This window comes from Capricornis sumatraensis, chromosome 7, assembly GCF_032405125.1.
Source record: "Capricornis sumatraensis isolate serow.1 chromosome 7, serow.2, whole genome shotgun sequence".
In the NCBI taxonomy this organism is placed as follows: Eukaryota; Metazoa; Chordata; class Mammalia; order Artiodactyla; family Bovidae; genus Capricornis; species Capricornis sumatraensis.
In genome coordinates, this window is record NC_091075.1 from 8,278,599 (window position 1) to 8,422,777 (window position 144,179).

General features: G+C 41.4%; 6 protein-coding genes across 6 annotated transcripts; all 6 read left to right on the top strand.

Annotated features, from left to right (window-relative positions):
* The first annotated feature begins 8,325 nt into the window (after positions 1 to 8,325).
* Positions 8,326 to 35,552, top strand: LOC138082246 (rho GTPase-activating protein 20-like). Its single transcript, XM_068975548.1, has 9 exons — positions 8,326 to 8,349; positions 9,214 to 9,277; positions 11,584 to 11,778; positions 24,138 to 24,307; positions 26,094 to 26,255; positions 29,472 to 29,581; positions 30,095 to 30,281; positions 31,508 to 31,634; positions 35,521 to 35,552. The coding sequence occupies exons 1-9, from the start codon at positions 8,326 to 8,328 to the stop codon at positions 35,550 to 35,552; spliced, it is 1,071 nt and encodes a 356-aa protein (XP_068831649.1).
* Positions 35,553 to 36,895: 1,343 nt separating this feature from the next.
* Positions 36,896 to 48,620, top strand: LOC138082247 (rho GTPase-activating protein 20-like). The gene is made up of 7 exons (XM_068975549.1): positions 36,896 to 37,047; positions 37,247 to 37,358; positions 39,146 to 39,307; positions 42,538 to 42,647; positions 43,161 to 43,347; positions 44,574 to 44,700; positions 48,589 to 48,620. The coding sequence occupies exons 1-7, from the start codon at positions 36,896 to 36,898 to the stop codon at positions 48,618 to 48,620; spliced, it is 882 nt and encodes a 293-aa protein (XP_068831650.1).
* A 1,342-nt stretch (positions 48,621 to 49,962) lies between these two features.
* On the top strand, positions 49,963 to 61,685 carry LOC138082248 (rho GTPase-activating protein 20-like). Its single transcript, XM_068975550.1, has 7 exons — positions 49,963 to 50,114; positions 50,314 to 50,425; positions 52,212 to 52,373; positions 55,604 to 55,713; positions 56,227 to 56,413; positions 57,638 to 57,764; positions 61,654 to 61,685. The coding sequence occupies exons 1-7, from the start codon at positions 49,963 to 49,965 to the stop codon at positions 61,683 to 61,685; spliced, it is 882 nt and encodes a 293-aa protein (XP_068831651.1).
* A 1,344-nt stretch (positions 61,686 to 63,029) lies between these two features.
* On the top strand, positions 63,030 to 74,737 carry LOC138082249 (rho GTPase-activating protein 20-like). Its single transcript, XM_068975551.1, has 7 exons — positions 63,030 to 63,181; positions 63,381 to 63,492; positions 65,279 to 65,440; positions 68,657 to 68,766; positions 69,280 to 69,466; positions 70,693 to 70,819; positions 74,706 to 74,737. Exons 1-7 carry the CDS (start codon positions 63,030 to 63,032, stop codon positions 74,735 to 74,737), a joined length of 882 nt encoding a protein of 293 aa, XP_068831652.1.
* A 1,343-nt stretch (positions 74,738 to 76,080) lies between these two features.
* Positions 76,081 to 87,789, top strand: LOC138082251 (rho GTPase-activating protein 20-like). The gene is made up of 7 exons (XM_068975553.1): positions 76,081 to 76,232; positions 76,432 to 76,543; positions 78,331 to 78,492; positions 81,709 to 81,818; positions 82,332 to 82,518; positions 83,745 to 83,871; positions 87,758 to 87,789. Exons 1-7 carry the CDS (start codon positions 76,081 to 76,083, stop codon positions 87,787 to 87,789), a joined length of 882 nt encoding a protein of 293 aa, XP_068831654.1.
* Positions 87,790 to 89,132: 1,343 nt separating this feature from the next.
* Positions 89,133 to 98,650, top strand: LOC138082253 (rho GTPase-activating protein 20-like). Its single transcript, XM_068975554.1, is given in 7 exon segments — positions 89,133 to 89,284; positions 89,484 to 89,595; positions 91,383 to 91,544; positions 94,773 to 94,882; positions 95,396 to 95,582; positions 97,081 to 97,207; positions 98,529 to 98,650. Coding segments are annotated over 7 exon segments (972 nt in total).
* Positions 98,651 to 144,179: the final 45,529 nt, after the last annotated feature.

Consider the following 144,179-nt stretch of genomic DNA (forward strand, 5'->3'; position numbering starts at 1 on the left):
TTAAAAACAAGATATCACTGCTGTTGTTATTTGCTAAGTTATGTCCAACTCTTCGTGACCTCGTAGACTGTAGACCACCAGGCTCCTCTGTCCTTGGGATTCTCCAGGGAAGAATCGTGGAGTGGGTTGCCTTGTCCTTCTCCAGAGGATCTTGCTCACCCAAGAATCGACCCCTCCTCTCCTGCATTTGCAGACAGATTCTTTACCCCTGAGTCACCAGGGAAGACCTACAACTACCATACAGTCGGGCATTTACACTCCTAGGCCTTTAACCTAGAGAAATGGATACTTTGACACCAAAAAAAGTGTACACAAATGTTTGCTGCAGCTTTATTTGTAATGGCCCCAAACTGAAGACAGCACAGGCGTTCCACAACATGGTTAAACAAACCGTAATACATCATTCTCATGGACTGCTGCTGAGAGTTACAAGGAAATGAACTGTTAATACCTGCAACAGTCTAGATGAATCTCCAACTGTGCTGAGCAAGGAGCAAAACAGGAGCAAATCCCAAAATGTTACATCCTGTGTGATCCCATTGATAGAACGTTCTTGAAATGGCAAAATTAAAGAAAAATTAGTGGCTGTAGGGATTAAAGAGGTGGCAGAAGTGGAGAGGAGTCTGTGTGGCTGTAAAGGACCATCGAGGTGATGGAGATGTGCTGTATCTGGACAGTTTCAATGTTAATATCCTCGTTATATTGTACTATAGTTTAGAGAGAGACTACCATCATGGGAAGCTGGGTAAAAGGTTATAGACTCTGTGTTATTTCTTGAATCTGCAGTTATTTCAAAATAAAAACATTACTTAAAAAGAGGAGAAAGATAGACATAAAGTCAGGGCAACAAATATTGAGGCTTGTCAGTTATGGCATGAGCCTCAGAACGATGACATCATAATGGCCAGTGACCTGGGCTACTACAGAATCCTCTGGCTTCATAGGGTTTGTCCACAGTACTCTGCCAAGTGCTGAAGACATACTCAGCTTTCAGTGCCGAGAATTGGAGGAAAAAGGATTTTCACGGCAATCAAAAAGCACTTTGAGCTTTTTGGTTGTCATTCAAGGTTTTACCACATCAGGTAATCCTTTAATATACTTTTTTTTTTTTTTTATCATCAAACAAACTGGTGGTCACATGATAAATTTTATTTTGTTTCTTCTAAGACATATGAACTAATTGTTAACTTCAGCATGGGTTTCATGAAAAGCTACGGGTGTTCCTAAGATTCATACTGTGGAACACAAGTGAGCAGCTTTACATCTTCAGGGTGGGCCAGGGTGTAGGGGGACATTTTCTTGGCTTCAAGGCTAGAATTTTCTGTAGATCTATGAAAATATCACTCTATTTATCAAAGAGTCTTTATGTTCAGTTTGATCAGGCAGTTCTGTGAGACCTTAGTCATAGCTCAATCAACTAATAACTAGGCACTGCCAAGTATTTAGAAACTTTTTGGATGTTTCCAGTATTATTTAGCTGATCTTAGAGAATTTTCCCCAAAATTTGAATATTGATTTAGATATGATTGAAGTCCATTTTCCAGAATCCTCGGTTATCTAAAATTTTAGGCTATCATGAAACCAAGTTGTAATTACTTCTTGGCAAATCTCCATGTCTTGTTATCTATAATAGGCCACACATTACCCTATTTTGTGTGGTTACTGGGTTTTTACTGTTGTCTGTTTTTGCCTTCCTGCCATCTTCTCTACCTTTGGCCTCTTGGTTCTCCTCTTCCTAACAGTTCATGACCAGCTCCGCTCCTTTCTCTGTCCCCTGCCTCGAAGAGTCCACATGCCCAAGGGCTTTGTCCTTGAACTTGTTGCCTGTCCACATCAACTCCCCAAGTGACCTCATTTCTCTCAGTAACTTTCTATAGCTTGCCAATTCCTGGATTTGAGCTGTGAAGCTCTGTTTGGGAGACTGAGGCTTATTTTCAGAGTTGTGTCAATCTTGACATGTCACATAAACCCCATCGTATATCTGACCAGTGACTCGTTGTTCTGTGGTGTTTGATGTTTTTCAGAAGCCCTTCTGTTGAGGTGGGCAACAAGAGTGAGAATACGTCATCATCCGAGGGAGCTACTGGTGGCCTGCTGATCCACAGCCCCGCAGAACTCGAAAGCGGCTAGAGGAAGCAGAAGCGGTACCTCTCCTTATTTAGTGATTTGTTGCTTGTGTCTAATACCAAGTGTGTACATATTACATGCTTTCCTAATTATTATAAAATGGCACCTTTGCTAACCTTGAAGAAAATATGACAGGCAGGGTCTCTCTTCTCTGTGGCTTACAGACAGATGATAAAAAACAAGGGGAGGGAAGGGAGATTGACTAGTGCTTGTGATACAAGGTAGATACCATGAGCGTCATGCAGGGGACCGTGAAGAAGATGGGACCATATTAGACAGGGCTTGTCCAGGAGGACCTCTCAAGAAGGCAGCCTCTAAACTAGACCTGTGCATTGAGAAGCAGCCACCATTCCCAGCCAAGGAGGATGAGCCTTCCAGGCTGAGGGAGCAGCAGGCTTGACTGGGTGCAGCTGGGCCCCGTTGATGGGGGTAGTTCTGGGAAGGCCAAGGTGACTGGAGCCTAAAGTGAGGGGCATGACATTAGATATAACCCTGTAGTCATGGGTCCAGCCACACAGGGTCCCCACAGGCCACAGTAAGGGGTTAAAATACTATGCTGAAAGGTGTTTCACTAGGATAGTAACCGTATCTGGCATATACTTTTTAGCAAAGCTTTCTGGCTATTGGTAGATGACAGATTTCGGAGTAAGCAAGGGTGGAAGCAGGGAGACTAGTTAGGGAGGCAACAGTCCTCTGAACAGTATCAAGGACTCCACCCTGGGGTTGGCAGTAAAAACAAAAGATTCAGCCACACAGATGTGGAATATATGTTGGAGACAGAACCAGCGGGGTGTACTTTCCTCTTAACCCTCAACATAGATGCAACTAACACCATCGACTTGGTGGCTTAACAAAAGAAATGTATTTTCTTATAGTTCTGGAGGCTGGAAATCCAAGATCAGGTACCAGTATGGTGAGGCTCTAGTGAGAGCTCGCTTCCTGCCTTGCAGATGCCTATCTTCTCATTGTGTGCTCACAAGGCATTTCCTTGGTGCCAATAAGCCCACCAATCCTACTGGATTTGAATCTTACCCTTTATGACTTCATTAGCCTCCATGACATCCCCCAAAGCTCTATCTCCAAATAGAGTCATATTTGCACTGAGGGCGTCACTGTATTAAGGACTTTAGCAGCCAGTGGGGGGGACACAATTCCCCCACTGCAGGAACTGCAGTACTGAGTACTTGTACTTCACCACAAGTTTTAGAAAAAGACCTAGAAGATCATTCCCACAGTAACATTTAGGTATATTCATGATCATTTTTAATATAAAAAAATTTTTCAGAAGGAAACAACTAAAAAGAAATCACTTCCTGTGATAACAAACGTATTTCTTCCCTGTCATGCTTCATTCTTAGATGGAATATCGTATCCTGCCTTGAATCAATCTGTTCAAATGAATAATCTGAGGATAGCACCTAATTTTGCCACTTAGCCATAAGAAGAGGTAGGGGCACTGAGGTTCCCTATTGCCTCAGCTCACCTTCAGACTTCAGCAGAAAACTCACTCATCTTGAGGCTGATGCTATAGAAATTAACACAAATGGAATAAATAGTTTGCTAACTTCTCCCTATGGATTTGATCAGAATAAGTACATTTTAGTTTCTAGGTAATAAGGGGGATTTACATATTTATTTCTTCACAGAGAAATTATATTTCTCCAATTGTGGGGTGTTAATATTCAGTGAAAATTATTTTGAGGTTTTTTGGTCATTTTTTCCCGTATTACAAACATTAGTAACGTCTGTTCTCAAGAATTCTTCAACATCATTTCGATATTCATTAGAATGCTAATAAGCTATCTTTCAAATAAAATTATTACTTTTATTTTTTATAACAGGATCTACTTTATAAATACTAAGATATTAATACTAGTAGAGGCCTATGAAGAATTAACAAACAGGAAGGGACTATACATAGCCAACACCATTTCTAGACATCACTATCCTCACATTTAGTTGTTACAGAATATAGAAACAATAAAAAAATGAATTTACTTAGATCAAAAGATGATTACTATTAACTTATCAGTGAAACAGCAGATACTTACACACTATACCACAACCTCGATTTCCAAGCATCTAAGGGGGGAACAGTCCTGTGTTAGAATAGGGGAAGTCTGCCTAGAATCCCAGAAACTCCACAAACCAAAAAAAAAAAAGAGAGAGGGGAGTAATTTAGCAAGTACTATGTGAGAACACATATTTTCCCATAAAAAGATGAGTGTCTTTACATTGTGGTCTGGATTGTTTCCACTGTTTTGTTTTGTTTTGTTTTGTTTTTTTTCCTGTGATGTTTTTATTTGGAACAATTGTAAACTTACAGAAAAGTTACAAAAATAGTGCAAAGAACACACCGTATGCCATTTACCTAGATTCACCTATTTATGAACCTTTTGTTCCATTTGTTCGATCATTTATTTGTCTCCTCTCTCTCTCTATATATATATATGTATATATGTATTTATATACATATTTGTGTGTGTGTCTAACTATTTTTCAGGGTCATCCATACACCATGCCTTTTCTCCTTAAATAATTACGTATGTCCTAAGAATAAGGATGGTCTCTCATATAACCATCACACAGCTATGACCTTTAGTAAATTACCATACATGTAATACTTTAATCAACCATTTACTTTTCCATTTTGTTAGCTGATCTCAATAATGCCCCTTTCCATCACAGGATTAAGAGGAAGGTAATGCTAAATGCAGAAGACTTCTGAAAGGTCTTTCATTCTGAGGAATGTCCGGATAGAACTGAGCCAAAAGGGATGATGCTTTGAAAGGATCAGCATATCTCTACCTACCTCATTTTGTTTATGCTACTGAGGGGAAGAAAATCATACCATTAGCTCCAGTTATTTGCATGTAATTTGATTTCTGAAAGTGTAGTGCTGTAGCCTAGACATTTGTGATGAAAACATATTCCGGATGTTTTTTTTTAATCATACTTTGTTCTACTGTAGTTTACAGTAACTCTAGATGACACAAAACAGTATTGGAAGATAGAAAAAGGAAGTCATTTAAGACAGTTATTTCCTGGGCAAGAGCAAAGCCAGGCAAAATCCCAATCTGTTCCTGAGCACCAGATAAATGCAATGCTGTTAAGAGATGGAACTAGAGGGTTCTCCTGCAGCAAAGCACACTTTCATCTCCGCCTACTTTGATTGGTGACAATGGGTTACATTCAGAATTTTTCACCTAGAAATTTTTAAAAATCACCTTTATTTATGTGTAACTTACACAAAATAAACATTTCTGATGTTCTTCATTCCTGAAGATTCAGGTTTCCTTCTAGTACTTCATTTTATCCTGGAGAACTTTCCTTGTACATATCTGGTACCAACAGATTTTCTTACTTTCTTTCACCTGAAATGTCTGTATCTCACCTTCACTCTTAAAGAGTATTTTTGCTGGATATAGAATTTTGTTTGCAAATGTTTTCCTTTCAACACTGTAAAGATGTTTCACTTTTAATCTCTGTGTTTCCTGATGAGTACTCTGTGCTCACTCAAACATCAACCCTCTATATGTGACTTGTCATTTTTCCTCAGCTGCTCTCAAGATTTTCACTTTAGTTTTGGTTTTTAGCTGTGTGGCTATGAAGTGTCAACGCATGGTTTTCTTTTAATCTACCTGTTTGGTATTTTCTGAACCTCTTGAATTTATAAATTTACGTCTTTCACCAAGTTTGAGAAATTTTAGTCATCATTCTCTTATATTAATTTTCTATAAGTTGTCTTCCTATTTTTATGGAGCATTTTTTAATGTGTTGTGTGGTCAAGAGCTATTATAAACACCCTGTTCACTGGCAGAGTTTAGAGTGGAACTTACATTTAAAAAATTTTTCAATCTCCTTTCCTAGATTCATTGGTTTTATTTGATTCATTAGATTTCAATCATGAAAATCTTAGTAATCATGACACCTGACAAAAAGAAAGTAATCACTGAATAGTAGTTAAAAAAATTTTTTAATAACCAGTTCTCATTCTAATTTTACTAAAACTGACTATGTAACGACAAAGAAATAAATCCATATTATAAAGGCACAACTCGGGAAGACCAAGATGGTATGTTTTTTAAACTATCTTTCCTCCATTATGGAAGCAGCCTTAAGGTGCTGAGGGTAGCCTATGTACCCTTGTGGAATTCTCTGTCTTGCTAGTTCTTCTTAAGCTGTTATGTTTTGTGTGCCTCAAATCCTTTAACAGAAATATCTGTTTTGCTGAAATGCTTTCTACTAGCTTCATGTTATATAAAGGAATGGAAATAGATTATAATTAGGGACTTATATTCTATATACAAGCATTTTACTTTGTCATTACCTGAATTATAAGCTTTGCCTTTAGACTATAGATAATAATTTAACAATAGTTATTTACTCACTTGTTTAAAATGTTTAATTTATAGCAGCTTTTCTCGCTTCTTTTTTACGGTCTGTTACTGTAACAGTGACAAATTCAGACACAGTGAGTGATGTTATCAATATGTCACTTTCAAAGCTACGAATAACTGTAAGTTACCTGCAAGTTATTTATAGTTAAAAAACCAACTTTGATTTTTGAGATTTGTGTGTGTGTGTCTGTGTTTGTGTATAATGTATCTGTTATCATAAGACAGCCGATTATTTCAGATAAGTCCATCATATTTTGTAGAATTCGAAGGCAGCCAAACTATATTTAATAACCTATGCGTGTGTTAGTCACTTAGTCATGTCCGACTGTTTGAGAGCCCATGGATTATAGCCCAGCAGGCTGATCTGTCTATGGAATTCTCCAGGCAAGAATACTGAAGTAGGTTGCCATTCCCTTCTTTGAGGATCTTCCCGACCAAGGGATCAAACCTGGGTCTACCATATTGTAGGCAGATTCTTTACTGTCTGAGCCACCAAGAAAGCCCCTTAATAATCTATACAGATGTGTTTTTTGTGTATTCCCACTGTAAATTTTGTGTGAACTGAAGTCATAGCATAATGAAATCAGGCTATAATTTTACAGTTTTAATGAAAAATTTTATTTTTATTATATATATACACATAGACAAGAAAATATTTATGATTCTAAATATTTCCTCCTCTATTGGATTATTCTTTTTGTATCTTCTTTCCTGATTCCTCTTGTCCCATCTCCATTCACCCCGATTGCACCTGAGGACTCAATCTCAGTATGAGAAAATCCTAAATGATAAGTTTTTTGTTGTAAATTTGACATAAAGACCACCTGGCAAGAGGCTACATCCCCTTGATGCAGGTCCTAGAATGCAATCGCTAATGCTTCTTGTGAGCTGCTGAAGAAGACAAGTTCTGAATAAGACCATGGGTCTGGGGGCGTTTGTGCACACATCTCTTCCATCTCATTTTGTTTTCAAGTGTCTGCTCTTTTATGTTTTGATAGGACTGTTATGCTTGTTAAAAATTTTTTAGTGAAAGAGATGGCTATGTTTGAGGATGAGGGAAAGAGGAAAGAGGAAAGAGGAGTGGAACATTCAGATGGACAGAACTGAAGAAAGCACTTGTAAAGCATAGATCCTTATATAAAATTTTATATATATATATATATCAATGTGTAAAATGTACATATAAATATAATTATGAAAACATATTTATACATACATGTGAAAATGTCTTGCTATTGTAATATGACATAATTATAATATTTGTATTTGTGTTTCTCAACGGTATAATAAATCCCCTTAAAACCTCAAGGCAGCCAGAATTTGGCATAAGACATCAAGATTTCTGTAAAAATATAATTTAATAATACATTTTAAATAAAATTGAATTCATATGCATCGAGTACAGCACCCCTCTGCACTGATTTCTAATCTATATGATATATATGCCCTGAATGAGAATTAAATCTTAGAAGAAAGTGGCTTTAGGGATAAGGTTGGGGAGACTGATTAATGTTAAAACTCATTTTATTTCATTTTTGTAACTTTCCTTTGCTTAACGTGGTCAATCTCACTAGACAAAAAATTTCTATTTCAGTGAATAACTAAGGTTATTTGCCTATATACATATGCCTGATTTAAGGGATTCCATCATAGTTTTTCCAATTTTTATCTTAAAAGATTTTTATCAGCTCTCTCATTTCTATTTGCAATGCAATTTTGAGCCTATTTAGTTACGTGTGTGTGTTTGTGTGTGTGATTGCGTCCATACCTGGGAGTTTGCTTCCTTCATGGCAAGGCCATGATTTTTAATCAGGAGTCAAAGGTAAGCATAGTACCTAGTACCTATCACCAACAACTCTATTTCAAACATTTTTTGCTTTCTCTTCTCCTGGAGGGCTCTTTAATTGAGCAGTCTTTGTAATTTATACTTGTTTCAAATGGAATATTCAGAATTCCTAGGCAGTGATTCTGCTAGAAGAAACTGTTTTCTTCATCTGACTCTTTCTTCAGGTTAGAGTCCTTGTCCCTTCTCTCTCTTGAGTGGTGCTTGCCTACATCACAGCCAGTAGGCTGCCATCTACTCAAGGCCTCCTGGGCATCTGTCTCATTTTGTTAACGGTTGCTGAGCTAATGCTGCCTTTCAAGTTTTACTTTGTTCAGGAATAGTCATGGCACAGTATGTGGCTTTCTGGACAACATGCTTGACTGGGCAGCAAAAGCCAGCATTCTCCAAGGAGTCTCAAAACAGCAGAAAGCAGGATTCTTGAGATTAGACTTCTGTTGCATAGTGAAGAGAGGTTTTTTTATTTTTAATTTTTAATTTATAAATTTTATTTATATATTTATTTATCATTTTATTTAAAATTACTATGATTTTTTTATACATGGACCACCCACAAAGTGAGAGGCTGACTGGGACTGCACTGTGGTTCCACAGATCCTCAGCCTTTATCAAAAAGGACAAGAATCTCAGATGGTCCATTGGAGGCTATGAGAAAGGGACAGGGGCTACTGGAATCAGCATTGTTAACTCAAAAATTGTTGCCACTCCCATGGACCAAAAAGCATTTATACTGGCCCAAATTCTCCTTCTGGAAGTATAGAAATGCTAAGGAAATGAGTTCTTCAAGTACCTACTATGTCCTACTACTACTACTGTGACACATAGTTTCTTTTTCTTTCCAAGGGCTCTAAGAAAGATTACCAGTGGACCAGTTTTGGTGAGAAAAACGCCTCATATCCACTTACTGGTAAGCGTCAGGGAAAACCTAAGATGGAGCTGGTTGGGATCCAAATTGCAACTTTAAAATCTCAAAGTAATGGTTGATCAGTCTTAAGCTTAAATGCCCTTAAACTGAAAATCTCTTGCAGTATTCATTTATACACGTCTTAAATAATTCTAAGCACCTGCTCTATCCCAAGCACAGAGAGCGTCTCTTCATGCAGCAGGTAATGGTCTATTTGGGAACAGCAGTGTAAATTTTTCTTCTTTACTTTTTCCACTTGGCAAACAGAGTTGTCTTGAAAACAATTACTTACTTACTCTTTATTTACTCACTTAGGTATGAAAGCAACACCAGCGGGAATTTCTTTTGCTCATACATTATTTTTCATGTTCCAGTCTTGACGTTCTCAGTTCCACTTTCTAACTACTAAGTTGTCTCTATTTTGTGATAATCTTCTAAAATCCAGCCATACCTCTGACCTGAAATACTTTTATTTAATACCTATTCTGTGCCCAAATCTTTTTTCAGCATCATAAAGAAAATGAAATAATCACCCTCAGATGCTTAGATTCTTCACTGACTAAACCACCTGCATGTGCTTTGCTGTTTCTCAAGCTGAGTTCACTAGCACTGCTCTGGAAATTTTTGATAAATAGACTACATCTTTCCTAAAGTAGTTATCATAGCAAGTTAACTACAAATAATAATGCCCATTCTTGGATGAGCAAATCTGGCAGGGTGGTCAGTGAAAAAAGGAGGGACTAAAACAAGGGAAAAGACAAAATCTGTAGTGGAACTTGCAATAGAGTCACTGTGACAATGGCTTCTGCTGGAAACCTTAGAGCACTTCTTCTTTTAACTTTTTTCATCTGTTCAACAATCCTGTGAGTCTGTTACTCCATCTGAGAAACATTTTCATGTGGTCTGGAGAATCTAAACAACTACGTTTTTTTTCTGTGATACGTATATTCCCAGTCTTAGAATACATGGAGTCACCAAGTATAAAGCTAAAGACAAAATCACCTCACCCATTTCACGTGTTTTTCTTGTCTTGTTGACATCCTTGTAAAAGTCAGTCAGCAGTAAATTGAATATTTAAACATATTTAGTTTAATACAATGTATTAATTTAAATAAAACCATGTAGATGACAACTTTTAAGCTTAGAACAGCTTCAAACACCATGGCTGGCTCTAAGGACTCCTCAGAGGCTGTCTTTCATGATGCTGCCTCAGCAGTCATTCTGAATGCATTTCTTAACATGTCCTCAGTTCACAATTATGGATTAGCTCCTGGTTATCCTGGTGACTTGGTTGTATTTTATTACTCTCACAGAAGCTTCTTTTGCCTTAAAGGATGGAAGTCGCTGTGATTCTTGTTCTGAATAGAGCACTGACATTGTGTTTATGCCAGATGTAAAGCAAAAGCAAGAACTCCAGTTGCATTTAATAAATCAGAAACAAAAGAAAAGGAGCTTTCATGCAATTCTTTAAAGATGGAATCCACAGGACAGCACAGGGTCTTAGAGAATTCTATGGGAAGGAAGCAATCTATAGCATGAAAGAGCAAAACAAATCACTTGGCAGGCACCTCCCGATGATTTCTGGTGTGGTTTTCCACCATGTAAACACTGTTTTGCACTTTACTTCTGGGTTTTCTCAGCCGTGCAGGCTTGTCTCTGATCACTGCCTCGTAGGAAACCCCTTAGAGGGAAGCAGCAGTGGGAGGGAAACATTAAGGCAAACCACCCCACTGCACTCTGCCTGCTGAACTGACAATAGGAAATGGAAAATCTGTTAAACTGACATGTGGGGCAGAACACTGATCAGAGCCATTCTTAACATACACAGTCTGATTATTTTAAAAATATTAAGCACCAATGCTTATTAATATATTTACTTTGATCCTTATGAGTCTATGTGTGAGGGTCAGTGTTTCAAAGGAGGAATGTTAAGGCTAGCACTTTGCCTAAGATTTACAGGTGTAGTGTGTCAAGGCAGAAACTAGAAGGCCACAAATATTCTCAGATGGAAACATGATGAAAGTCAATACTGTGCAATTCACTGATGAATATATACCTTCCAAGCCAAGCAAGGTGTCTAGAAACACTTCTCTTGTTATGTCTTAAACTCTCCTGCTTGGGCACCTGCTTTTTGCAGCCCGTCCCATGAGAGTGCACATTGTGCTTACTCGGGAGTCACAGCCTTCTCTATCCAGAAGCCCCTGAAGGTCAGCAGTCACACCAGTGTGGCACACTCACTCACGGTAAGGTGGGTTTGATCACACCATCACCATCGGTCTGAATCTATATTTAGATTTTTCTCCATATAGGTCATGAACATCCCTATGGAATTAAAATGAGAGAGGTTCCAGCTACTGGGCTGCTGCAGCAGGGACTGGAGGGCTCCACTTCTACTTCTGCCCTCCAGGAGGACCTCCTGGAGGGGCCCCAAGAGATCCAAGAACAGTTTATCCTGAAACCCAGGCACTCAGCCATGAACCAAGCCAGGAATCAGCGAGGGAAAGGTGAGCCCCTTCCCTTCCTGCAAGTGGCTTCTCTTGGCTCGTCTCTACTCCTGAAAACAAACTCTTGACGTTCAGACAGTTCTCCATGTGGGGCTGGAGGGCAGTATAGACAGGCACCAATTCCACCCAGAATCAGGCCCAGCGAAGCCCCAGAGGTTTGAAATCAAGACCCAATTCACTTCTAGGAAGGCTTTTTTTAATATTAAATTCCTCTAGGTAGACAGCATAGCACTTCCTACATATAATTACGTATTCACACATCTGTGTGGGCTTTGCTGGTGGCCTAGATGGTAAAGCATCTGCCTGCAACGCAGGAGACCTGAGTTCAATCCCTGGGTCAGGAAGATCCCATGGCAAAGGGAATGACTATCAGCCACACCAATATTCTTGACTGGAGAATCCCACTGACAGAGGAGCCTGGCAGCCTACAGTCCATGGGATCATAAAGAGTCGGGCACAACTGAAAAACTTAAAGACACATACATGCATACACACACACACACACACACACACACATCTATGTATCTTATTAAAACATGAGCTTCTTACAGCCTGGGAACACATGTTCCCCATCCCAAGGTTTTGTCCAGTATCTTGGGCCCCTCACAGGAGGTGCTTAGATGACTGTGTGGTTTAGATAAAACCCAGAATCTATTCTGGGCTTAGGCTGAAGTGCCCTTGGTCATTCTGGTTAGACTTGAACTCTCTCTTTTTTTTTTAACGTTAGTATAGTTATTGAAGAAAATATGTTTCAAAAAAAACAGTAACTAAACCATTTGCTATTTGCTAGCAATATTAATTTTCTCTCAGTGTATTTTGTAATTATGAAAGTCCAAATGCTCCTGCATATACACTATAAGCATAGAAGGTAAATTAGCAAGCACCTTGGTCAAATATCTATTTATAGAAAATCTAATATTTGGTTTTAACTAGTTTAACTTAGAGTCTTGCAATATAATTCAGTTATCAACATTCTTGTTTTTCCTGTCAGTAAACTGAATGTGCTAGTTCTCTCTGGGGAAGACTATTTTACTCAATATTTTCCTATGCTTTTGATTTTCAAGAGAAGAGAAATCTTAAGACACTTGTGTTCAAATGTCTGGTATTGTGCCTACTGAATACTTTACTAATACTAATTAATGTTATCATTAGTAAAATGTTCATTCTGATTACTTATGCTGGTTTAAAGTGACCTATGATAAAAGACATATCAATTAGGTATGTTTTGGATTGACATGTACACACTGCTCTATTTAAATGGATAACCAACAAGGACCTATTCTATACCACAGGGAACTATGCTGAATACTCTGTAAGAACCTAAATAGGAAAAGAATTTGATAAAAAAAAATAGATATATGTATAATTGAATCATTTTGCTGTACACCAGAAGCCACCACAACATTACTAACCAGTTATACTCCAATATAAAATAAAGCATTAAAAAAAAGAAAATAAACTTTTGCAGAAGACAAAAATAGCAATAAAAACTAAACAACATTGTTCAGTTCAGTTCAGCTCAGTCACTCAGTCATGGCCAACTCTTTGCCACCCCATGGACTGCAACACGCCAGGCCTCCCTGTCCGTGACCAATGCCCAGAGTTTACTCAAACCTATGTCCATCGAGTCGGTGATGCCATCCAACCACCTCATCCTCTGTCGCCCCTTCTCATCCTGCCTTCAGTGTTTGCCAGGATCAGGGTCTTTTCAAATGAGATAGTTCTTTGCATCATGTGGCCAAAATATTGACGTTGCATCTTCAGCAACAGTCCTTCCAATGAACATTCAGGAATGATTTCCTTTATAATGGACAGGTTGGTTCTCCTTGCTGTCCAAGGGACTCTGAGGAGTCTTCTCCAACAGCACAGTTCAAAAGCATCAATTCTTTGGTGCTCAGCTTTCTTTATCGGAGAAGGCAATGGCAACCCACTCCAGTACTCTCATCTGGGAAATCCCATGGACGGAGGAGCCTGGTGTAGGCTACAGTCCTTGGAGTCGTGAAGAGTCAGACACGACTGAGCAACTTCACTTTCACTTTTCACTTTCATACACTGGAGAAGGAAATGGCAACCCAGTCTAGTATTCTTGCCTGGAGAATCCCAGGGACAGGAGCCTGGTGGGCTACCATCTGTGGGGTCGCACAGAGTTGGACATGACTGACGTGACTTAGCAGCAGTGGCTTTCTTTATAGTCCAACTCTCACATACATTCATGACTACTGGAAACATCATAGCTTTGATTAGACGGACCTTTGTTGGCAAAGTAATGTCTCTGCTTTTCAATATGCTGTCTAGGTTGCTCATAACTTTTCTTTCAAGGAGCAAGCATCTTTTAATTTCATGGCTGCAGTCACCATCTGCAGTGATTTGGGCACCCAAAAACATAAAGTCTGTCACTGTTTCCCCATCTATTTGCCGTGAAGTAATGGAACTAGATGCCATGATCCTAGCTTTTGGAATGTTGAGTTTTAAGCCAACTTTTTTCACTTTCCTCTTTCACTTTCATCAAGAGGCTCTTTAGTTCTTCTTCACTTTCTGCCATAAGGATGGTGTCATCTGCATATCTGAGGTTATTGATATTTCTCCTGGCAATCTTTTTTCTTTTTTAAAAAATTTATTTATTTTAATTGGAGGCTAATTACTTTACAATATTGTATTGGTTTTGCCATACATTGATATGAATCCGCGACAGGTGTACATGTGATCCCCATCCTGAGCCCCCCTCCCACCTCCCTCCCCATCCCATCCCTCTGGGTCATCCTAGTGCACCAGCCCTGAGCACCCTGTCTCATGCATCAGACCTGGACTGGCGATCTGTTTCACATAAGATAATATTCATGTTTCAATGTTATTCTCTCAGATCATCCCACCAGCAATCCCACGGTGTGTATGCCCAGCAGTGGGATTGCTGGATCATATGGCAGTTCTATTTCCAGTTTTTTAAGGAATCTCCACACTGTTCTCCATAGTGGCTGTACTAGTTTGCACTTCCACCAACAGTGTAAGAGGGTTCCCTTTTCTCCACACCCTCTCCAGCATTTATTGTTTGTAGGCTTTTTGATATCAGCCATTTTGACCGGTATAAGATGGTACCTTATTGTGGTTTTGATTTGCATTTCTCTGATAATGAGTGATGTGGAGCATCTTTTCATGTGTTTGTTACCCATCTGTATGTCTTCTCTGGAGAAATGTCTGCTTAATTCTTTGGCCCATTTTTTGATTGGGTGGTTTATTTTTCTGGAATTGAGCTGCAGGAGTTGCTTGTCAATTTTTGAGATTAATTCTTTGTCAGCTGCCTCGTTTGCTATTATTTTCTCCTATTCTGAAGGCTGTCTTTTCACCTTGCTTATAGTTTCCTTCATTGTGCAAAAGCTTTTAAGTTTAATTAGTTCCCATTTGTTTATTTTTGCTTTTATTTCCATTACTCTGGGAGGTGGGTCATAGAGGATCCTGCTATGATTTATATCAGAGACTGTTTTGCTTATGATTTCCTCTAGGAGTTTTATAGTTTCTGATCTTACATTTAGATCTTTAATCCATTTTGAGCTTATTTTTGTGTATGGTGTTAGAAAGTTTTCTAGTTTCATTCTTTCATTCATTCATTGGTTGGCCAATTTTCCCAGCACCACCTTTTTAAAGAGATTGTCTTTCCTCCATCGTGTATTTTTTCCTGCTTTGTCAAAGATAAGGTGTCCATAGGTGTGTGGATTTATCTCTGGGCTTTCTATTTTGCTTTATTGATCGATATTTCTGTCTTTGTGCCAGTACCATACTGTCTTGATGACTGTGGCTTTGTAATAGAGCCTGAAGTCAGGCAGGTTGATTCCTTCAGTTCGAGTCTTCTTTCCCAAGAATACTGTGGCTATTCAAGGTTTTTTTGTATTTCCATACAAATTGTGAAATTATTTGTTCTAGTTCTGTGAAAAATACCATTGGTAGCTTGATAGGGAGAATCCCAGGGACAGGGGAGCCTGGTGGGCTGCCGTCTGTGGGGTCGCACAGAGTCGGACATGACGGAGTAACTTAGCAGCAGCAGCAGCTTGATAGGGATTGCATTGAATCTATAGATTGCTTTGGGTAGTATACTCATTTTCACTATATTGATTCTTCCAATCTATGAACATGATATTTCTCCATCTATTTGTGTCCTCTTAGATTTCTTTCATCAGTGTTTTATAGTTTTCTATATATAGGTCTTTTATTTCTTTGAAAGTGAAAGTGAAGTTTCTCATGTCTGACTCTTTGCAACCACGTGGACTGTAGCCCACCAGGCTTCTCTGTCCATGAGATTCTCTAGGCAAGAATACTGGAGTGGGTTGCTATTTCCTTCTCCAGGGGATCTTCCCAACCCAGGGATCGAACCCAGGTCTCGTGCATTGCAGGCAGATGCTTTAACCTCTGAGCCACCAGGGAAGCAGGTAGATATATTCCTAAGTATTTTATTCTTGTCGTTGCAATGATGAATGGAACTGCTTCCTTAATTTCTCTGTTTTCTCAGTGTTAGTGTATAGGAATGCAAGGGATTTCTCTGTGTTAGTTTTATATCCTGCAACTTTACTATATTCATTGATTAGCTCTAGTAATTTTCTGGTGGAGTCTTTATGGTTTTCTATATAGAGGATCAGGTATTCTGCAAACAGTGAGAGTTACTTCTTCTTTTCCAATCTGGATTCCTTTTCTTTCTTTTTCTGCTCTGATTGCTGTGGCCAAAACTTCCAAAACTATGTTGAATAGTACTGGTGAGAGTGGGCACACTTGCCTTGTTCCTGACTTTAGGGAAAATGCTTTCAATTTTTCACCGTTGAGGATATGTTTACTGTGGGTTTGTCACTATGTTGAGGTATGTTCCTTCTATTCCTGCTTTCTGGAGGGTTTCTATCATAAATGGTTGTTGAATTTTGTCAAAGGCTTTCTCTGCATCTACTGAGATAATCATATGGTTTTTATTTTTCAGTTTGTTAATGTGGTGTATTACATTGATTGATATGTAGATATTGAAGAATCCTGTATCCCTGGGATAAAGCCCATTTGGTCATGATGTATGATCTTTTTAATATGTTGTTGGATTCTGTTTGCTAGAATTTTGTTAAGGGTTTTTGCATCTATGTTCATTGGTGATATTGGCCTGTAGTTTCCTTTTTTTGTGACATCTTTGTCTGGTTTTGGTATTAGGGTGATGGTAGCCTCATAGAATGAATTTGGAAGTTTATCTTCCTCTGCAATTTTCTGGAAAAGTTTGCATAGGATAGGTGTGAGCTCTTCTCTAAATTTTTGGTAGAATTCGGCTGTGAAGCCGTCTGGTCCTGGGCTTTTGTTTGCTGGAAGATTTCTGATTACAGTTTTAATTTCCGTGCTTGTGATGAGTCTGTTAAGATTTTCTATTTCTTCCTGTTCAGTTTTGGAAAGTTATACTTTTCTAAGAATTTGTCCATTTCTTCCAAGTTAGTCGCTGATAGTAGTCTCTTGTGATCCTTTGTATTTCTGTGTTGCCTGTTGGGATTTCTCCATTTTCATTTCAAATTTTGTTGATTTGATTCTTCTCCCTTTGTTTCTTGATGAGTCTGGCCAACGGTTTGTCAATTTTATTTATCCTCTCAATGAACCGGCTTTTTGCTCTGTTGATTTTTTTCCTATGGCCCCTTTTGTTTCTTTTGCACTTATTTCTGCCCTAATTTTTAAGATTTCTTTCCTTCTACTAACCCTGGGGTTCTTCATTTCTTCCTTTTCTAGTTGCTTTAGGTGTAGAGTTGGGTTATTTGTTTGACGTTTTTCTTGTTTCTTGAGGTAAGCGTGTATTGCTATGAACCTTCCTCTTAGTACTGCTTTTACACTGTCCCATACATTTTAGGTTGTTGTGTTTTCATTTTCATTCATTTCTATGCATATTTTGATTTCTTCTGTGATTTGTTGGTTATTCAGAAGCGTGTTGTTCAGCCTCCATATGTTAGACTTTTTAATCGTTTTTTTTCCTGTAATTGACATCTAATCTTACTGCATTGTGGTCAGAAAAGATGCTTGGAATGATTTCAATTTTTTTGAATTTACCCAGGCTAGATTTATGGCCCAGGATGTGATCCATCCTGGAGAAGGTTCCGTGTGCACTTGAGAAAAAGGTGAAATTCATTGTTTGGGGCTTGAAATGTCCTATAGATATCAATTAGGTCTAATTGGTCCATTGTGTCATTTAAAGTTTGTGATTCTTTGTTAATTTTCTGTTTAGTTGCTCTATCCATAGGTGTGATTGGGTGTTAAAATCTTCCACTATTATTGTGTTACTGTTAATTTCCCCTTTCATACTTATTATATTTATAATTGTTAAGTCTTCTTGGATTGATCCTTTGATCATTATGTAGTGTCCTTCTTCGTCTCTTTTCACGGCCTTTATTTCAAAGTCTATTTTAACTGATATGAGTATTGCTACTCCTGCTTTCTTTTGGTCTCTGTTTGCATGGAATATCTTTTTCCAGCCCTTCACTTTCAGTCTGTATGTGTCTCTTGTTTTGAGGTGGGTCTCTTGTAGACAGGATATATAGGGGGCTTGTTTTTGTATCCATTCAGTCAGTCTTTGTCTTTTGGTTGGGACATTCAACCCATTTACATTTAAAGTAATTATTGATAAGTATGACCCCGTTGCCATTTACTTTGTTGTTTGGGGTTCGAGTTTATATACCCTTTCTGTGTTTCCTGTCTAGAGAAGATCCTTTAGCATTTGTTGGAGAGCTGGTTTGGTGGTGCTGAATTCTCTCAGCTTTTCTTGTCTGTAAAGATTTTGATTTCTTCTTCATATTTGAATGAGACCCTCGCTGCGTACAGTAATCTGGGTTGTAGGTTTTTCTCTTTCATCACTTTTAGTATGTCTTGCCATTCCTTCTGGCCTCAAGAGTTTCTATTGAAAGATCAGCTGTTATCCTTATGGGAATCCCCTTGTGTGTTATTTGTAGTTTTTCCCTTGCTGCTTTTAATATTTGTTCTTTATGTTTGATCTTCATTAATTTGATTAGTATGTGTCTTGGGGTGTTTTGCCTCGGGTTTATCCTGTTTGGGACTCTCTGGGTTTCTGGGACTTGTGTGAATATTTCCTTCCCCACTGTAGGGAAGTTTTAAACTACTATCTTCTTGAGTATTTTCTCATGGCCTCTCTTTTTGTCTTCTTCTTCTGGGACACCTATGATACAAATGTTGGGGTGTTTCACATTGTCCCAGAGGTCTCTGAGGTTGTCCTCATTTCTTATAATTCTTTATCGTTGTTTCCTCTCTGCTTCGTTTATTTCTACCATTCTGTTTTCTACCTCACTTCTATCTTCTGCCTCTGTTATTCTACTGCTGGTTCCCTCCAGAGTGTTTTTGATCTCATTTATTGCAGTATTCATTATATATTGACTCTTTTTTATTTCTTCTAGGTCCTTGTTACGTTTCCTGCAACTTCTCAATCCTTGTCTCCAGGCTATTTATCTATAATTCCAATTTGTTTTCAAAATTGTGGATCATTTTTACTATCATTACTCTAAATTCTTTTTCAGCTAGACTCCCTGTCTGCTCCTTTTTTGTTTGGTTTGGTGAGCATTAATCATGCTTCTTTACCTGCTGAGTATTTCTCAGCCTTTTCATCTTCTTTAGATTGCTGTGTTGGGTTGGCTTTTCTGTATTTTGGCAGCTTGTGATTCCTCTTTATTGTGGAGGTTCCTCACTGTGGCTGGGGTTGTGTGGGTGGCTTCTCAAGGTTACCTGGTTAGGGAGGCTTGCATCCATGTTCTCTTGGAAGGAGCTGGGTTTCTCTCCAGAGTACAATGAAGTGTCCATTAGTGAGTTTTCAGATGTCTGTGGGTTTGATGTGACTTTGGGCAGCCTGTATATTAAAGCTCAGGGCTATGTTATTGAGTTCCTGCAAAATTTGTGTGGTATGTCTTGCTCTGGAAATGTTGACTCTTGGGTGGTGCTTGGCTTCACTGTATGCAGGCTTTTGGATGAGTTCTTCTATTAATGTTCCCTGGAGTCAGGAGTTCTCTGGTGTTCTCAGGGTTTGGACTTAAGCCTCCTGCCTCTGGTTTTCAGTCTTATTCTTACAGTAGCCTCGAGACTTCTCTATCTGTACAGCACCAATGATAAAACATCTAGGTTAATGATGAAAAGCTTCTCCACAGTGAGGGACACCCAGAGAGGTTCACAGAGTAGATGGAAAAGAGAAGAGGGAGGAGGGAGATAGAGTTGACCAGGAGAAGAAGAGGGGGACTCAAAAGGGGAGAGAGCAAGCTAGCCAGTAGTCAATTCCCTGCGTGCTCTCCACAGTCTGGACCCCTCAGAGAGGTTCATGGAGTTACACAGAGAAGAGAAGAAGGAGGAAGGAGACGGAGGTGACCGGGAGGAGAAAACAGGGATTCAAAAGGAGAGAGACCAGAACCAGCCAGTAATCAGTTCCCTAAGTGTTCTCCACAGCCCGGAACACACAAAGAGATTCACAGAGTTGGGCAGGGAAGAGAAGGGTGAGGTGGAGATAGAGGTGACCTGGTGGAGAAAAAGGAGAGTCAAAAGGGGGAGAGAGCCATCAAGCCAGTAATCACACTCCCACCTAAAAATGGGTAGAGAAGATTGGGTTCCTAAAGGTACAAAATTGATAACAAATACCAAAAAGCACAGATTAAAAGTCTAGAGTAAACGTGACACTCCCCAAAATACAATATTAAAAAAGAAAAGTCACAAAAAATGATAAAAAATATATAAATGTACTTTGATTTACAAATAGGGTCCTTTTTCTGCAAGATAATACTAGGTTATCAAAATGAAAGTTAAAGGAGTAACAGAGGACTTAAAAAGTAAAAAAAAAATATATTTTAATGACAATGGTAAAAATATATCTAGGAATGTCTCTGGAGCTGTTGTGGGCAGTGTGGGGTTAGTTCAGTTTCAGACAGTTCCTTGATCCAGCTTATACTTCTCAAGATCTATAGGCCCCTTACAATGTAGTCAGTGCTAACTACAAGGTTTGAATCTGTTGCACCTGTCATTTCCAGAGCGGTTCCCTCTGTTTATTTTAGCTTCTTCTGTTTGCTGGTCTCTTCAGTGTCTAATTTCCGCCCTGACATAGGGGATCGAAGGTGGTCACTCATTTAGGCTAAGTGATTCAGTCGTGCTGTGGGCAGGTTGGAACACTGTAAACAAATCACTGGCCTATGCTCACAAGGTCCCGGCCGCACTGGGTTTGCCCCCGCTCACGGTGTGTGTGCTTTCCCAGTCTACACTGCTCAGGCTCCAGGTTGCTCTGCCTGGAACTGTCTGAGGTGGGCCAGAATACCAAGAAGCCTTGGTAGGCAAATGGGAGCCTGCTTGCAGTTTTGTAGAGGATGCCCCTCTGGGGCTGAGATTGCCCCTTTCTGGCTCTGGCTGCCCCCGCCTGCCTCCCTGTCTCCAGCCAGTGCACAGCCAGCTAGCTCTCCTCTGCTCAGTCCTTTGTTCTGTGAGTGGGCCAGGAAGTGCCTTAGGCTAGGGCTTTTCCCAGGATAGTTCTCTCTCTCTCTTTTTACTTTCTGTCTGGCTATCCCCCAGTTTGGGTCAGATTGCCCTCAGGGCATTCAGGCCAGGTGCCTACAATGCAGCCCAGACCTCCCTGTTCAGCCCCCTGCTTGCTGGTGGCAAATGTGAGTGTCTGGACTACTTCTCTGCTGGAAGTTGCTGTTAGGCATGTAATTGGTGGGGTTTATTTATTTATTTAGCGTTCCTCCCCGTTACGTTGCCCTCTGAGATTCCAAAACTCCCCACTGACCTGCCAGTGAGTGTGTTTCCTGGTGTTTGGAAACTTCTCCTCTTTTAAGACGCCCTTCCTGGGACAGATCTCCGTCCCTACCTCTTTTGTCCCTCTTTTTATATTTTTTCTTACCTCCTTTCGAAGACAGTGGGCTGCCTTTCTGGGTGCCCGATGTCCTCTGCCAGCATTCAGAAGTTGTTTTGTGGAATTTGCTCAGGCTCAAATGTTCTTCCCATGAAGTTGTGGGGAGAAAGTGATCTTTCCATCCTATTCCCTCCGCCGTCTTAGGACCGCCCCTGAGACTTGAACTCTCGATTCTACCTCCACAGCAAGCTCACTTTCCATTCTGCTTCAGACCCAGCTTGCAAATGGAACGGGACTGAATGTTTATATGTCTGTCTGTTTGTTTTAAAATCTTTCCTCTCGCAATGATCCCTGATACCACTCCAGTGTTGTCCCATGGACATTTCTTTATCTGAATAAAATGTCCTACTAATTCAGGAAGTATTCGGGCCAGAATAGAATTTCTACTGAAAGTATTTGTCTTCTTATAGTTGTTTTCTACACCCACAACATTTCAAAATTTCACTTCTTAACGTTCAAACCCTAATTTGAGCATGCGGAAACACTAACCGAAATCTTGCCAGCACTGCTTAAGAAAGATGAGGTTATAAAGTTAACCTGTTAACAGTCCCTGGCAACCCACTCCAGTATTATTATCCGGGACATCCACGGACAGGAGCCTGACAGGCTATAGTCATGGGGTCGCACGAACTGGACAGGACTTAACAACTGAGCACCGTACTTTTCCTGGCTATACTATATATTTGTATTGGTCACAGAGCCAACAAGAACTCTAACACCAACCAATGTACATAACGAAAGGTCCATCTAGACCTGATAATAAAAGTACAGGGCTTAATGTCTATTTTGCTTTCCATCTATGCTTATAGACGAGCTGGACATAGACCTTTGTAACAACTGATAGAGCTTTCTTCCTAAGAGTATTCTTATTAAAGCTGAACAATGAATTAATACATTTGGAATATATGAATACCTGTGGGTAGCTTAGAAATAACAGAATCAGGTTAAGAGTAGGGAAACCAGGGTGCATAAAGCAACGCAACCCATATAAACATGTATTTTTTTTAAACATTTGCACATATTATTTAGGAGAATCTCTCCCTGAATTTAAGAATGCATTTGCTTTCTTCATTATCTGCTTTTAAAATGATGGCAGTATGAATGTCAGGGCAGGAGGAACCTAAGGCAAAGTGATGGCATTCCTTCAGGCATGTACACCTTCTGGAGGCTGCAAAATCAAATGGAGAATGGGGGTGGAGTCTGCTTGGGGGGAGGTGACTGATGTCTAGGCGGCCTTAGGCCCTTTGAAGGAGGGAAATTACCTTTATTAAGGCTGCTGTGTGCCATGTCTTGTGATGAGTAGTACATGATGTTAGGTAGTCCAGTGAGGTGTAAGCAGCATCATTTCTGTTAAGTCTGAGCAAAGTGAAGCTCAAAGAGTTTTAGGCAACTTATCCAATTAAGAGGCAGAATAGGAGCCTTCTAGTTCTCTCACCCAGCACCACAAGTGGTTCAGTCCCTTGAAAGGACATGGTGATGCACTCACTCTGTCTCAGAACAGACAAGTGGATGGGCATTTTAAAATATTTGGTTACATTCTCCTGTTGGTTTTTCTACAACTTGGCTCCTCTGTTGACTTCTTTAGCTGGTTACTTAAGCAGGTTATTTAAGGAAATATTAAGCAGGTTTATTGAGCAAATATCAGGGAAACATTCTTAGCTGGGCATGAGAAACTCTGAACTCCATTTTTCATTGCTGATCACTCTTTCTTTGAAAAGCCCTTCATCTGCATTCCTTTGACAGGGGCTGTGGTAGTTAACATTCATCCTTGGGTTAGCTGAGTAAGGTGTTACAGACAAATGGCCAGCTGTAATCCTACAACATAGTCTGCATTTAATGACTACTTCCCAAGACCCTGAGGGCAGGAAGTCATCCTTGGAGTTGACTGAGGTGTGTGGCCTCCCAGAGGAGAGGTCCAGAGGCTGACTGAAAAGCAGGATCAGGCAGGATGTCTCATGAAAGGCGATTCTTTTGATGGGAGAAAATTGGGCATGACTGGGTACTCAGAAAGCCAAACAGGTAATTGAACCGAGGAAGGAAACTTACTACAAAAGTAAATGATATCCAAATGCTGCTTGATTTGAATATTAAATATTTTTGGCTTTTAAAATGAGATCTGATACCGGAATCCACTGATAATACTTACCATTAGGAAACCCGTATAACTACAGCTTAAGTGCGTCATGACACAGGGCAAAGGGAATAGATGGCACTGTCTGGGGAAGACTGTCACAGGGGGAATCACCCCCGAGTCTGATCACGCCTCTAGGTTTGCAGAATATGGGGAAGAAGAACATGTTAACACCACAAGGATGCAATTAGCCTGTTTCAGAATGTGGGGAATTCTATATAACAAATGGTTCAGTTTCTCTCTTTCAGCCTCTGCCATGAATATGCTGCTGAATGTAAGTGTTGGAAATAGGCTAAATCAGCTAAGCTACTACTACTGAAAATCTCTCTTCTACATTTGATTCAGACAAGAAGAGAGTTAGTAAGACTTCTGTCAAAAACTGGGCCTTTTGGTGTCGCCCCAGGACGCGCGAGGACAACCAACACCCACCTCTACCACCCAGAAAGCAAAAAGAGCTCTTTGGAGCTCCTCTTGAGGATGTATGTGATAATGACACCCTGCGCACCCCAATTCTGGTAGGTCTTCTTTTGGTTTCTGTAACCTTCCTGAGGAGGGGCGTTCGCAGAGATCAAGTGTTCTCTTCCCAATCTACTCCACATGAAGAAGTCTGGCTTTGTCCGATAAGTTTCACAATGTTATTTCAAAAAAAAAAGATCTGATTTAGGTACTGCAGAGTCAGAAGGCAAATACAAGATGAAAAGTTACTCTCATCCATTCCACCGATTTCAACAAACACCCATCTATACCAGCTCAGACCAGTTAACGTGGACTCTGTGAAGTAAGGCAGTTAGAGAAGGCGAGGTTGAGAAAAAGGATGACACCGGGCACCTTACAGATCACCTTTAATGGGGCGAGACGGGGCAGCAGTCAGATTAGGGAGCTGCTGCCCTTACCCAAGAAGAGGAAATCTATACAGGCATGGATGTGGAAAGCTACCGTCTTAAGGGCGCCCGTTCTTCTGCAAGGTTGTTCAGAGTAGTTATCTCTTCAACAGCTGGGGCAAGGAATTTTGGAGATCGGCCAGAGGCTGGGACCGGCTGGGAGCCGGGCGTATTCAACCCAATGTCCATTTTTTTCTTTGGGTGAGAGAGCTCTTGGTTTTGCATAGAACGGTGGGGAGGACCTGGAGGGGAGTTTTCGCTCCAGGCTATTTGGAGCCCTGTAACTCTCCTTCAGACTCTGTGTGTAAGAAGCTCTGAGAGTCCACCTCATCCTCACACTGTCTCCTGGTCTCCTCCCTTGAAGTCCACACTAGTCTCAAGTCTCCTTCAGCTGAGTCTGCTCGCCCTATGACTCACAATGTCTCACGCGGATTTGATATGTAACTCAAGTGTTTAAGCATAAAGTAGGCATCCTCTGGCACAGATGAATCCTTTGATCCTGCCAGAATGTGTCAAAAGAGAGTCACAGAGTTTGGACTGTGCTATATCAAGCTAGTGTACTGAAGTGTAAGCATTAACTCTTGTTCACTGTCTACCCTCTCTCCAAGCACTACACTAGATGCAGGGAATTTTATGGTATATATGGAGAAATTTATCATACCAGTTATGTGCTAGCTACTACCCCAGACCTTGCGCTTTCACAGAAAATTTAGGCGGTAGCCATGACTATCACCACCCTCACTTCATAAATGAAAAACAAAAGAGCCTCACCCAAGAACGTGCTATGCCCAAAGTCACACAGTGGATGAGGAGCATAACAGATTCCACAATCCTTGAAACACCTGGCTCCAATATCTGTTATCTCTCTAACTTTGCAGACAGCAGAGGACATGAAAATACAGGAAAAGGAGCTAGAGAGGCTGATGAGAAAGGAATGAGATCAGAGAGGAGGGGCCTATTGAGCCTGAGTTTGAGGGGAGGGAATACAGGAAACAGGAATGAATGGGGTGGACAGTCCCTGGAAGGGGAATAAACAAATGGCGCGTGAGTATGGCAAAAAGATTTCCACACTCAGGGAAGAGCATCTCTAATAGGGAATAATGAGAAGGCAGCGGTGAAGGAGGAGAGGGTGAATCTACAAAGGCCTCAAAGCAGAGACAGTTAATACAGTAAATTCACTGAAACAGAAAATCTGACTACACAAGTGTTTAAAATGTTTCAGTGTATGACTCAAATTTATTGTTGGGTAGAAAATATATTTACAGACACTGAAGTAAAAATTTCAAATTGACTTCGGTGCTGTTCTAGAACTGTACCCTCATATACCACAGCTCTGTCAAAACAGGAGCAAGCTTGTGCTCTGGGCTTCTAGACTAGACAGGAAATGTCCCACAGTTTTCTTCTCTTTCCTTCCCTATAGGAGATGCTTTCCTTTATCAATCAAAAAGGGCCGTTCACAGAAGGCATCTTCAGAAAACCAGCCAGTATAAAATCCGCAATAGCCCTGAGGAACAAACTCAATGCTGGACACAAAGTGAACTTGGATGATGAATGCATTCTCGTAGTATCGTCGGTCTTAAAGGTAAGGAAAGTTTGAGCATCGTCCACACGCAGAGTCAGTCTAAAGCTGTATGACTGGTCCTTCACTATGAATGCCCAAGAAACATAATAGGCATAAGAGAGGAAGGATCTGAAAAGCGGAAAACACGTCACAAAGTCAAAATTGAAGGAAGGTACCTCAAATGTTATGAGCCCCATACATTAGATATTTTCCTTTTTCACTGCACATCTTGGCTCCTGAACACTCCATGAAGAAGAAGAATCAATTTCAAAATACCCACTTACCACGTTGAGCGTTTACCAAAACAAGCTTCCAGCTTTGGATGACTTCCTCATCACCTTCCTAATGAAGGCAACATTTCCAAAATAAAATTCATCTTAAGCTTTTGGAAACAGTTAACAGAAGTAACTTCCCAGGTGGCTCAGACAGTAAAAGAATCTGCCTGCAATGCAAGAAACCTGGGTTCAATCCCTAGGTTGGAAGGATCCCCTGGAACAGGGACTGGCATACGTCTCCAGTCGTATGGACGGAGGAGTCTGGCAGGTTATAGTTTATGAGGGTGCCCAGAACTGGACACGGCTGTGGCAACTTAGCATGGATGCAAGACAGATGTTTACTCATTATGGTAAACTCGTGAGTGTGTGTGTGTGTGTGTGTGTGTTAGTCGCCTCGTCGCATCCGATTCTCTGTAATCCTTTTAACTGTTGCCCAGCAGACTCCTCTGTCCATGCAACCCTCCAGGCAAGAATACTAGAGTGGGTTGCCATGCTCGACTCCAGGGGAACTTCCTGCCAGGGATTGAACCTGCCTCTCTTGCATCTCCTGCATTGACAGGCAGGTTTTTTTACCACTAGCCCCACCTAGGAAGCCCATTTCTCTTACAATGAATCATAAAATGCTTAGTGAGGCCACCAAAATCTCTGATCACTACATCATCCTACCTTCCCCTGTCTAACAATGCCTTTTACTTTAAAATTAGTGTAGGGATGTCTCCACCATTTGTTCCCCCTTTTTCCTCCTTTTTTCTCCCTTCCCATCTTTAACAACCTTTGTTAATATCAGTAAGTTTAACCCACCACCCGAGGTTATATTTACATGGTAACCAGTTTTACTATATGCCCCATCTAAAAATCTTATTTTTAAAGTGAGTCCAACAGTCAAAATCAGTTTGGAATTTGGAAAAGTTCCATACATTTATACAAAAATAGACAGAGTTTGAAATGATACAGCTAAATCACAAGCGTGTAGTTAAATTTCTACCAGGGCGATAACAGAACAGAAACAAAAAAATTAATCAATCCATCTTGGAACTTGTGAGCAGCTATGAAGAAAAATATATTGATGTAGTAATCACTATAGACAGGTTGTTAAAATTATCTTAGAAACTAAATAACATGAGGTGTTTCCTTGTCCCCTGTTAATGTTCGATTGCATGATAATAGCAACAGTGCAGATATGACTTAGAGGTGAGCCCTAGTACACTTGCACCATCATAATACACACTAGGTATGCAAATAGCAAGTAGAGTGCTACCCTCTATCAGGTGCACACTTGGAACTGATTTGATTTGTGAGCAAGAGTTACTAGGCTCTTGCCTGTTTCCATGCTATAAGCGCACAGGTCTTAGACAATCCCAGAGTTTTCTCTTCCTAAAGTTGATTGATCTTGGTGGGGAATCCAACTTTGCACCTTTGGCCTGGATAATACCATATGTCCAAGCAACCACAGAGGTGGTCTAAATCAGAAGTGAATACATCGTCAGAACCACATTGAGTTTTCCCTTAAACTGTCTATAAACAGAGGGCCAATGGCAAATAGCCATGGCATATTCCATATGAGTCATGTCCTGGCTTAACCACAAAGGGCCTGCTGCACAGCCCCAGACTCCCCGAAGCCAAAGCCAGATGAGATGGTTGAATGGCATCACCAACTCGATGGACATGAATCTGAACAAGACCCAGGTGTTGGTGATGGACACGAAAGCCTGGTGTGCAGTCCATGGGGTCGCAAAGAGTAGGACAGGACTGAACGGCTGAACTGAAATGGAGTGCTTCCTCCCTCCCAATATACTGTGGACACTCCATAAGAAGCAGAGTGAAAACCTAATGACCATGATTGGGTACTGTATACCAATCACAAGAAAAAGTATGAGAGGACTGAGACTCGGTACGTTATCTTCATAGTCTATCCTCAGTACTCAAAAGAGTGCCGGACACAAACAGCAGCTCAATAAGTACTGAAACAAGTGAACGCTGACAGGATTATAATCATGACAGTTGCCGTAGAAACACTGCCTGAAGCAGATACTCTTCAGAGAAGTCAGGCTGTATATTAAGACCAGTGGAACCAAGTTGTGCCTTTGAAACTGGCAAGGCAATGCAATCATTTCCCCTCAGGCTTGCACAACAGTTTACAACTTCATCCATTTTAATAGGCCCCATTCTATCATATTAAGACTTGGTCATCAGGATAAACTTTCCAGGCCTCCACTTAGGAAGCTTACATTTGCATATTCTATCCCACAGGTGTGAAGTTGCCATGTATGTAAATTTTCAGTTTCCTCTTTGGGGAGGATATATTCCATTCAAAGAGTTGTAAGGGTAACGTGTAGTTTACCCATTGGGGCTTTTGGTATATTTCTAACACCTGCTGCTTAAAAGTCTGTAGAACTGAACTTTTATATGGTTTTTTCTTTAAAGAAAAAGATCGAAGCGATTTCGATACTAGCTTTTTCCCAAAGAGCACACATACCTCCAGTTTTCTCTTCATATGTGTATAAGAGCATGTAGGGGTGTAGTTTTGTTTTATTTCAGAACTTCTCTTTCTTGAATTCAGAGCAAGCACTGTGTCTGAAGTAAACAAACAAAATGGGTATGTGCATTTCTTTTCAAGAAACAAATAGGATTTCGGGTGAGTTATCACCAGACCTTGCCAGTCTGTACTAATGTGTTAACATGTACACAAAGAGTAAGCTCCAGGTGATAGAAGGAGCTTTAGCCTCATTCTCACTACAGCCTAGACTCTACTTTTAGGCTTCTCATTTTAGTTGGGGAAAATCCAACCAGTACTTCTGAGTGTGCAAGGCTGTGGAGAATCACAGCCAAGCTCTGTGTGAATCAGTCTGCGTGGCTGTGAAGGAATTGCCGACTGAATAGAATTTTTCAACTAAATATTTTCTTTGCAATTTCTCCATTGAATTTATCATAAGAATAATATATATTTTTTGATCTACATAAGGATTTTCTTCGAAATATCCAAGGAGGCATCTTTCCAGCCAGTTTCTACGATAAATGGCTTATTGTTATTGATCAAGAGAATGAGGAGGAGAAAATAACTGCGACCCAGAGGTAATGATGCAATAATTACACAACTCTGAGAAAATACAACCAACATACTCTTAGGAAAATATTAGCTTATAGTTTACAGCTGTGTCATCTGAAATAATGAGCAGTATCAAGTGCTTTCACTTGAGGATACCCCTGGAAGCCAGTTTGAAAGGAGATGCATGCCTTATTGGTGACACTGTGTTTTTCTCCTAATCTTATTAACATGGAATGCTTGACCATTTTACACCTTCTGAATACATGAAACTGTTGGAGATGAAATCCACTGGCCTAGAAAGAGACGATAACGAACCAATCCGCCAGGGGTATGATCTTAAATACAAACACATAACTAACCAGAGTAGGGCTTATCTGGTTCAGGAATTAAAATCAGTGAAACATTTTTGTATGCATTCATGCCTGGCACTGTGAGAATGGACTGTGTACATGGTAGGAAAAGATGTACTGCGTTCTCTGTATTTCCACTTTCTAAGCAAAATGACTCGCTTTATTCATAAGTGCTTTTTCTGTCATTAGGCTTGTAGACCAGCTACCGAGAGCCAATGTAGTGTTTCTGCGACACCTTTTTGGAGTGTTACACAACATTGAGCAACATTCCTCATCCAGTCAGATGAGAGCTCATGATTTAGCCTTGTATCTCACGCCAAGCATTCTTTGTCTGCCTAATTCTGGCAGGTCAGCATTTGAAAACCTCAGCAAAAAGGTAACAAGATCTCTCACTTTATGCCTTGTGGGGCAGAGTCCCCATTTTGAACCTGAAGTCTGTGGTATTAACGCTGGTGAACCCGTGTTTTAAAGTGCACATTTTAATTACACTGCCTTGGAGTGGCAGAGTCCTACTCTGGTTGGGCATGGGAAGGTGTATTTTAACTGAGAACAGCTGAGTCACTTCTCCTTTGCCATCCAAGGGATTAAACAACAGAGAGGTAAGAGTAGGACGATATGATAGAAAAGAACCTGGCTTCGGAACCGGAGAGCCAAGGTTCAACTCTCAGCCTCATCACTGAGGGTGTGCAAGCCTCCAAACTGTGAGTTCATCATTACACAACGATGACAGACCCAATACATCTGGTCCCTGTCGGCACATCTTAGGCGGCCTGGGCCACACGAGCACCCGAGGCTCCACACACGCTGGCCGCACTCTGCCAGTTGTGGCTCATTCAGGAAAATACCTGGCTTCTGTTATGTCTCCGCTAGAGGATGAGGAAGCTAGTAAACTATTTCAGAACATCCTAACAGAGCCAGAACATGCCTAATAAGATCACAGCTCTTCTCCAAGCTCCCCTAGACAGCAAGTGTGAGGCAAGGCAAGGTAGACAGACAGACAGACATGTTTTCTCTCCAGATGCTTTCTTCCTCCACAACCCCCCTCCCGCCCCCCACCCCACACAGAAACCTCTGCTACCTAACTTTCAGATATTTCTTCACTGAAGTGAATTTCACAATTTGTGTTGTATTTGATACTTAATAAGTTTTAATAAGATGCTATATATAAATTCTATATCATTAAAACTAGAAAAAATTTAATAAAACTAAATAAAACTTAGTAAGAGAATATACACTTTTGTCCCAAACATCCCATGTGTGCTACTTACAAATCATCCTAGTTTTAAGCATGTAACCATGATTACAAAATTGTAGCTATTAAACCAGCCCACATATTATAACTTTAGCCCAATGACTAAAAGAATGTTAAAGTTGGTGCCCAATTTACTCTTGAAAGTATCCGTGATTTCTTAGAAAAAACTGATGTATGTATATAATATATATATATATATATCCATATATACATGTATTTAATCAAGTCTGAATTTTTCTCAGACATCTTTTGCATTTTGTGTCAGAGCCCAGATTCACATATGAAACGTGATTTACTATTACGCCGTATGAACAGTAATACACCCTTTCTTTTGCCCCTTTGTGTTACAGGTTTCTTTGATGAAGTTCCTCCTTGAAAACTGTCTCAAGATATTTGGAGAAGATATCACTTCTCTCTTTGGAGAGAACTCAGTGAGTTGTGTTAACAGTGATATCACTGATAACAGTGAGATTTCAGGTAGGTGAATAATGTAACTGGCTTTGATGCAAAAGACAGCAAGGCTGCCAGGGCTCCATGGGAGATCCTAGAGCCCAAATCACATTGTAAGGGCAGTAATTTCCATCTGCTCCAAGACATGGGGAGTTTCCCACTTGTGAGATCACAGAAAGGATAACAGTGTTCTGATTTCAAGAAGCAACTAGTACAGCTTTAGGAGACATCACGATTCAGTTGAGTTCAGTTGCTCAGTCGTGTCCGACTCTTTGTGACCCCAAGGACTACAGTGACCCCGAGTCCTTGAGGTCGAGGAATGCAGCATGCCACGCTTCCCTGTGCATCACCAACTCCCGGAGCTTACTCAAACTCATGTCCATCGAATCGGTGATGCCATCCAACCATCTCATCCTCTCTCGTCCCCTTCTCCTCCTGCCTTCAATCTTTCCCAGCATCAGAGTCTTTTCCAAAGAGTCAGTTCTTCACATCAGGTGGCCAAAACAGTGGAGTTTCAGCTTCAGCTACAGTGAGATTGTTGTGTTTGGGGTGGCCTTTCTGTATTCTGGCAGCTTGTGGTTCCTCTTTATTGTGGAGGTTCCTCACTGTGGCTGGGGTTTTGCAGGTGGCTTCTCAAGGTTTCCTGGTTAGGGAAGCTTGCATCCATGTTCTGGTGGGTGGGGCTGGATTTCTCTCTGGAGTGCAATGAAGTGTCCAGTAGTGAGTTTTGAGATGACTTGTGGGTTTGGTGTGACTGAGGGCAGCCTGTTTATTGATGCTCGGGGCTATGTTCCTGCATTGCTGGAGAATTTGTGTGGTATGTCTTGCTCTGGAACTTGTTGGCTCTTGGGTGGTGCTTGGTTTCAGTGTAGCTATGGAGGCTTTTGGATGAGCTCTTATCCATTAATGTTCCCTGGAGTCAGGAGTTCTCTGGTGTTCTCAGGGTTTGGACTTAAGCCTCCTGCCTCTGGTTTTCAGTCTTATTCTTACAGTAGCCTCGAGACTTCTCTATCTGTACAGCACCAATGATAAAACATCTCGGTTAATGATGAAAAGCTTCTCCACAGTGAGGGACACCCAGAGAGGTTCACAGAGTAGACGGAAAAGAGAAGAGGGAGGAGGGAGATAGAGTTGACCAGGAGAAGAAGAGGGGGACTCAAAAGGGGAGAGAGCAAGCTAGCCAGTAGTCAATTCCCTGCGTGCTCTCCACAGTCTGGACCCCTCAGAGAGGTTCATGGAGTTACACAGAGAAGAGAAGAAGGAGGAAGGAGACGGAGGTGACCGGGAGGAGAAAACAGGGATTCAAAAGGAGAGAGACCAGAACCAGCCAGTAATCAGTTCCCTAAGTGTTCTCCACAGCCCGGAACACACAAAGAGATTCACAGAGTTGGGCAGGGAAGAGAAGGGTGAGGTGGAGATAGAGGTGACCTGGTGGAGAAAAAGGAGAGTCAAAAGGGGGAGAGAGCCATCAAGCCAGTAATCACACTCCCACCTAAAAATGGGTAGAGAAGATTGGGTTCCTAAAGGTACAAAATTGATAACAAATACCAAAAAGCACAGATTAAAAGTCTAGAGTAAACGTGACACTCCCCAAAATACAATATTAAAAAAAAAAATCACAAAAAATGATAAAAAATATATAAATGTACTTTGATTTACAAATAGGGTCCTTTTTCTGCAAGATAATACTAGGTTATCAAAATGAAAATTAAAGGAGTAACAGAGGACTTAAAAAGTAAAAAAAAAAATATTTTAATGACAATGGTAAAAATATATCTAGGAATGTCTCTGGAGCTGTTGTGGGCAGTGTGGGGTTAGTTCAGTTTCAGACAGTTCCTTGATCCAGCTTACACTTCTCAAGATCTATAGGTCCCTTCCAATGTAGTCAGTGCTAACTACAAGGTTTGAATCTGTTGCACCTGTCATTTCCAGAGCGGTTCCCTCTGTTTATTTTAGCTTCTTCTGTTTGCTGGTCTCTTCAGTGTCTAATTTCCGCCCTGACATAGGGGATCGAAGGTGGTCACTCATTTAGGCTAAGTGATTCAGTCGTGCTGTGGGCAGGTTGGAACACTGTAAACAAATCACTGGCGTATGCTCACAAGGTCCCGGCCGCACTGGGTTTGCCCCCGCTCACGGTGTGTGTGCTTTCCCAGTCTACACTGCTCAGGCTCCAGGTTGCTCTGCCTGGAACTGTCTGAGGTGGGCCCTGGGTTGCGTGCACTTCCCAGGTCTAAGCCACTCAGGTTCAGGTTGCTTCTCAGGTACTCCACAAAGGCTCAGACTCAGTTGGACCTGCCTCTTGTGCCCTTCCCCGGTCCGAGCAGCTCAGGCGACCAGGTGCTTGGCGAGCACAGCCACCCCCAGGTGTGGTGTGTCTTATCACCTCCTCCATCCCAGCCGCTCGGTTTCCTGGGTGGCAGCAGGTGTGCCCGTCTCAGGTATGCCATGTCTCTCCTGGGGAGCTGATCCTGGCTGCGACCCTCTCTGCAGATGTCAACCACCCAGAATCCCAAGAAGCCTTGGTAGGCAAATGGGAGCCTGCTTGCAGTTTTGTAGAGGATGCCCCTCTGGGGCTGAGATTGCCCCTTTCTGGCTCTGGCTGCCCCCGCCTGCCTCCCTGTCTCCAGCCAGTGCACAGCCAGCTAGCTCTCCTCTGCTCAGTCCTTTGTTCTGTGAGTGGGCCAGGAAGTGCCTTAGGCTAGGGCTTTTCCCAGGATAGTTCTCTCTCTCTCTTTTTACTTTCTGTCTGGCTATCCCCCAGTTTGGGTCAGATTGCCCTCAGGGCATTCAGGCCAGGTGCCTACAATGCAGCCCAGACCTCCCTGTTCAGCCCCCTGCTTGCTGGTGGCAAATGTGAGTGTCTGGACTACTTCTCTGCTGGAAGTTGCTGTTAGGCACGTAATTGGTGGGGTTTATTTATTTATTTAGCGTTCCTCCCCGTTATGTTGCCCTCTGAGATTCCAAAACTCCCCACTGACCTGCCAGTGAGTGTGTTTCCTGGTGTTTGGAAACTTCTCCTCTTTTAAGACTCCCTTCCTGGGACAGATCTCCGTCCCTACCTCTTTTGTCTCTCTTTTTATAGTTTTTCTTCCCTCCTTTTGAAGACAGTGGGCTGCCTTTCTGGGTGCCCGATGTCCTCTGCCAGCATTCAGAAGTTGTTTTGTGGAATTTGCTCAGGCTCAAATGTTCTTCCCATGAAGTTGTGGGGAGAAAGTGATCTTTCCATCCTATTCCCTCCGCCGTCTTAGGACCGCCCCTGAGACTTGAACTCTCGATTCTACCTCCACAGCAAGCTCACTTTCCATTCTGCTTCAGACCCAGCTTGCAAATGGAACGGGACTGAATGTTTATATGTCTGTCTGTTTGTTTTAAAATCTTTCCTCTCGCAATGATCCCTGATACCACTCCAGTGTTGTCCCATGGACATTTCTTTATCTGAATAAAATGTCCTACTAATTTAGGAAGTATTCGGGCCAGAATAGAATTTCTACTGAAAGTATTTGTCTTCTTATAGTTGTTTTCTACACCCACAACATTTCAAAATTTCACTTCTTAACGTTCAAACCCTAATTTGAGCATGCGGAAACACTAACCGAAATCTTGCCAGCACTGCTTAAGAAAGATGAGGTTATAAAGTTAACCTGTTAACAGTCCCTGGCAACCCACTCCAGTATTATTATCCGGGACATCCACGGACAGGAGCCTGACAGGCTATAGTCATGGGGTCGCAAGAACTGGACAGGACTTAACAACTGAGCACCGTACTTTTCCTGGCTATACTATATATTTGTATTGGTCACAGAGCCAACAAGAACTCTAACACCAACCAATGTACATAACGAAAGGTCCATCTAGACCTGATAATAAAAGTACAGGGCTTAATGTCTATTTTGCTTTCCATCTATGCTTATAGACGAGCTGGACATAGACCTTTGTAACAACTGATAGAGCTTTCTTCCTAAGAGTATTCTTATTAAAGCTGAACAATGAATTAATACATTTGGAATATATGAATACCTGTGGGTAGCTTAGAAATAACAGAATCAGGTTAAGAGTAGGGAAACCAGGGTGCATAAAGCAACGCAACCCATATAAACATGTATTTTTTTTAAACATTTGCACATATTATTTAGGAGAATCTCTCCCTGAATTTAAGAATGCATTTGCTTTCTTCATTATCTCCTTTTAAAATGATGGCAGTATGAATGTCAGGGCAGGAGGAACCTAAGGCAAAGTGATGGCATTCCTTCAGGCATGTACACCTTCTGGAGGCTGCAAAATCAAATGGAGAATGGGGGTGGAGTCTGCTTGGGGGGAGGTGACTGATGTCTAGGCGGCCTTAGGCCCTTTGAAGGAGGGAAATTACCTTTATTAAGGCTGCTGTGTGCCATGTCTTGTGATGAGTAGTACATGATGTTAGGTAGTCCAGTGAGGTGTAAGCAGCATCATTTCTGTTAAGTCTGAGCAAAGTGAAGCTCAAAGAGTTTTAGGCAACTTATCCAATTAAGAGGCAGAATAGGAGCCTTCTAGTTCTCTCACCCAGCACCACAAGTGGTTCAGTCCCTTGAAAGGACATGGTGATGCACTCACTCTGTCTCAGAACAGACAAGTGGATGGGCATTTTAAAATATTTGGTTACATTCTCCTGTTGGTTTTTCTACAACTTGGCTCCTCTGTTGACTTCTTTAGCTGGTTACTTAAGCAGGTTATTTAAGGAAATATTAAGCAGGTTTATTGAGCAAATATCAGGGAAACAATTCTTAGCTGGGCATGAGAAACTCTGAACTCCATTTTTCATTGCTGATCACTCTTTCTTTGAAAAGCCCTTCATCTGCATTCCTTTGACAGGGGCTGTGGTAGTTAACATTCATCCTTGGGTTAGCTGAGTAAGGTGTTACAGACAAATGGCCAGCTGTAATCCTACAACATAGTCTGCATTTAATGACTACTTCCCAAGACCCTGAGGGCAGGAAGTCATCCTTGGAGTTGACTGAGGTGTGTGGCCTCCCAGAGGAGAGGTCCAGAGGCTGACTGAAAAGCAGGATCAGGCAGGATGTCTCATGAAAGGCGATTCTTTTGATGGGAGAAAATTGGGCATGACTGGGTACTCAGAAAGCCAAACAGGTAATTGAACCGAGGAAGGAAACTTACTACAAAAGTAAATGATATCCAAATGCTGCTTGATTTGAATATTAAATATTTTTGGCTTTTAAAATGAGATCTGATACCGGAATCCACTGATAATACTTACCATTAGGAAACCCGTATAACTACAGCTTAAGTGCGTCATGACACAGGGCAAAGGGAATAGATGGCACTGTCTGGGGAAGACTGTCACAGGGGGAATCACCCCCGAGTCTGATCACGCCTCTAGGTTTGCAGAATATGGGGAAGAAGAACATGTTAACACCACAAGGATGCAATTAGCCTGTTTCAGAATGTGGGGAATTCTATATAACAAATGGTTCAGTTTCTCTCTTTCAGCCTCTGCCATGAATATGCTGCTGAATGTAAGTGTTGGAAATAGGCTAAATCAGCTAAGCTACTACTACTGAAAATCTCTCTTCTACATTTGATTCAGACAAGAAGAGAGTTAGTAAGACTTCTGTCAAAAACTGGGCCTTTTGGTGTCGCCCCAGGACGCGCGAGGACAACCAACACCCACCTCTACCACCCAGAAAGCAAAAAGAGCTCTTTGGAGCTCCTCTTGAGGATGTATGTGATAATGACACCCTGCGCACCCCAATTCTGGTAGGTCTTCTTTTGGTTTCTGTAACCTTCCTGAGGAGGGGCGTTCGCAGAGATCAAGTGTTCTCTTCCCAATCTACTCCACATGAAGAAGTCTGGCTTTGTCCGATAAGTTTCACAATGTTATTTCAAAAAAAAAAGATCTGATTTAGGTACTGCAGAGTCAGAAGGCAAATACAAGATGAAAAGTTACTCTCATCCATTCCACCGATTTCAACAAACACCCATCTATACCAGCTCAGACCAGTTAACGTGGACTCTGTGAAGTAAGGCAGTTAGAGAAGGCGAGGTTGAGAAAAAGGATGACACCGGGCACCTTACAGATCACCTTTAATGGGGCGAGACGGGGCAGCAGTCAGATTAGGGAGCTGCTGCCCTTACCCAAGAAGAGGAAATCTATACAGGCATGGATGTGGAAAGCTACCGTCTTAAGGGCGCCCGTTCTTCTGCAAGGTTGTTCAGAGTAGTTATCTCTTCAACAGCTGGGGCAAGGAATTTTGGAGATCGGCCAGAGGCTGGGACCGGCTGGGAGCCGGGCGTATTCAACCCAATGTCCATTTTTTTCTTTGGGTGAGAGAGCTCTTGGTTTTGCATAGAACGGTGGGGAGGACCTGGAGGGGAGTTTTCGCTCCAGGCTATTTGGAGCCCTGTAACTCTCCTTCAGACTCTGTGTGTAAGAAGCTCTGAGAGTCCACCTCATCCTCACACTGTCTCCTGGTCTCCTCCCTTGAAGTCCACACTAGTCTCAAGTCTCCTTCAGCTGAGTCTGCTCGCCCTATGACTCACAATGTCTCACGCGGATTTGATATGTAACTCAAGTGTTTAAGCATAAAGTAGGCATCCTCTGGCACAGATGAATCCTTTGATCCTGCCAGAATGTGTCAAAAGAGAGTCACAGAGTTTGGACTGTGCTATATCAAGCTAGTGTACTGAAGTGTAAGCATTTAACTCTTGTTCACTGTCTACCCTCTCTCCAAGCACTACACTAGATGCAGGGAATTTTATGGTATATATGGAGAAATTTATCATACCAGTTATGTGCTAGCTACTACCCCAGACCTTGCGCTTTCACAGAAAATTTAGGCGGTAGCCATGACTATCACCACCCTCACTTCATAAATGAAAAACAAAAGAGCCTCACCCAAGAACGTGCTATGCCCAAAGTCACACAGTGGATGAGGAGCATAACAGATTCCACAATCCTTGAAACACCTGGCTCCAATATCTGTTATCTCTCTAACTTTGCAGACAGCAGAGGACATGAAAATACAGGAAAAGGAGCTAGAGAGGCTGATGAGAAAGGAATGAGATCAGAGAGGAGGGGCCTATTGAGCCTGAGTTTGAGGGGAGGGAATACAGGAAACAGGAATGAATGGGGTGGACAGTCCCTGGAAGGGGAATAAACAAATGGCGCGTGAGTATGGCAAAAAGATTTCCACACTCAGGGAAGAGCATCTCTAATAGGGAATAATGAGAAGGCAGCGGTGAAGGAGGAGAGGGTGAATCTACAAAGGCCTCAAAGCAGAGACAGTTAATACAGTAAATTCACTGAAACAGAAAATCTGACTACACAAGTGTTTAAAATGTTTCAGTGTATGACTCAAATTTATTGTTGGGTAGAAAATATATTTACAGACACTGAAGTAAAAATTTCAAATTGACTTCGGTGCTGTTCTAGAACTGTACCCTCATATACCACAGCTCTGTCAAAACAGGAGCAAGCTTGTGCTCTGGGCTTCTAGACTAGACAGGAAATGTCCCACAGTTTTCTTCTCTTTCCTTCCCTATAGGAGATGCTTTCCTTTATCAATCAAAAAGGGCCGTTCACAGAAGGCATCTTCAGAAAACCAGCCAGTATAAAATCCGCAATAGCCCTGAGGAACAAACTCAATGCTGGACACAAAGTGAACTTGGATGATGAATGCATTCTCGTAGTATCGTCGGTCTTAAAGGTAAGGAAAGTTTGAGCATCGTCCACACGCAGAGTCAGTCTAAAGCTGTATGACTGGTCCTTCACTATGAATGCCCAAGAAACATAATAGGCATAAGAGAGGAAGGATCTGAAAAGCGGAAAACACGTCACAAAGTCAAAATTGAAGGAAGGTACCTCAAATGTTATGAGCCCCATACATTAGATATTTTCCTTTTTCACTGCACATCTTGGCTCCTGAACACTCCATGAAGAAGAAGAATCAATTTCAAAATACCCACTTACCACGTTGAGCGTTTACCAAAACAAGCTTCCAGCTTTGGATGACTTCCTCATCACCTTCCTAATGAAGGCAACATTTCCAAAATAAAATTCATCTTAAGCTTTTGGAAACAGTTAACAGAAGTAACTTCCCAGGTGGCTCAGACAGTAAAAGAATCTGCCTGCAATGCAAGAAACCTGGGTTCAATCCCTAGGTTGGAAGGATCCCCTGGAACAGGGACTGGCATACGTCTCCAGTCGTATGGACGGAGGAGTCTGGCAGGTTATAGTTTATGAGGGTGCCCAGAACTGGACACGGCTGTGGCAACTTAGCATGGATGCAAGACAGATGTTTACTCATTATGGTAAACTCGTGAGTGTGTGTGTGTGTGTGTGTGTGTTAGTCGCCTCGTCGCATCCGATTCTCTGTAATCCTTTTAACTGTTGCCCAGCAGACTCCTCTGTCCATGCAACCCTCCAGGCAAGAATACTAGAGTGGGTTGCCATGCTCGACTCCAGGGGAACTTCCTGCCAGGGATTGAACCTGCCTCTCTTGCATCTCCTGCATTGACAGGCAGGTTTTTTTACCACTAGCCCCACCTAGGAAGCCCATTTCTCTTACAATGAATCATAAAATGCTTAGTGAGGCCACCAAAATCTCTGATCACTACATCATCCTACCTTCCCCTGTCTAACAATGCCTTTTACTTTAAAATTAGTGTAGGGATGTCTCCACCATTTGTTCCCCCTTTTTCCTCCTTTTTTCTCCCTTCCCATCTTTAACAACCTTTGTTAATATCAGTAAGTTTAACCCACCACCCGAGGTTATATTTACATGGTAACCAGTTTTACTATATGCCCCATCTAAAAATCTTATTTTTAAAGTGAGTCCAACAGTCAAAATCAGTTTGGAATTTGGAAAAGTTCCATACATTTATACAAAAATAGACAGAGTTTGAAATGATACAGCTAAATCACAAGCGTGTAGTTAAATTTCTACCAGGGCGATAACAGAACAGAAACAAAAAAATTAATCAATCCATCTTGGAACTTGTGAGCAGCTATGAAGAAAAATATATTGATGTAGTAATCACTATAGACAGGTTGTTAAAATTATCTTAGAAACTAAATAACATGAGGTGTTTCCTTGTCCCCTGTTAATGTTCGATTGCATGATAATAGCAACAGTGCAGATATGACTTAGAGGTGAGCCCTAGTACACTTGCACCATCATAATACACACTAGGTATGCAAATAGCAAGTAGAGTGCTACCCTCTATCAGGTGCACACTTGGAACTGATTTGATTTGTGAGCAAGAGTTACTAGGCTCTTGCCTGTTTCCATGCTATAAGCGCACAGGTCTTAGACAATCCCAGAGTTTTCTCTTCCTAAAGTTGATTGATCTTGGTGGGGAATCCAACTTTGCACCTTTGGCCTGGATAATACCATATGTCCAAGCAACCACAGAGGTGGTCTAAATCAGAAGTGAATACATCGTCAGAACCACATTGAGTTTTCCCTTAAACTGTCTATAAACAGAGGGCCAATGGCAAATAGCCATGGCATATTCCATATGAGTCATGTCCTGGCTTAACCACAAAGGGCCTGCTGCACAGCCCCAGACTCCCCGAAGCCAAAGCCAGATGAGATGGTTGAATGGCATCACCAACTCGATGGACATGAATCTGAACAAGACCCAGGTGTTGGTGATGGACACGAAAGCCTGGTGTGCAGTCCATGGGGTCGCAAAGAGTAGGACAGGACTGAACGGCTGAACTGAAATGGAGTGCTTCCTCCCTCCCAATATACTGTGGACACTCCATAAGAAGCAGAGTGAAAACCTAATGACCATGATTGGGTACTGTATACCAATCACAAGAAAAAGTATGAGAGGACTGAGACTCGGTACGTTATCTTCATAGTCTATCCTCAGTACTCAAAAGAGTGCCGGACACAAACAGCAGCTCAATAAGTACTGAAACAAGTGAACGCTGACAGGATTATAATCATGACAGTTGCCGTAGAAACACTGCCTGAAGCAGATACTCTTCAGAGAAGTCAGGCTGTATATTAAGACCAGTGGAACCAAGTTGTGCCTTTGAAACTGGCAAGGCAATGCAATCATTTCCCCTCAGGCTTGCACAACAGTTTACAACTTCATCCATTTTAATAGGCCCCATTCTATCATATTAAGACTTGGTCATCAGGATAAACTTTCCAGGCCTCCACTTAGGAAGCTTACATTTGCATATTCTATCCCACAGGTGTGAAGTTGCCATGTATGTAAATTTTCAGTTTCCTCTTTGGGGAGGATATATTCCATTCAAAGAGTTGTAAGGGTAACGTGTAGTTTACCCATTGGGGCTTTTGGTTTATTTCTAACACCTGCTGCTTGAAAGTCTGTAGAACTGAACTTTTATATATATATATATATATTTTTTTTTTTTAAAGAAAAAGATCGAAGCGATTTCGATACTAGCTTTTTCCCAAAGAGCACACATACCTCCAGTTTTCTCTTCATATGTGTATAAGAGCATGTAGGGGTGTAGTTTTGTTTTATTTCAGAACTTCTCTTTCTTGAATTCAGAGCAAGCACTGTGTCTGAAGTTAACAAACAAAATGGGTACGTGCATTTCTTTTCAGGAAACAAATAGGATTTCGGGTGAGTTATCACCAGACCTTGCCAGTCTGCACTATTGTGTTAACATGTACACAAAGAGTAAGCTCCAGGTGATAGAAGGAGCTTTAGCCTCATTCTCACTACAGCCTAGACTCTACTTTTAGGCTTCTCATTTTAGTTGGGGAAAATCCAACCAGTACTTCTGAGTGTGCAAGGCTGTGGAGAATCACAGCCAAGCTCTGCTGTGAATCAGTCTGCGTGGCTGTGAAGGAATTGCAGACTGAATTGAATTTTTCAACTAAATATTTTCTTTGCAATTTCTCCATTGAACTTATCATAAAATAATATGTATTTTTCTGATCTACATAAGGATTTTCTTCGAAATATCCAAGGAAGCGTATTTTCAGCCCATCTTTGTGATAAATGGCTTGCTGTTATTGATCAAGGAAATGAGGAGGAGAAAATAACTGCGACCCAGAGGTAATGATGCAATAATTACTCAACTCTGAGAAAACACAACCAACATACTCTTAGGAAAATATTAGCTTATAGTTTACAGCTGTGTCATCTGAAATAATGAGCAGTATCAAGTGCTTTCACTTGATCATACCCCTCGACGCCAGTTTGAAGAGAGATGCATGCCTTATTGCTGACACTGTGTTCTTCTCCTAATCTTATTAACATGGAATGCTTGACCATTTTACACCTTCTGAATACATGAAACTGTTGGAGATGAAATCCACTGGCCTAGAAAGAGATGATAACGAACCAATCCGCCAGGGGTATGATCTTAAATACAAACACATAACTAATCAGAGTAGGGCTTACCTGGTTCAGGAATTTAAATCAGTGAAACATTTTTGTATGCATTCATGCCTGGCACTGTGAGAATGGACTGTGTACATGGTAGGAAAAGAAGTACTGCGTTCTCTGTATTTCCACTTTCTAAGCAAAATGACTCGCTTTATTCATAAGTGCTTTTTCTGTCATTAGGCTTGTAGACCAGCTACCGAGAGCCAATGTAGTGTTTCTGCGACACCTTTTTGGAGTGTTACACAACATTGAGCAACATTCCTCATCCAGTCAGATGAGAGCTCATGATTTAGCCTTGTATCTCACGCCAAGCATTCTTGGTCTGGCTAATTCTGGCAGGTCAGCATTTGAAAACCTCAGCAAAAAGGTAACAAGATCTCTCACTTTATGCCTTGTGGGGCAGAGTCCCCATTTTGAACCTGAAGTCTGTAGTATTAACGCTGGTGAACCCGTGTTTTAAAGTGCACATTTTAATTACACTGCCTTGGAGTGGCAGAGTCCTACTCTGGTTGGGCATGGGAAGGTGTATTTTAACTGAGAACAGCTGAGTCACTTCTCCTTTGCCATCCAAGGGATTAAACAACAGAGAGGTAAGAGTAGGACGATATGATAGAAAAGAACCTGGCTTCGGAACCGGAGAGCCAAGGTTCAACTCTCAGCCTCATCACTGAGGGTGTGCAAGCCTCCAAACTGTGAGTTCATCATTACACAACGATGACAGACCCAATACATCTGGTCCCTGTCGGCACATCTTAGGCGGCCTGGGCCACACGAGCACCCGAGGCTCCACACACGCTGGCCGCACTCTGCCAGTTGTGGCTCATTCAGGAAAATACCTGGCTTCTGTTATGTCTCCGCTAGAGGATGAGGAAGCTAGTAAACTATTTCAGAACATCCTAACAGAGCCAGAACATGCCTAATAAGATCACAGCTCTTCTCCAAGCTCCCCTAGACAGCAAGTGTGAGGCAAGGCAAGGTAGACAGACAGACAGACATGTTTTCTCTCCAGATGCTTTCTTCCTCCACAACCCCCCTCCCGCCCCCCACCCCACACAGAAACCTCTGCTACCTAACTTTCAGATATTTCTTCACTGAAGTGAATTTCACAATTTGTGTTGTATTTGATACTTAATAAGTTTTAATAAGATGCTATATATAAATTCTATATCATTAAAACTAGAAAAAATTTAATAAAACTAAATAAAACTTAGTAAGAGAATATACACTTTTGTCCCAAACATCCCATGTGTGCTACTTACAAATCATCCTAGTTTTAAGCATGTAACCATGATTACAAAATTGTAGCTATTAAACCAGCCCACATATTATAACTTTAGCCCAATGACTAAAAGAATGTTAAAGTTGGTGCCCAATTTACTCTTGAAAGTATCCGTGATTTCTTAGAAAAAACTGATGTATGTATATAATATATATATATATATATCCATATATACATGTATTTAATCAAGTCTGAATTTTTCTCAGACATCTTTTGCATTTTGTGTCAGAGCCCAGATTCACATATGAAACGTGATTTACTATTACGCCGTATGAACAGTAATACACCCTTTCTTTTGCCCCTTTGTGTTACAGGTTTCTTTGATGAAGTTCCTCCTTGAAAACTGTCTCAAGATATTTGGAGAAGATATCACTTCTCTCTTTGGAGAGAACTCAGTGAGTTGTGTTAACAGTGATATCACTGATAACAGTGAGATTTCAGGTAGGTGAATAATGTAACTGGCTTTGATGCAAAAGACAGCAAGGCTGCCAGGGCTCCATGGGAGATCCTAGAGCCCAAATCACATTGTAAGGGCAGTAATTTCCATCTGCTCCAAGACATGGGGAGTTTCCCACTTGTGAGATCACAGAAAGGATAACAGTGTTCTGATTTCAAGAAGCAACTAGTACAGCTTTAGGAGACATCACGATTCAGTTGAGTTCAGTTGCTCAGTCGTGTCCGACTCTTTGTGACCCCAAGGACTACAGTGACCCCGAGTCCTTGAGGTCGAGGAATGCAGCATGCCACGCTTCCCTGTGCATCACCAACTCCCGGAGCTTACTCAAACTCATGTCCATCGAATCGGTGATGCCATCCAACCATCTCATCCTCTCTCGTCCCCTTCTCCTCCTGCCTTCAATCTTTCCCAGCATCAGAGTCTTTTCCAAAGAGTCAGTTCTTCACATCAGGTGGCCAAAACAGTGGAGTTTCAGCTTCAGCTACAGTGAGATTGTTGTGTTTGGGGTGGCCTTTCTGTATTCTGGCAGCTTGTGGTTCCTCTTTATTGTGGAGGTTCCTCACTGTGGCTGGGGTTTTGCAGGTGGCTTCTCAAGGTTTCCTGGTTAGGGAAGCTTGCATCCATGTTCTGGTGGGTGGGGCTGGATTTCTCTCTGGAGTGCAATGAAGTGTCCAGTAGTGAGTTTTGAGATGACTTGTGGGTTTGGTGTGACTGAGGGCAGCCTGTTTATTGATGCTCGGGGCTATGTTCCTGCATTGCTGGAGAATTTGTGTGGTATGTCTTGCTCTGGAACTTGTTGGCTCTTGGGTGGTGCTTGGTTTCAGTGCAGGTATGGAGGCTTTTGGATGAGCTCTTATCCATTAATGTTCCCTGGAGTCAGGAGTTCTCTGGTGTTCTCAGGGTTTGGACTTAAGCCTCCTGCCTCTGGTTTTCAGTCTTATTCTTACAGTAGCCTCGAGACTTCTCTATCTGTACAGCACCAATGATAAAACATCTAGGTTAATGATGAAAAGCTTCTCCACAGTGAGGGACACCCAGAGAGGTTCACAGAGTAGACGGAAAAGAGAAGAGGGAGGAGGGAGATAGAGTTGACCAGGAGAAGAAGAGGGGGACTCAAAAGGGGAGAGAGCAAGCTAGCCAGTAGTCAATTCCCTGCGTGCTCTCCACAGTCTGGACCCCTCAGAGAGGTTCATGGAGTTACACAGAGAAGAGAAGAAGGAGGAAGGAGACGGAGGTGACCGGGAGGAGAAAACAGGGATTCAAAAGGAGAGAGACCAGAACCAGCCAGTAATCAGTTCCCTAAGTGTTCTCCACAGCCCGGAACACACAAAGAGATTCACAGAGTTGGGCAGGGAAGAGAAGGGTGAGGTGGAGATAGAGGTGACCTGGTGGAGAAAAAGGAGAGTCAAAAGGGGGAGAGAGCCATCAAGCCAGTAATCACACTCCCACCTAAAAATGGGTAGAGAAGATTGGGTTCCTAAAGGTACAAAATTGATAACAAATACCAAAAAGCACAGATTAAAAGTCTAGAGTAAACGTGACACTCCCCAAAATACAATATTAAAAAAAAAAGTCACAAAAAATGATAAAAAATATATAAATGTACTTTGATTTACAAATAGGGTCCTTTTTCTGCAAGATAATACTAGGTTATCAAAATGAAAATTAAAGGAGTAACAGAGGACTTAAAAAGTAAAAAAAAAAAAATATTTTAATGACAATGGTAAAAATATATCTAGGAATGTCTCTGGAGCTGTTGTGGGCAGTGTGGGGTTAGTTCAGTTTCAGACAGTTCCTTGATCCAGCTTACACTTCTCAAGATCTATAGGCCCCTTCCAATGTAGTCAGTGCTAACTACAAGGTTTGAATCTGTTGCACCTGTCATTTCCAGAGCGGTTCCCTCTGTTTATTTTAGCTTCTTCTGTTTGCTGGTCTCTTCAGTGTCTAATTTCCGCCCTGACATAGGGGATCGAAGGTGGTCACTCATTTAGGCTAAGTGATTCAGTCGTGCTGTGGGCAGGCTGGAACACTGTAAACAAATCACTGGCGTATGCTCACAAGGTCCCGGCCACACTGGGTTTGCCCCCGCTCACGGTGTGTGTGCTTTCCCAGTCTACACTGCTCAGGCTCCAGGTTGCTCTGCCTGGAACTGTCTGAGGTGGGCCCTGGGTTGCGTGCACTTCCCAGGTCTAAGCCACTCAGGTTCAGGCTGCTTCTCAGGTACTCCACAAAGGCTCAGACTCAGTTGGACCTGCCTCTTGTGCCCTTCCCCGGTCCGAGCAGCTCAGGCGACCAGGTGCTTGGCGAGCACAGCCACCCCCAGGTGTGGTGTGTCTTATCACCTCCTCCATCCCAGCCGCTCGGTTTCCTGGGTGGCAGCAGGTGTGCCCGTCTCAGGTATGCCATGTCTCTCCTGGGGAGCTGATCCTGGCTGCGACCCTCTCTGCAGATGTCAACCACCCAGAATCCCAAGAAGCCTTGGTAGGCAAATGGGAGCCTGCTTGCAGTTTTGTAGAGGATGCCCCTCTGGGGCTGAGATTGCCCCTTTCTGGCTCTGGCTGCCCCCGCCTGCCTCCCTGTCTCCAGCCAGTGCACAGCCAGCTAGCTCTCCTCTGCTCAGTCCTTTGTTCTGTGAGTGGGCCAGGAAGTGCCTTAGGCTAGGGCTTTTCCCAGGATAGTTCTCTCTCTCTCTTTTTACTTTCTGTCTGGCTATCCCCCAGTTTGGGTCAGATTGCCCTCAGGGCATTCAGGCCAGGTGCCTACAATGCAGCCCAGACCTCCCTGTTCAGCCCCCTGCTTGCTGGTGGCAAATGTGAGTGTCTGGACTACTTCTCTGCTGGAAGTTGCTGTTAGGCACGTAATTGGTGGGGTTTATTTATTTATTTAGCGTTCCTCCCCGTTATGTTGCCCTCTGAGATTCCAAAACTCCCCACTGACCTGCCAGTGAGTGTGTTTCCTGGTGTTTGGAAACTTCTCCTCTTTTAAGACTCCCTTCCTGGGACAGATCTCCATCCCTACCTCTTTTGTCCCTCTTTTTATATTTTTTCTTACCTCCTTTCGAAGACAGTGGGCTGCCTTTCTGGGTGCCCGATGTCCTCTGCCAGCATTCAGAAGTTGTTTTGTGGAATTTGCTCAGGCTCAAATGTTCTTCCCATGAAGTTGTGGGGAGAAAGTGATCTTTCCATCCTATTCCCTCCGCCGTCCTAGGACCGCCCCTGAGACTTGAACTCTCGATTCTACCTCCACAGCAAGCTCACTTTCCATTCTGCTTCAGACCCAGCTTGCAAATGGAACGGGACTGAATGTTTATATGTCTGTCTGTCTGTTTTAAAATCTTTCCTCTCGCAATGATCCCTGATACCACTCCAGTGTTGTCCCATGGACATTTCTTTATCTGAATAAGATGTCCTACTAATTCAGGAAGTATTCGGGCCAGAATAGAATTTCTACTGAAAGTATTTGTCTTCTTATAGTTGTTTTCTACACCCACAACATTTCAAAATTTCACTTCTTAACGTTCAAACCCTAATTTGAGCATGCGGAAACACTAACCGAAATCTTGCCAGCACTGCTTAAGAAAGATGAGGTTATAAAGTTAACCTGTTAACAGTCCCTGGCAACCCACTCCAGTATTATTATCCGGGACATCCACGGACAGGAGCCTGACAGGCTATAGTCATGGGGTCGCAAGAACTGGACAGGACTTAACAACTGAGCACCGTACTTTTCCTGGCTATACTATATATTTGTATTGGTCACAGAGCCAACAAGAACTCTAACACCAACCAATGTACATAACGAAAGGTCCATCTAGACCTGATAATAAAAGTACAGGGCTTAATGTCTATTTTGCTTTCCATCTATGCTTATAGACGAGCTGGACATAGACCTTTGTAACAACTGATAGAGCTTTCTTCCTAAGAGTATTCTTATTAAAGCTGAACAATGAATTAATACATTTGGAATATATGAATACCTGTGGGTAGCTTAGAAATAACAGAATCAGGTTAAGAGTAGGGAAACCAGGGTGCATAAAGCAACGCAACCCATATAAACATGTATTTTTTTTAAACATTTGCACATATTATTTAGGAGAATCTCTCCCTGAATTTAAGAATGCATTTGCTTTCTTCATTATCTCCTTTTAAAATGATGGCAGTATGAATGTCAGGGCAGGAGGAACCTAAGGCAAAGTGATGGCATTCCTTCAGGCATGTACACCTTCTGGAGGCTGCAAAATCAAATGGAGAATGGGGGTGGAGTCTGCTTGGGGGGAGGTGACTGATGTCTAGGCGGCCTTAGGCCCTTTGAAGGAGGGAAATTACCTTTATTAAGGCTGCTGTGTGCCATGTCTTGTGATGAGTAGTACATGATGTTAGGTAGTCCAGTGAGGTGTAAGCAGCATCATTTCTGTTAAGTCTGAGCAAAGTGAAGCTCAAAGAGTTTTAGGCAACTTATCCAATTAAGAGGCAGAATAGGAGCCTTCTAGTTCTCTCACCCAGCACCACAAGTGGTTCAGTCCCTTGAAAGGACATGGTGATGCACTCACTCTGTCTCAGAACAGACAAGTGGATGGGCATTTTAAAATATTTGGTTACATTCTCCTGTTGGTTTTTCTACAACTTGGCTCCTCTGTTGACTTCTTTAGCTGGTTACTTAAGCAGGTTATTTAAGGAAATATTAAGCAGGTTTATTGAGCAAATATCAGGGAAACATTCTTAGCTGGGCATGAGAAACTCTGAACTCCATTTTTCATTGCTGATCACTCTTTCTTTGAAAAGCCCTTCATCTGCATTCCTTTGACAGGGGCTGTGGTAGTTAACATTCATCCTTGGGTTAGCTGAGTAAGGTGTTACAGACAAATGGCCAGCTGTAATCCTACAACATAGTCTGCATTTAATGACTACTTCCCAAGACTCTGAGGGCAGGAAGTCATCCTTGGAGTTGACTGAGGTGTGTGGCCTCCCAGAGGAGAGGTCCAGAGGCTGACTGAAAAGCAGGATCAGGCAGGATGTCTCATGAAAGGCGATTCTTTTGATGGGAGAAAATTGGGCATGACTGGGTACTCAGAAAGCCAAACAGGTAATTGAACCGAGGAAGGAAACTTACTACAAAAGTAAATGATATCCAAATGCTGCTTGATTTGAATATTAAATATTTTTGGCTTTTAAAATGAGATCTGATACCGGAATCCACTGATAATACTTACCATTAGGAAACCCGTATAACTACAGCTTAAGTGCGTCATGACACAGGGCAAAGGGAATAGATGGCACTGTCTGGGGAAGACTGTCACAGGGGGAATCACCCCCGAGTCTGATCACGCCTCTAGGTTTGCAGAATATGGGGAAGAAGAACATGTTAACACCACAAGGATGCAATTAGCCTGTTTCAGAATGTGGGGAATTCTATATAACAAATGGTTCAGTTTCTCTCTTTCAGCCTCTGCCATGAATATGCTGCTGAATGTAAGTGTTGGAAATAGGCTAAATCAGCTAAGCTACTACTACTGAAAATCTCTCTTCTACATTTGATTCAGACAAGAAGAGAGTTAGTAAGACTTCTGTCAAAAACTGGGCCTTTTGGTGTCGCCCCAGGACGCGCGAGGACAACCAACACCCACCTCTACCACCCAGAAAGCAAAAAGAGCTCTTTGGAGCTCCTCTTGAGGATGTATGTGATAATGACACCCTGCGCACCCCAATTCTGGTAGGTCTTCTTTTGGTTTCTGTAACCTTCCTGAGGAGGGGCGTTCGCAGAGATCAAGTGTTCTCTTCCCAATCTACTCCACATGAAGAAGTCTGGCTTTGTCCGATAAGTTTCACAATGTTATTTCAAAAAAAAAAGATCTGATTTAGGTACTGCAGAGTCAGAAGGCAAATACAAGATGAAAAGTTACTCTCATCCATTCCACCGATTTCAACAAACACCCATCTATACCAGCTCAGACCAGTTAACGTGGACTCTGTGAAGTAAGGCAGTTAGAGAAGGCGAGGTTGAGAAAAAGGATGACACCGGGCACCTTACAGATCACCTTTAATGGGGCGAGACGGGGCAGCAGTCAGATTAGGGAGCTGCTGCCCTTACCCAAGAAGAGGAAATCTATACAGGCATGGATGTGGAAAGCTACCGTCTTAAGGGCGCCCGTTCTTCTGCAAGGTTGTTCAGAGTAGTTATCTCTTCAACAGCTGGGGCAAGGAATTTTGGAGATCGGCCAGAGGCTGGGACCGGCTGGGAGCCGGGCGTATTCAACCCAATGTCCATTTTTTTCTTTGGGTGAGAGAGCTCTTGGTTTTGCATAGAACGGTGGGGAGGACCTGGAGGGGAGTTTTCGCTCCAGGCTATTTGGAGCCCTGTAACTCTCCTTCAGACTCTGTGTGTAAGAAGCTCTGAGAGTCCACCTCATCCTCACACTGTCTCCTGGTCTCCTCCCTTGAAGTCCACACTAGTCTCAAGTCTCCTTCAGCTGAGTCTGCTCGCCCTATGACTCACAATGTCTCACGCGGATTTGATATGTAACTCAAGTGTTTAAGCATAAAGTAGGCATCCTCTGGCACAGATGAATCCTTTGATCCTGCCAGAATGTGTCAAAAGAGAGTCACAGAGTTTGGACTGTGCTATATCAAGCTAGTGTACTGAAGTGTAAGCATTAACTCTTGTTCACTGTCTACCCTCTCTCCAAGCACTACACTAGATGCAGGGAATTTTATGGTATATATGGAGAAATTTATCATACCAGTTATGTGCTAGCTACTACCCCAGACCTTGCGCTTTCACAGAAAATTTAGGCGGTAGCCATGACTATCACCACCCTCACTTCATAAATGAAAAACAAAAGAGCCTCACCCAAGAACGTGCTATGCCCAAAGTCACACAGTGGATGAGGAGCATAACAGATTCCACAATCCTTGAAACACCTGGCTCCAATATCTGTTATCTCTCTAACTTTGCAGACAGCAGAGGACATGAAAATACAGGAAAAGGAGCTAGAGAGGCTGATGAGAAAGGAATGAGATCAGAGAGGAGGGGCCTATTGAGCCTGAGTTTGAGGGGAGGGAATACAGGAAACAGGAATGAATGGGGTGGACAGTCCCTGGAAGGGGAATAAACAAATGGCGCGTGAGTATGGCAAAAAGATTTCCACACTCAGGGAAGAGCATCTCTAATAGGGAATAATGAGAAGGCAGCGGTGAAGGAGGAGAGGGTGAATCTACAAAGGCCTCAAAGCAGAGACAGTTAATACAGTAAATTCACTGAAACAGAAAATCTGACTACACAAGTGTTTAAAATGTTTCAGTGTATGACTCAAATTTATTGTTGGGTAGAAAATATATTTACAGACACTGAAGTAAAAATTTCAAATTGACTTCGGTGCTGTTCTAGAACTGTACCCTCATATACCACAGCTCTGTCAAAACAGGAGCAAGCTTGTGCTCTGGGCTTCTAGACTAGACAGGAAATGTCCCACAGTTTTCTTCTCTTTCCTTCCCTATAGGAGATGCTTTCCTTTATCAATCAAAAAGGGCCGTTCACAGAAGGCATCTTCAGAAAACCAGCCAGTATAAAATCCGCAATAGCCCTGAGGAACAAACTCAATGCTGGACACAAAGTGAACTTGGATGATGAATGCATTCTCGTAGTATCGTCGGTCTTAAAGGTAAGGAAAGTTTGAGCATCGTCCACACGCAGAGTCAGTCTAAAGCTGTATGACTGGTCCTTCACTATGAATGCCCAAGAAACATAATAGGCATAAGAGAGGAAGGATCTGAAAAGCGGAAAACACGTCACAAAGTCAAAATTGAAGGAAGGTACCTCAAATGTTATGAGCCCCATACATTAGATATTTTCCTTTTTCACTGCACATCTTGGCTCCTGAACACTCCATGAAGAAGAAGAATCAATTTCAAAATACCCACTTACCACGTTGAGCGTTTACCAAAACAAGCTTCCAGCTTTGGATGACTTCCTCATCACCTTCCTAATGAAGGCAACATTTCCAAAATAAAATTCATCTTAAGCTTTTGGAAACAGTTAACAGAAGTAACTTCCCAGGTGGCTCAGACAGTAAAAGAATCTGCCTGCAATGCAAGAAACCTGGGTTCAATCCCTAGGTTGGAAGGATCCCCTGGAACAGGGACTGGCATACGTCTCCAGTCGTATGGACGGAGGAGTCTGGCAGGTTATAGTTTATGAGGGTGCCCAGAACTGGACACGGCTGTGGCAACTTAGCATGGATGCAAGACAGATGTTTACTCATTATGGTAAACTCGTGAGTGTGTGTGTGTGTGTGTGTGTGTTAGTCGCCTCGTCGCATCCGATTCTCTGTAATCCTTTTAACTGTTGCCCAGCAGACTCCTCTGTCCATGCAACCCTCCAGGCAAGAATACTAGAGTGGGTTGCCATGCTCGACTCCAGGGGAACTTCCTGCCAGGGATTGAACCTGCCTCTCTTGCATCTCCTGCATTGACAGGCAGGTTTTTTTACCACTAGCCCCACCTAGGAAGCCCATTTCTCTTACAATGAATCATAAAATGCTTAGTGAGGCCACCAAAATCTCTGATCACTACATCATCCTACCTTCCCCTGTCTAACAATGCCTTTTACTTTAAAATTAGTGTAGGGATGTCTCCACCATTTGTTCCCCCTTTTTCCTCCTTTTTTCTCCCTTCCCATCTTTAACAACCTTTGTTAATATCAGTAAGTTTAACCCACCACCCGAGGTTATATTTACATGGTAACCAGTTTTACTATATGCCCCATCTAAAAATCTTATTTTTAAAGTGAGTCCAACAGTCAAAATCAGTTTGGAATTTGGAAAAGTTCCATACATTTATACAAAAATAGACAGAGTTTGAAATGATACAGCTAAATCACAAGCGTGTAGTTAAATTTCTACCAGGGCGATAACAGAACAGAAACAAAAAAATTAATCAATCCATCTTGGAACTTGTGAGCAGCTATGAAGAAAAATATATTGATGTAGTAATCACTATAGACAGGTTGTTAAAATTATCTTAGAAACTAAATAACATGAGGTGTTTCCTTGTCCCCTGTTAATGTTCGATTGCATGATAATAGCAACAGTGCAGATATGACTTAGAGGTGAGCCCTAGTACACTTGCACCATCATAATACACACTAGGTATGCAAATAGCAAGTAGAGTGCTACCCTCTATCAGGTGCACACTTGGAACTGATTTGATTTGTGAGCAAGAGTTACTAGGCTCTTGCCTGTTTCCATGCTATAAGCGCACAGGTCTTAGACAATCCCAGAGTTTTCTCTTCCTAAAGTTGATTGATCTTGGTGGGGAATCCAACTTTGCACCTTTGGCCTGGATAATACCATATGTCCAAGCAACCACAGAGGTGGTCTAAATCAGAAGTGAATACATCGTCAGAACCACATTGAGTTTTCCCTTAAACTGTCTATAAACAGAGGGCCAATGGCAAATAGCCATGGCATATTCCATATGAGTCATGTCCTGGCTTAACCACAAAGGGCCTGCTGCACAGCCCCAGACTCCCAGAAGCCAAAGCCAGATGAGATGGTTGAATGGCATCACCAACTCGATGGACATGAATCTGAACAAGACCCAGGTGTTGGTGATGGACACGAAAGCCTGGTGTGCAGTCCATGGGGTCGCAAAGAGTAGGACAGGACTGAACGGCTGAACTGAAATGGAGTGCTTCCTCCCTCCCAATATACTGTGGACACTCCATAAGAAGCAGAGTGAAAACCTAATGACCATGATTGGGTACTGTATACCAATCACAAGAAAAAGTATGAGAGGACTGAGACTCGGTACGTTATCTTCATAGTCTATCCTCAGTACTCAAAAGAGTGCCGGACACAAACAGCAGCTCAATAAGTACTGAAACAAGTGAACGCTGACAGGATTATAATCATGACAGTTGCCGTAGAAACACTGCCTGAAGCAGATACTCTTCAGAGAAGTCAGGCTGTATATTAAGACCAGTGGAACCAAGTTGTGCCTTTGAAACTGGCAAGGCAATGCAATCATTTCCCCTCAGGCTTGCACAACAGTTTACAACTTCATCCATTTTAATAGGCCCCATTCTATCATATTAAGACTTGGTCATCAGGATAAACTTTCCAGGCCTCCACTTAGGAAGCTTACATTTGCATATTCTATCCCACAGGTGTGAAGTTGCCATGTATGTAAATTTTCAGTTTCCTCTTTGGGGAGGATATATTCCATTCAAAGAGTTGTAAGGGTAACGTGTAGTTTACCCATTGGGGCTTTTGGTTTATTTCTAACACCTGCTGCTTGAAAGTCTGTAGAACTGAACTTTTATATATATATATATATATTTTTTTTTTTTAAAGAAAAAGATCGAAGCGATTTCGATACTAGCTTTTTCCCAAAGAGCACACATACCTCCAGTTTTCTCTTCATATGTGTATAAGAGCATGTAGGGGTGTAGTTTTGTTTTATTTCAGAACTTCTCTTTCTTGAATTCAGAGCAAGCACTGTGTCTGAAGTTAACAAACAAAATGGGTACGTGCATTTCTTTTCAGGAAACAAATAGGATTTCGGGTGAGTTATCACCAGACCTTGCCAGTCTGCACTATTGTGTTAACATGTACACAAAGAGTAAGCTCCAGGTGATAGAAGGAGCTTTAGCCTCATTCTCACTACAGCCTAGACTCTACTTTTAGGCTTCTCATTTTAGTTGGGGAAAATCCAACCAGTACTTCTGAGTGTGCAAGGCTGTGGAGAATCACAGCCAAGCTCTGCTGTGAATCAGTCTGCGTGGCTGTGAAGGAATTGCAGACTGAATTGAATTTTTCAACTAAATATTTTCTTTGCAATTTCTCCATTGAACTTATCATAAAATAATATGTATTTTTCTGATCTACATAAGGATTTTCTTCGAAATATCCAAGGAAGCGTATTTTCAGCCCATCTTTGTGATAAATGGCTTGCTGTTATTGATCAAGGAAATGAGGAGGAGAAAATAACTGCGACCCAGAGGTAATGATGCAATAATTACTCAAGTCTGAGAAAACACAACCAACATACTCTTAGGAAAATATTAGCTTATAGTTTACAGCTGTGTCATCTGAAATAATGAGCAGTATCAAGTGCTTTCACTTGATCATACCCCTCGACGCCAGTTTGAAGAGAGATGCATGCCTTATTGCTGACACTGTGTTCTTCTCCTAATCTTATTAACATGGAATGCTTGACCATTTTACACCTTCTGAATACATGAAACTGTTGGAGATGAAATCCACTGGCCTAGAAAGAGATGATAACGAACCAATCCGCCAGGGGTATGATCTTAAATACAAACACATAACTAATCAGAGTAGGGCTTACCTGGTTCAGGAATTTAAATCAGTGAAACATTTTTGTATGCATTCATGCCTGGCACTGTGAGAATGGACTGTGTACATGGTAGGAAAAGAAGTACTGTGTTCTCTGTATTTCCACTTTCTAAGCAAAATGACTCGCTTTATTCATAAGTGCTTTTTCTGTCATTAGGCTTGTAGACCAGCTACCGAGAGCCAATGTAGTGTTTCTGCGACACCTTTTTGGAGTGTTACACAACATTGAGCAACATTCCTCATCCAGTCAGATGAGAGCTCATGATTTAGGCTTGTATCTCATGCCAAGCATTCTTGGTCTGGCTAATTCTGGCAGGTCAGCATTTGAAAACCTCAGCAAAAAGGTAACAAGATCTCTCACTTTATGCCTTGTGGGGCAGAGTCCCCATTTTGAACCTGAAGTCTGTAGTATTAACGCTGGTGAACCCGTGTTTTAAAGTGCACATTTTAATTACACTGCCTTGGAGTGGCAGAGTCCTACTCTGGTTGGGCATGGGAAGGTGTATTTTAACTGAGAACAGCTGAGTCACTTCTCCTTTGCCATCCAAGGGATCAAACAACAGAGAGGTAAGAGTAGGACGATATGATAGAAAAGAACCTGGCTTCGGAACCGGAGAGCCAAGGTTCAACTCTCAGCCTCATCACTGAGGGTGTGCAAGCCTCCAAACTGTGAGTTCATCATTACACAACGATGACAGACCCAATACATCTGGTCCCTGTCGGCACATCTTAGGCGGCCTGGGCCACACGAGCACCCGAGGCTCCACACACGCTGGCCGCACTCTGCCAGTTGTGGCTCATTCAGGAAAATACCTGGCTTCTGTTATGTCTCCGCTAGAGGATGAGGAAGCTAGTAAAATATTTCAGAACATTCTAACAGAGCCAGAACATGCCTAATAAGATCACAGCTCTTCTCCAAGCTCCCCTAGACAGCAAGTGTGAGGCAAGGCAAGGTAGACAGACAGACAGACATGTTTTCTCTCCAGATGCTTTCTTCCTCCACAACCCCCCTCCCGCCCCCCACCCCACACAGAAACCTCTGCTACCTAACTTTCAGATATTTCTTCACTGAAGTGAATTTCACAATTTGTGTTGTATTTGATACTTAATAAGTTTTAATAAGATGCTATATATAAATTCTATATCATTAAAACTAGAAAAAATTTAATAAAACTAAATAAAACTTAGTAAGAGAATATACACTTTTGTCCCAAACATCCCATGTGTGCTACTTACAAATCATCCTAGTTTTAAGCATGTAACCATGATTACAAAATTGTAGCTATTAAACCAGCCCACATATTATAACTTTAGCCCAATGACTAAAAGAATGTTAAAGTTGGTGCCCAATTTACTCTTGAAAGTATCCGTGATTTCTTAGAAAAAACTGATGTATGTATATAATATATATATATATATCCATATATACATGTATTTAATCAAGTCTGAATTTTTCTCAGACATCTTTTGCATTTTGTGTCAGAGCCCAGATTCACATATGAAACGTGATTTACTATTACGCCGTATGAACAGTAATACACCCTTTCTTTTGCCCCTTTGTGTTACAGGTTTCTTTGATGAAGTTCCTCCTTGAAAACTGTCTCAAGATATTTGGAGAAGATATCACTTCTCTCTTTGGAGAGAACTCAGTGAGTTGTGTTAACAGTGATATCACTGATAACAGTGAGATTTCAGGTAGGTGAATAATGTAACTGGCTTTGATGCAAAAGACAGCAAGGCTGCCAGGGCTCCATGGGAGATCCTAGAGCCCAAATCACATTGTAAGGGCAGTAATTTCCATCTGCTCCAAGACATGGGGAGTTTCCCACTTGTGAGATCACAGAAAGGATAACAGTGTTCTGATTTCAAGAAGCAACTAGTACAGCTTTAGGAGACATCACGATTCAGTTGAGTTCAGTTGCTCAGTCGTGTCCGACTCTTTGTGACCCCAAGGACTACAGTGACCCCGAGTCCTTGAGGTCGAGGAATGCAGCATGCCACGCTTCCCTGTGCATCACCAACTCCCGGAGCTTACTCAAACTCATGTCCATCGAATCGGTGATGCCATCCAACCATCTCATCCTCTCTCGTCCCCTTCTCCTCCTGCCTTCAATCTTTCCCAGCATCAGAGTCTTTTCCAAAGAGTCAGTTCTTCACATCAGGTGGCCAAAACAGTGGAGTTTCAGCTTCAGCTACAGTGAGATTGTTGTGTTTGGGGTGGCCTTTCTGTATTCTGGCAGCTTGTGGTTCCTCTTTATTGTGGAGGTTCCTCACTGTGGCTGGGGTTTTGCAGGTGGCTTCTCAAGGTTTCCTGGTTAGGGAAGCTTGCATCCATGTTCTGGTGGGTGGGGCTGGATTTCTCTCTGGAGTGCAATGAAGTGTCCAGTAGTGAGTTTTGAGATGACTTGTGGGTTTGGTGTGACTGAGGGCAGCCTGTTTATTGATGCTCGGGGCTATGTTCCTGCATTGCTGGAGAATTTGTGTGGTATGTCTTGCTCTGGAACTTGTTGGCTCTTGGGTGGTGCTTGGTTTCAGTGCAGGTATGGAGGCTTTTGGATGAGCTCTTATCCATTAATGTTCCCTGGAGTCAAGAGTTCTCTGGGTTCTCAGGGTTTGGACTTAAGCCTCCTGCCTCTGGTTTTCAGTCTTATTCTTACAGTAGCCTCGAGACTTCTCTATCTGTACAGCACCAATGATAATACATCTAGGTTAATGATGAAAAGCTTCTCCACAGTGAGGGACACCCAGAGAGGTTCACAGAGTAGACGGAAAAGAGAAGAGGGAGGAGGGAGATAGAGTTGACCAGGAGAAGAAGAGGGGGACTCAAAAGGGGAGAGAGCAAGCTAGCCAGTAGTCAATTCCCTGCGTGCTCTCCACAGTCTGGACCCCTCAGAGAGGTTCATGGAGTTACACAGAGAAGAGAAGAAGGAGGAAGGAGACGGAGGTGACCGGGAGGAGAAAACAGGGATTCAAAAGGAGAGAGACCAGAACCAGCCAGTAATCAGTTCCCTAAGTGTTCTCCACAGCCCGGAACACACAAAGAGATTCACAGAGTTGGGCAGGGAAGAGAAGGGTGAGGTGGAGATAGAGGTGACCTGGTGGAGAAAAAGGAGAGTCAAAAGGGGGAGAGAGCCATCAAGCCAGTAATCACACTCCCACCTAAAAATGGGTAGAGAAGATTGGGTTCCTAAAGGTACAAAATTGATAACAAATACCAAAAAGCACAGATTAAAAGTCTAGAGTAAACGTGACACTCCCCAAAATACAATATTAAAAAAAAAAAGTCACAAAAAATGATAAAAAATATATAAATGTACTTTGATTTACAAATAGGGTCCTTTTTCTGCAAGATAATACTAGGTTATCAAAATGAAAATTAAAGGAGTAACAGAGGACTTAAAAAGTAAAAAAAAAAAAAATATTTTAATGACAATGGTAAAAATATATCTAGGAATGTCTCTGGAGCTATTGTGGGCAGTGTGGGGTTAGTTCAGTTTCAGACAGTTCCTTGATCCAGCTTACACTTCTCAAGATCTATAGGCCCCTTCCAATGTAGTCAGTGCTAACTACAAGGTTTGAATCTGTTGCACCTGTCATTTCCAGAGCGGTTCCCTCTGTTTATTTTAGCTTCTTCTGTTTGCTGGTCTCTTCAGTGTCTAATTTCCGCCCTGACATAGGGGATCGAAGGTGGTCACTCATTTAGGCTAAGTGATTCAGTCGTGCTGTGGGCAGGCTGGAACACTGTAAACAAATCACTGGCGTATGCTCACAAGGTCCCGGCCACACTGGGTTTGCCCCCGCTCACGGTGTGTGTGCTTTCCCAGTCTACACTGCTCAGGCTCCAGGTTGCTCTGCCTGGAACTGTCTGAGGTGGGCCCTGGGTTGCGTGCACTTCCCAGGTCTAAGCCACTCAGGTTCAGGCTGCTTCTCAGGTACTCCACAAAGGCTCAGACTCAGTTGGACCTGCCTCTTGTGCCCTTCCCCGGTCCGAGCAGCTCAGGCGACCAGGTGCTTGGCGAGCACAGCCACCCCCAGGTGTGGTGTGTCTTATCACCTCCTCCATCCCAGCCGCTCGGTTTCCTGGGTGGCAGCAGGTGTGCCCGTCTCAGGTATGCCATGTCTCTCCTGGGGAGCTGATCCTGGCTGCGACCCTCTCTGCAGATGTCAACCACCCAGAATCCCAAGAAGCCTTGGTAGGCAAATGGGAGCCTGCTTGCAGTTTTGTAGAGGATGCCCCTCTGGGGCTGAGATTGCCCCTTTCTGGCTCTGGCTGCCCCCGCCTGCCTCCCTGTCTCCAGCCAGTGCACAGCCAGCTAGCTCTCCTCTGCTCAGTCCTTTGTTCTGTGAGTGGGCCAGGAAGTGCCTTAGGCTAGGGCTTTTCCCAGGATAGTTCTCTCTCTCTCTTTTTACTTTCTGTCTGGCTATCCCCCAGTTTGGGTCAGATTGCCCTCAGGGCATTCAGGCCAGGTGCCTACAATGCAGCCCAGACCTCCCTGTTCAGCCCCCTGCTTGCTGGTGGCAAATGTGAGTGTCTGGACTACTTCTCTGCTGGAAGTTGCTGTTAGGCACGTAATTGGTGGGGTTTATTTATTTATTTAGCGTTCCTCCCCGTTATGTTGCCCTCTGAGATTCCAAAACTCCCCACTGACCTGCCAGTGAGTGTGTTTCCTGGTGTTTGGAAACTTCTCCTCTTTTAAGACGCCCTTCCTGGGACAGATCTCCGTCCCTACCTCTTTTGTCTCTCTTTTTATATTTTTTCTTACCTCCTTTCGAAGACAGTGGGCTGCCTTTCTGGGTGCCCGATGTCCTCTGCCAGCATTCAGAAGTTGTTTTGTGGAATTTGCTCAGGCTCAAATGTTCTTCCCATGAAGTTGTGGGGAGAAAGTGATCTTTCCATCCTATTCCCTCCGCCGTCTTAGGACCGCCCCTGAGACTTGAACTCTCGATTCTACCTCCACAGCAAGCTCACTTTCCATTCTGCTTCAGACCCAGCTTGCAAATGGAACGGGACTGAATGTTTATATGTCTGTCTGTTTGTTTTAAAATCTTTCCTCTCGCAATGATCCCTGATACCACTCCAGTGTTGTCCCATGGACATTTCTTTATCTGAATAAAATGTCCTACTAATTTAGGAAGTATTCGGGCCAGAATAGAATTTCTACTGAAAGTATTTGTCTTCTTATAGTTGTTTTCTACACCCACAACATTTCAAAATTTCACTTCTTAACGTTCAAACCCTAATTTGAGCATGCGGAAACACTAACCTAAATCTTGCCAGCACTGCTTAAGAAAGATGAGGTTATAAAGTTAACCTGTTAACAGTCCCTGGCAACCCACTCCAGTATTATTATCCGGGACATCCACGGACAGGAGCCTGACAGGCTATAGTCATGGGGTCGCACGAACTGGACAGGACTTAACAACTGAGCACCGTACTTTTCCTGGCTATACTATATATTTGTATTGGTCACAGAGCCAACAAGAACTCTAACACCAACCAATGTACATAACGAAAGGTCCATCTAGACCTGATAATAAAAGTACAGGGCTTAATGTCTATTTTGCTTTCCATCTATGCTTATAGACGAGCTGGACATAGACCTTTGTAACAACTGATAGAGCTTTCTTCCTAAGAGTATTCTTATTAAAGCTGAACAATGAATTAATACATTTGGAATATATGAATACCTGTGGGTAGCTTAGAAATAACAGAATCAGGTTAAGAGTAGGGAAACCAGGGTGCATAAAGCAATGCAACCCATATAAACATGTATTTTTTTTTAAACATTTGCACATATTATTTAGGAGAATCTCTTCCTGAATTTAAGAATGCATTTGCTTTCTTCATTATCTGCTTTTAAAATGATAGCAGTATGAATGTCAGGGCAGGAGGAACCTAAGGCAAAGTGATGGCATTCCTTCAGGCATGTACACCTTCTGGAGGCTGCAAAATCAAATGGAGAATGGGGGTGGAGTCTGCTTGGGGGGAGGTGACTGATGTCTAGGCGGCCTTAGGCCCTTTGAAGGAGGGAAATTACCTTTATTAAGGCTGCTGTGTGCCATGTCTTGTGATGAGTAGTACATGATGTTAGGTAGTCCAGTGAGGTGTAAGCAGCATCATTTCTGTTAAGTCTGAGCAAAGTGAAGCTCAAAGAGTTTTAGGCAACTTATCCAATTAAGAGGCAGAATAGGAGCCTTCTAGTTCTCTCACCCAGCACCACAAGTGGTTCAGTCCCTTGAAAGGACATGGTGATGCACTCACTCTGTCTCAGAACAGACAAGTGGATGGGCATTTTAAAATATTTAGTTACATTCTCCTGTTGGTTTTTCTACAACTTGGCTCCTCTGTTGACTTCTTTAGCTGGTTACTTAAGCAGGTTATTTAAGGAAATATTAAGCAGGTTTATTGAGCAAATATCAGGGAAACAATTCTTAGCTGGGCATGAGAAACTCTGAACTCCATTTTTCATTGCTGATCACTCTTTCTTTGAAAAGCCCTTCATCTGCATTCCTTTGACAGGGGCTGTGGTAGTTAACATTCATCCTTGGGTTAGCTGAGTAAGGTGTTACAGACAAATGGCCAGCTGTAATCCTACAACATAGTCTGCATTTAATGACTACTTCCCAAGACCCTGAGGGCAGGAAGTCATCCTTGGAGTTGACTGAGGTGTGTGGCCTCCCAGAGGAGAGGTCCAGAGGCTGACTGAAAAGCAGGATCAGGCAGGATGTCTCATGAAAGGCGATTCTTTTGATGGGAGAAAATTGGGCATGACTGGGTACTCAGAAAGCCAAACAGGTAATTGAACCGAGGAAGGAAACTTACTACAAAAGTAAATGATATCCAAATGCTGCTTGATTTGAATATTAAATATTTTTGGCTTTTAAAATGAGATCTGATACCGGAATCCACTGATAATACTTACCATTAGGAAACCCGTATAACTACAGCTTAAGTGCGTCATGACACAGGGCAAAGGGAATAGATGGCACTGTCTGGGGAAGACTGTCACAGGGGGAATCACCCCCGAGTCTGATCACGCCTCTAGGTTTGCAGAATATGGGGAAGAAGAACATGTTAACACCACAAGGATGCAATTAGCCTGTTTCAGAATGTGGGGAATTCTATATAACAAATGGTTCAGTTTCTCTCTTTCAGCCTCTGCCATGAATATGCTGCTGAATGTAAGTGTTGGAAATAGGCTAAATCAGCTAAGCTACTACTACTGAAAATCTCTCTTCTACATTTGATTCAGACAAGAAGAGAGTTAGTAAGACTTCTGTCAAAAACTGGGCCTTTTGGTGTCGCCCCAGGACGCGCGAGGACAACCAACACCCACCTCTACCACCCAGAAAGCAAAAAGAGCTCTTTGGAGCTCCTCTTGAGGATGTATGTGATAATGACACCCTGCGCACCCCAATTCTGGTAGGTCTTCTTTTGGTTTCTGTAACCTTCCTGAGGAGGGGAGTTCGCAGAGATCAAGTGTTCTCTTCCCAATCTACTCCACATGAAGAAGTCTGGCTTTGTCCGATAAGTTTCACAATGTTATTTCAAAAAAAAAAGATCTGATTTAGGTACTGCAGAGTCAGAAGGCAAATACAAGATGAAAAGTTACTCTCATCCATTCCACCGATTTCAACAAACACCCATCTATATACCAGCTCAGACCAGTTAACGTGGACTCTGTGAAGTAAGGCAGTTAGAGAAGGCGAGGTTGAGAAAAAGGATGACCGGGCACCTTACAGATCACCTTTAATGGGGCGAGACGGGGCAGCAGTCAGATTAGGGAGCTGCTGCCCTTACGCAAGAAGAGGAAATCTATACAGGCATGGATGTGGAAAGCTACCGTCTTAAGGGCGCCCGTTCTTCTGCAAGGTTGTTCAGAGTAGTTATCTCTTCAACAGCTGGGGCAAGGAATTTTGGAGATCGGCCAGAGGCTGGGACCGGCTGGGAGCCGGGCGTATTCAACCCAATGTCCATTTTTTTCTTTGGGTGAGAGAGCTCTTGGTTTTGCATAGAACGGTGGGGAGGACCTGGAGGGGAGTTTTCGCTCCAGGCTATTTGGAGCCCTGTAACTCTCCTTCAGACTCTGTGTGTAAGAAGCTCTGAGAGTCCACCTCATCCTCACACTGTCTCCTGGTCTCCTCCCTTGAAGTCCACACTAGTCTCAAGTCTCCTTCAGCTGAGTCTGCTCGCCCTATGACTCACAATGTCTCACGCGGATTTGATATGTAACTCAAGTGTTTAAGCATAAAGTAGGCATCCTCTGGCACAGATGAATCCTTTGATCCTGCCAGAATGTGTCAAAAGAGAGTCACAGAGTTTGGACTGTGCTATATCAAGCTAGTGTACTGAAGTGTAAGCATTAACTCTTGTTCACTGTCTACCCTCTCTCCAAGCACTACACTAGATGCAGGGAATTTTATGGTATATATGGAGAAATTTATCATACCAGTTATGTGCTAGCTACTACCCCAGACCTTGCGCTTTCACAGAAAATTTAGGCGGTAGCCATGACTATCACCACCCTCACTTCATAAATGAAAAACAAAAGAGCCTCACCCAAGAACGTGCTATGCCCAAAGTCACACAGTGGATGAGGAGCATAACAGATTCCACAATCCTTGAAACACCTGGCTCCAATATCTGTTATCTCTCTAACTTTGCAGACAGCAGAGGACATGAAAATACAGGAAAAGGAGCTAGAGAGGCTGATGAGAAAGGAATGAGATCAGAGAGGAGGGGCCTATTGAGCCTGAGTTTGAGGGGAGGGAATACAGGAAACAGGAATGAATGGGGTGGACAGTCCCTGGAAGGGGAATAAACAAATGGCGCGTGAGTATGGCAAAAAGATTTCCACACTCAGGGAAGAGCATCTCTAATAGGGAATAATGAGAAGGCAGCGGTGAAGGAGGAGAGGGTGAATCTACAAAGGCCTCAAAGCAGAGACAGTTAATACAGTAAATTCACTGAAACAGAAAATCTGACTACACAAGTGTTTAAAATGTTTCAGTGTATGACTCAAATTTATTGTTGGGTAGAAAATATATTTACAGACACTGAAGTAAAAATTTCAAATTGACTTCGGTGCTGTTCTAGAACTGTACCCTCATATACCACAGCTCTGTCAAAACAGGAGCAAGCTTGTGCTCTGGGCTTCTAGACTAGACAGGAAATGTCCCACAGTTTTCTTCTCTTTCCTTCCCTATAGGAGATGCTTTCCTTTATCAATCAAAAAGGGCCGTTCACAGAAGGCATCTTCAGAAAACCAGCCAGTATAAAATCCGCAATAGCCCTGAGGAACAAACTCAATGCTGGACACAAAGTGAACTTGGATGATGAATGCATTCTCGTAGTATCGTCGGTCTTAAAGGTAAGGAAAGTTTGAGCATCGTCCACACGCAGAGTCAGTCTAAAGCTGTATGACTGGTCCTTCACTATGAATGCCCAAGAAACATAATAGGCATAAGAGAGGAAGGATCTGAAAAGCGGAAAACACGTCACAAAGTCAAAATTGAAGGAAGGTACCTCAAATGTTATGAGCCCCATACATTAGATATTTTCCTTTTTCACTGCACATCTTGGCTCCTGAACACTCCATGAAGAAGAAGAATCAATTTCAAAATACCCACTTACCACGTTGAGCGTTTACCAAAACAAGCTTCCAGCTTTGGATGACTTCCTCATCACCTTCCTAATGAAGGCAACATTTCCAAAATAAAATTCATCTTAAGCTTTTGGAAACAGTTAACAGAAGTAACTTCCCAGGTGGCTCAGACAGTAAAAGAATCTGCCTGCAATGCAAGAAACCTGGGTTCAATCCCTAGGTTGGAAGGATCCCCTGGAACAGGGACTGGCATACGACTCCAGTCGTATGGACGGAGGAGTCTGGCAGGTTATAGTTTATGAGGGTGCCCAGAACTGGACACGGCTGTGGCAACTTAGCATGGATGCAAGACAGATGTTTACTCATTATGGTAAACTCGTGAGTGTGTGTGTGTGTGTGTGTGTGTTAGTCGCCTCGTCGCATCCGATTCTCTGTAATCCTTTTAACTGTTGCCCAGCAGACTCCTCTGTCCATGCAACCCTCCAGGCAAGAATACTAGAGTGGGTTGCCATGCTCGACTCCAGGGGAACTTCCTGCCAGGGATTGAACCTGCCTCTCTTGCATCTCCTGCATTGACAGGCAGGTTTTTTTACCACTAGCCCCACCTAGGAAGCCCATTTCTCTTACAATGAATCATAAAATGCTTAGTGAGGCCACCAAAATCTCTGATCACTACATCATCCTACCTTCCCCTGTCTAACAATGCCTTTTACTTTAAAATTAGTGTAGGGATGTCTCCACCATTTGTTCCCCCTTTTTCCTCCTTTTTTCTCCCTTCCCATCTTTAACAACCTTTGTTAATATCAGTAAGTTTAACCCACCACCCGAGGTTATATTTACATGGTAACCAGTTTTACTATATGCCCCATCTAAAAATCTTATTTTTAAAGTGAGTCCAACAGTCAAAATCAGTTTGGAATTTGGAAAAGTTCCATACATTTATACAAAAATAGACAGAGTTTGAAATGATACAGCTAAATCACAAGCGTGTAGTTAAATTTCTACCAGGGCGATAACAGAACAGAAACAAAAAAATTAATCAATCCATCTTGGAACTTGTGAGCAGCTATGAAGAAAAATATATTGATGTAGTAATCACTATAGACAGGTTGTTAAAATTATCTTAGAAACTAAATAACATGAGGTGTTTCCTTGTCCCCTGTTAATGTTCGATTGCATGATAATAGCAACAGTGCAGATATGACTTAGAGGTGAGCCCTGGTACACTTGCACCATCATAATACACACTAGGTATGCAAATAGCAAGTAGAGTGCTACCCTCTATCAGGTGCACACTTGGAACTGATTTGATTTGTGAGCAAGAGTTACTAGGCTCTTGCCTGTTTCCATGCTATAAGCGCACAGGTCTTAGACAATCCCAGAGTTTTCTCTTCCTAAAGTTGATTGATCTTGGTGGGGAATCCAACTTTGCACCTTTGGCCTGGATAATACCATATGTCCAAGCAACCACAGAGGTGGTCTAAATCAGAAGTGAATACATCGTCAGAACCACATTGAGTTTTCCCTTAAACTGTCTATAAACAGAGGGCCAATGGCAAATAGCCATGGCATATTCCATATGAGTCATGTCCTGGCTTAACCACAAAGGGCCTGCTGCACAGCCCCAGACTCCCAGAAGCCAAAGCCAGATGAGATGGTTGAATGGCATCACCAACTCGATGGACATGAATCTGAACAAGACCCAGGTGTTGGTGATGGACACGAAAGCCTGGTGTGCAGTCCATGGGGTCGCAAAGAGTAGGACAGGACTGAACGGCTGAACTGAAATGGAGTGCTTCCTCCCTCCCAATATACTGTGGACACTCCATAAGAAGCAGAGTGAAAACCTAATGACCATGATTGGGTACTGTATACCAATCACAAGAAAAAGTATGAGAGGACTGAGACTCGGTACGTTATCTTCATAGTCTATCCTCAGTACTCAAAAGAGTGCCGGACACAAACAGCAGCTCAATAAGTACTGAAACAAGTGAACGCTGACAGGATTATAATCATGACAGTTGCCGTAGAAACACTGCCTGAAGCAGATACTCTTCAGAGAAGTCAGGCTGTATATTAAGACCAGTGGAACCAAGTTGTGCCTTTGAAACTGGCAAGGCAATGCAATCATTTCCCCTCAGGCTTGCACAACAGTTTACAACTTCATCCATTTTAATAGGCCCCATTCTATCATATTAAGACTTGGTCATCAGGATAAACTTTCCAGGCCTCCACTTAGGAAGCTTACATTTGCATATTCTATCCCACAGGTGTGAAGTTGCCATGTATGTAAATTTTCAGTTTCCTCTTTGGGGAGGATATATTCCATTCAAAGAGTTGTAAGGGTAACGTGTAGTTTACCCATTGGGGCTTTTGGTATATTTCTAACACCTGCTGCTTAAAAGTCTGTAGAACTGAACTTTTATATGGTTTTTTCTTTAAAGAAAAAGATCGAAGCGATTTCGATACTAGCTTTTTCCCAAAGAGCACACATACCTCCAGTTTTCTCTTCATATGTGTATAAGAGCATGTAGGGGTGTAGTTTTGTTTTATTTCAGAACTTCTCTTTCTTGAATTCAGAGCAAGCACTGTGTCTGAAGTAAACAAACAAAATGGGTATGTGCATTTCTTTTCAAGAAACAAATAGGATTTCGGGTGAGTTATCACCAGACCTTGCCAGTCTGTACTAATGTGTTAACATGTACACAAAGAGTAAGCTCCAGGTGATAGAAGGAGCTTTAGCCTCATTCTCACTACAGCCTAGACTCTACTTTTAGGCTTCTCATTTTAGTTGGGGAAAATCCAACCAGTACTTCTGAGTGTGCAAGGCTGTGGAGAATCACAGCCAAGCTCTGTGTGAATCAGTCTGCGTGGCTGTGAAGGAATTGCCGACTGAATAGAATTTTTCAACTAAATATTTTCTTTGCAATTTCTCCATTGAATTTATCATAAGAATAATATATATTTTTTGATCTACATAAGGATTTTCTTCGAAATATCCAAGGAGGCATCTTTCCAGCCAGTTTCTACGATAAATGGCTTATTGTTATTGATCAAGAGAATGAGGAGGAGAAAATAACTGCGACCCAGAGGTAATGATGCAATAATTACACAACTCTGAGAAAATACAACCAACATACTCTTAGGAAAATATTAGCTTATAGTTTACAGCTGTGTCATCTGAAATAATGAGCAGTATCAAGTGCTTTCACTTGAGGATACCCCTGGAAGCCAGTTTGAAAGGAGATGCATGCCTTATTGGTGACACTGTGTTTTTCTCCTAATCTTATTAACATGGAATGCTTGACCATTTTACACCTTCTGAATACATGAAACTGTTGGAGATGAAATCCACTGGCCTAGAAAGAGACGATAACGAACCAATCCGCCAGGGGTATGATCTTAAATACAAACACATAACTAACCAGAGTAGGGCTTATCTGGTTCAGGAATTAAAATCAGTGAAACATTTTTGTATGCATTCATGCCTGGCACTGTGAGAATGGACTGTGTACATGGTAGGAAAAGATGTACTGCGTTCTCTGTATTTCCACTTTCTAAGCAAAATGACTCGCTTTATTCATAAGTGCTTTTTCTGTCATTAGGCTTGTAGACCAGCTACCGAGAGCCAATGTAGTGTTTCTGCGACACCTTTTTGGAGTGTTACACAACATTGAGCAACATTCCTCATCCAGTCAGATGAGAGCTCATGATTTAGCCTTGTATCTCACGCCAAGCATTCTTTGTCTGCCTAATTCTGGCAGGTCAGCATTTGAAAACCTCAGCAAAAAGGTAACAAGATCTCTCACTTTATGCCTTGTGGGGCAGAGTCCCCATTTTGAACCTGAAGTCTGTGGTATTAACGCTGGTGAACCCGTGTTTTAAAGTGCACATTTTAATTACACTGCCTTGGAGTGGCAGAGTCCTACTCTGGTTGGGCATGGGAAGGTGTATTTTAACTGAGAACAGCTGAGTCACTTCTCCTTTGCCATCCAAGGGATTAAACAACAGAGAGGTAAGAGTAGGACGATATGATAGAAAAGAACCTGGCTTCGGAACCGGAGAGCCAAGGTTCAACTCTCAGCCTCATCACTGAGGGTGTGCAAGCCTCCAAACTGTGAGTTCATCATTACACAACGATGACAGACCCAATACATCTGGTCCCTGTCGGCACATCTTAGGCGGCCTGGGCCACACGAGCACCCGAGGCTCCACACACGCTGGCCGCACTCTGCCAGTTGTGGCTCATTCAGGAAAATACCTGGCTTCTGTTATGTCTCCGCTAGAGGATGAGGAAGCTAGTAAACTATTTCAGAACATCCTAACAGAGCCAGAACATGCCTAATAAGATCACAGCTCTTCTCCAAGCTCCCCTAGACAGCAAGTGTGAGGCAAGGCAAGGTAGACAGACAGACAGACATGTTTTCTCTCCAGATGCTTTCTTCCTCCACAACCCCCCTCCCGCCCCCCACCCCACACAGAAACCTCTGCTACCTAACTTTCAGATATTTCTTCACTGAAGTGAATTTCACAATTTGTGTTGTATTTGATACTTAATAAGTTTTAATAAGATGCTATATATAAATTCTATATCATTAAAACTAGAAAAAATTTAATAAAACTAAATAAAACTTAGTAAGAGAATATACACTTTTGTCCCAAACATCCCATGTGTGCTACTTACAAATCATCCTAGTTTTAAGCATGTAACCATGATTACAAAATTGTAGCTATTAAACCAGCCCACATATTATAACTTTAGCCCAATGACTAAAAGAATGTTAAAGTTGGTGCCCAATTTACTCTTGAAAGTATCCGTGATTTCTTAGAAAAAACTGATGTATGTATATAATATATATATATATATATCCATATATACATGTATTTAATCAAGTCTGAATTTTTCTCAGACATCTTTTGCATTTTGTGTCAGAGCCCAGATTCACATATGAAACGTGATTTACTATTACGCCGTATGAACAGTAATACACCCTTTCTTTTGCCCCTTTGTGTTACAGGTTTCTTTGATGAAGTTCCTCCTTGAAAACTGTCTCAAGATATTTGGAGAAGATATCACTTCTCTCTTTGGAGAGAACTCAGTGAGTTGTGTTAACAGTGATATCACTGATAACAGTGAGATTTCAGGTAGGTGAATAATGTAACTGGCTTTGATGCAAAAGACAGCAAGGCTGCCAGGGCTCCATGGGAGATCCTAGAGCCCAAATCACATTGTAAGGGCAGTAATTTCCATCTGCTCCAAGACATGGGGAGTTTCCCACTTGTGAGATCACAGAAAGGATAACAGTGTTCTGATTTCAAGAAGCAACTAGTACAGCTTTAGGAGACATCACGATTCAGTTGAGTTCAGTTGCTCAGTCGTGTCCGACTCTTTGTGACCCCAAGGACTACAGTGACCCCGAGTCCTTGAGGTCGAGGAATGCAGCATGCCACGCTTCCCTGTGCATCACCAACTCCCGGAGCTTACTCAAACTCATGTCCATCGAATCGGTGATGCCATCCAACCATCTCATCCTCTCTCGTCCCCTTCTCCTCCTGCCTTCAATCTTTCCCAGCATCAGAGTCTTTTCCAAAGAGTCAGTTCTTCACATCAGGTGGCCAAAACAGTGGAGTTTCAGCTTCAGCTACAGTGAGATTGTTGTGTTTGGGGTGGCCTTTCTGTATTCTGGCAGCTTGTGGTTCCTCTTTATTGTGGAGGTTCCTCACTGTGGCTGGGGTTTTGCAGGTGGCTTCTCAAGGTTTCCTGGTTAGGGAAGCTTGCATCCATGTTCTGGTGGGTGGGGCTGGATTTCTCTCTGGAGTGCAATGAAGTGTCCAGTAGTGAGTTTTGAGATGACTTGTGGGTTTGGTGTGACTGAGGGCAGCCTGTTTATTGATGCTCGGGGCTATGTTCCTGCATTGCTGGAGAATTTGTGTGGTATGTCTTGCTCTGGAACTTGTTGGCTCTTGGGTGGTGCTTGGTTTCAGTGTAGCTATGGAGGCTTTTGGATGAGCTCTTATCCATTAATGTTCCCTGGAGTCAGGAGTTCTCTGGTGTTCTCAGGGTTTGGACTTAAGCCTCCTGCCTCTGGTTTTCAGTCTTATTCTTACAGTAGCCTCGAGACTTCTCTATCTGTACAGCACCAATGATAAAACATCTCGGTTAATGATGAAAAGCTTCTCCACAGTGAGGGACACCCAGAGAGGTTCACAGAGTAGACGGAAAAGAGAAGAGGGAGGAGGGAGATAGAGTTGACCAGGAGAAGAAGAGGGGGACTCAAAAGGGGAGAGAGCAAGCTAGCCAGTAGTCAATTCCCTGCGTGCTCTCCACAGTCTGGACCCCTCAGAGAGGTTCATGGAGTTACACAGAGAAGAGAAGAAGGAGGAAGGAGACGGAGGTGACCGGGAGGAGAAAACAGGGATTCAAAAGGAGAGAGACCAGAACCAGCCAGTAATCAGTTCCCTAAGTGTTCTCCACAGCCCGGAACACACAAAGAGATTCACAGAGTTGGGCAGGGAAGAGAAGGGTGAGGTGGAGATAGAGGTGACCTGGTGGAGAAAAAGGAGAGTCAAAAGGGGGAGAGAGCCATCAAGCCAGTAATCACACTCCCACCTAAAAATGGGTAGAGAAGATTGGGTTCCTAAAGGTACAAAATTGATAACAAATACCAAAAAGCACAGATTAAAAGTCTAGAGTAAACGTGACACTCCCCAAAATACAATATTAAAAAAAAAAATCACAAAAAATGATAAAAAATATATAAATGTACTTTGATTTACAAATAGGGTCCTTTTTCTGCAAGATAATACTAGGTTATCAAAATGAAAATTAAAGGAGTAACAGAGGACTTAAAAAGTAAAAAAAAAAATATTTTAATGACAATGGTAAAAATATATCTAGGAATGTCTCTGGAGCTGTTGTGGGCAGTGTGGGGTTAGTTCAGTTTCAGACAGTTCCTTGATCCAGCTTACACTTCTCAAGATCTATAGGTCCCTTCCAATGTAGTCAGTGCTAACTACAAGGTTTGAATCTGTTGCACCTGTCATTTCCAGAGCGGTTCCCTCTGTTTATTTTAGCTTCTTCTGTTTGCTGGTCTCTTCAGTGTCTAATTTCCGCCCTGACATAGGGGATCGAAGGTGGTCACTCATTTAGGCTAAGTGATTCAGTCGTGCTGTGGGCAGGTTGGAACACTGTAAACAAATCACTGGCGTATGCTCACAAGGTCCCGGCCGCACTGGGTTTGCCCCCGCTCACGGTGTGTGTGCTTTCCCAGTCTACACTGCTCAGGCTCCAGGTTGCTCTGCCTGGAACTGTCTGAGGTGGGCCCTGGGTTGCGTGCACTTCCCAGGTCTAAGCCACTCAGGTTCAGGTTGCTTCTCAGGTACTCCACAAAGGCTCAGACTCAGTTGGACCTGCCTCTTGTGCCCTTCCCCGGTCCGAGCAGCTCAGGCGACCAGGTGCTTGGCGAGCACAGCCACCCCCAGGTGTGGTGTGTCTTATCACCTCCTCCATCCCAGCCGCTCGGTTTCCTGGGTGGCAGCAGGTGTGCCCGTCTCAGGTATGCCATGTCTCTCCTGGGGAGCTGATCCTGGCTGCGACCCTCTCTGCAGATGTCAACCACCCAGAATCCCAAGAAGCCTTGGTAGGCAAATGGGAGCCTGCTTGCAGTTTTGTAGAGGATGCCCCTCTGGGGCTGAGATTGCCCCTTTCTGGCTCTGGCTGCCCCCGCCTGCCTCCCTGTCTCCAGCCAGTGCACAGCCAGCTAGCTCTCCTCTGCTCAGTCCTTTGTTCTGTGAGTGGGCCAGGAAGTGCCTTAGGCTAGGGCTTTTCCCAGGATAGTTCTCTCTCTCTCTTTTTACTTTCTGTCTGGCTATCCCCCAGTTTGGGTCAGATTGCCCTCAGGGCATTCAGGCCAGGTGCCTACAATGCAGCCCAGACCTCCCTGTTCAGCCCCCTGCTTGCTGGTGGCAAATGTGAGTGTCTGGACTACTTCTCTGCTGGAAGTTGCTGTTAGGCACGTAATTGGTGGGGTTTATTTATTTATTTAGCGTTCCTCCCCGTTATGTTGCCCTCTGAGATTCCAAAACTCCCCACTGACCTGCCAGTGAGTGTGTTTCCTGGTGTTTGGAAACTTCTCCTCTTTTAAGACTCCCTTCCTGGGACAGATCTCCGTCCCTACCTCTTTTGTCTCTCTTTTTATAGTTTTTCTTCCCTCCTTTTGAAGACAGTGGGCTGCCTTTCTGGGTGCCCGATGTCCTCTGCCAGCATTCAGAAGTTGTTTTGTGGAATTTGCTCAGGCTCAAATGTTCTTCCCATGAAGTTGTGGGGAGAAAGTGATCTTTCCATCCTATTCCCTCCGCCGTCTTAGGACCGCCCCTGAGACTTGAACTCTCGATTCTACCTCCACAGCAAGCTCACTTTCCATTCTGCTTCAGACCCAGCTTGCAAATGGAACGGGACTGAATGTTTATATGTCTGTCTGTTTGTTTTAAAATCTTTCCTCTCGCAATGATCCCTGATACCACTCCAGTGTTGTCCCATGGACATTTCTTTATCTGAATAAAATGTCCTACTAATTTAGGAAGTATTCGGGCCAGAATAGAATTTCTACTGAAAGTATTTGTCTTCTTATAGTTGTTTTCTACACCCACAACATTTCAAAATTTCACTTCTTAACGTTCAAACCCTAATTTGAGCATGCGGAAACACTAACCGAAATCTTGCCAGCACTGCTTAAGAAAGATGAGGTTATAAAGTTAACCTGTTAACAGTCCCTGGCAACCCACTCCAGTATTATTATCCGGGACATCCACGGACAGGAGCCTGACAGGCTATAGTCATGGGGTCGCAAGAACTGGACAGGACTTAACAACTGAGCACCGTACTTTTCCTGGCTATACTATATATTTGTATTGGTCACAGAGCCAACAAGAACTCTAACACCAACCAATGTACATAACGAAAGGTCCATCTAGACCTGATAATAAAAGTACAGGGCTTAATGTCTATTTTGCTTTCCATCTATGCTTATAGACGAGCTGGACATAGACCTTTGTAACAACTGATAGAGCTTTCTTCCTAAGAGTATTCTTATTAAAGCTGAACAATGAATTAATACATTTGGAATATATGAATACCTGTGGGTAGCTTAGAAATAACAGAATCAGGTTAAGAGTAGGGAAACCAGGGTGCATAAAGCAACGCAACCCATATAAACATGTATTTTTTTTAAACATTTGCACATATTATTTAGGAGAATCTCTCCCTGAATTTAAGAATGCATTTGCTTTCTTCATTATCTCCTTTTAAAATGATGGCAGTATGAATGTCAGGGCAGGAGGAACCTAAGGCAAAGTGATGGCATTCCTTCAGGCATGTACACCTTCTGGAGGCTGCAAAATCAAATGGAGAATGGGGGTGGAGTCTGCTTGGGGGGAGGTGACTGATGTCTAGGCGGCCTTAGGCCCTTTGAAGGAGGGAAATTACCTTTATTAAGGCTGCTGTGTGCCATGTCTTGTGATGAGTAGTACATGATGTTAGGTAGTCCAGTGAGGTGTAAGCAGCATCATTTCTGTTAAGTCTGAGCAAAGTGAAGCTCAAAGAGTTTTAGGCAACTTATCCAATTAAGAGGCAGAATAGGAGCCTTCTAGTTCTCTCACCCAGCACCACAAGTGGTTCAGTCCCTTGAAAGGACATGGTGATGCACTCACTCTGTCTCAGAACAGACAAGTGGATGGGCATTTTAAAATATTTGGTTACATTCTCCTGTTGGTTTTTCTACAACTTGGCTCCTCTGTTGACTTCTTTAGCTGGTTACTTAAGCAGGTTATTTAAGGAAATATTAAGCAGGTTTATTGAGCAAATATCAGGGAAACAATTCTTAGCTGGGCATGAGAAACTCTGAACTCCATTTTTCATTGCTGATCACTCTTTCTTTGAAAAGCCCTTCATCTGCATTCCTTTGACAGGGGCTGTGGTAGTTAACATTCATCCTTGGGTTAGCTGAGTAAGGTGTTACAGACAAATGGCCAGCTGTAATCCTACAACATAGTCTGCATTTAATGACTACTTCCCAAGACCCTGAGGGCAGGAAGTCATCCTTGGAGTTGACTGAGGTGTGTGGCCTCCCAGAGGAGAGGTCCAGAGGCTGACTGAAAAGCAGGATCAGGCAGGATGTCTCATGAAAGGCGATTCTTTTGATGGGAGAAAATTGGGCATGACTGGGTACTCAGAAAGCCAAACAGGTAATTGAACCGAGGAAGGAAACTTACTACAAAAGTAAATGATATCCAAATGCTGCTTGATTTGAATATTAAATATTTTTGGCTTTTAAAATGAGATCTGATACCGGAATCCACTGATAATACTTACCATTAGGAAACCCGTATAACTACAGCTTAAGTGCGTCATGACACAGGGCAAAGGGAATAGATGGCACTGTCTGGGGAAGACTGTCACAGGGGGAATCACCCCCGAGTCTGATCACGCCTCTAGGTTTGCAGAATATGGGGAAGAAGAACATGTTAACACCACAAGGATGCAATTAGCCTGTTTCAGAATGTGGGGAATTCTATATAACAAATGGTTCAGTTTCTCTCTTTCAGCCTCTGCCATGAATATGCTGCTGAATGTAAGTGTTGGAAATAGGCTAAATCAGCTAAGCTACTACTACTGAAAATCTCTCTTCTACATTTGATTCAGACAAGAAGAGAGTTAGTAAGACTTCTGTCAAAAACTGGGCCTTTTGGTGTCGCCCCAGGACGCGCGAGGACAACCAACACCCACCTCTACCACCCAGAAAGCAAAAAGAGCTCTTTGGAGCTCCTCTTGAGGATGTATGTGATAATGACACCCTGCGCACCCCAATTCTGGTAGGTCTTCTTTTGGTTTCTGTAACCTTCCTGAGGAGGGGCGTTCGCAGAGATCAAGTGTTCTCTTCCCAATCTACTCCACATGAAGAAGTCTGGCTTTGTCCGATAAGTTTCACAATGTTATTTCAAAAAAAAAAGATCTGATTTAGGTACTGCAGAGTCAGAAGGCAAATACAAGATGAAAAGTTACTCTCATCCATTCCACCGATTTCAACAAACACCCATCTATACCAGCTCAGACCAGTTAACGTGGACTCTGTGAAGTAAGGCAGTTAGAGAAGGCGAGGTTGAGAAAAAGGATGACACCGGGCACCTTACAGATCACCTTTAATGGGGCGAGACGGGGCAGCAGTCAGATTAGGGAGCTGCTGCCCTTACCCAAGAAGAGGAAATCTATACAGGCATGGATGTGGAAAGCTACCGTCTTAAGGGCGCCCGTTCTTCTGCAAGGTTGTTCAGAGTAGTTATCTCTTCAACAGCTGGGGCAAGGAATTTTGGAGATCGGCCAGAGGCTGGGACCGGCTGGGAGCCGGGCGTATTCAACCCAATGTCCATTTTTTTCTTTGGGTGAGAGAGCTCTTGGTTTTGCATAGAACGGTGGGGAGGACCTGGAGGGGAGTTTTCGCTCCAGGCTATTTGGAGCCCTGTAACTCTCCTTCAGACTCTGTGTGTAAGAAGCTCTGAGAGTCCACCTCATCCTCACACTGTCTCCTGGTCTCCTCCCTTGAAGTCCACACTAGTCTCAAGTCTCCTTCAGCTGAGTCTGCTCGCCCTATGACTCACAATGTCTCACGCGGATTTGATATGTAACTCAAGTGTTTAAGCATAAAGTAGGCATCCTCTGGCACAGATGAATCCTTTGATCCTGCCAGAATGTGTCAAAAGAGAGTCACAGAGTTTGGACTGTGCTATATCAAGCTAGTGTACTGAAGTGTAAGCATTTAACTCTTGTTCACTGTCTACCCTCTCTCCAAGCACTACACTAGATGCAGGGAATTTTATGGTATATATGGAGAAATTTATCATACCAGTTATGTGCTAGCTACTACCCCAGACCTTGCGCTTTCACAGAAAATTTAGGCGGTAGCCATGACTATCACCACCCTCACTTCATAAATGAAAAACAAAAGAGCCTCACCCAAGAACGTGCTATGCCCAAAGTCACACAGTGGATGAGGAGCATAACAGATTCCACAATCCTTGAAACACCTGGCTCCAATATCTGTTATCTCTCTAACTTTGCAGACAGCAGAGGACATGAAAATACAGGAAAAGGAGCTAGAGAGGCTGATGAGAAAGGAATGAGATCAGAGAGGAGGGGCCTATTGAGCCTGAGTTTGAGGGGAGGGAATACAGGAAACAGGAATGAATGGGGTGGACAGTCCCTGGAAGGGGAATAAACAAATGGCGCGTGAGTATGGCAAAAAGATTTCCACACTCAGGGAAGAGCATCTCTAATAGGGAATAATGAGAAGGCAGCGGTGAAGGAGGAGAGGGTGAATCTACAAAGGCCTCAAAGCAGAGACAGTTAATACAGTAAATTCACTGAAACAGAAAATCTGACTACACAAGTGTTTAAAATGTTTCAGTGTATGACTCAAATTTATTGTTGGGTAGAAAATATATTTACAGACACTGAAGTAAAAATTTCAAATTGACTTCGGTGCTGTTCTAGAACTGTACCCTCATATACCACAGCTCTGTCAAAACAGGAGCAAGCTTGTGCTCTGGGCTTCTAGACTAGACAGGAAATGTCCCACAGTTTTCTTCTCTTTCCTTCCCTATAGGAGATGCTTTCCTTTATCAATCAAAAAGGGCCGTTCACAGAAGGCATCTTCAGAAAACCAGCCAGTATAAAATCCGCAATAGCCCTGAGGAACAAACTCAATGCTGGACACAAAGTGAACTTGGATGATGAATGCATTCTCGTAGTATCGTCGGTCTTAAAGGTAAGGAAAGTTTGAGCATCGTCCACACGCAGAGTCAGTCTAAAGCTGTATGACTGGTCCTTCACTATGAATGCCCAAGAAACATAATAGGCATAAGAGAGGAAGGATCTGAAAAGCGGAAAACACGTCACAAAGTCAAAATTGAAGGAAGGTACCTCAAATGTTATGAGCCCCATACATTAGATATTTTCCTTTTTCACTGCACATCTTGGCTCCTGAACACTCCATGAAGAAGAAGAATCAATTTCAAAATACCCACTTACCACGTTGAGCGTTTACCAAAACAAGCTTCCAGCTTTGGATGACTTCCTCATCACCTTCCTAATGAAGGCAACATTTCCAAAATAAAATTCATCTTAAGCTTTTGGAAACAGTTAACAGAAGTAACTTCCCAGGTGGCTCAGACAGTAAAAGAATCTGCCTGCAATGCAAGAAACCTGGGTTCAATCCCTAGGTTGGAAGGATCCCCTGGAACAGGGACTGGCATACGTCTCCAGTCGTATGGACGGAGGAGTCTGGCAGGTTATAGTTTATGAGGGTGCCCAGAACTGGACACGGCTGTGGCAACTTAGCATGGATGCAAGACAGATGTTTACTCATTATGGTAAACTCGTGAGTGTGTGTGTGTGTGTGTGTGTGTTAGTCGCCTCGTCGCATCCGATTCTCTGTAATCCTTTTAACTGTTGCCCAGCAGACTCCTCTGTCCATGCAACCCTCCAGGCAAGAATACTAGAGTGGGTTGCCATGCTCGACTCCAGGGGAACTTCCTGCCAGGGATTGAACCTGCCTCTCTTGCATCTCCTGCATTGACAGGCAGGTTTTTTTACCACTAGCCCCACCTAGGAAGCCCATTTCTCTTACAATGAATCATAAAATGCTTAGTGAGGCCACCAAAATCTCTGATCACTACATCATCCTACCTTCCCCTGTCTAACAATGCCTTTTACTTTAAAATTAGTGTAGGGATGTCTCCACCATTTGTTCCCCCTTTTTCCTCCTTTTTTCTCCCTTCCCATCTTTAACAACCTTTGTTAATATCAGTAAGTTTAACCCACCACCCGAGGTTATATTTACATGGTAACCAGTTTTACTATATGCCCCATCTAAAAATCTTATTTTTAAAGTGAGTCCAACAGTCAAAATCAGTTTGGAATTTGGAAAAGTTCCATACATTTATACAAAAATAGACAGAGTTTGAAATGATACAGCTAAATCACAAGCGTGTAGTTAAATTTCTACCAGGGCGATAACAGAACAGAAACAAAAAAATTAATCAATCCATCTTGGAACTTGTGAGCAGCTATGAAGAAAAATATATTGATGTAGTAATCACTATAGACAGGTTGTTAAAATTATCTTAGAAACTAAATAACATGAGGTGTTTCCTTGTCCCCTGTTAATGTTCGATTGCATGATAATAGCAACAGTGCAGATATGACTTAGAGGTGAGCCCTAGTACACTTGCACCATCATAATACACACTAGGTATGCAAATAGCAAGTAGAGTGCTACCCTCTATCAGGTGCACACTTGGAACTGATTTGATTTGTGAGCAAGAGTTACTAGGCTCTTGCCTGTTTCCATGCTATAAGCGCACAGGTCTTAGACAATCCCAGAGTTTTCTCTTCCTAAAGTTGATTGATCTTGGTGGGGAATCCAACTTTGCACCTTTGGCCTGGATAATACCATATGTCCAAGCAACCACAGAGGTGGTCTAAATCAGAAGTGAATACATCGTCAGAACCACATTGAGTTTTCCCTTAAACTGTCTATAAACAGAGGGCCAATGGCAAATAGCCATGGCATATTCCATATGAGTCATGTCCTGGCTTAACCACAAAGGGCCTGCTGCACAGCCCCAGACTCCCCGAAGCCAAAGCCAGATGAGATGGTTGAATGGCATCACCAACTCGATGGACATGAATCTGAACAAGACCCAGGTGTTGGTGATGGACACGAAAGCCTGGTGTGCAGTCCATGGGGTCGCAAAGAGTAGGACAGGACTGAACGGCTGAACTGAAATGGAGTGCTTCCTCCCTCCCAATATACTGTGGACACTCCATAAGAAGCAGAGTGAAAACCTAATGACCATGATTGGGTACTGTATACCAATCACAAGAAAAAGTATGAGAGGACTGAGACTCGGTACGTTATCTTCATAGTCTATCCTCAGTACTCAAAAGAGTGCCGGACACAAACAGCAGCTCAATAAGTACTGAAACAAGTGAACGCTGACAGGATTATAATCATGACAGTTGCCGTAGAAACACTGCCTGAAGCAGATACTCTTCAGAGAAGTCAGGCTGTATATTAAGACCAGTGGAACCAAGTTGTGCCTTTGAAACTGGCAAGGCAATGCAATCATTTCCCCTCAGGCTTGCACAACAGTTTACAACTTCATCCATTTTAATAGGCCCCATTCTATCATATTAAGACTTGGTCATCAGGATAAACTTTCCAGGCCTCCACTTAGGAAGCTTACATTTGCATATTCTATCCCACAGGTGTGAAGTTGCCATGTATGTAAATTTTCAGTTTCCTCTTTGGGGAGGATATATTCCATTCAAAGAGTTGTAAGGGTAACGTGTAGTTTACCCATTGGGGCTTTTGGTTTATTTCTAACACCTGCTGCTTGAAAGTCTGTAGAACTGAACTTTTATATGGTTTTTTCTTTAAAGAAAAAGATCGAAGCGATTTCGATACTAGCTTTTTCCCAAAGAGCACACATACCTCCAGTTTTCTCTTCATATGTGTATAAGAGCATGTAGGGGTGTAGTTTTGTTTTATTTCAGAACTTCTCTTTCTTGAATTCAGAGCAAGCACTGTGTCTGAAGTAAACAAACAAAATGGGTATGTGCATTTCTTTTCAAGAAACAAATAGGATTTCGGGTGAGTTATCACCAGACCTTGCCAGTCTGTACTAATGTGTTAACATGTACACAAAGAGTAAGCTCCAGGTGATAGAAGGAGCTTTAGCCTCATTCTCACTACAGCCTAGACTCTACTTTTAGGCTTCTCATTTTAGTTGGGGAAAATCCAACCAGTACTTCTGAGTGTGCAAGGCTGTGGAGAATCACAGCCAAGCTCTGTGTGAATCAGTCTGCGTGGCTGTGAAGGAATTGCCGACTGAATAGAATTTTTCAACTAAATATTTTCTTTGCAATTTCTCCATTGAATTTATCATAAGAATAATATATATTTTTTGATCTACATAAGGATTTTCTTCGAAATATCCAAGGAGGCATCTTTCCAGCCAGTTTCTACGATAAATGGCTTATTGTTATTGATCAAGAGAATGAGGAGGAGAAAATAACTGCGACCCAGAGGTAATGATGCAATAATTACACAACTCTGAGAAAATACAACCAACATACTCTTAGGAAAATATTAGCTTATAGTTTACAGCTGTGTCATCTGAAATAATGAGCAGTATCAAGTGCTTTCACTTGAGGATACCCCTGGAAGCCAGTTTGAAAGGAGATGCATGCCTTATTGGTGACACTGTGTTTTTCTCCTAATCTTATTAACATGGAATGCTTGACCATTTTACACCTTCTGAATACATGAAACTGTTGGAGATGAAATCCACTGGCCTAGAAAGAGACGATAACGAACCAATCCGCCAGGGGTATGATCTTAAATACAAACACATAACTAACCAGAGTAGGGCTTATCTGGTTCAGGAATTAAAATCAGTGAAACATTTTTGTATGCATTCATGCCTGGCACTGTGAGAATGGACTGTGTACATGGTAGGAAAAGATGTACTGCGTTCTCTGTATTTCCACTTTCTAAGCAAAATGACTCGCTTTATTCATAAGTGCTTTTTCTGTCATTAGGCTTGTAGACCAGCTACCGAGAGCCAATGTAGTGTTTCTGCGACACCTTTTTGGAGTGTTACACAACATTGAGCAACATTCCTCATCCAGTCAGATGAGAGCTCATGATTTAGCCTTGTATCTCACGCCAAGCATTCTTTGTCTGCCTAATTCTGGCAGGTCAGCATTTGAAAACCTCAGCAAAAAGGTAACAAGATCTCTCACTTTATGCCTTGTGGGGCAGAGTCCCCATTTTGAACCTGAAGTCTGTGGTATTAACGCTGGTGAACCCGTGTTTTAAAGTGCACATTTTAATTACACTGCCTTGGAGTGGCAGAGTCCTACTCTGGTTGGGCATGGGAAGGTGTATTTTAACTGAGAACAGCTGAGTCACTTCTCCTTTGCCATCCAAGGGATTAAACAACAGAGAGGTAAGAGTAGGACGATATGATAGAAAAGAACCTGGCTTCGGAACCGGAGAGCCAAGGTTCAACTCTCAGCCTCATCACTGAGGGTGTGCAAGCCTCCAAACTGTGAGTTCATCATTACACAACGATGACAGACCCAATACATCTGGTCCCTGTCGGCACATCTTAGGCGGCCTGGGCCACACGAGCACCCGAGGCTCCACACACGCTGGCCGCACTCTGCCAGTTGTGGCTCATTCAGGAAAATACCTGGCTTCTGTTATGTCTCCGCTAGAGGATGAGGAAGCTAGTAAACTATTTCAGAACATCCTAACAGAGCCAGAACATGCCTAATAAGATCACAGCTCTTCTCCAAGCTCCCCTAGACAGCAAGTGTGAGGCAAGGCAAGGTAGACAGACAGACAGACATGTTTTCTCTCCAGATGCTTTCTTCCTCCACAACCCCCCTCCCGCCCCCCACCCCACACAGAAACCTCTGCTACCTAACTTTCAGATATTTCTTCACTGAAGTGAATTTCACAATTTGTGTTGTATTTGATACTTAATAAGTTTTAATAAGATGCTATATATAAATTCTATATCATTAAAACTAGAAAAAATTTAATAAAACTAAATAAAACTTAGTAAGAGAATATACACTTTTGTCCCAAACATCCCATGTGTGCTACTTACAAATCATCCTAGTTTTAAGCATGTAACCATGATTACAAAATTGTAGCTATTAAACCAGCCCACATATTATAACTTTAGCCCAATGACTAAAAGAATGTTAAAGTTGGTGCCCAATTTACTCTTGAAAGTATCCGTGATTTCTTAGAAAAAACTGATGTATGTATATAATATATATATATATATATCCATATATACATGTATTTAATCAAGTCTGAATTTTTCTCAGACATCTTTTGCATTTTGTGTCAGAGCCCAGATTCACATATGAAACGTGATTTACTATTACGCCGTATGAACAGTAATACACCCTTTCTTTTGCCCCTTTGTGTTACAGGTTTCTTTGATGAAGTTCCTCCTTGAAAACTGTCTCAAGATATTTGGAGAAGATATCACTTCTCTCTTTGGAGAGAACTCAGTGAGTTGTGTTAACAGTGATATCACTGATAACAGTGAGATTTCAGGTAGGTGAATAATGTAACTGGCTTTGATGCAAAAGACAGCAAGGCTGCCAGGGCTCCATGGGAGATCCTAGAGCCCAAATCACATTGTAAGGGCAGTAATTTCCATCTGCTCCAAGACATGGGGAGTTTCCCACTTGTGAGATCACAGAAAGGATAACAGTGTTCTGATTTCAAGAAGCAACTAGTACAGCTTTAGGAGACATCACGATTCAGTTGAGTTCAGTTGCTCAGTCGTGTCCGACTCTTTGTGACCCCAAGGACTACAGTGACCCCGAGTCCTTGAGGTCGAGGAATGCAGCATGCCACGCTTCCCTGTGCATCACCAACTCCCGGAGCTTACTCAAACTCATGTCCATCGAATCGGTGATGCCATCCAACCATCTCATCCTCTCTCGTCCCCTTCTCCTCCTGCCTTCAATCTTTCCCAGCATCAGAGTCTTTTCCAAAGAGTCAGTTCTTCACATCAGGTGGCCAAAACAGTGGAGTTTCAGCTTCAGCTACAGTGAGATTGTTGTGTTTGGGGTGGCCTTTCTGTATTCTGGCAGCTTGTGGTTCCTCTTTATTGTGGAGGTTCCTCACTGTGGCTGGGGTTTTGCAGGTGGCTTCTCAAGGTTTCCTGGTTAGGGAAGCTTGCATCCATGTTCTGGTGGGTGGGGCTGGATTTCTCTCTGGAGTGCAATGAAGTGTCCAGTAGTGAGTTTTGAGATGACTTGTGGGTTTGGTGTGACTGAGGGCAGCCTGTTTATTGATGCTCGGGGCTATGTTCCTGCATTGCTGGAGAATTTGTGTGGTATGTCTTGCTCTGGAACTTGTTGGCTCTTGGGTGGTGCTTGGTTTCAGTGTAGCTATGGAGGCTTTTGGATGAGCTCTTATCCATTAATGTTCCCTGGAGTCAGGAGTTCTCTGGTGTTCTCAGGGTTTGGACTTAAGCCTCCTGCCTCTGGTTTTCAGTCTTATTCTTACAGTAGCCTCGAGACTTCTCTATCTGTACAGCACCAATGATAAAACATCTCGGTTAATGATGAAAAGCTTCTCCACAGTGAGGGACACCCAGAGAGGTTCACAGAGTAGACGGAAAAGAGAAGAGGGAGGAGGGAGATAGAGTTGACCAGGAGAAGAAGAGGGGGACTCAAAAGGGGAGAGAGCAAGCTAGCCAGTAGTCAATTCCCTGCGTGCTCTCCACAGTCTGGACCCCTCAGAGAGGTTCATGGAGTTACACAGAGAAGAGAAGAAGGAGGAAGGAGACGGAGGTGACCGGGAGGAGAAAACAGGGATTCAAAAGGAGAGAGACCAGAACCAGCCAGTAATCAGTTCCCTAAGTGTTCTCCACAGCCCGGAACACACAAAGAGATTCACAGAGTTGGGCAGGGAAGAGAAGGGTGAGGTGGAGATAGAGGTGACCTGGTGGAGAAAAAGGAGAGTCAAAAGGGGGAGAGAGCCATCAAGCCAGTAATCACACTCCCACCTAAAAATGGGTAGAGAAGATTGGGTTCCTAAAGGTACAAAATTGATAACAAATACCAAAAAGCACAGATTAAAAGTCTAGAGTAAATGTGACACTCCCCAAAATACAATATTAAAAAAAAAAATCACAAAAAATGATAAAAAATATATAAATGTACTTTGATTTACAAATAGGGTCCTTTTTCTGCAAGATAATACTAGGTTATCAAAATGAAAATTAAAGGAGTAACAGAGGACTTAAAAAGTAAAAAAAAAAATATTTTAATGACAATGGTAAAAATATATCTAGGAATGTCTCTGGAGCTGTTGTGGGCAGTGTGGGGTTAGTTCAGTTTCAGACAGTTCCTTGATCCAGCTTACACTTCTCAAGATCTATAGGTCCCTTCCAATGTAGTCAGTGCTAACTACAAGGTTTGAATCTGTTGCACCTGTCATTTCCAGAGCGGTTCCCTCTGTTTATTTTAGCTTCTTCTGTTTGCTGGTCTCTTCAGTGTCTAATTTCCGCCCTGACATAGGGGATCGAAGGTGGTCACTCATTTAGGCTAAGTGATTCAGTCGTGCTGTGGGCAGGTTGGAACACTGTAAACAAATCACTGGCGTATGCTCACAAGGTCCCGGCCGCACTGGGTTTGCCCCCGCTCACGGTGTGTGTGCTTTCCCAGTCTACACTGCTCAGGCTCCAGGTTGCTCTGCCTGGAACTGTCTGAGGTGGGCCCTGGGTTGCGTGCACTTCCCAGGTCTAAGCCACTCAGGTTCAGGTTGCTTCTCAGGTACTCCACAAAGGCTCAGACTCAGTTGGACCTGCCTCTTGTGCCCTTCCCCGGTCCGAGCAGCTCAGGCGACCAGGTGCTTGGCGAGCACAGCCACCCCCAGGTGTGGTGTGTCTTATCACCTCCTCCATCCCAGCCGCTCGGTTTCCTGGGTGGCAGCAGGTGTGCCCGTCTCAGGTATGCCATGTCTCTCCTGGGGAGCTGATCCTGGCTGCGACCCTCTCTGCAGATGTCAACCACCCAGAATCCCAAGAAGCCTTGGTAGGCAAATGGGAGCCTGCTTGCAGTTTTGTAGAGGATGCCCCTCTGGGGCTGAGATTGCCCCTTTCTGGCTCTGGCTGCCCCCGCCTGCCTCCCTGTCTCCAGCCAGTGCACAGCCAGCTAGCTCTCCTCTGCTCAGTCCTTTGTTCTGTGAGTGGGCCAGGAAGTGCCTTAGGCTAGGGCTTTTCCCAGGATAGTTCTCTCTCTCTCTTTTTACTTTCTGTCTGGCTATCCCCCAGTTTGGGTCAGATTGCCCTCAGGGCATTCAGGCCAGGTGCCTACAATGCAGCCCAGACCTCCCTGTTCAGCCCCCTGCTTGCTGGTGGCAAATGTGAGTGTCTGGACTACTTCTCTGCTGGAAGTTGCTGTTAGGCACGTAATTGGTGGGGTTTATTTATTTATTTAGCGTTCCTCCCCGTTATGTTGCCCTCTGAGATTCCAAAACTCCCCACTGACCTGCCAGTGAGTGTGTTTCCTGGTGTTTGGAAACTTCTCCTCTTTTAAGACTCCCTTCCTGGGACAGATCTCCGTCCCTACCTCTTTTGTCTCTCTTTTTATAGTTTTTCTTCCCTCCTTTTGAAGACAGTGGGCTGCCTTTCTGGGTGCCCGATGTCCTCTGCCAGCATTCAGAAGTTGTTTTGTGGAATTTGCTCAGGCTCAAATGTTCTTCCCATGAAGTTGTGGGGAGAAAGTGATCTTTCCATCCTATTCCCTCCGCCGTCTTAGGACCGCCCCTGAGACTTGAACTCTCGATTCTACCTCCACAGCAAGCTCACTTTCCATTCTGCTTCAGACCCAGCTTGCAAATGGAACGGGACTGAATGTTTATATGTCTGTCTGTTTGTTTTAAAATCTTTCCTCTCGCAATGATCCCTGATACCACTCCAGTGTTGTCCCATGGACATTTCTTTATCTGAATAAAATGTCCTACTAATTTAGGAAGTATTCGGGCCAGAATAGAATTTCTACTGAAAGTATTTGTCTTCTTATAGTTGTTTTCTACACCCACAACATTTCAAAATTTCACTTCTTAACGTTCAAACCCTAATTTGAGCATGCGGAAACACTAACCGAAATCTTGCCAGCACTGCTTAAGAAAGATGAGGTTATAAAGTTAACCTGTTAACAGTCCCTGGCAACCCACTCCAGTATTATTATCCGGGACATCCACGGACAGGAGCCTGACAGGCTATAGTCATGGGGTCGCAAGAACTGGACAGGACTTAACAACTGAGCACCGTACTTTTCCTGGCTATACTATATATTTGTATTGGTCACAGAGCCAACAAGAACTCTAACACCAACCAATGTACATAACGAAAGGTCCATCTAGACCTGATAATAAAAGTACAGGGCTTAATGTCTATTTTGCTTTCCATCTATGCTTATAGACGAGCTGGACATAGACCTTTGTAACAACTGATAGAGCTTTCTTCCTAAGAGTATTCTTATTAAAGCTGAACAATGAATTAATACATTTGGAATATATGAATACCTGTGGGTAGCTTAGAAATAACAGAATCAGGTTAAGAGTAGGGAAACCAGGGTGCATAAAGCAACGCAACCCATATAAACATGTATTTTTTTTAAACATTTGCACATATTATTTAGGAGAATCTCTCCCTGAATTTAAGAATGCATTTGCTTTCTTCATTATCTCCTTTTAAAATGATGGCAGTATGAATGTCAGGGCAGGAGGAACCTAAGGCAAAGTGATGGCATTCCTTCAGGCATGTACACCTTCTGGAGGCTGCAAAATCAAATGGAGAATGGGGGTGGAGTCTGCTTGGGGGGAGGTGACTGATGTCTAGGCGGCCTTAGGCCCTTTGAAGGAGGGAAATTACCTTTATTAAGGCTGCTGTGTGCCATGTCTTGTGATGAGTAGTACATGATGTTAGGTAGTCCAGTGAGGTGTAAGCAGCATCATTTCTGTTAAGTCTGAGCAAAGTGAAGCTCAAAGAGTTTTAGGCAACTTATCCAATTAAGAGGCAGAATAGGAGCCTTCTAGTTCTCTCACCCAGCACCACAAGTGGTTCAGTCCCTTGAAAGGACATGGTGATGCACTCACTCTGTCTCAGAACAGACAAGTGGATGGGCATTTTAAAATATTTGGTTACATTCTCCTGTTGGTTTTTCTACAACTTGGCTCCTCTGTTGACTTCTTTAGCTGGTTACTTAAGCAGGTTATTTAAGGAAATATTAAGCAGGTTTATTGAGCAAATATCAGGGAAACAATTCTTAGCTGGGCATGAGAAACTCTGAACTCCATTTTTCATTGCTGATCACTCTTTCTTTGAAAAGCCCTTCATCTGCATTCCTTTGACAGGGGCTGTGGTAGTTAACATTCATCCTTGGGTTAGCTGAGTAAGGTGTTACAGACAAATGGCCAGCTGTAATCCTACAACATAGTCTGCATTTAATGACTACTTCCCAAGACCCTGAGGGCAGGAAGTCATCCTTGGAGTTGACTGAGGTGTGTGGCCTCCCAGAGGAGAGGTCCAGAGGCTGACTGAAAAGCAGGATCAGGCAGGATGTCTCATGAAAGGCGATTCTTTTGATGGGAGAAAATTGGGCATGACTGGGTACTCAGAAAGCCAAACAGGTAATTGAACCGAGGAAGGAAACTTACTACAAAAGTAAATGATATCCAAATGCTGCTTGATTTGAATATTAAATATTTTTGGCTTTTAAAATGAGATCTGATACCGGAATCCACTGATAATACTTACCATTAGGAAACCCGTATAACTACAGCTTAAGTGCGTCATGACACAGGGCAAAGGGAATAGATGGCACTGTCTGGGGAAGACTGTCACAGGGGGAATCACCCCCGAGTCTGATCACGCCTCTAGGTTTGCAGAATATGGGGAAGAAGAACATGTTAACACCACAAGGATGCAATTAGCCTGTTTCAGAATGTGGGGAATTCTATATAACAAATGGTTCAGTTTCTCTCTTTCAGCCTCTGCCATGAATATGCTGCTGAATGTAAGTGTTGGAAATAGGCTAAATCAGCTAAGCTACTACTACTGAAAATCTCTCTTCTACATTTGATTCAGACAAGAAGAGAGTTAGTAAGACTTCTGTCAAAAACTGGGCCTTTTGGTGTCGCCCCAGGACGCGCGAGGACAACCAACACCCACCTCTACCACCCAGAAAGCAAAAAGAGCTCTTTGGAGCTCCTCTTGAGGATGTATGTGATAATGACACCCTGCGCACCCCAATTCTGGTAGGTCTTCTTTTGGTTTCTGTAACCTTCCTGAGGAGGGGCGTTCGCAGAGATCAAGTGTTCTCTTCCCAATCTACTCCACATGAAGAAGTCTGGCTTTGTCCGATAAGTTTCACAATGTTATTTCAAAAAAAAAAGATCTGATTTAGGTACTGCAGAGTCAGAAGGCAAATACAAGATGAAAAGTTACTCTCATCCATTCCACCGATTTCAACAAACACCCATCTATACCAGCTCAGACCAGTTAACGTGGACTCTGTGAAGTAAGGCAGTTAGAGAAGGCGAGGTTGAGAAAAAGGATGACACCGGGCACCTTACAGATCACCTTTAATGGGGCGAGACGGGGCAGCAGTCAGATTAGGGAGCTGCTGCCCTTACCCAAGAAGAGGAAATCTATACAGGCATGGATGTGGAAAGCTACCGTCTTAAGGGCGCCCGTTCTTCTGCAAGGTTGTTCAGAGTAGTTATCTCTTCAACAGCTGGGGCAAGGAATTTTGGAGATCGGCCAGAGGCTGGGACCGGCTGGGAGCCGGGCGTATTCAACCCAATGTCCATTTTTTTCTTTGGGTGAGAGAGCTCTTGGTTTTGCATAGAACGGTGGGGAGGACCTGGAGGGGAGTTTTCGCTCCAGGCTATTTGGAGCCCTGTAACTCTCCTTCAGACTCTGTGTGTAAGAAGCTCTGAGAGTCCACCTCATCCTCACACTGTCTCCTGGTCTCCTCCCTTGAAGTCCACACTAGTCTCAAGTCTCCTTCAGCTGAGTCTGCTCGCCCTATGACTCACAATGTCTCACGCGGATTTGATATGTAACTCAAGTGTTTAAGCATAAAGTAGGCATCCTCTGGCACAGATGAATCCTTTGATCCTGCCAGAATGTGTCAAAAGAGAGTCACAGAGTTTGGACTGTGCTATATCAAGCTAGTGTACTGAAGTGTAAGCATTTAACTCTTGTTCACTGTCTACCCTCTCTCCAAGCACTACACTAGATGCAGGGAATTTTATGGTATATATGGAGAAATTTATCATACCAGTTATGTGCTAGCTACTACCCCAGACCTTGCGCTTTCACAGAAAATTTAGGCGGTAGCCATGACTATCACCACCCTCACTTCATAAATGAAAAACAAAAGAGCCTCACCCAAGAACGTGCTATGCCCAAAGTCACACAGTGGATGAGGAGCATAACAGATTCCACAATCCTTGAAACACCTGGCTCCAATATCTGTTATCTCTCTAACTTTGCAGACAGCAGAGGACATGAAAATACAGGAAAAGGAGCTAGAGAGGCTGATGAGAAAGGAATGAGATCAGAGAGGAGGGGCCTATTGAGCCTGAGTTTGAGGGGAGGGAATACAGGAAACAGGAATGAATGGGGTGGACAGTCCCTGGAAGGGGAATAAACAAATGGCGCGTGAGTATGGCAAAAAGATTTCCACACTCAGGGAAGAGCATCTCTAATAGGGAATAATGAGAAGGCAGCGGTGAAGGAGGAGAGGGTGAATCTACAAAGGCCTCAAAGCAGAGACAGTTAATACAGTAAATTCACTGAAACAGAAAATCTGACTACACAAGTGTTTAAAATGTTTCAGTGTATGACTCAAATTTATTGTTGGGTAGAAAATATATTTACAGACACTGAAGTAAAAATTTCAAATTGACTTCGGTGCTGTTCTAGAACTGTACCCTCATATACCACAGCTCTGTCAAAACAGGAGCAAGCTTGTGCTCTGGGCTTCTAGACTAGACAGGAAATGTCCCACAGTTTTCTTCTCTTTCCTTCCCTATAGGAGATGCTTTCCTTTATCAATCAAAAAGGGCCGTTCACAGAAGGCATCTTCAGAAAACCAGCCAGTATAAAATCCGCAATAGCCCTGAGGAACAAACTCAATGCTGGACACAAAGTGAACTTGGATGATGAATGCATTCTCGTAGTATCGTCGGTCTTAAAGGTAAGGAAAGTTTGAGCATCGTCCACACGCAGAGTCAGTCTAAAGCTGTATGACTGGTCCTTCACTATGAATGCCCAAGAAACATAATAGGCATAAGAGAGGAAGGATCTGAAAAGCGGAAAACACGTCACAAAGTCAAAATTGAAGGAAGGTACCTCAAATGTTATGAGCCCCATACATTAGATATTTTCCTTTTTCACTGCACATCTTGGCTCCTGAACACTCCATGAAGAAGAAGAATCAATTTCAAAATACCCACTTACCACGTTGAGCGTTTACCAAAACAAGCTTCCAGCTTTGGATGACTTCCTCATCACCTTCCTAATGAAGGCAACATTTCCAAAATAAAATTCATCTTAAGCTTTTGGAAACAGTTAACAGAAGTAACTTCCCAGGTGGCTCAGACAGTAAAAGAATCTGCCTGCAATGCAAGAAACCTGGGTTCAATCCCTAGGTTGGAAGGATCCCCTGGAACAGGGACTGGCATACGACTCCAGTCGTATGGACGGAGGAGTCTGGCAGGTTATAGTTTATGAGGGTGCCCAGAACTGGACACGGCTGTGGCAACTTAGCATGGATGCAAGACAGATGTTTACTCACTATGGTAAACTCGTGAGTGTGTGTGTGTGTGTGTGTGTGTTAGTCGCCTCATCGCATCCGATTCTCTGTAATCCCTTTAACTGTTGCCCAGCAGACTCCTCTGTCCATGCAACCCTCCAGGCAAGAATACTAGAGTGGGTTGCCATGCTCGACTCCAGGGGAACTTCCTGCCAGGGATTGAACCTGCCTCTCTTGCATCTCCTGCATTGACAGGCAGGTTTTTTTACCACTAGCCCCACCTAGGAAGCCCATTTCTCTTACAATGAATCATAAAATGCTTAGTGAGGCCACCAAAATCTCTGATCACTACATCATCCTACCTTCCCCTGTCTAACAATGCCTTTTACTTTAAAATTAGTGTAGGGATGTCTCCACCATTTGTTCCCCCTTTTTCCTCCTTTTTTCTCCCTTCCCATCTTTAACAACCTTTGTTAATATCAGTAAGTTTAACCCACCACCCGAGGTTATATTTACATGGTAACCAGTTTTACTATATGCCCCATCTAAAAATCTTATTTTTAAAGTGAGTCCAACAGTCAAAATCAGTTTGGAATTTGGAAAAGTTCCATACATTTATACAAAAATAGACAGAGTTTGAAATGATACAGCTAAATCACAAGCGTGTAGTTAAATTTCTACCAGGGCGATAACAGAACAGAAACAAAAAAATTAATCAATCCATCTTGGAACTTGTGAGCAGCTATGAAGAAAAATATATTGATGTAGTAATCACTATAGACAGGTTGTTAAAATTATCTTAGAAACTAAATAACATGAGGTGTTTCCTTGTCCCCTGTTAATGTTCGATTGCATGATAATAGCAACAGTGCAGATATGACTTAGAGGTGAGCCCTAGTACACTTGCACCATCATAATACACACTAGGTATGCAAATAGCAAGTAGAGTGCTACCCTCTATCAGGTGCACACTTGGAACTGATTTGATTTGTGAGCAAGAGTTACTAGGCTCTTGCCTGTTTCCATGCTATAAGCGCACAGGTCTTAGACAATCCCAGAGTTTTCTCTTCCTAAAGTTGATTGATCTTGGTGGGGAATCCAACTTTGCACCTTTGGCCTGGATAATACCATATGTCCAAGCAACCACAGAGGTGGTCTAAATCAGAAGTGAATACATCGTCAGAACCACATTGAGTTTTCCCTTAAACTGTCTATAAACAGAGGGCCAATGGCAAATAGCCATGGCATATTCCATATGAGTCATGTCCTGGCTTAACCACAAAGGGCCTGCTGCACAGCCCCAGACTCCCAGAAGCCAAAGCCAGATGAGATGGTTGAATGGCATCACCAACTCGATGGACATGAATCTGAACAAGACCCAGGTGTTGGTGATGGACACGAAAGCCTGGTGTGCAGTCCATGGGGTCGCAAAGAGTAGGACAGGACTGAACGGCTGAACTGAAATGGAGTGCTTCCTCCCTCCCAATATACTGTGGACACTCCATAAGAAGCAGAGTGAAAACCTAATGACCATGATTGGGTACTGTATACCAATCACAAGAAAAAGTATGAGAGGACTGAGACTCGGTACGTTATCTTCATAGTCTATCCTCAGTACTCAAAAGAGTGCCGGACACAAACAGCAGCTCAATAAGTACTGAAACAAGTGAACGCTGACAGGATTATAATCATGACAGTTGCCGTAGAAACACTGCCTGAAGCAGATACTCTTCAGAGAAGTCAGGCTGTATATTAAGACCAGTGGAACCAAGTTGTGCCTTTGAAACTGGCAAGGCAATGCAATCATTTCCCCTCAGGCTTGCACAACAGTTTACAACTTCATCCATTTTAATAGGCCCCATTCTATCATATTAAGACTTGGTCATCAGGATAAACTTTCCAGGCCTCCACTTAGGAAGCTTACATTTGCATATTCTATCCCACAGGTGTGAAGTTGCCATGTATGTAAATTTTCAGTTTCCTCTTTGGGGAGGATATATTCCATTCAAAGAGTTGTAAGGGTAACGTGTAGTTTACCCATTGGGGCTTTTGGTTTATTTCTAACACCTGCTGCTTAAAAGTCTGTAGAACTGAACTTTTATATATATATATATATATTTTTTTTTTTAAAGAAAAAGATCGAAGCGATTTCGATACTAGCTTTTTCCCAAAGAGCACACATACCTCCGGTTTTCTCTTCATATGTGTATAAGAGCATGTAGGGGTGTAGTTTTGTTTTATTTCAGAACTTCTCTTTCTTGAATTCAGAGCAAGCACTGTGTCTGAAGTTAACAAACAAAATGGGTACGTGCATTTCTTTTCAGGAAACAAATAGGATTTCGGGTGAGTTATCACCAGACCTTGCCAGTCTGTACTAATGTGTTAACATGTACACAAAGAGTAAGCTCCAGGTGATAGAAGGAGCTTTAGCCTCATTCTCACTACAGCCTAGACTCTACTTTTAGGCTTCTCATTTTAGTTGGGGAAAATCCAACCAGTACTTCTGAGTGTGCAAGGCTGTGGAGAATCACAGCCAAGCTCTGTGTGAATCAGTCTGCGTGGCTGTGAAGGAATTGCAGACTGAATTGAATTTTTCAACTAAATATTTTCTTTGCAATTTCTCCATTGAACTTATCATAAAATAATATGTATTTTTCTGATCTACATAAGGATTTTCTTCGAAATATCCAAGGAAGCGTATTTTCAGCCCATCTTTGTGATAAATGGCTTGCTGTTATTGATCAAGGAAATGAGGAGGAGAAAATAACTGCGACCCAGAGGTAATGATGCAATAATTACTCAAGTCTGAGAAAACACAACCAACATACTCTTAGGAAAATATTAGCTTATAGTTTACAGCTGTGTCATCTGAAATAATGAGCAGTATCAAGTGCTTTCACTTGATCATACCCCTCGACGCCAGTTTGAAGAGAGATGCATGCCTTATTGGTGACACTGTGTTTTTCTCCTAATCTTATTAACATGGAATGCTTGACCATTTTACACCTTCTGAATACATGAAACTGTTGGAGATGAAATCCACTGGCCTAGAAAGAGATGATAACGAACCAATCCGCCAGGGGTATGATCTTAAATACAAACACATAACTAATCAGAGTAGGGCTTACCTGGTTCAGGAATTAAAATCAGTGAAACGTTTTTGTATGCATTCATGCCTGGCACTGTGAGAATGGACTGTGTACATGGTAGGAAAAGATGTACTGTGTTCTCTGTATTTCCACTTTCTAAGCAAAATGACTCGCTTTATTCATAAGTGCTTCTTCTGTCATTAGGCTTGTAGACCAGCTACCGAGAGCCAATGTAGTGTTTCTGCGACACCTTTTTGGAGTGTTACACAACATTGAGCAACATTCTTCCTCCAATCAGATGACATCTTATCGTTTATCCGTGTCTCTCGCCCCAAGCCTTTTTTGTCTGCCTAATTCTGGCAGGTCAGCATTTAAAAACCTCAGCAAAAAGGTAACAAGATCTCTCATTTTTATGCCTTGTGGGGCAGAGTCCCCATTTTGAACCTGAAGTCTGTGGTATTAACGCTGGTGAACCCGTGTTTTAAAGTGCACATTTTAATTACACTGCCTTGGAGTGGCAGAGTCCTACTCTGGTTGGGCATGGGAAGGTGTATTTTAACTGAGAACAGCTGAGTCACTTCTCCTTTGCCATCCAAGGGATTAAACAACAGAGAGGTAAGAGTAGGACGATATGATAGAAAAGAACCTGGCTTCGGAACCGGAGAGCCAAGGTTCAACTCTCAGCCTCATCACTGAGGGTGTGCAAGCCTCCAAACTGTGAGTTCATCATTACACAACGATGACAGACCCAATACATCTGGTCCCTGTCGGCACATCTTAGGCGGCCTGGGCCATACGAGCACCCGAGGCTCCACACACGCTGGCCACACTCTGCCAGTTGTGGCTCATTCAGGAAAATACTTCGCTTCTACTGTGCCTCCCGGAGAAGGCAATGGCACCCCACTCCAGTATTCTTGCCTGCAAAATCCCATGTATGGAGGAGCCAGTTAGGCTGCAGTCCATGGGGTCGCTAAGAGTCGGGCACGACTGAGCGACTTCACTTTCGCTTTTCACTTTCATGCCTGGAGAAGGAAATGGCAACCCACTCCAGTGTTCTTGCCTGGAGAATCCCAGATACGGGGCAGCCTAGTAGGCTGCCGTCTGTGGGGTCGCACAGAGTCAGACACGACTGAAGCGACTCAGCAGCAGCAGCAGCAGCATTGTGTCTCCGCCAGAGGATGAGGAAGCTAGGTAAATATTTCAGAATATCCTAACAGAGCCATAACATACCTAATAAGATCAAGCTCTTCTCCAAGCTCCCCTAGACAGCAAGTGTGAGGCAAGGCAATGTAGATAGACAGACAGACATGTTTTCTCTCCAGATGGTTTCTTCCTTCACAACCCCCATCCAGCTCCCAACCCCAGACAGAAACCTGTGCTACCCAAGTTTCAGATATTTCTTCACTGAAGTAATTTCACAATTTGTGTTGTATTTGATACTTTATAAGTTTTAATAAGATGTTATGTATAAATTATCAGTAAAACAAAAATTTTAATAAAACTAAATAAAAATTAATAATATACATTTTTGTCCCAAACATCATATGTGGGCTACTTACATCATCCTAGTTTTAAGCATGTAACCATCATTACAAAATTTTAGCTATTAAACCAGCCCACATATTATAACTTTAGCCCAATGACTAAAAGAATTTTAAAAAGTGTGCCCAAAGTACTCTTGAAAGTATCAGTTATTTCTTAGAAAAAACTGATATATATATATATTATATATATATACATCGATATATACATATATTTAATCAAGTCTGAATATTTCTCAGACCTCTTTTGCATTTTGTTTAAGAGCCCAGATTCACGTATGAAACGTGATTTACTGTTACGCCATATGTACAGTAATATGCCTTTTTTTTTGCCCCATTGTATTACAGGTTTCTATGATACAATTACTTATTGAAAACTGTCTCAAGATATTTGGAGAAGATATCACTTCTCTCTTTGGAGAGAACTCAGTGAGTTGTGATAACAGTGATATCACTGATAACAGTGAGATTTCAGGTAGGTGAATAATGTAACTGGCTTTGATGCAAAAGACAGCAAGGCTGCCAGGGCTCCATGGGAGATCCTAGAGCCCAAATCACATTGTAAGTGGAGTAATTTCCATCTGCTCCAAGACATGGGAAGTTTCCCACTTGTGAGATTAAAGAAACGATACTGTTCTGATTTCAAGAAGTAACTAGTACAGCTTTAGGAGACATCACTGTTCAGTTGAGTTCAGTTTCTCAGCCGTCCGACTCTTTGTGACCCCAAGAAGTACAGTGACCCCAAGTCTTTGGGGTCAAGAACTGCAGCACGCCAGGCCTCCCTGTGCATCACCAAGTCCCAGAGCTTACTCAAACTCATGTCCATCGAATCGGTGATGCCATCCAACCTTCTCATCCTCTCTTGTCCCCTTCTCCTCCTGCCTTCAATCCTTCCCAGCATCAGGGTCTTTTCCAAAGAGTCAGTTCATCACATCAGGTGGCCAAAACATTGGAGTTTCAGCTTCAGCATCAGTCCTTCCAATGACTTTTCAGTACTGATTTCCTTTAGGATGCACTGGTTGGATCTCCTTGCAGTCCAAAGGACTCTCAAGAGTCTTCTCCAATACCACAGTTCACAATGTACATCTCAGTACATTATTGCATTTGGTAATATTCAAAATAAAGCTTTAAATGCAACTCATATATAAAAGATGTGCCATGGCTGAACCTAGGGTGAGGGGCTCAGAGCACTGCCTGGTTTATTCCCCTCTCCTTCCTTTTTCTGGTCAGTGGTCCCTGAGGCACTGCGGGTTTCTAGTGCCTTTGAAATAGTTTGAAAAGAACCAGCATCATTGAGAAAAAAAGGACTAATATCAGAATAACTTTCCAGACTAGAAACTCTTGTACCACTATTTACCAGTTGCGTTAACTTTGGCCAATTATTCTAGCTCAGTTTCAGTTTCTTCATCTCTAAGATGTGAATAATAAATATCTAAATCTTAGGATTGCTGTAGAGATTAAATATATAATTGATATAAAATAAATCCTTAAAGAAGCAATTAATAGGGCTAGTAGAAGTTTTCATGAGATTAGAGTTAGTACTACTTGAGCCTAGCTAATCACAGCTTACTGGTCGCAGTCCATTGTTACAAGGCAGCATTTAGATTCAGAAACTGAGGACATGAAACATTAGTCCCTTTATATTTTTCATATATCTTGGTTTTATGACACTTATCTCATTGCTTTGAGGAAATCTTTAGGACAGTCCATTTAATTAGGCATTTAAATGTGTCTAATATCTGAGAACATGCTCAAACTAAGACAACTATTTGCTTTCATTTCATCAGGGACAACAGAACCATCTCTTGAATCCAAGCCAGTGAGGGAAACAATGATTTAATAAAAGGTACAACTGCAATATGATGCTATGACCTCATCAAGGATGGGTCCATCCACTGACCTGTCTACAGTATTCTAAATCCCTGAAGATTACAGTCCCCATAATCACACTTTACCCTTCCTTTTTCTTGATCCTATAATACCTCACTTCAAGAACACTTAGTTATAAAACATTCGCACGATTTTGTTGAGTTTGAATTAAATGCTCAGATATATCCAGAAATAAATGAATTTCCTGGCACAAGAATGAACATGAGGCACTTATTCCAAGAAAACCACTTTGGATCATTCAGTGAAAAAGACGACCTTTCAAGGTCCCAGCTTATACCATTTCAGTTTTTCTTGACCCTGTATATCCATATTTGAGAAAATATTCCCCCCAAAGTATCTCTTCTTTCATTCCTACCACATTATATTGTTTTTTGTACTGTATTATACATTTTTATATTGATGCAATAAAAATAGGTTAGAAAACCATTTCATTTGCTTATGATTCATTTTAACACTTTGGTAGAGGCTCAACTGGCAGTTTGGGTCTCAGCTAAGATCGCTTATGAACCTGTAATCAGTTGGCAGCTCAACCTGGAGTAAGCTACATGTCTGCTGTTTGAAGTTGGCTCTGGGTTGATCCCCATGTCTTCAACAAGAAAACTGGTCTGCTTCATATGGTGGAAGAAGAGTTCCCAACAGCAAGAGAGGCTTTTCAAGAGTCAGCGTAGAAAAGGGCTCCACAGAAGACAACAGAGACAATGAGTTATTCATTATTTACTGAGGAAAGTAAGGGAGTTCCAGAAAAACATCTCTGTCTGTTTCAGTGACTATGCTAAAGCCTTGGACTGTATGTATGCATGGTGCTCAGTTGTTTCAGGCAACCCTATGGACTGTAGCCCACCAGCCCGTCTGTTCATGGGGCTTTCCAGGCAAGAATACTGGAGTGGGTTGCCATTTCCTCCTCCAGGGGAATCTTCCTGATCCAGGGATCAAATCCATGTTTCTTGAGACTCCTGTGCTGGAGGTGGTATCTTTACCTGCTGAGCTATCAGGGAAGTCCTTTGACCATATGGATCACAACAAACTGAAAGATGATTAAAGAGATGGGAGTACCAGACCACCTTCTCCTGGGAAACCTGTATGCCAGTCAAGAAGCAACAGTTAGAATTGAACATGGAACAGAGGACTGGGTCATAATTTAGAAAGGCTGCATATCATCACTCTGCTTATTTAATTGATATGCAGAGTATATCATGTGAAGTGCTGTGCTAGATGAATCAAGTTGGAATCAAGATTTCTGGGAGAATTATCAACAACCTCAGATATACAGATACCACTCTAATGGCGGAAAGTGAAGACAAACTAAAGCGTCTCTTGAAAAGGGTGAAAGAGGAGAGTGAAAAAGCTGGTTTGAAACTAACCATTAGAAAAACTAAGGGACAGCTAGATCATTCCCTCAGAGGAGAGGAAATTACAGACGTATAAGAGAAAAAGAGAGCATTTTGTGGCTCATGAGTTTTGAAAACTTAGTTTCCTAGGAAACAAAAACAATGCATGGCAGAAGGTAAAGATCTAGGTAGAAGCCTCATGGGAAAAGCCTCAGATCATTAGGTGTATGGAACACACGCCACATTTCATAAATAGAAACCAAGGGGAAAAAGGAAGCCCCCAGAGAACAATTAAATAACATGTCTAAGAAAGATGGGGCATTGTACATTCATACAGAATCACTGGCACCTCAACATGGAGCAGATCAGTGAAGTTATTCCCATCAACATGAGAATGACCATATGGAAGGAACAAAGAGAACCACTGGATCTGAGTAACACATGTCTCAGTAAGAGTGGTGCAGGCCAGTCACCGGGGACAAGAGAGCAAGTAGGACATTTCAGCAGATGTCCAGCATACACAGATGACACAGTGGATAAATGTCATGCCTCACTCCACAATCACCTAACTCCTTAGCCTTAGAAGACTCCAGAACATGGGTCCATTCATGGAGAAAATGGAAAGACCTTGAATTTCTGCCAATCTGGGAACAAAGGATTACACTAGAAATAAAATGCACCATTTAAAACTATACAACAGTACATATCAATATATCACAGTTTGTAGACTGAGATTGATACCAACATATATAGAATGCTCGATCCATGCATTGTTTCCCTAGCAAGGGTTCCAGGGTCAAACAGGTTTGGGAAATGCTATATTTTCCTACTGGAAATCAAAATGCCCAGTAACATATTAATGTCTTAGAGAAGACTCACAGTAAAGAAACCCAGTATTTTCCACATCTGACCTGAGAGGTTGTTCTGGAGGAACCCTATTAATGAACGACCCTAGGAACATACATGCATAAGCACTGCTCGGTCTTCTTAGGTCACAGAAGATCCTCTGCAATGCGACCTGCCCCAGTGATCCATTTTTTCTTCACTATGTCTCAGTGTAGATCCTTTTCTTTAGCTAGGTCAGACACTTCACTGTTTCCTGAACAAGATACACACATATCTCTAAGTATAATTATCAACTCCCCTTTGTCTCTAAATATACACAAACTAGATAGCTACTTGGGTTCTACTCACTCAGAAATTTCACGAAAGATATCCGGGACCATTCCAGCTCAAACGAGTTGCTCTTTTATAATGCATAAACATTTGACCCCATTAGATACTGGCTCACATGCTGCTATGCACCATCAGGAACTACACTGGTATTTTTGTACATAGCTCAACAATCCAAATTCCTGTGGTAAATGATTATTCATCGTGTTAGTTTTATATTACTTTTAATGCCTGGGTAATTGTCTACTAAGAAAGGTATAAATGAATTTGTGAATTTTTCTAAATACGGAAATTTTACATTGACTGGTAATGACTGCAAATTTTAAAACTGAAGAGGTAGAAAACAATGCAAATGGAATGTTAGTGAGCAGCAGTAAGACATAAGTTTTAGATATGACTTTACAGTGTTTACTGTTCACAGGTTCTTACAGTCACTTTTTATTCATCTGGCAAAAATGGGATATTGGTGTGATATATTTGGGGATAATTGCATGCTTGTATAAATTTTCTTTTAAGTAGAAACAATTCCATAACAAAAAGGGGTAAAAACATGGCTGGGCAGTGTATCTGTGAGTTTTTAGGCCAAGAAAGATAAACAAAAGTCTCTCAAATCTGAAAAGGAGAAATAACAGGAGATAAAGAAAAGCTGAAAACAGTCTGTCAACTGTAACTCACAGAGGAGATTCTTGCCATGTGGAAATGGCAAATAAAGGTTAGCTTTCCCATAGGAGACTCACCAAGAAAATCAAGTTATTAATTTTTAGAAGAGATTCTAGGAACTGATAAACTATAAAAGGACCCACTTGTCTAATGTAGAATGAATAAAAGGCAATTCGATTTTCTGATATTAGTTTTTACTATAGCTAGTAAGATCTGTGTAATCATCAGACAACTTTCACTTAGTGATGTAATTAAGGTTAAATGTTTTCAAAAGCAAAGCAAAGATACTAAGGATGAAAATATTGATTTATTCCAGAAAGAAAGCTATTCAAAGGCTTTAAGAGGAAGCTAATTCTTTATGGTGATTAATAATTATGATATATTGACTAGAATATGAATGTAATACATATATTCGATTTTTATTCCACTGCATTAGCTATATCATCATTATTTTCATTTTTTAGTATTTTAGTTTTTTAATCATTCAGTTAATACATGTTATAATTTTGTGAATTATTCTTTAATCCATACATTGTTTATGCTTTTCTTTTTTTTCAGGTTCCTATACTGAAGGATTTTCATTACTATTTGTAATAGTTAATTTATAATTTTAATAGAGTAGTGACTAGATAATATGTGAATGATTGTGGTTCTTTGTGACTGCAAGTATATAGTAAATTTTAAACTTTTAAATGTTGTATGCATGCTTTAGAAGAGTGTGTATGCTCTGTTGGGTTCTCTTTTGGGTACAAAGATGCATATATATTTAAAATTGTGCTATATATGTTACTCTGGAGAAGGACATGGCAACCCACTTCTGTACTCTTGCCTGAAAAATCCCATGGATGGAGGGGCCTGGTAGGCTACAGTCCATGAGATCGCGAAGAGTCAGACACGACTGAGCCACTTCACTTTCACTTTTCACTTTCATGCATTGGAGCAGGAAATGGAACCCACTCCAGTGTTCTTGCCTGGAGAATCCTAGGGACAGAGGAGCCTGGTGGGCTGCCGTCTATGGGGTCACACAGAGTCGGACACGACTGAAGCGACTTAGCAGCAGCATATGTTTTACTCAAATCCTCTCTGTATAGTCTCCAAATTAGTAGTTTCTAAGAGATGTTAAACTCTCCCATTATGATAATAAGTTTGTCAATTTTATTTTGTAATTCTGAGTTTTTATAGTTGTTTTTGGAGGGGGGTTACAGCCTACATCTATATTAAGCATACACAAAGTTATAATTTTTATACTCTTTTCAAAAATATTCTTTATTAATGCTAATGCATCTGCCTTATATTCTATTTTGAATAATATTTTTATTTCAGCTCTTCTTTTGGTCCATATATGCCTGGAATATCTCTTTTGCTTTTTCTCTTTTTAAATTTTCTGGTTAGGGTGGGTATGCACCGATTTGGTGGTGTGTGTGTTCTTGTGTCAGTGTCTCCTATAAACACCATATAACTGATTCTTTAAATATCTAAGCTAGTAATTTTGTTTTTAATTTAACCAGAGTCATGCAATCTATTTACATTTGTCGTCACTACAATGTATTTTGAGTTACGCCATTTTACTCCATAGTTTAGTTTCACCAGCAGTTTATAATGGCTTCATTCGTCCTCCTTCTTCTAACTTTCCTTGGGTTAGTGCACTGTAGATGAGTATTTTCCCTATTTATACATATTAAAGCTTCTCAGACATTATCTCACTGAATATGTTGCTGTAACATTCCTCTATTGAACATCATATCTCAAAATTTTTTCAATTTTTTTCTTTATGCTGCTTCTTGGGTACAATTCTTAGTTCTCTTCCAGTTTGTTAGGTCTTTAAGTTTGTCCCATTCCAGAGTTTATGTTTTAAATTTTATGAGTTTTCAAATGCTGATATATTTTCTAGGGTTACCAACTGGATCTTTTTCCTATCCAAATGATTATATATACATGTATTTTAATACAGATCATTCCTTTTCCTTCCCGATTCTGGTACCAAGAAGTAGGCTGCTGCTGTAACAATACCTAAAAATGCGGAAGGTAAACTGGGTAGTGAGCAGAGGCTTGGAGGAGTTTTTGAGATATATGCTAATAAAAGCCCGAGTTACTGTGACGACAATATTGTTAGAACTATAGAAGTTAGAGGTGATTCTAGTAAGGATTCAGAGAGAAAAGAGGAGAGCTTGAGAGGCAGTCTATCTTCTTAGAGAATAAACAAATAATTATGAACAGAATGCTAGTAGAAATATGGACATTCAAGGTCATCCTGGTGAAACCTCAGATGGAAATGAAGACCATGTTACTGGAAACTAAGAAAAGATAACCACGTGATAAAAGGCAAAGAACTTGGTTGAACTGGTGTTCTAGTTCTGTGAAAAAAAGAACTTGCAAGCAATAAAAATGAGTATTTAGTTCAGCGGCAGTGATTTGCACTACTCTGTCTTCTGGCTCACTGATCTGTTGCCCTGTATCATTCAATCTACTGTTGATTCCTTCGAGTGTATTTTTTATTTCAGTTATTGTGCTCTTCACCTCTATTTGGCTATTTGACTCTTTGTTAAAAGCTTTTAACTTCTCACATAGTGCATCCACTCATACTGTGGAAAACACTTTGGAGGTTTCTAAGAAAAACTAAAAAGAGAATTACCATATGACTCAGCAATCTCACTACTGGGTATATATCTGGAAAATACAAAAATTCCCTCGAAAATATACATGCACCCCAATGTTCATAGCAATATTATTCCACTTTCAAGACACAGAAGCAACCTAAGGGTCCATTGACAGATGAATGGAATGCACATATATACAATGGAATACCACTCAGCCATAAAAAAGAATAAATTTTTTCCATTTTCAGCAATATGGATAGACCTGGGGCAGAGCATTATGCTAAGCGAAATAAGACAAAGAAAAATACTGGATGATATCACTGATATGTGGAATCTAGTGAATAAAAGAAAAAAGAAGCAGACTTACAGATATAGAGAACAAATAGCGGTTACAAACCGGGAAAAGGAAGAGGGGAAGGGCATGATAAGAATAGGGAATTAGGTACAAGCTATTAAGTATAAAATCAGCTACAAGGGGATATTGTACAACAAGCAAATAACAGCAAATATTTTATGATAGCTATAAATGGAATATAACCTTTACAAATTGTGAACTACTATATCAGACACTGACAACATATAGCAACTATACTTTAAAAATTGATTTTTATAATAAAATAAAATGGAATATCCAAAAAAGCGGGTTTTTAGCTGTACAGGTTGCTCAGCAAAGTGTTAAAGGACCAGTGGGGTTCCTCCTGACTGCTTACAATAAAATGCAAGAAGAGGGAGCTGAAATGAAGAGGGAATTGTTGCGCAAAAAGGAAGCAGCACTTGAACACTTAGAAAATTTTCCATCTATACATTTTACAAAAAAAAAAAAGAGTAAGGGTTTCTAAAGAAAAAACAGAGGGTATGGCTATACAACCTTTGAAAATAAGACTACTAGGGATTAGAATCACAAAATTATCCACCACCTCAGCAAAAACCAGGAATAGATATAGGATTTTATTAGCAGAAACACTGCCAATTAGGGATACTGAAACAGGATGAAATGAAAGAAGGCTGTTAAACTGCTTAGATTCTGTAAGAGGGAAGCACAGAGCTATTTGGCTGCAAATGTACACTATCCTTTAAGAAACAAAAAGAGACTCCAAAGGCCATTCAGAGATCATCAGATTCCTTCTTAAGCTTGAAAGCAGGGCCATCACCTTGGTTTCAACAGGTCATATGGCCTCCAACTGAAGCCTTGGGGATGAGACCTCCACCTGGCCAAGCCACAGGACTGCCACCCCAGTGGGTCCAGAAGGTGGGGCGTGGAGCCAAAGAGGATTATTCCCAAGATATATGCTGGAGAGGGTATGGAGAAAAGGGAACACTCTTACACTGTGGCTGGGAATATAAATTGATACAGCCACTGTATCAGCTGTGGAGAACAGTATAGAGGTTCCTTAAAAAATTAAAAATAGAAATATCATATGACCCAGAAATCCCACTCTTGGCATACGCCTGGAGAAAACCATAATGCCAAAAGATACGTGCCCCTCAATGTTCATTGCAGCACTATTTACAATAGCCAGGACATGAAAGCATCCTAAACATCCATCAACAGAGGAATGGATAAAGCATGGATATATATGTATGTATGTATGTACGCATGCATGTTAAGTTGCTTTAGTTGTCTTTGACTCTTTGCAACCCTATGGACTATAGCCCACCAGGCTCCTCTGTCCACGGGATTCTCCAGGCAAGAATACTGGAGGGGATTGCCATGCTGTCCTCCAGGGGGTCTTCCAGACCCAGGGATCAAACCCACATTTCTAACATCTCCTGGCAGGCAGGTTCCTCACCACTAGCACCACCTGGGAAACCTAATGTGTGTGTGTGTGTGTGTGTGTGTGTGTGTGTGTGTGTAAGTTCGGTTCAGTAGAGTTGCTCAGTTGCACACCAGGCTTCCCTGTCCGTCACTAACTCCCAGAGCTTGCTCAAACTCATGTCCATCAAGTCAGAGATGTCATCCAACCATCTCATCCTCTGTTGTCCCCTTCTTCTCCCACCTTCAGGCTTTCCCAGGATCAGCGTCTTTTCAAGTGAGTCAGCTCTTTTTATCACGTGGCCAGAGTATTGGACTTTCAGCTTCCACATCAGTCCTTCCAAAGAATATTCAGGACTGAATTCCTTTAGGATTGATTCATCTCCTTGCAGCCCAAGGGACTCTCAAGAGTCTTATTCAACACCACAGTTCAAAAGCATCACTTCTTTGGCACTCAGCTCTTTATAGTCCAACTCTCACATCCATACATGACTACTGGAAAAACCATAGCTTTGACTAAACAGACCTTTGTTGGCAAACTAATGTCTCTGCTTTTTAATATGCTGTCATAACTTTTCTTCCAAGGAACAAGTGACTTTTAATTTCATGGCTGTAGTCACCATCTGCAGTGATTTTGGAGCCCCCGAAAAGAAAGTCTGTCATTGTTCCCACTGTTTCCCCATTTATTTGCCATGAAGTGATAGGACCAGATGCCATGACCTTACCTTTCTGAATACTTAGCTTTAAGCCAACTTTTTCACTCTCCTCTTTCACTTTCATCAAGAGGCTCTTTAGTTCTTCTTCACCTTCTGCCATAAGGGTGCTGTCATCTGTGTATCTGAGGTTGTTGATATTTCTCCCGGCAAACTTGATTCCAGCTTGTGCTTCATCCAGCCTGGTATTTTGCATGATGTACTGTGCATGTAAGTTAAATAAGCAGGATGACAATATACAGCCTTAACGTACTGCTCTCCCGACTTGGAACCAGTCTGTTGTTCCATGTCCAGTTCTGACTGTTGCTTCCTGACCTGCATACAGATTTCTCAAGAGGCAGGTCAGGTGGTCTGGTATTCCCATCTCTTTAAGAATTTTCCAGTTTGATGTGGTCCACACAGTCTGCATAGTAAATAAAGCAGAAGTAGATGTTTTTCTGAAACCTTCTTGCTCTTTGGATGATCCCACAGATGTCAGCAATTTGATCTCTGGTTCCTCTGCCTTTCTAAATCCAGCTTGAACATCTGGAAGTTCATGGCTCATGTACAGTTGAAGCCTGGCTTGGAGAATTTTGAGTATTACTTTGCTAATGTGTGAAATGAGTCCAATTTTGCAGTAGTTTGAACATTCTCTGGCATTGCCTTTCTTTGGGATTGGAATGAAAACTGACCTATCCCAATCCTGTGGCCACTGCTGAGTTTTCCAAACTTACTGGCATATTGAGTGCAACACTTTCACAGCATCATCTTTTAGGATTTGAAATAGCTCAACTGGAATTCTATCACCTCCACTAGCTTTGTTCACAGTGATGCTTCCTAAGACCCATTTGATTTTGCATTCCAGGATATCTGGCTCTAGGTGAGTGATCACACCATTAGGATTATATGGGTCATGAAGATCTTTTCAGTATACTTCTTCTGTGTAATCTTGCCACCTCTTCTTAATATCTTCTGCTTCTGTCAGGTCCATACCATTTCTATTCTTTATTGAGCCCATCTTTGCATGAAATTTTCCCTTTGTACCTCTAATTTTCTTGAAGAGATCTCTAGTCTTTCCCATTCTCTTGTTTCCCTCTATTTCTCTGCACCAATCACTGAGGAAGGCTTTCTAATCTTCCCTTGCTATTCTTTGGAACGCTGTGTTCAAGTGGGTATATCTTTCCTTTTCTCCTTGGCCTTTCACTTCTCTTCTTTTCACAGCTATTTGTAAGGCCTCCTCAGACAACCATTTTCCTTTTTGCATTTCTTTTCCTTGGGCATGTTCTTGTTCCCTGCCTCCTGTACAATGTCATGAACCTCTGTGCATAGTTCTTCAGGCACTCTGTCTAACATATCTAATCCCTTGAATCAACTGGTCACTTCCACTGTATCAGTTCAGTTCAGTTCAGTTGCTCAGTCTTGTCCGACTCTTTGCGACCCCATGAATCGCAGCACGCCAGGCCTCCCTATCCATCACCATCTCCTGGAGTTCACTCAGACTCACATCCATCGAGTCAGTGATGCCATCCAGCCATCTCATCCTCTGTCATCCCCTTCTCCTCCTGCCCCCAATCCCTCGCAGCATCAGAGTCTTTTCCAATGAGTCAACTCTTCGCATGAGGTGGCCAAAGTACTGGAGTTTCAGCTTTAGCATCATTCCTTCTAAAGAAATCCCAGGGCTGATCTCCTTGCAGTCCAAGGGACTCTCAAGAGTCTTCTCCAACACCACAGTGCAGAAGCATCAAGTCTTCGGCACTCAGCATTCTTTATGGTCCAACTCTCACATCCATACATGACTCCTGGAAAACCATAGCTTTGACTAGACAGACTTTTGTTGGCAAAGTAATGTCTCTGCTTTTAAATATGCCATCAAGGTTGGTCATAGATTTTCTTCCAAGGGACAAGGGTCTTTTAATTTAATGGCTGCAATCACCATCTGCAGTGATTTTGGAGCCCCCCAAAATAAAGTCACTGTTTCCACTGTTTCCCTATCTATTTGCCACGAAGTGATGGGACCGGATGCCATGATCTTAGTTTTCTGCATCTTGATCTGTAAGCCAAATTTTCACGCTCCTCTTTCACTTTCATCAAGAGGCTCTTTAGTTCTTCTTCGCTTTCTGCCATAAGGGTAGTGTCATTTGTATATCTGAGGTTATTGATGTTTTTCCCTGCAATCTTGATTCCAGCTTGTACTTCATCCAGCCTGGCATGTCTCATGATATACTCTGCATATAAGTTAAATGAACAGGGTGACAATATACAGCCTTAACATAGTCCTTTTCCAATTTGGAACCAGTCTGTTGTTCCATGCCCAGTTCTAACTGTTGCTTCTTGACCTGCATACAGATTTCTCAAGAGGCTAGTCAGGTGGTCTGCTATTCCCATCTCTTTAAGAATTTTCCACAGTTTTGTGTGGTCCATACAGTCAAAGGCTTTGGCGTAGTCAAGAAAGCAGATGTTTTCTGGAACTCTCTTGCTTTTTTGATGATCCAACAGATGTGGGCAATTTGATGTCTGGTTCCTCCGCCTTTTCTAAATCCAGTTTGAACATCTGGAAATTCGTGGTTCATGTACTGTAGAAACCTGGCTTGGAGAATTTTGAGTATTACTTTGCAACTGTGTGGGATGAGTGCAATTGTGCAACAGTTTGAACATTCTTTGGCATTGCCTTTCTTTGAGATTGGAATGAAAACTGATCTTTTCCAGTCCTGTGGCCACTGCTGAGTTTTCCAAATTTGCTGGCATATTGAGTGCAGCACTTTCACAGTGTCATCTTTTAGGATTTGAAATAGCTCAACTGGAATACCATCACCTCCAGAAGCTTTGTTCATAGTGATGCTTCCTAGGGCCCACTTGACTTTGCATTCCAGGATGTCTGGCTCTAGATGGGTGATCACACCATCGTGTTTATCTGGGTCATGAAGACCTTTTTGTATCGTTCTTCTGTGTATTTTGTGTATCAATGCAAAGAAATAGAGGAAAACTATAGAATGGGAAAGACTAGAGCTCTCTTCAAGAAAATTAGAGGTACCAAGGGAGCATTTCCTGGAAAGATGGGCATAATAAAGGACAGAAATGGTATGGACCGAACAGAAGCAAAAGATATTAAGAAGAGGTGGCAAGAATACACAGAAGAACATTAATAATACATAGTTTAAATATGAGACCTATAAGAGGAAATAGCACAATGTACTTGTCTAATTTAGAAAGATGTTGCTCTCCCATTACCTCCGGAATCAAATAAAATTTCCTCATTTTACATATAATTTTAAACATCCACTATGTATTGGGTAAAGTTATAAATGCTGGATGTTTAGAGGTAACCCAGTACTTCAGGGTCTCAATCTTTCCAGATGTGTTTCAACTAGTACTCATTGTGCAGGCTCTTTGTTCTGCATGGTCAGTCTCCCAACATCAAGTTCCGTCATTCCAGCTCCAGCACTGGTGTTCTCACTGTCGCCACTCCTCTGTGGTTCCCTTCTTGTCCTCTTCTCCTGTCCAGATTCAGCATACAGAGTGTCAGCTTCCCAGTAAAGTCTGTCTTGATTTGTTCAGTCAGACTGGCATTTCCTCTTCTGAATTTCTACAGCCTTGTAATCATTTTCACATATTTTTTGTGAAATGTAGTCTTAAGGCACATGTTTTTTTTATTTTTAAAAAATTTTGTGAAATTGAAATATCTCTTTATATATACATGAGTGCCGAGGTCCAGCCTCAGCAGAGTCCAGGGATATCCTCAGGATGGATGACGTCGGCGAATGAAGAAAGATAGATAAAGAGATAAAGAGATAAAGAGACAACACGGGATGACCAAGCTTTTTCGGTGAGCGAGGCCCATTTACTTTATTTGGGGGGGGGCTTTTATACCCTGAGTTATACATACAGCAAGGTGAAAAATGCAGAGTCAACTCAACATTTTATCAGTAATAATTTTTATCGATATCAGGTTCCTTCTTGTAAGAGTCTTATTCTCTGTACATCATCTTTTGTTTCAGAGGCCTGTTGATATTTCATGACCTCCTTTTGATAAAGGTTGGTCAGCCAGAACACCAGAACAATGCTTTTCCCTTAAAGTGTTTTTTCTTAAATTCTTAGCCTGCATCACCCTTAAAGTACAGAGTTACATTTTTATGGAGCAAAGATTTAGCAGGTTACAGCAAAAAAAGAACTTATTAACTCAAAGTCTAATGTTGCTAATGTTAAAGCTGCTGCTTATTATTTTTATATCTTAACTATATGCACTCCCAGGAACACAATGGATAAGGGATGTGAGAACCTGGCAGCAAGCATAGGCTCAACAATGTTGCAAGAGTCTGGATAAATCTGCCAAGTAAGCTAGAATGCTAACAGAGGATTTGAAACACTCCTTTTATGCCCAGGAGATTTATTAACTAAAGCCCTAAGTTAACTCTTTTGGTCAGGAACAGCCCCCTGCTAATGTCAGAAGAGCTGGTGAAAGACATAAAATAGTAAGACAGACAGATTCTGGTTCAGGGGTAGATGCTCGAGCAGGTCCAGGGGGTCCGTCAAGTCCTGAGGCCTTGCTCATCAGGACTCTTTTGCATGACCTTGTCATGGGTTGGATGGCCCAGGGGTTCCCTCGAGTCCTGCATGACCTTGTCATGGATGGGATCTCCCGTGCTGGCTCCCGGAACATGAGTAGTTTTTTTTTTCCCCCAGTGATTCTCTGCCTCCAAGCAAATGTATTCAAGTGAATGTGTACATATAATCCATGGGTTCTAGACACTGAGAAAATAGGAAATCTTGCCCTCTCAATGGCTCTCAGGTGGTGTTCCACAGCACCTCCAGGAGCCACCAGGAACAGGGCTGAAGCAGTGAGAAACCAAGACACACCAGTGAAGCTCTGCTCTGGTCACTCCTGTAACTTCAACAAGCAGCTCAACTTATTCTCTTTTTTAAATATAATTTCTGCTTTATTATTTTATTCATGCATATGAACAAAAGATTTTGTGAACCTAGAAATATTTATGTAAATGCTTAGTATGTTTCAGCTTTGTCTTTCTCATTAGATTCCAGGCTTCTGCACCCAAAGGGCCTGGCACAGTAATTGCTAGATAATTGGGTCAGCTTGTTCCCGATTGGCTCCTCTGCAAATGTACAGATGACAACCATAGTGATCATGTCTCTTAATCTTTTCAAACAACTCTATTCTAGTCTCCTAAATGCTAGTTCCTTCCTGTGTTCTCTCATTTTCTTAAATAATGGTGTCTTGGGCCTCCCAGAATGAACATGACTTATAGCTCCATTATTTCTTTATAGATAGCAAGTTTTAGCTTTCTTTCCAAAGCACACAAATGGATTTTAAGGAGATCTGTAAATGGTTATAATTTAAGATCAGAGGGTATTATCCTTGAGATAAGATTAGAATATGGCAGGAAAAAAAAAAAAACCCACAACTTTTATTTAGAAACTTGGCAACTTGAACATAGAAGCTTACTGCAGCAGAATTTCAAGTCAGACACTTGGTTGGGATGCAAGAAGTAAAGGTTGGAAAACAAGAAGTAGGTTACATTTGAAAGGACTAAGTAGTGACTGAATTTACATCTTAAACTGTTATCTTCTTCCCCATATTTACTCTGTTGTACTGAAATGTGTTTGTTTTGTTGTTTCAGGCAGAGAGAGAGAGAATGCACATGCACTTCATTATAAGAAGCTAGCTTACATGTTCATGATGGCTGACAAGTTAGAAAGCTGGAGGGCAAGCTGACAGGCTAGAAATTCATGTAAGATTTAATGTCACAGTCTTGAGTCAAAATTCTGAAGGCTGGTGAGGCAAGTGAGCAACTCAGGCAGGGTTTCTACATTGGAGTCTTGAGGCTGAATTCCTTCTTTGGAAGCTAGACTGGTGCTGACCAAACTACTGCACGCCACAGGCTAGTCGAGTTGACACATAAAATGGAGCATCACTGTATCTTGTTACTGATCAGCCTCTGTTTTCCGAAATCTTTTCCTCAGTCAGCTCTACTCAGTTCCACCTCACTTCACAAAGTAAAATAAAGCTTAATTTTAGTCTTTTAAGGGTCTTCCATTTGCTACAGACCAGCAATCCCTGAACTAGTCTGGATTTCAGAGAGCTTCTGGATGACACAGCCACACAGGCCAAATCCCCAAGCAGCCTTGTGTGACAGAGGCATTCCTGGCTGTTAGGTTTGGTAGAAGACAGAACAGAGAGAGAAATGGATTATGTGAGGTACGTTGACCCCAAAATTTCAATACAGACTTATCAGTGAATCAGTACTATTACAGACAGTATATCATTTGTATTGTTATTGCTAAAAGTAACTTTTCAAGAAGACTGAGGCAGTCCACTTACGAGGTACACACTTCAAGAATGTGGGTGAGGGTGGCTCTGAACTGCTCTTTCATCCTGTGTTTGGAATCTCAGTGGTCATCTCTATGGATTTGTTTAGAGAAGAACTGAGGTATTCAACACCATAATTCAAGCTCCCAAAATGACATCTGTCCAAATGAACACAAGTGGCTGCATAAAATGAGCACTAAAAAATGAGGCTAACTGTAGTCATGCTTCATGAGCTCTTGTATGCTGCTTCAGTCTGCTTAAAAAGCAGACATAGGCATTTCTATATTTGATGTCCTATAGATACGTAACTGGTGATATTCAGAGTTCACTTGCTAAAGGACAACTAGTAAACACCGGGGTCAGAACTAGATCACAGCCTTTTCCACTATGTCATCTAGTCTGTTAAACATTCGTAATTACTATTCTGGGAAATAGAATCATTAGGCTTCTAAAGTAAATTATGGACAAGCAGCACGGAACTTACTTGTTTAGAGGTAGGGGTTCTGACAAAAAAGAAGAAAAAAAACAGTGGCATTACTTTGAAAATCTCTTATTGTGAACTGACATAGAAAAAATAAAATTTACATGAATCCCACTGATATAAACTGTAACGTTAAATAAATGGAAGAATAAAGAAATGGCATTTTTCAGTTATGATAATAAAGGAAGCAATTTTCTTTTGTGCCTGGTAATTACACTGAAAACATAACTGCAAGTCAAATTTAGCTGAATCTCTGAAGAAGTAGGGCAGGGTAAGAGACTCATTTGTGGGTTCTGAGAATCAGCTGGATCTTTCCTTCCATCACAAAAATCAAAAAGGTTATTGTAACTTGAGAAGGAAAAGCAAGATTCAACAACGGCTGAGATGAAAGACACTGGGAGCAGATTTGCTGCCTTTTTAGTATTTTCTAATTGGGCATCCTGTCTCCAACTGGATACTCTTCTAATTGATTCTTCAAAATCTTAACTTCCAATAACTAAACTTCCATGGGGTTGCAAAGAGTCAGACACGACTGAGCCACTGAACTGATATAGAGGTGACAGTCCAGAAGGAAATTAGCATTCATTGGATACCAGTCAGTTTCTTTCACGTTGCCTTGTTTTATTTACTTCAGAGCTTTACCTACTGCCTGAAACGTCCTGAGTTGTTTGTGGTTGGTCTGCCCTTACTAGAATCAAGTTCCCTGAAAGCAGAGCTCTGCTCGGTCATGTCTTCCAGATGCTGAGGCACCAAAAGACCATAGTTGACATGGAGTAGCAGTTCACGTTTTTCAGTAAACTCTAGGCACAAGACTAGACACACTGTGAATATGACATCATATGCTCTCAAAGTGATCTTGAAATGCAAATACTATCATTCCTGTCCTCAGTAAGAAATCAAGGTTAAGAGAAAAGAAGTAACTTGTTAAAAATCAGGCAATTAAGGAGAGGGGATTTGAGCTAAGGTATGATTTACATTGTTTGTGTTCCATGTCATAAGGCATGTTTCCCAAAATAAACCATGGTTGGAAACAAGATGTTCATGGGGATTTTTGGACATGGTGGTGGGGGAGGGTGGATTGAAAGAGTAGCATTGAAACATATACATTCAGTTCAGTTCAGTTCAGTTGCTCAGTTGTGTTCGACTCTTTGTGACCCCATGAATTTCAGCACACCAGGCCTCCCTGTCTATCATCAACTCCCGAGTTCACTCAGACTCACATCCATCGAGTCAGTGATGCCATCCAGCTATCTCATCCCTCTGTTGTCCCCTTCTCCCCCTGCCCCCAATCCCTCCCAGCATCAGAGTCTTTTCCAATGAGTCAGCTCTTCACATGAGATGGCCAAAGTACTGGAGTTTCAGCTTTAGCATCATTCCTTCCAAAGAACACCCAGGACTGATCTCCTTCAGAATGGACTGGACTGGCTGGATCTCTCAAGAGTCTTCTCCAATACCACAGTTCAAAAGCATCAATTCTTCAGCACTCAGCTTTCTTCACAGTCCCAATTCTCACATCCATGCATGACCACTGGAAAGACCATAGCCTTGACTAGATGGACCCGTGTTGGCAAAGTAATGTCTCTGCTTTTCAATATGCTATCTAGGTTGGTCATAACTTTTCTTCCAAGGAGTAAGCGTCTTTTAATTTCATGGCTGCAGTCACCATCTGCAGTGATTTTGGAGCCCCCCAAAAGAAAGTCTGACACTGTTTCCACTGTTTTCCCATCTATTTCCCATGAAGTGATGGGACCAGATGCCATGATCTTCATTTTCTGAATGCTGAGCTTTAAGTCAACTTTTTCACTCTCCACTTTCATTTTCATCAAGAGGCTTTTTAGTTCCTCTTCACTTTCTGCCATAAAGGTGGTGTCATCTGCATATCTGAGGTGATTGATATTTCTCCTGGCAGTCTTGATTCCAGCTTGTGCTTCTTCCAGCCCAGCCCACAATTGCACTCATCTCACACACTAGTAAAGTAATGCTCAAAATTCTCCAAGCCAGGTTTCAGCAATACATGAACTGTGAATTTGCAGATGTTCAAGCTGGTTTTAGAAAAGGCAGAGGAACCAGACATCAAAGAGCCAACATCTGTTGGATCATCGAAAAAACAAGAGAGTTCCAGAAAAACATCTATTTCTGCTTTATTGGCTATGCCAAAGCCTTTGACTGTGTGGATCACAATAAACTGTGGAAAATTCTGAAAGAGATGGGAATACCAGACCACCTCACCTGCCTCTTGAGAAGCATGTATGCAGGTCAGGAAGCAACAGTTAGAACTGCACATGGAACAACAGACTGGTTCCAAATAGGAAAAGGAGGACGTCAAGGCTCTATATTGTCACCCTGCTTATTTAACATATACATTACCATATGTAAAATTAGATAGCCAGTGGAAATTTATTGCATGATTCAGAAAGTTCAAATCCAGTGTTCTGTGACAACCTGGAAGGGTAGGCTGGGATGGAAGGTGGGACGGAAGTTCAAGAGGGAGAAGACGTATGTATACCTACGGCTGATTCATGTTGATATGTGGCAGAAAGCAACACAATATGGTAAAGCAATTATCCTCCAATTAAAAATAAATAAAAAATTTTAAAAACTTGCATGAAGTAACATATCATTAGATCATAAGAAACCCACTCCTTTATAAACTTCCTTTGATTAACTTGATTGCATCAACGGTAAAGACTGAGATTAGTGCCACTGTGTATTTAATGCTTCTCTAATAACTGCTACTCTCTCTCTCCCTCTTTCAGTTGAGAGCTGGTAAGAAAATAAAGCCAAAGCTTTGTTTCCAGTGTATTATTTTAATCTATATAATTATTCTATAGGTGATTATACCTATAAATTATATGCTTGTGCATGCTTCGCTCATTCTTGTCCAATTCTTTTGTGAGCCGATGGACTGTAGCCTGCTAGGCTCCTTAGACCATGAGATTACCCAGGCAAGAATATTGGAGAAGGTTGTCATTTCCTCCTCCCGGGGGTCTTCCTGAACCAGAGATGGAACCTGCATCTCCTGCACTGTAGGCAGATTTTTTACCACCGAGTCATTGAAGTGAAGTGAGGTCACTCAGTCGTGTCCGACTCTTTGCGACCCCATGGATTGTAGCCTACCAGGCTCCTCCCTCCATGGGATTCTCCAGGCAAGAGTACTGGAGTGGGTTGCCATTTCCTTCTCCAGGGGATCTTCCCGACCCAAGGATCGAACCCCAGTCTCCCGCATTGCGGGCAGACACTGTAACCTCTGAGCCACCAGGGAAGCCGAGTCATTGGAGAAGCCCATAAATTATATAAACATAGTTTATTAATAAAAGATCTATACAACTACTGCAAATCACTTGCCTTATTCTGTTTTCCCATTGCAATAGTTAGATAGTTCCTTCACAAGTAAATTTTAGATAAAAGTCTTGAATTTATTTAAAGAAGATATTAATTAGGTAACAGTACAGATGATATATTTGGCAAACACTGTGGAGGTTGGTATACAATGTCTAGTTTGAAAAACCCTACTGTGAAGCAATTTATAGGTCCTAGAATAGAAATAAGCAACAGAAGGTATTGCTGTGATAAGGAAACTCATACATGGAAAATAATTCTCCCCAAAGTACTGTAAAACTTGTGTGCTTGAGGTACAAAAGTTAAAGAATCCTAATTCTTGACATAACTGGGGAAAATGCTAGAGTATAATTAAATTATAGTCCCTGGCTAGTTGTTCCTAAAATATAGAGGGGGAGATATTAAAATAATCAGAATACAAGTTAGGAGACCAAAAAAAATGCCCAAAGGGAAAAAAAAATACATGTGATATGAGAATTCATAGTTCTACAAAGTATTAACTACCCTTGTTATCATTAAATGTGTAACTAATAATTACATTAACTACATATTTTATTTGTTATATAAATTACAGAAATATCATAAGTTCATTCACTTGGTTATAAACTTATAATTAACAATTTTATCATGCATGATCAGAATAATAATGAATATCCTTGCTGACTCTGCATGCATGCATGCTAAGTCACTTCAGTCGTGTCCAACTCTTTATGACCCCATGGTCTATAGCCCACCTGGCTCCTCTGTCCATGGCATTCTCTAGGCAAGAATACTGGAGTGGATTGCCATGCCCTCCTCCAGGGGATCTTCCCGACCCAGGGATCAACCCATGTTTGTTAAGTCTTCTGCATTGGCAGGTGGGTTCTTTACCAGTAGTGCCACCTGGGAAGCCTGACTCTCATACAGAAATAGAAATGCTGTATCCTTTGTTTTGGATGAGCAACAAATGAAAAATGTTCACTGGTCAACGTGCAAGGCCTTTTTTTTCTATAAATGAGAAAAGCTTTGAGGGGTTTGGCAAAGATAATCTGCTAAATTGCCAGCCATTTAAACAATAATCAAATTCATAACCCTGGTCAAGCTTACACATCTTTAATATGGCACAAAGTTAGAGCTTCACTAATGTTGGGTGCTGCCTGAGAAACTGTCATCACTTAGTTTATTTTAGGATAAACTTTTAACAATGAAGGGACTGGTTTTCCTCTTACAATTTTTTTATGCTGACATCTGTTTATACGGAGTATCAAAATAAAATCACATGGTCCAAAAGCTTGGACTTTCTGTGTGGCCACTTCAGTAAACTGGAGTACAGAACAGTGCTTATCTCATTAAGCTATTTGGAATGTTAAGTGAAATAAAGCAAGCCAATCTGAGGTATCTGGCACATAATAAGCCCTCAGTTATCATTTAGCAACTAAATATTAGCCTGTGTTAGGAAGCACAGTGTTCTCTCCTCTGGGCTTTCCCAGACACCTCAGGAAACATGATCTTTTTAACCTTTCTTGGGCTGGTGCCTACTCTAGTGCTTCAGCCAAGTCACCCTAGGTGTACACCTCACTCTGTGACTCAGGTCTGTTTCCCTCTGCTAGTACAACCAAGGGCTTCCAGGTGGTGCTGGTGGAAAAGAACCTGCCTGCCAACACAGGTAGACATGACAGACTCGAATTCGATCCCTGGGTTGGGAAGAACCCTAAAGAAGGGCTTGACAGCCCACTCCAGTATTCTTGCCTGGAGAATCCCATGGACAGAGGAGCCTGGCAGGCTCCAGGCCGGGGTTGCAAAGAGTCAGACACGACTGAGGCGACTTAGCACGTTGCAGGACAGCCAAATACAGAGGTTGCATTCAGACTTCAACAGGGCCTTTTTGATTTCTCCATACTGTGAGCAGTGACTTTTTATCATACCCCTTGTCGTCTCAAACACCCTTCTCTTTTGTCATTTTTTTCTTCAGCTAGATCAGCTAAGGGTAACATTTAATACAATGCTTCTCTTAATGTTTTTATAGCCACTAACTATAGCTCTCTGGAAACTTTTGCCTCTGACAAACAGTATGTTAGACATTTTCCCAAACAATAGTTAAAGAAAATGTTGAATGCAGCCTGTTCTATTTTTGCGTACCTTTTTCTTACAGTCAAGGGCTAGGATAAAGAGGATGCATAAGTTCAGTGAGATTTAAAAAAAAAGAGTATTTCCCTTAGACTCATTCATTTATGTATAAAACAAAATGCTTGAATTCTTTGGAACATCTATTTGGAGGAAGACTCATTCCCAAATTTTATATTTTTACCCATGTATGCTGATTGTGAATTAAGCCCCTATTGCTCTGTTCCATGTCCTGTCATGATGACCGTAGCTGATTGATCCAACAGTCAGTTGGATTCTTGAGAGCCAGCTGGAGCCATGAGACAACAGAACTCTCACTTCTGAGATCCATAGAATCACCCTGGTTTTCACTCTTCCTAGTTCAGTTCAGTTCAGTCGCTCAGTCGTGTCCAACTCTTTTGCGACCCCACGGACTGCAGCATGCCAGGCCTCCCTGTCCGTCACCAACTCCCAGAGCTCACTCAATCTCATGTCTATCGAATTGGTGATGCCATCCAACCATCTCATCCCCTGGCATGTTCACTCTTCCTAAGGTGTTTTCAAATCTCCTTGCTTACTCAACATATCTGAATATCCTCATTGTAAATTTCCTCTTGCAGCTCAACCAAGTAGAAGTGGATATCTGTTGCCTATAAGCTAAATGATCCTAGTTTATGATTTACATTTTAAAAGTTAAAGATATCAAGTATGTCAGTAATATATCAGACCTTTGTATGTTTCTGAACATATTAAATATGGGATGAGAAAGACAGAACATGTTTTTTCACTATAAAACCCATGCTACTTGTTTCAACAAGCAGTTAACTGCCTATAAAAAGGAAAGAGAAACACTCTTATTCAGTGAATTTCTCAAAGTAACAGCTACTTCCCAGGTGGCACAGTGGTAAAGAATCCACCCACCATTGTAGGAGAATTGGGAGACACAGGTTTGATCTCTGGGTCAGGAAGACTCCCTGGAGCAGGAAGTGGCAGCCTGCTCCAGTATTCTTGCCTGGAAAATTCCATGGCCAGAGAAGCCTGGGCAGGCTACAGTCCATGAGGTTGCAAAGAATCAGACATGACTGAGTATATACACACACAGTCTCAAAGTAACAGGGCATTTTTTTTAAAAAATGCACATAATATTTCAAATGTCATCAAAATTATCTTATTAGAATGACATAAATCTTTTAAATTAAAATAATAGGAGTTTCTTGTGATATTCAAGCAGTTAATAGTACATATAAAATTTAAAGTAGTGATATGATGAACTTCTGCAAATAGGTATCATTTCTAATAGCAACAGATTTTAAGTAATTTGATATACTAGGAAGTCACAGTAACTATCTTACTTCTTTTTGTAACATATATGTTATGAAATTTGGCCCCAATATACTTTCTCAGTTTCTTCTCTTACTACACATACTCTTCCAACATACAGTTTCTTATCTCTGTACATTTATTATTGTGGATGTGATCTAAAATTCTATCTCCACATCTCTCCCAAGCTAATTTGAAAGAAAAACTCATATTATCCTGCAAGTCCCTACATAAAATCACTACCTCTGGCAATTATTCTTCATGCACTTTCTACACCTCTTTAACCAGATTCAATTTTACTTCTATTTTTTACCATATCATTTTGTAAATCCTCTAGTACTTCCATGATTTTCTCTGTTAGTAATTTCAGGTCTGTCGCCTGAACATATCCATGAATCTCTTTTGGCAAGGACTATGCCTTGTTCATATTTGTGTCTTTTTAGCAAGTACTCATCTGAACACTTCAATTCAGAAAAATGTGAGGAAAGTTTGAGATGGTCTGAGTAATGATTTTGAGAATTACTAGAATGTTCTTAAACATAGTATTGGTACTTTTTATGGTTTGGATATATTTTTTCAATTTAGGAATTTATTAAAGTTTGCTAAGAGATTTGTAAAACACTTTTAACAAATTTCTATTCCTAGCAACAGTATATGAAACTTCCAGTTGTTCCATACCTTACCAACACTTAGTATTTTCACATTATATTTATATATTTATACATACATTCACACACATACACACTCTGCTTGATTTCGTTGGGCATTAGGCATTTTTGTTTCTAATGTCGTAAGTGAAATTGCTGCATATTAATTAATTTCTGTTCTTAATTTGATCATTTCCTTCATTCTATTTTCTTTGTGTACACGCTTGCTTTTTTCTAGTGTTTTATATTGGATACTTAGGTTCACACAAGTATAATATTTTATATATATGTGTGTCTGTATACAAAAAAAGTTTGTATATTAGCTAGAATTATATATATATCTAAGTAATATCTTAGTAATATATTAATAGTACTAATATTGTTATATTATTAATGGTATTATCAATATATCATATATTAAAATATCTACTTTTTACTGTAAGTATTTTACTAATACATTGATAAATAATGTAATTACTATATTAATACTAGCTATGTTAATACTGGGCAAAATTTTTTTCTGAATGAAGAAGCTTAAGATCTGATGAATTATATAAACATAGATTATATATAAAAAGTATAATATATACTAGGTCTATCTATATCATATGTAAATACAGATCTAGGACTCCCTGGTGGCTCAGACGGTAAGAATCCACCTGCAATGCGGGAGACCTGGGTTCGATCCCTGGTTTGGGAAGATTCCATGGAGGAGAGCATGGCAACCCATTTCAGTATTCATGCCTGAAGTATCCCCATGGACAGAGGATCCTGGTGGACTACAGTCCATGGGGTCGCAAGGAGTCAGACGTGACTAAGCGACTAAGCACACAATATAAATATATATCATGTGATATAAATATATATCACGAGACCTTATAGTTCTTTATTTTAAAAGAATTCTAACTGAAGATACATTTTTTTCCAATGTTAACACAGCCAAATAAGTTCCTTTTTTCTTGGTAATAGCCTGAAACCATTATTTTCTCTTTACTTTAGACTTTTCTGTGTCATTATGTCTTATGTATCTCTTTTAAAACAGAATACAATAAGATTTCTAAAATCCAATTCATAAACTTTGATTATCTCTGTCTTTTAACTGGAAAATTAATTATATTTAAAAAGTGACACTTTGGGAATCTTCCTATATCTTATTTTGTAATTTTGAGGTACGATTCTTTTCTCCCTTTTCTTTCCATCCCACTTCCCTGATAGCTCAGTTGGTAAAGAATCCTCCTGCAATGCAGGACACCCTGATGATTCCTGTGTCAGGAAGATCCCCTGGAGAAGGGATAGGCTACCCACTCCAGTATTCTTGGGCTTCCCTTGTAGCTCAGCTGGTAGAGAATCTGCCGGCAATGCAGGAGACCAGGGTTTGACCCCTGGGTTGGGACGATCCCCTGGAGAAGGGAAAAGCTACCAGTATTCTAGCCTGGAAAATTCGAGGGACTATACAGTCAATGGGGTCGAAAAAGTCAGACACCACTGAGTGACTGTCATTTCACTTTCCATCCCACTACTACATTCTACTAGACTGAGCAAGTTTACTGATTTTTCCTTTTCCTTTTACTGCTTTAAAATTTATATATTCTTTTTATCTATATTGCTGGGTTTCAAGGAGGATGCTCATTACTATAAACTGTAATATCCGAAGTTACGTAAATTAGTTCAGGCATTCTCCCAAAAGACAGCCATATTCTGGGCCCCCTATCTAGTAGGCATGACAGGTTAATAGGGACCACGAGCAGAGCTGACTTAGAGTAGAGTTCTGGTATTACTGGGTTCAAGAGTTTATTTTTGTTTCAGATGTTGGGCAAAGTTTATTTTGATTCTAATTCGTGCAGGACCAATAATATTTCCCTTGCCTGTCGTGCTATGTCTGCCATGTCCAACTCTGCAACCCTGTGGACTGTAGCCCTCCAGACTCCTCCGTCCATGCGACTCTCCAGGCAAGAATATTGGAGTGGGTTGCCATGCCCTCCTCCAGGAGATCTTCCCTACCCAGAGATCTCTTGCATCTCCTGCATTGACAGGCAGGGTTTTTTTTGTTTGTTTGTTTTTTTACCACTAGTGCCACTATATTTCCCTTGAAAGAAAGTTAAAGTTAAGTTGCTTAGTCGTGTCCAACTCTTTGGGACCCCAAGGACTGTAGCCTAGCAGGCTCCTCTGTCTATGGGATTTTCCAGGCAAGAGTAATGGAATGGGTTGCCAGGTCCTTCTCCAGGGGATCTTCCCCACCCAGGGATCGAACCCAGGTCTCCCGCATTGCAGGCAGATGCTTTACCTTCTGAGCCAACAGGGAAGCCCTTGGGTGGCAACAAACACTTCAGATCCGATTTTATGGTTTCAACATGTGATGAACTTGATTGCTGAGAGATAACAAAGAGTTTTTTTCTCTCTCTCCTTTTTTTGTCTTTTTATGCTTCAATTTTATTGGAAACAAGAACACATTGCAATGTTAACAACTGTGATACAGTGTTTCTGTACTAACTTTTGACCTATTACTAAAGGTACAAAACTAGATACAAAATCTTTTCTATCTACAATTGAGAACAGTCTTATCTCTCAATGTAAGCATGAAATATTTTCCTACTGTCACAGATATTAATAAATTAACTTCTATAAATCAATAAATGAAAGATCTTTTAAAATAAAAATCAATTCTGATTGGTTTATAGAAAATTTAGGTGTTTCAGTTCAGTTCAGTTCAGTCGCTCAGTCGTGTCCAACTCTTTGCAACCCCTTGAATTGCAGCACGCCAGGCCTCCCTGCCCATCACCATCTCCCGGAGTTCATTCAAACTCACGTTCATCAAGTTGGTGATGCCATGCAGCCATCTCATCCTCTGTCGTCCCCTTCTCCTCCTGCCCCCAATCTCTCCCAGCATCAGAGTCTTTTCCAATGAGTCAACTCTTCACATGAGGTGGCCAAAGTACCAGAGTTTCAGCTTTAGCATCATTTCTTCCAAAGAACACCCAGGACTGATCTCCTTTAGAATGGACTGATTGTCTCAAGAGTCTTCTCCAACACCACAGTTCAAAAGCATCAGTTCTTCAGCACTCAGCTTTCTTCACAGTCCAACTCTCACATCCATACATGACTACTGGAAAAACCATAGCCTTGACTAGACGGACCTTTGTTGGTAAAGTAACGTCTCTGCTTTTGAATATGCTATCTAGGTTGGGCGTATCTTTCCTTTCAAGGAGTAAGCGTCTTTTAATTTCATGGCTGCAGTCACCATCTGCAGTGATTTTGGAGCCCCCCAAAAGAAAGTCTGACACTGTTTCCACTGTTTTCCCATCTATTTCCCATGAAGTGATGGGACCAGATGCCATGATCTTCGTTTTCTGAATGTTGAGCTTTAAGCCAACTTTTTCACTCTCCTCTTTCACTTTCAGCAAGAGGCTTTTTAGTTCCTCTTCACTTTCTGCCATAAGGGTGGTGTCATCTGCATATCTGAGGTGATTGATATTTCTCCTGGCCATCTTGATTCCAGCTTGTGCTTCTTCCAGTCCAGCGTTTCTCATGATGTACTCTGCATAGAAGTTATATAAGCAGGGTGACAATATACAGCCTTGACATATTCCTTTTCCTATTTGGAACCAGTCATTTGTTCCATGTCCAGTTCAAACTGTTGCTTCCTGACCTGCATATTGGTTTCTCAAGAGGCAGGTCAGGTGGTCTGGTATGCCCATCTCTCTCAGAATTTTCCACAGTTTCTTGTGATCCACACAGTCAAAGGTTTTGGCATAGTCAATAAAGCAGAAATAGATGTTTTTCTGGAACTCTCTTTTTCGATGATCCAGCAGATGTTGGCCATTTGATATCTGGTTCCTCTGCCTTTTCTAAAACCAGCTTGAACATCTGGAAGTTCATGGTTCACGTACTGCTGAAGCCTGGCTTGGAGAATTTTGAGCATTACTTTACTAGTTATGAGATGAGTGCAATTGTGTGGCAGTTTGAGCATTCTTTGCATTGCCTTTCTTTGGGATTGGAATGAAAACTGACCTGTCCCAGTCCTGTGGCCACTGCTGAGTTTTCCAAATGTGCTGGCATATTGAGTGCAGCACTTTCACAGCATCATCTTTCAGGATTTGAAATAGCTCAACTGGAATTCCATCCCCTCCACTAGCTTTGTTCGTGGTGATGCTTTCTAAGGGCCACTTGACTTCACATTCCAGGGTGTCTGGCTCTAGGTGAGTGATCACACCATCGTGATTATCTTGGTCATGAAGATCTTTTTTGTACAGTTCTTCTGTGTATTCTTGCCACCTTTTCTTAATATCTTCTGCTTCTGTTAGGTCCATACCATTTCTGTCCTTTATTGAGCCCATCTTTGCATGAAATGTTCCCTTGGTATCTCTAATTTTCTTAAAGAGATCTCTAGTCTTTCCCATTCAGTTGTTTTCCTCTATTTGTTTGCATTACATAAACATAATATTCCTAGAATCCCACATATAAAGGAGCAGACTTCTAATACTTTAGCTGTGCTATTAAGAGAAATATGATCCTTCCATAGCAAGTTTTCTATTAAAACTGTTCTTGTAATCAAGGTAATTTTTTTTGATAAATGAGACTGCTTTGGTAATTTTGGTGTAAGAATGCTTCTATGAGTTCTCTATTTAGGTCTTTTATGTGCTTTCTTATGAAGAGACCAGTTGACCTCAACTTCCTAAAGCTTTCACATAAGTTTACTGATCAGAAAAGGTAGCATTGTTTGCACAGAGTTCAAGATGATGGAAAATATAAAATTGTATTTAACTAATACCTAGAAATGGAAGATCTGTACATTGAAAACTACATAACACTAAGGACAAAACTGAAGTAAACAGAAGCAAATGAAAAGTTATTTCATGCTTATGAAGTAGAAGAATTAACACTGTTACTATATCCATACTAACCACAGCATTCTACAGATTCAGTGCAATCCCTATCAAAATACAGTAAGTCCCCTACATACGAATGAGTTCCATACCAAGAGCACATTCGTAAATGAAATTTGCTCATAAGTCCAACAAAGTTAGCCTAGGTACCCAACTCACACAACTGGCACATAGCTGTGTACTGACTTACATGACTGGACATGCAAATGCACATTCACGTCTTTGAACGTTTGCAGCTTGAGGATTCACATGTAGGAGATTTACTGCACAAATGGCATTCTTCACAGAAGTAGAAGAAATAATTACAAAATTTGCACGGAAACACAAAAGACTAGAATAGTCAAAACAATCATGAGAAAGAACGTATCAAATTGGAGGCATCATGAGCTCACAAATTACCGAGACATTCAGAAGTACCTTGGCAAGTTGGAAAGCAAGATAGATTGAGGGCAGAACACAGGTTCCACCACTTACCAAAGAAAAGTTTCAGTTAATTCATCTCTAAACAGGGCTAATAAGGCCAACTTTGCTGTGAGGTTGTAAGTTCTGAGATTACATGTGAGAACCATTGTGGTGGGTGGTGGTGAAACTAATGCAAAGAAAAAACTGCATTTAACTAAACTGCAATATAACTCTGACAAACTTTATCATTAGTAAGTATGCTCAGTGGCATGTCTGCTTAGATATGATTTCCAAGTTTTTTAGTTAACTTTAAGACCAGTACTAATATTGGATTATTTAATAAATAATCTTTGAATACTTAATTTCTCTATGAAATAGGATACTGAAATATTAGTCACCAATATTTGCTTGTTATTTATTTACATTTTTATTATTCTTCACATTTCATATTATTATGTACATATGCATGCTCATTTGCTCAGTCAAGTACGACTCTTTGCAACCCCATGGACTGTAGCCTGCCAGGCTTCTCAATCCATGGAATTTTCTAGGCAAGAATGCTAGATTGGGTTGCCATTTTCTACTCCAGGGGATCTTTCCAGGGATCGAATCCAAGTCTCCCGCTTGGTAGGCGGATTCTTTATCACTGAGCCACCTGGGAAGCCCCCTTCAGTTCAGTTCAGTTCAGTTCAGTTCAGTCACTCAGTCGTGTCTGACTCTTTGAGACCCCATGGACTGCAGCACACCAGGCTTCCCTGTCACCCCCTTATTTATATATAAAATACTATTTACTTAACACGTTTATTTTTGCCACTTTATGGAGTTGTAAAAATGATAGCTGTAGGTAATTGCTTTATGTGTGCTCATGAAATTTGCTGGTATGCTACCAAGATTGTGTATGAAACAGTTATTCCTTATCTTTCAATTTTCTGTGTGAAAAATAAATTGGATATTTAGGTTGAAAATTCATGCTGGAGCTATCCTGGGAACAATGATTAAAAGATTAAATGTACAGACAAAGTAATGGGATGCATTTTTGCTTATCAGTGGGAAAACAGAGTAATTTCTTCTTAAAGCAAAAATTCTGTACAAGTGCAAGAAGACAGTAAAAAAAAAAAAAGAAAAGAAAAAGCTTGTATGGACAGAGAAAGTTTAGACAGTTTCAAGAAAATTTACTTTGTCTTAGGATACCTTCCCAAATGGTGCTAGTGGTAAAGAACCCACCTGCCAATGCAGAAGACACAAAAGGCTAAGGTTCGATCCCTGGGTCAGGAAGATCGCCTGCAGAAGGACATGGCATCTCATTCCAGTATTCGTGCATGAGGATCCCACAGACAGAGGATCCTGGTGGGCTACAGTTCATTGGGTTGCAAAGAGTCAGACACAACTGAATGACTAACACTTTACTTATAATTTTAGTTTATAAAAACTGCCAATGATCAGTCTCAGTTCAGTTCAGTTCAGTCACTCAGTCATCTCCAACTCTTTGCAACTGCATGGACTGCAGCATGCCAGGCTTCCCTGTCTATCACCAACTTCCAGAATTGGCTGAAACTCATGTCCATTGAGTCAGTGATGCCATCCAACCATCTCCTCCTGCCTTCAATCTTTCCCAGTATCAGGGGCTTTTCAAATGTGTCAGTACTTTACATCAGGTGGCCAAAGTATTGGAGTTTCAGTCTCAACATCAAGCCTTCCAATGAATATTCAGGACTGATTTCCTTGAGGATGGACTGGTTGGATCTTCTTGCAGTCCAAGGGATTCTCAAGAGTCTTCTCCAACACCACAGTTCAAAAGCATCAATTCTTCAGTGCTCAAGTTTCTATATAGTCAGATACTCACATCTATACATGATTACAGGAAAAATCATAGCTTTGACTAGACAGACCTTTGTTGGCAAAGTAATGCCTCTGCTTTTTAATATGCTGTCTAGGTTGGTCATAACTTTTCTTCCAAGGAGCAAGAGTCTTTCCATTTCATGGCTGCAGTCACTATCTGCAGTGATTTTGTTGCCCAGAAAAATAAAGTTTGTCACTGTTTCCAATGTTTCCCCATCTATTTGTCATGAAGTGATGGGACCAGATGCCATGACCTTAGTTTTCTGAATGTTGCATTTTAAGCCAGCTTTTTCACTCTCCTCTTTCACTTTCATCAAGAGGCTCTTTAGTTCTTCTTCACTTTCTGCCATAAGGGTGGTGTCATCTGCAATTCTAAGGTTATTGATATTTTTCCTGGCAATCTTGATTCCAGCTTGTGCTTCATTCAGTCCAGAATTTCTCATTATGTACTCTGCATATAAGTTAAATAAGCAGGGTGACAATACACAGCAATGATGTGCTCCTTTCCCGACTTGGAACCAGTTTGTTGTTCCATATCTGGTTCTGTTGCTTCCTGACATGCATACAGGTTTCTCAGGAGGCAGGTCAGCTGGTCTGGTATTCCCATCTCTTTCAGAATTCTCCTCAGTTTGCTGTGATCCACAGTCAAAGGCTTTGGCATAGTCAATAAAGCAGAAATAGATGTTTTTCTGCAACTCTTACTTTTTCCATGATCCAGCAGATGTTGGCAATTTGAACTCTGGTTCCTCTGCCTTTTCTAAATCCAGCTTGAACATCTGGAAATTCATGGTTCACGTACTGTTGAAACCTGGCTTGGAGAACTTTGAGCATTACTTCTCTAGTGTGTGGAAAGAGCGCAATTCTGCAATAGTTTGAACATTCCTTGGCATTGCCTTTCTTTGGGATTGGAATGAAAACTCACCTTTTCCAGTCCTGTGGCCACTGCTGAGTTTCCCAAACTTGTGGTATATTGAGTGCAGCACTTTTTCAGCATCATCTTTTAGGATTTGAAATAGCTTAACTGGAATTCCATCACCTCCACTAGTTTTATTCGCAGTGATGCTTCCTAAGGCCCACTTGACTTTGCATTCCAGTATGTCTAGCTCTGCTGGGGTCCAGCCGCGGTGGATCCAGGCAATTCGAAGGGTGAAAGGCGTAGGCAAGGAAAAAACTTCTTTATTTAGAAATATAAGATTAGGAAATAATAGTATAGTAGGAAAATTTAGTGAAGAAAAGAGGCTAAATAACTTGGTTTACATGGAGAACTAATAAAGTTCCAGACAAGGAACTTCCACCATCTACGTTAGGCCACCGGCGTCCTCTTGAATATCGGGAGGTGTCCCGCCTTGGGCTCCCCCTCGCGTGGATCTTAAAAGCCGGGACAAGTAAATAGACATGGCGAGCCTCCACGCCCCAGATCAGAATTCAGCCGGAAATTAGAGGAAAGAGGAGACACGGGGGAAACCAGTCCTTCCAATGACTGGCCTGGCCTCTATTGTCTAGAAGGGCCTTTTATACCTTTTTGATTGCACTTAGAGATGGGTAATACACAATTCTGCAGCATTAGCAGCCCAGACTCTTATCAAAACCAGGCTTTTCTCTCTGCATACCTAGTTGTATACACAAGTCTTGGGTGATTTATATCATCTTCCGGCCAAAAGGGCCAATTAACATTTTACAGCCTTTTTTCTGAGAAGGGTTTGTCAACCAGAAGACTTATTTGTGTTGATCTTCCCAAAGTCTGGTGGCACTCTCAGAAAGCACTACATAAAGTTACATTCTTACATAGCAAAGATACAGCAATTTATAACAAGTAAAAGGAGTACAGTGATTTATAACAAAAGAAAAGTAATTAACTCAAAAGTCTAGTGTTGCTAACATCAAAACTATTATATATCTTTTTCCATATCCTGTTTACATTGATTAACATCCTCCCAGGTGCCTAAAAGATAAAAGAATATGGAGGCCTGGCAGCAATCATTGAGTCAACAGTGAAATCCTGTCACCAATATGATTTTTAGCTCTTTAGAAAAGGCTCTGTATCTTTAAGATGCTTTAAGCTTTATGCCTCTCATGGTTGGGGGGGTTGTAAGCAATTCACAAGCTGTAAAAAGTCCGGGGGAACCTGTTAGGCAAGTTAGAGAGTTATCAGAGGGGGTTTTAAGTGGAGACATTCTTTTGCAGGAGACTGAAGCCCTGAATTAACTTTTTCCAGACAGTGTCAGAAGAGTAGAAAAGCACAATACAATAAGGCAGGCATATTCTGGTTTTTGGGGGGTACATGCTCAGGAAATTCCAGGGGGGTCCCTGGGGCTTGACTCCCCTTGCTCATCAGGCCTCTCCACATGACCTTGTCATGGGTGGGATCTTCCGTGCTGGCTCCCAGCATAGCTCTAGGTGAGTGATCACACCATCAGTATATATGGGTCATGTCTGAAGAGAAGCAATGAAAGCCTTTAAAATGTTGGTAAAGTAGGCTCAACTTTAATGAGTTCATTTATAAGATAAAAAGAAAAACCTCAAGAATTCTTCACTGCTAAAATATTAGATTAACCCAGTTCTAGAATATTGTTTTCTATCAAAATGCAAATTGGTATAGGAGTATTCAGTCTGCTTGTAGAAGAGGTAGTTGTTTGTTACCTTCTATGCAATCTGCCTGGACAGATGAGAGTCTTTTTCTTACTAGATTAGGCAGCATATAAATGGGTCTTGTTTTCTTTTATCCATTCAGTCAGATATGTCTTTTGATTGGAGAAATTAGTCCATTTACATTTAAAATTATTAATAGGTATGTACTAATTGTCTTTTTTTTTCTGTTTTGTAATTCATCTCTGTTTTTTCAGGTTTTTTACTTTCTTCCCTCGTTGTCTGATAACTTTCTGTAGTGTTATGCTTACATTCCTTTCTCATTATCTTTTGTGTCTCTATTATAGGTTTGTGCTTTATGGTTACCATGAGGCTCACAGATAACAGTCCCTGCATACAACTGTTGTTGTTCAGTCACTCAGCCGTGTCTGACTCTTCGTGACCCAATAGACTGCAGCACGCCAGGCTTACCTGTCCTTCACTATCTCCCACAGCTTGTTCAAACTCATATCCATCAAGTCGGTGATGCCATCCAACCATCTCATCCTCTGTCATCCCCTTCTCCTCTGCCTTCAGTCTTTCCCAGCATCAGGATCTTTTCTCGTGAGTCGGCTCTTCGCATCAGGTGCTCAAATTATTGGAGCTTCAGCTTCAGCATCAGTCCTTCCAATGAGTATTCAGGATTGAATTCCTTAGGATTGACTGGTTTCATCCTGCAGTCCAAGGGACTCTCAAGAGTCTTCTCCAACACCACAGTTTAAAAGCATCAGTTCTTCAGTGTTCAGCCTTCTTTATGGTCCAACTCTCACATCCATACACGACTACTGGAAAAACCGTAGCCTTGAATAGATGGACCTTTGTTGGCAAAGTAATGTCTCTGCTTTTTAATAAATGTACAATAGTTTAATTGATAGCAAATCTGAATACATCCTACAAGCCTGCATTCTTGCACCCACCTTCATATTTTATAGTTTTGATATCGTATTTTACAGTTTTACAATTCTGTGAATCCCTAATTAACTCATTATGTAATTATTTTTACTACTTTTATATTTTAACATTCATACTAGCTTTATAAGTAATTAATCTACTTCATGTATTATATATTATCTCAACTGGTGAGATTTTTACTTTATGTTTTCTAGTTACTAATTAATGCCTTTTCTTTTCACCTTCAAGAAGATCCCTTTAACACTTCTTGTACAGCCAGTTTAGCGCTGATGAACTTCCTTAGCTTTTGCTCATCTGGAAAACTTTTGATATCTTCTTCAAATCTGAATGATAATCTTGCATGGTCAGAAGTATTTTCCTTTAAGTAGTTTCTATATATCATCCACTCCCTTCTGATCTGAAAGGTTTCACCTGAGAAATCTGCTGTTCATGTTATGGGTATTCCTTTATGCAAAATACCTTGTTTTTCTCTTGCTGCTTTTAAGATTCCCTCTTTAACTTTTGGCATTTTCATTACTCTGTGTCTTGGTGTGAGTCTCTTTGGGTTCTTCTTATTTGGAATTCTCTGGGCTTCCTGAATTTGGATATCTGTTTCCTTAGCGTTGTTAGGGAAGTTTTCAGCCATAATTTTTTCAAGTAAGTTTTCTGCTCCTATCCCTGCCCTTTGTCCTTCTAGGATCCCTATAATATAGATATTATTTTTCTTGATGTTGCCCCACAGGTCCCTTAAGCAGCATTTACTTTTTTGTTTTTTGCATCTCTGTCTGGGTGAGTTCCACTTCCTTGTCTCCCAGATCCCTATTTTTTTTTCCTTCTGCTTCATTCAAGTCCACTATTGAACCCTTCTAAGCATATTTTCAGTTCAGTTATTGTATTCTTTAGTTTTGTGACTTCTGTTTGGTATTTATTTTCTATCCTTTTATCGAAGTTCTCTGTTCATCCATTCTCTTCCTAAGTTCAGTAAGCATCTTTATGACTACTACTTTGAATTCTTTATTATCCAAGTTACTAATCTCATTACTTTTTTTTTTCCCTGAAGATTTATCTTGCTCTTCTTTTTGGAGCCTGCTCTTCTATTTCCTCATTTTTCTTGACTCTTCATGTTTGTTCTATATATTAGGTACAACAGCTCTCTCTCCCAGTCTTAAAGGGGTGGCCTCATGTAGGCAATGAGCTTTATCGTTTAATCCTGCACTGGTACTTGGCTGTCTCTTGAAATCTCTCTCTGTTTCAGAACTACGGGCTCTGAAACAATCCACCCAGCCACCGGAGCCCAGTGCTCATGGGGCATATTCTGTGTGTGTTGCATGTGCCCGCTGGCTCTGGGGGTGTGTAGGGGAGGCAGGATACTCACCCATCACCTCCAGTGAAGTGACTGGAACATACATGGTGGGGTGAGCACTTGCCCATCACCTCCAAGAGGACTGTGGCAGAGACACAAGGGGATAGAGCACTCACCTGCTGCCTCTGGCAGGGCTACGACAGCATCGTGAGGAGGTAGCAAGTTAGAGTACACAAATGGCACCCACTAGCACCTCCAGCCCTGGAAAGAATCTCAACACACTTTTGTTTCTCTGGCAGATGCTTTAAGACTAGCAATTGAATCTCCTTCACATACGGCCTGGGCACTTTTCAAATTGCTGTTTGTGGACTGAGTGCCAGGGTAAGTGAATCTGCACATCAGTTCTTCAAGAGCAGAATCTCCATTCCCTATTGGCCCTATGTCTCCTCAGGATGTAAGCCCTGTAGGTTTTCAAAGCCAGATGTTTTTGGGGGGTTGACAGGGAAAACATAAGGTGCTTTTCTTCTTTTTATTGGTGAAATAAGGTCAACAGACATGAGTGACAAAAGGGGATGGAATTTTGGGTGTTTGAAGAAAGAGAAGATCTTTTAGGAAATGGGAGGGAAGATTGACAAAGGAATTACTGGACTTCTGGGCTTAACTGAGTGCTCCTTTGAGATTTGTTGTCATAAATTTAATACTGCTGTCTTGTAGCTATAAACTGTGCACCATGAATGCAGTTGTGATTGTGTATTTTTTCCAGCCTCAATGAGCAAGTCTGTTGTAGGTATGCAAAATGTAAAGTGGTAGGTTTAACAAAGGTTACATTTGTGCCAAGCAACTAGGACTTAGGGATACAGAAGTAAGATGGTCAAGGCTATGAGAAAGAGATGAAGTATAATACTGGATCATCATGAGGGCAGTGAGTAGGAAAAAAAGCTTTTTTGTAGTACTTGAACTTTATGTCAGAAATGTTACAAATCTGGGCAAAAGCTGTGACAGTAAGGATCAAAACAAAATGCTCAAGCCAGGAAACCTAGAGTAATCTTACCAACAAGGAACGGGAAGGTAGAATAGGTAGGACAAAAGGAGGTCAGCGATGAAAGAGAATAAGGGAGCAAAACTGACCAGCCTTGAAGAGGCAGTGAACTTCAGTCAGCCAAACATCAACTAGGTTTGGGATAGGGATAATAGTGAAATAAAATAGCTCACCATGGGATGTGTTATGCTAACACAGTGAGCTGCCAAATAATGTCTTTCAGTGGGGTGTCCCAGGGTATCTCTGAGAACCCAAGTGGTCCATCCTAGCCCTAAAACAGCTAAGCCATCAAAAATTCAATCCCAATAAAGAATAAACCTTAACAGAGTTCTCTCTTGCTGGCTCGTGGGACAGCCTTAAGCTTCCATGGTAGATCAAGGACCTTGCCACAAGCTTAATGAGAGCTAAATTTCCAAAATATCTGGGGTGGTGACAGCATGCCCCCAAAGCTGCAACAAGGGTTCCCATAGCTGTGTATTTTACAGGGCTGCTGAGAGGTCTGTTCTCTTCTGAGACAAATAATAAGTACGCCCAAAGCAGTTCTTTTCCTATCATTTGCCCTTGAGGATCCATACTTTATCTTTTTCGTACACATTGTTAATTGGAAGAGTGAATGATTTTGAGTGGGAAACTCAAAATGGCAAGCAAAACGAGTGTTCTCCCCTAGTACCTGTTCTCCCCGTAAGAGGACTAAAAATAATTAGCGGAGAACAGCCTACTCAGTCTTCTGCATCCTGTGCTTACTTGACTGGCACTGTCCTAGAGCAAATAAATTACGCTGACTACAGAAGGAGCAGCTTCACTGGAGTATCAGCTGAGCAATAATAACAACAAAACAGGAACAATAATGGCAAAAAAATAACCATATTAACCACTGTGGATCTGCCTACTGGATTGCTCAGGAAATGTGAGGCCCGCAGGACTGACTTGTCTATTGTCCAATGCCTAGTCTTCTATGGTACCTACAGACCAAAAACTCTTCACTGAAAACCCATGAGAAATTTTCATACGGTAAATTCACAGATCTCTCAGTTGTTCTTTTTTTCTTAACAGAACCTAAACGATCTATACTTTTAGTAGAACCTAAAAACAATACTTTATTCCTTCTGACTTGACTTTCAACATTGAGTTCATTCGCTCAGTTGAGTCTGACTCTTTGCAACCCCATGGACTGCAGCACGCCAAGCTTCCCTGTCCATCACCAACTCCCAGAGCTTACTCAAATTCATGGCCATCGAGTTGGTGATGCCATCCAACTATCTCATCCTCTGTCGTCCCCTTTTCCTGCCTTCAATCTTTCCCAGCATCAGGGTCTTTTCTAATGAGTTAGTTCTTTGCATGAGGTGGCCAAAGTATTGGAGTGTCAGCTTTAGCATCAGTCCTTCCAATGAATATTCAGGATTGATTTCCTTTAGGATTGACTGGTTTGATCTCCTTGAAATCCAAGGGACTCTCCAGAGTCTTCTCCAACACCACAGCTCAAAAGCATCAAATCTCTGCACTCAGCTTTCTTTATAGTCCAGCTTTCACATCCATACAACACTGTATTATGCAGGTACCTCAAACATCACTTATAATTTACATATGGGTGGAGAAATTAACAAGTTATATTTTTTATTTACTTCTACCTGGCTCAACATCCCAAACTTGAAACATCTCAGAATAATCCTTTGTAACTGGAATCCTCAGTTTTTTTATTATGCATTTGATCAGGTACTAATTGCCATATTATAATCACTCTTTGAACAGCTGCTTTTTTTTAGTGTCTTTTGGTTTCTTGTTTAATCAAAATTAGCACATTTTATTTCTCTTGAATATGGAATTCTACTTCATTATTTTACTTTTTAAAAATAAGTTAGGTCACATTAGCTCTGTAAAAATATTATTTCTAATTACCTGCTAAGTACACTTCTTTTCTTTCACCTCTAACAAAAACAACTCAATCTTTATGCAAAAATGTAATAGGTAACATATGGAATATAGGTTTTATAGAATACCTTGCCATTTCATTGCATAATCCCACTTTAGTGTTTTTATTTATCAGAATACAGTGTTCATCGGAAGTTTCTCTAATACTTTTCATTCTCCTTTTGAATAGGCATATATAATGAATTGCTTTAGACAACATGTAATTGGAATGACTTATTTGTGTTTGGGGATTTATACAGTGATTTGTCTCCAAAGAGCAACTGAAGTAATTTTAAAAGCTGGAAAATATAAATATGTTAGTAAGAAGACTACTGCTACTGCTGCTGCTAAGTCACTTCAGTCGTGTCCGACTCTGTGCGACCCCATAGACAGCAGCCCACCAGGCTCCCCCGTCCCTGGGATTCTCCAGGCAAGAACACTGGAGTGGGCTGCCATTTCCTTCTCCTAGAGGAAAGGTTTTAATTAGGGAGAGCACTGATAAATTGTCTTAGTGATGACACCTCTGACATCATTACATTTCTCTGTGAGGACATGAGAGAAGTGATAGGAGGGTGCCTTTAGAAAATCGAAGTTGTTACTACTCAAGGCAATGAGCTGTTAAGTACAAGCTTAATTACGACCTCTGTTTGTCATCTTGATACTTAATAATGCAACAGATGCACTTTTCCTGTGCTGCCAACTGCCTGCTCTGTCAGTTGACTGAGTGTTCACTGCCAAATGTGTGGCTGCCTTCCATCTCCTGAGGAGATAGATGGTTTACTGCATCTAGCCTCCAGGCAGGCACCAACTCATTTTCTTCTCAAAATATCTTGTTTCCTGGGACAGGTTACACCAGAAATTAGACGAAATTTGTTTGCTTACTTACTACATCTTAGATCAGAAAAAAAGAGAAGAAAAAATCCCTCATTTCTGACTGTTCTTATGATAAATGATTGAGATGTGTCAGATGACAGAAGAATTTTGAAAGGAAAACAACTGAGATTTTCTAGATCAACTAATGAAATAACTGTGTCCTTCACAGATACAGCAAAGGAGCACCACTAATCCAGTGCCTACTCTGCAGCTAACAATTTTTTGAAATTTTTTCATTTATTTCTCAGAAGAGATGAGTTCAAATTGAATATAGAATTGTATTTTTTTTGAAAAGATAGAGAACAGGAGGCTTTAAAAAAAGAGTATTTTAGATTCTTATAGATGAAAAGATGTTATTTTTCTTAAATTTCAAATTATCTTTCACTAATGAAGAATATAATTCTCCAATTTTCAAAGAGTAAAAATTCATATTAAATTTGAAATTTTCTGAAGCATTCTTCAACTGAAGCATTCTTCAACTCTTTCCGATGCTCACCATTCTTCAACTATTTCAGGTTTTGGTTTTTTTGGAGCACAGTTGCTTAGCGATGCTGTGATAGTTTCAGGTGTGCAGCAAAGTGATTCAATTGCACATACACATCTGCCTGTTCCATTTCAGATTTTGTTCCTATTTAGCTTGTTACATAATATTGAGCAGAGTTCTCTGATTTTTTATTTTGTAGAAAATTTAGAACCATAGTTTAGGTAAATCAGCAGCCTTACAATTTTTTGTTTTGCTTTATTTTAGTTAGGTAATCTGTTCTTTTCAAGTATAACTCCAAAACTCAAGAGTTAGCTTTCAGTGTTGTGCTGACAAGTCTTTCAGAGTAAAGGAGCTTTGTTCTTCAGCAGTTATACACACACACACACACACACACACACACACACACACACTCACTCCCAACTTGGAAACTGAGCTGCTGTCAGGCCTCTTGGCCATCTGCCCATGTAAGACATCAGTCATTGGATAGGCTGTATCATACAGATGGGCCATCTGCAATCCTGCTAGCAGTATTTAAGCTCTGAGATCCCACTAGGAAACCTCTTTAGAGATGGGTTCAGTGTGTTATGTTTTCAACTGCTTTAAAACTAAATAAAAAGAGAAACCTTGGTTATAATGGTAGATATTTCTTTTCCAGAGAATGATCCAAGTAAGCACATTTGAAGTTTATATCCAGTTGCATGCAATTAGACACTGTGCATTTTTTGGAAAAATATAAGATTAGTTGGAGATATTAGTAAACAGGATTTGTAAAAAGTTATGTTCAATAAATACAGACACTGACTTTGGCATATTCACTGGATTAATATCTTTTTGGATATAATATTAGATAAAAAATTAAGTTTACATAGTTACTTGCAGTAAATTTAATCACTGGAATAGAAATAAAGCTTCCTATGCAGCATTATTAAATAGAACACTTAAAATGTATTGCTAGCCTAAGTAGAATGTGCTAGGGAAAATAAAATTAGAAGATAACTTTGTAAAGAGTTCCATGGCAAAAATAATTTCTACAAATCACAGAAAGAACAGTCTCCTCTCAAAAATGTACAGTGAAAATAGTTGGTTTAAGTTGTCAAAGACACACACAAAGGCTGTCCATTAAATATTTGATTAAGTATATAGTATACTTTACAGATACATTTCTATGTCTAGTAACTAATTTAGTAGTATAAAAATGCCTTCGTGTTCTCCAATCTTATTAAAGTTAGTATTCAAGAATTGGTTTGATTTCACTGTTTGTTCTCCATTTTAAAAAAAACTTCAAACAGTTCATTTTCCTCATATTATTAGGCATTCTAGAAACACTGATGCATCTGTGGCTCCAACAATCCTTCTTTCTAACTCGAGGCACCTACATCCTGTAGACAATGCAGAGTGGAGCAGACAGTAAAGACTTGTTTTTCAGGATCAGTGATCATTAATCCTGGAGCCTTTCTGAGCAACTCTCTTCCTCTCTGGATCTTACCTTCTTTTCCTCTGCTCCTCCCTACCTCAGCCAGATTCCCTGGTTGTTGCTCTTTATATGCTTAAACATTTTACATCTTCCAGCTCTCTCCTCTCATCTAGAGTTCCTGTAGGACCCTCTTGACCATCTTGCCCAGCTGTCACTTAATACCTCAGGATTACAATCTGTGTCTTCTCTCTCCTACAAGATCCAAAGTTCCTCAAGGGTGTACACACCACATTTTATGCCTCACTGTGATCTCATGTAAGCATACAAAGTATTCTGATGATTAAATTATTCAGTAAATTTATGTTAAGTTAATCTCTAGGGCCACTCAATTTTGGCATCAGGTTTACTGGACTAGATCAAAAATAGAAGATTTTAATTTGCGGGACCCTCTGGTTTATTGGTATCAGCTGTCTGAAAAGTTGTGTGGAAAAAGAATGGGTAGCAATATTTGCCGTGTTTGTTTATAATGACACATATGCAAGTATTTGCTAAGTATATGCATGATCTTGGCATGAATTAAGTCCAAAAAATTGCATCTTCTCATCCAATTGTTTTTAAAAGATTCTGCAGAAGAAGGTCTTTGATTGTAATGTGTCCCTGGTTATGCTCAGCTTCTACTGAAATAAACATTTTCTTCAGACCATTGGGTCAGACTTTGCTCAGGACTCTGGGAAATGGGCTGCATATAGCCCAAAATGAATGCTTGCTTTTGGGGGTGCAGATCTTTTTCAGTGCTCAGTCGTGTCCAGCTCTTTGCGATCCCGTGAAGCTACAGCCCACCAGGCTTCTCTGTCAATGGGACTTTCCAGGCAAGAATACTGGAATGGGTTGCCATTTCCTACTCCAGAGGATCTTCCCAAACCAGGCATCAAACCTGCATCTCCTATATCTCCTGCATTGGTAGGCAGATTCTTTACCACTAGCACCAACTTCAGTCAGTCAGTTCAGTCACTCAGTCGTGTCTGACTCTGCAACCCCATGGACTGCAGCACACCAGGCCTCCCTGTCCATCACCTTAGATCTGCATAATACTATCCTTCGTAATTACCCCCACTCCTGCTCTAAAGATAGGCCAGGTGAAAGGATGTTCAGCCTCCACAAGAGACTGACTTCCCTGTTTCAGATTTTCATGTTAACAGCCATAATAATAACAATTTCCTGATTTAGAAAACTATTTCCTTTGTTTTATTTTTATCATATTTAATAGCAATTATTGAAAATTTTATGACATAAAATTAGAAGCCAAGGCAAGTAGACTTGCTTGTATAAGCTCTGAAATTAAATGGTACTTTGCTCTTCCCAGAACTTCCCAACCCCACATACACTCAAGGATCCTGAGTGTCACTGAACGAGGGGCTTGAGCTCTTACCTCTGCATCTCACATCCTCCGTTGCTCTAACAGAGCCAATCTTGATAGAAGATCCTTATTAGTGTGTTCTCATCACAAAACACCATGCACCACACAAAAGAGCTAAGAAGTCAGCCAAGTTACCATTTGCCTTTCATCACTGTCTTAAATCTTGGAAGTTTAGATTTCAGAAGACCAAACAGTACTCCACTGGAATTATAAAGCATTATGTAACCAATTCCATTACCGAAGAAAGCAAAAGCTAACGTGACAGTTGCCTACTTGTGCCAAATGACCTACAGGTGCTTTAATTTCACTTGATTTACTTTCAGGATCTCTCAGCTGCTGTTTCTCAAGAGTTGCTAGGAACACTGTTTCTGCTAAAACTACACAGCTCTTAATGTATGAGTGGAATTTTCCCCCTACACAGAGAGTAAAGAAACTAGATAATCAACATCACACTCTTCATTGATGGAAGCATTATTATAGACAAATGAAACAAAGTTTCACACTTAGAGAAATAATTATGAGTGAAAGGAAAAACAAACACATAAAAAGGAAAAAAATAATGTATAGAAATCTAAAATAATAACAGCATGTGTAAACAAATGATTTAGCCCATATTGTGAAGTGGTAAGTGGACTGAAAAAAATGACATGTTCCATTTTCTCTTATCTACACTCTTCAAAGTTAATATTGTGTACAAAGTTTTGGCTATTTTATATTTTTTGTAAAAAAAGACCTCAGCACACTTTTTTGTGTCCTTTATCCTTTTTTTTTTTTTTTTTTTCTTGACAGACAGGAAACTTCATATATACATTTTGCTATTTTTCTCTGTCAATAGTTTCTTCAGATCAGTGTAACAATAGAATCATTTGGTCTTTTTAAAAAACTGTGCTACTTTTTGAAAGAACTTTTAAATACAATTTTTATTTCATTTCTTTATGAAGGAGTTGGCACAAGAGGTTTAGAAAAATTAAACATATATTCTTTGATATATTGATATAGTTTTATTTCTCTTCTGTTACACAGGACTAAGAGCTATTTAAACACTCAAATGGGTGATCCAGTAGATGATACGATGATAAATGCCTTTTAAAATAAACTTCATGCTGGTGCTTAACTTTTCAGGGGAAGCATTAAACTGAAGGCAGAGAACTGCATTCCGTTTTCAACATATGCAATAAGACGCAATTGTACATCATCCTCCAGAGTCTTTCCAGTTTCACGGCCCTGTCATTAAAAATGTGCAAAGTATGGTTTCTTAGCTTAAACCTATGTGTGTCACATATATTTATTCATTTTTGTTATCACTTTACCACTCATGTCCTACCTCTCCCACTAAACAACTTCAGTTCAGTTTAGTCACTCAGTCGTCTCTGACTCTTTGTGACCCCATGAATCGCAGCACGCCAGGCCTCCCTATCCATCACCATCTCCTGGAGTTCACTCAGACTCACATCCATCGAGTCAGTGATGCCATCCAGCCATCTCATCCTCTGTCCGTCCCCTTCTCCTCCTGCCACCAATCCCTCCCAGCATCAGAGTCTTTTCCACAGGAGGTTAATTTTTACCCTGACTGTTGGTACTTTGTAACCATGTAACTTTAATATTGTAGAAAAGAAGATGATTTAACATTCTCTCTAGTAGAGTGGGGGAGGGGACAGGAGATGTGAAAAATATCTTTTCCAAAGTGGATTCAAGTTTATCTTGCACCTTGGAACATACCAAAGCATCCTGAGAACTTACCAAGTCCCACTTGCATTGAAAGGACCTAGATATTCTCTCACAAAGACCTGTCAGGTAGGTTTGATTGGATTCAAATACATTTTGCAAGTGAGTATTTGCAAATATGAATGATTCCATAATATACAGAGTTACACAAGATATGGGAGAACTTTTAAAGCATGGGTTGCAGTACACTTTGGTATATTAATAACTATCAGAACATATGTAAATTGAGTTTCAACTTTTTCAGATTTAACAGCACCTGTCTCAGTATCTATGATTTTAACTATCACTGAGAAGACTGAGCAAGTATTTTAACAAAATGTTAGGAAAATTGTTACACTCTTCTGTAAACAATGTAACTTGTTTTAGATGTATCTTGCACATGAAGATGCTTCACCTGTTCCCTTTTTTATCCCACTGTTTTAATCCTGAGGATGCTTTGACATTATTTTTAATAAATGTAAATATTTAAATAAGAAATTTTGTCTACATTGGAATTTTACTTGAAAATATTCACCAGGTATCAACTACTTCATATAAACATTTTATATTACATTTTCTTTGAGTAATCAGTCAATTTGTTATTCATATCCACTTTTACACTTTATAGGTTTTGCCTTTTTAAGTGTTCTTTTGCAGTCATAAATCTATCAAATCCAATTTCTATACTAAATTTTGTAGTTTTGTTGTGTGCAGTTTACTGTCAATTTAAGTCAGTGTTTTTTATTTCTTCTATTAACATTTACTATGAATTTTCTCAGATAACTGAAGATTTCCATATTGGTCCAGGATGAATTTACTATAATACTATTTAATACAACCTATCAACTGTAAATATAAACTTGTGGAAAAAATTAACTTTTTCATAGTGACATAAAATTTTGTTGTCTTAGACTGATTCTTTGTAGAGTCAATGGAAGAGTAATTTAATTTTTCAAACACTGTGCTCACTGTTTTTTTAAAATAAATTTATTTATTTTAATTGGAGCTTAATTACTTTACAATATTGTATTGGTTTTGCCATACATCAACATGCATCTGCCACAGGTATACACGTGTTCCCCATCCTGAACCCCCCTCCCTCTGCCCGCCCCATACCATCCCTCTGGGTTGTCCCAGTGCACCAGCCCCAAGCATCCAGTATCATGCATTGAACCTGGGCGGCTGACTAGTTTCATATATGATATTAAACATGTTTCAATGCCATTCTCCCAAATCATCCCACCCTCACTATTTCCCACAGAGTCCAAAAGACTGTTCTATACATCTCTCTCTCTTTTGCTGTCTCGCATACCGGGTTATCGTTACCATCTTTCTAAATTCCATATATATGCGTTAGTATACTGTATTAGTGTTTTTCTTTCTGGCTTACTTCACTCTGTATAATAGGTTCCAGTTTTATCCACCTCATTAGAATTGATTCAAATGGATTCTTTTTAATGGCTGAGTAATACTCCATTGTGTATATGTACCACAGCTTTCTTATCCTTTCATCTGCTGATGGACATCTAGGTGGCTTCCATGTCTTGGCTATTATCAACAGTGCTGCGATGAACATTGGGGTACACGTGTCTCTTTCCATTCTGGTTTCCTCGGTGTGTATGCCCAGCAGTGGGATTGCTGGGTCATAAGGCAGTTCTATTTCCAGTTTTTTAAGGAATCTCCACACTGTTCTCCACAGTGGCTGTATTAGTTTGCATTCCCACCAACAGTGTAAGAGGCTTCCCTTTTCTCCACACCCTCTCCGGCATTTATTGCTTGTAGACTTTTGGATCACAGCCATTCTGACTGGCACGGAATGGTACCTCATTGTGGTTTTGATTTGCATTTCTCTGATAATGAGTGATGTTGAGCATCTTTTCATGTGTTTGATAGCCATCTGTATGTCTTCTTTGGAGAAATGTCTATTTAGTTCTTTGGCCCATTTTTTGATTGGGTCGTTTATTTTTCTGGAATTGAGCTGTAGGAGTTGCTTGTATATTTTTGAGATTAGTTGTTTGTCAGTTGCTTCATTTGCTATTATTTTCTCCCATTCTGATGGCTGTCTTTTCACCTTGCTTATAGATTCCTTTGTTGTGCAGAAGCTTTTAAGGTTAATTAGGTCCCATTTGTTTATTTTTGCTTTTATTTCCAATATTCTGGGAGGTGGGTCATAGAGGATCCTGCTGTGATGTATGTCAGAGAGTGTTTTGCCTATGTTTTCCTCTAGGAGTTTTATAGTTTCGGTCTTACATTTAGATCTTTAATCCATTTTGAGTTTATTTTTGTGTGTGGTGTTAGAAAGTGTTCTAGTTTCATTCTTTTACAAGTGGTTGACCAGTTTTCCCAGCACCACTTGTTAAAGAGATTGTCTTTTCTCCATT

What these genes read in the sequence shown, in the direction of transcription:
- LOC138082246 (XM_068975548.1), top strand. Translation starts at nt 8,326, where the DNA reads ATGATTTTTAATCAGGAGTCAAAG. An exon ending in AAAATAACTGCGACCCAGAG is followed by an intron (nt 29,582 to 30,094) that starts GTAATGATGCAA and finishes TTCTGTCATTAG; the next exon opens with GCTTGTAGACCAGCTACCGA. An exon ending in TGATAACAGTGAGATTTCAG is followed by an intron (nt 31,635 to 35,520) that starts GTAGGTGAATAA and finishes CTATGCTTATAG; the next exon opens with ACGAGCTGGACATAGACCTT.
- LOC138082247 (XM_068975549.1), top strand. Translation starts at nt 36,896, where the DNA reads ATGACACAGGGCAAAGGGAATAGATGGCACTGTCTGGGGAAGACTGTC. An exon ending in TAGTATCGTCGGTCTTAAAG is followed by an intron (nt 39,308 to 42,537) that starts GTAAGGAAAGTT and finishes GATCTACATAAG; the next exon opens with GATTTTCTTCGAAATATCCA. An exon ending in TTGAAAACCTCAGCAAAAAG is followed by an intron (nt 43,348 to 44,573) that starts GTAACAAGATCT and finishes TTTGTGTTACAG; the next exon opens with GTTTCTTTGATGAAGTTCCT.
- LOC138082248 (XM_068975550.1), top strand. Translation starts at nt 49,963, where the DNA reads ATGACACAGGGCAAAGGGAATAGATGGCACTGTCTGGGGAAGACTGTC. An exon ending in TAGTATCGTCGGTCTTAAAG is followed by an intron (nt 52,374 to 55,603) that starts GTAAGGAAAGTT and finishes GATCTACATAAG; the next exon opens with GATTTTCTTCGAAATATCCA. An exon ending in AAAATAACTGCGACCCAGAG is followed by an intron (nt 55,714 to 56,226) that starts GTAATGATGCAA and finishes TTCTGTCATTAG; the next exon opens with GCTTGTAGACCAGCTACCGA.
- LOC138082249 (XM_068975551.1), top strand. Translation starts at nt 63,030, where the DNA reads ATGACACAGGGCAAAGGGAATAGATGGCACTGTCTGGGGAAGACTGTC. An exon ending in CCCTGCGCACCCCAATTCTG is followed by an intron (nt 63,493 to 65,278) that starts GTAGGTCTTCTT and finishes CCTTCCCTATAG; the next exon opens with GAGATGCTTTCCTTTATCAA. An exon ending in AAAATAACTGCGACCCAGAG is followed by an intron (nt 68,767 to 69,279) that starts GTAATGATGCAA and finishes TTCTGTCATTAG; the next exon opens with GCTTGTAGACCAGCTACCGA.
- LOC138082251 (XM_068975553.1), top strand. Translation starts at nt 76,081, where the DNA reads ATGACACAGGGCAAAGGGAATAGATGGCACTGTCTGGGGAAGACTGTC. An exon ending in AAAATAACTGCGACCCAGAG is followed by an intron (nt 81,819 to 82,331) that starts GTAATGATGCAA and finishes TTCTGTCATTAG; the next exon opens with GCTTGTAGACCAGCTACCGA. An exon ending in TGATAACAGTGAGATTTCAG is followed by an intron (nt 83,872 to 87,757) that starts GTAGGTGAATAA and finishes CTATGCTTATAG; the next exon opens with ACGAGCTGGACATAGACCTT.